This window comes from Anabas testudineus, chromosome 4 (assembly GCF_900324465.2).
Source record: "Anabas testudineus chromosome 4, fAnaTes1.2, whole genome shotgun sequence".
Lineage (NCBI taxonomy): Eukaryota > Metazoa > Chordata > Actinopteri > Anabantiformes > Anabantidae > Anabas > Anabas testudineus.
The window spans coordinates 4094147-4238325 of NC_046613.1; the positions used below are offsets into that span (position 1 = coordinate 4094147).

At 40.0% G+C, this 144179-nt stretch overlaps 2 protein-coding genes across 2 annotated transcripts; both read left to right on the forward strand.

Moving 5' to 3' along the window:
* Positions 1 to 7004: 7004 nt before the first annotated feature.
* Positions 7005 to 69100, forward strand: tgfbr3 (transforming growth factor, beta receptor III). The gene is made up of 17 exons (XM_026345065.2): positions 7005 to 7261; positions 11033 to 11209; positions 27496 to 27683; positions 37705 to 37842; positions 45905 to 46088; positions 47949 to 48111; positions 48543 to 48690; positions 50536 to 50725; positions 50860 to 51122; positions 52011 to 52166; positions 54490 to 54615; positions 55070 to 55258; positions 57155 to 57448; positions 58010 to 58136; positions 61209 to 61259; positions 61578 to 61685; positions 65125 to 69100. Exons 2-17 carry the CDS (start codon positions 11149 to 11151, stop codon positions 65241 to 65243), a joined length of 2505 nt encoding a protein of 834 aa, XP_026200850.1. The 5' UTR covers positions 7005 to 7261; positions 11033 to 11148; the 3' UTR covers positions 65244 to 69100.
* Positions 69101 to 92771: 23671 nt separating this feature from the next.
* Positions 92772 to 112615, forward strand: znf644b (zinc finger protein 644b). The gene is made up of 6 exons (XM_026346289.1): positions 92772 to 92817; positions 106071 to 108791; positions 110130 to 110708; positions 111700 to 111825; positions 112068 to 112164; positions 112438 to 112615. The coding sequence occupies exons 2-6, from the start codon at positions 106085 to 106087 to the stop codon at positions 112613 to 112615; spliced, it is 3687 nt and encodes a 1228-aa protein (XP_026202074.1). The 5' UTR covers positions 92772 to 92817; positions 106071 to 106084.
* The last annotated feature ends 31564 nt before the right edge of the window (positions 112616 to 144179 follow it).

Genomic DNA, 144179 nt, shown 5'->3' on the forward strand with positions numbered 1-144179 from the left:
GCAATTTCTATACAGTACCACAATGTTTTAGTGGGCTATATGGTGGTAAATGAAATATGATGAAAAATATAGCACTGATGAGCATGAAGGAGCAGATTCAAATTCAAATCCTCCTAATAAATTCTACCAGATAAGATATTTGTTAATAGTTTAATATGTAGTTTCATTGACCTTTGGTGCAGCAATAAAAACAACTTAAGTTCAACACATTTAGCCCATTGACATCAACATAGCGCTTCATAAATAAATGAAATATATTTATTTATTTTAAATAACATAATAAAAACTATAATTAATCAAAAATGCTTAGAAGACTGAAACTCATGTTTTAGCTAATGGATTAAAAGACTGCAATGCACCTTTAGTCCACGAGATGGAGGCATTGGCACAACTGTGGAGTGGAAACCATCCTGCCATATAGTGACGCTGGATGGTGTAAGCACATCTAATGCTGTAGTGACTTGTGTGTGATCTTACTCAAGAATGACTTACTGAAATATTTCAGTTTTGTGTAGACCAGGAAAAAAAAGCATTGTGACGTGATATAATATTATTTAATCCCTGAAAGCAAACACAGGAAGATGAAGAGACTCTGTAAGGAATGGTTTAGTCTGTTTGATACAGGATCAGCTGCAGGCCACATTTTTACATTTTACAGCAGCTGATGGGATTAATGCAATGGCAACCAAAAGATCTGCAACGGTTCTGCATGAGTCATATTTTGCTGTGTAAAAACAAACAAGACTTTTTTTTTCTTCTGTCATTTCACACGTAGCCAGTGTATTTTTTTTGTTTTAGTATTGTCTAAGGCTGAAAACACACACACACAAGGTTCCTGGAAGTTTGAAAAGTGAAAGGACTGGGTGGTAAGGCCCTAAATGAGCTTTGAATCACACGATAAATACTGACACCGTGTCTGTTCCCCTGACAATGGCAGGAAGCTTGTTCAGAAGGGAGGAGGTCATAGAGGAAAAGACTCTGCCCCCGATGTTGCAAATGTGAGGAGTAACAAGGGCTTTTGTTTTTGAAGGAATAAACATAAACTGCTCAAAACAAGAAAGAGACGCGGTCAGGCGCTGCTGCTGGGTGCTTGAGGACATAATCGTACTTTATCTTTAGCTATTTATTTTAATGCTGCTTTATCTGTTATTTCACAGGAAAATCCTGCACTAATCTTTGATACATCATATTCATTCATACACATTAAGTAGTTCATTTTAGATTAGTTTGATTAGCAGTCGGTAAAGTAGTTAGAATAGCTACAACTCTAAGATGCTGGTTACTATACGGTACAAGTGCTGACAGGTTGGGGTCTGAGTGAAAACCCTCTAAGATCAGAATGTGACAGAAGTGGTATCGTCAAGAAATCTGTTGTTAACTGGCTTCTCACCTGCTAAGTTTAAACTTGATGTGCCTCATATGCTCTTGGTGAAAGACAGCGATCTGTTCAAATAGCTAAAGATGTTTGGAGAGGTCCGCTGACATGTGGTGTGGTTTTAAATGAATTAAAAGGAAGGTCCACACAGAAATCGATTTCAGATGTATTTCTGCTTTGATTTAGGGTATAAAAGCTGGTATTACAAAAAGAACAAAACAATATTGAAAGCCAACTCATCTTTCCTGCTACTGATAGATATTTAAAACCAAAGTAAGAACATATGGGCATATGTCCTGGTCCATTCAGAGCCATGGTGTGGTACAGAGGGCCAGCTGGAGTAAGGTTTCAATATCAGGATTGTCTTTTTTGTGGCCTTTATGTGATTGAGAAAGTATGAGGCAGCAGATCCCTTAACGCTTTGGCCATCTGATAACTCCCTGCAACTCAAGTCAGCAGCAGTCCAATAACAATCCCTGCCCAAATCAAATATTTAGAGAGTCCCAAAGATGTTGCTGGAACAGGGGCAAAGCAAAGAGGGAATCTCACTGTGATGAGACGTTGTTCTGCTCAATAAACCTGATTCAAAGTCAAATAAGCATTAGATATAGAAAGAGATGATGCCACGGCATACATGATGCTACCAGGCATCAAGAGTTATGTTAAAGAGGCTATATCATGCTTTACATGAGCGGGACTCAGGTCCCAGCGTCTGTGTCTACTGTATGTTGTTGCAAGATTTCCTTGTGACTGTCCCTAGTAGTTCACTCTGCTTTCTGGGCAGTGTAACATCATGACACACATCTACCCTGTAGGTTCGTTCAAGTTCACATGTTTACTAAGGTTTAGGAACATGCCTATAAATAGTCTAGATGAGCATAGTTCCCATACTGTAGGAACAAGTGGGGCGCATCCACACAGCCTAAAGCAGTTCAGAGGTGAAGTTACATCATCACTGTATTAGCTACATTATTCTGGCTGTTACAATAGAAAGTGTTACAAACAAGTGAGACGTAAAGCCACAGTAATATATTTCTGAATCATGAGGATGGTAAAATGATATTATTGCTGCACGACGCTTTTGGAAACCGTTGTGTTGACAAGTCTTTCTGCCAAGTCGGAGACATCGTAACGTCAGAACAGACGCTGACATGAATTTTTCACCTACCTAGCTGCTCATAATTACAGTTTAAATCACATGACATGAACATAGCATTATAACTAACACACAGTTCAGAAATATTGTGTTGTACATTCACCTGTTACAATGGTAGCATGTAAAGCAGATGAGGGGCGTGTGGATACAATACACTAATGGCTACTAAGGAAAGGCTTAGAATGGGACTGTGGTGTATGATCACAGGTCTTCTTGGGATCCGGGAGAACTGATCTGACTTAATGAAATGGGGTATAATATGGGATCTTCAATATTTAAGTCCCCCAACCACCCTATTAACTCCACATTGTCCAATTGAATCACTTGACAACCACACCCTCTCTTGATCTGGAAGTTTTTCCAGCCACCATGGGTTTATAGTACATAGTATATACTTCAATGTAGAGTTTACTGCTCGTAGACAGTTTATCTTCACTGTGACTCACATGTGGTTGTAGTATTAATGCACGCCTATACTTTATGTAAAGCACTTTGAATACCTTTTGAAAGGCGCTGTTCAAATACTGTTCCAGCATATATCTGATACAGGCTGTAAATGCAGAATCACTAAATGTGCTTGTGCTGCTTTTTTTTTACAGGTCCAGTCAGATGGAATTGAAATTCAGTGTTTGAATGTCATACTACAATTCATTATGAAATGTTAATAATATAATGCATATGCTTTCACACTGGTTTGTGTCACATAATGAACATGACTAAGAATATGCTGTGTACTCACTCGATGCATGGTGTCGAAGTAAAAGCCACGACAATTAACCAACATTAAGAACAATCAACAATCTGACAATAGTTTTTTTTAAAGTGATACTTCTGTAAGCCTAATTTAACTAAAAATGCAGCATCCTCAGTGATTCTAAAACAATCTAACCCAACACGGAGATCATTTGTAATTACACATGGTAACAGTCAGCGTTACATGCTATCTCTGATAGAGCATGGTTAGATGTGACAGCCCGTGCAATCAACTGGGTCAATGCAAACTCAAGCAGTGGAGTAACATTAATGGAATGTGAAGATGCGTCAGACTGCACATATCTTTGATGCACTGTTATTTTATTCCCCTTCATCTCAGCTGCATTTGCAACCCTAACACAGTGTAAATAAACAAAGTGGAGCACTTTAACACAGACATGCATATGTATGAGATGTAAAATAATTTGATCCCTTTGAGCATTTTCTTGTCAGCTCTCAAAAGGCAACACATCAGTGTATTTTTGTTTCTTTTCCACAACAAAAGTTTCCTTCCCTCTTGTCACAGGTGCCATCTCATTAGTGGTAAATCACTAAGCTGACATTTATGTTGTACCCAGTCACACAGCATCTCCTTTTCAGTAGAAGGCAGCAAAGCAATGCAGTGTTTGTTCAGCAGCGTACGAGAGATTTCACACACAGAAAGCACTCTGCACACAGTTTAGTGCTTGTGATTGGGGTTGTGGGGTGGTGAAATGAAAGGATGTGACAAAAACGTCTTGTGAGAGCTGTAAAAATGATTTTACATCCTAATATTAGAAGCCACCCCAAATTTAAATATGGGATATAATAAAACATCTTTGCCTAAATTCTAAAGCAATAATGTGCAAAAGGAAATGCTTAGACTTTATATGTCACAGCTGGCTGAGTGCAATTACTATAGAGATTAGAGTTAATTTGCTTTGCACAAAATCACCTGTCAAATGAATAAAATAGGCAAGTGTTAATAATTAATTGACTCAATCAGTAACAACATCAGTTGGAAATGCATTTTATTTACTGGCCTTTTGATCATTTTCAGCTCACAATGCTAATGAATGTCACAGTGCACAGTGTTGAGTTTTTTTCTGCCTCATATAAAACCCAAACACAGTATTTAATTGACCTTGTTACATTGTTTTTCTCTGACGTCTACTTGTTCTAGTTTGACACGTGCAGCTGCAAGTGTTTTCTTTTACACCAGCCGTTGGGTCCTAAATCAAGGTCCTAATACAGGGGTGCCCAATCCTGGTCCTCAAGGGCCACTGTCCTGCTTGTTTTGCAACCAGCCCTGCAGCTCTAGCTTCTTATTGGCTGAACACACCTGATCCAGGTAATCAGCAGTGTGTAGGATAGAGATGGTAAGAAAACTAGCAGGATAGTGGCCCTCGAGGACCGGGATTGGGCACCCCTGTCCTAATATCTTATCTACTTGTTCATATGTGGGGCTACCTGGAGCAGCAGATAAGTGGGGGAAAAGGTGTTCAGAAAATCTACTGAAATAATGTGAATATCCTACATTAGATGTTATGCATTCCAACTTAAGCAACAGTACAGTACAGCAAGTATCAGATGTACAGTTCAGCCACTTTAAGACTGCTACATGATTAGGCATATTGTTAATGTATTATTATTTGATATACTACCACAGGCAAGATTTTGAGTGAGGCTCACCCCTCTGACCAATCAGAGAATTTTAACAATTTCTGCTGCATTAGTACATTTGTCAAGACTTGTGCAGAGTGTGGCAGAGTGGAACACGGTGGTTCCCAAACCTTGTCCTCGGGCCCCCATTGCCCTGTTTGTTTTGCATCCATCGTCGTCCTACCCACTGCTGATTACCTGGATCAGGTGTATCTTCCAGCTGCTGATTGACTGAACACACTTAATCCAGGTAATCAGCAGTGGGCAGGGCAGGAATAGCTGGAAAACATGCAGGGCAATGGGGGCCTGAAGACCAAGTTTGGAAACTACGGGTGTAGCAGGCAGTAAAAGAGCATGGCAGGGCAGGGAGAGGCAAAGGCTGGGTGGAACAGAGTGGATTGATTTGGTGTTTCATGCTAGTGCTAGATTAAGTTGCATATTTGAACTTTTAAATAGCTACACTACAAGTATCATATTCAAAGTACACTTTAAATTTCAAAAGTAACGTTATGATATATTTTCTACTATGCAATGGCCAGTTTTAGAATATGCATTATATTATTGGAGAATAAGGTTAAACCATCACTAATGTTGCAGTAAGGGTGAGCAAATGTTAATCACTATGTGCTCTACACAGTATGTACTACCAGGTGGCCTAATGCATACAGTAATATTACACCTCAATTAATCAGTTGATTATATTTGGTATTAAGAAGAAGTAGACTACTAACTACTAAGTATTAAGTTACTTATGTTAAGTACTAGCACCTCAAAAGTGCACTTAAGTATAATACTATGAGTAAATGTAGTCAGTTCCTCTTTACCACTAATGGTTACCCTGGTTAATAAGAGTGTAAATGGTTTTTCCATTAAGTATTTCTCCCTCCTCCCTCCTCCTACCGCAGCAATAGATGCAGTAGAGTCCTCGGCCTGGCATGAGAGTGTGTACTGATTAGTAACAAGATTCTTGCTCAGCCAGACATAATCATAATCTGGCATCAAGGACCCCCATGTAGATATGGATCAGTCCATGGGCCCTCATGTGATAAGGCTGCCCTATGGCAACCCTATACAATGTTGTTTCTGAAGCTGTCTGCACCGTAAGTGGGGACTGAATGGTAAGGCATTTCAGCACGCAGTCACGCGTCGTCACCTCTCGACTAAATTATAAAGTTCCTATTAAAATGTATTCACCCACCCTTAGAAGTAATTTCATAAATTAATTAGGCTCTTTCATCTCAAAGTGAAAACTCATCACTTTGAATAATATAATACAGAAAATAAATGATTGCGTAACATCTTCTGCCTTCAAGTCAGTATTTACAGTAGTAGATGCATCTTTGGCAGCGATTACAGCTTTGTGCCTGTGTGGGTAGCTTTCAATCAGCTTTGCACATCTGAGCTCTGCAACTTTTCCCCATTCTTCTTTACAAAACTGCTCAAACTCTGTCAGGTTACGTGGGGGTCGTGCGTGAACAGCCTTTTTCAAGTCCAGCCACACGTTCTCACTTGGACTGAGGTCTGGGCTCTGACTCAGTTGCTCCAGAACATTAACAGTGTTGTTTTGAATCCAGCTTTGTGCAGCTTTGTGATTTTGCTTGTGGAAAACAAAGTTTACCTTCACTCCAGGGCTTTCTGTTGAGAAGCATCCCCACAGCATGATTCTACCCCCACCTTGCTTCACCTTGTGATCATGTGCAGTAATTGATGCGTGGGTGAATATTCTCTTGTGTCCATTTCCTAACATACACATTCACTGTACCCAGGTGATCTCCATTTAAGTAAGGGTGTAACTTCTAAAACCAAATGACTGTACTGGTGATGATTTAGGCTAGTAATTTAAACTCTTATTAACTTTAAATGAGTTACTGTGTATAGATCTGTTTTTCATTCTCTCTTTATCACTAAAACCAACTAAATCCACCGCGATCCACCACAAAAAGTGACATCTAAAGCGAGGTGGATCGTTTTCATATCAAGTCCGATGAACCGCGCTGCTGCTGGGGCTGCGGAGCAGAGCGCGCACCCCGGCGCTGGGAAGCTGTGCAGCAGCTCAGCCTCCTCCCTCCAAGACCCGCCCCCCAGATGAAGCCCTCGGTAAGAGGGGAGATAGATAGATAGATAGTAGTAAACTGTTCAGATCTGGGATCGAGAGAGGGGCTGTTTGTCCAAACGTCGCCAAAATATCACGTCAACGTCCTGCGCGGTTGTTGTCCTCGTAAACAACAGCGCTATGTTGTGAGTCCGAGTCCCGAGCGGAGAGCGACGTGAACGACTCGCATCCAGCGTCAACTTCTACCAAGTTCACTTGGGCATTTTCTGGAGCCTCTTTCACGGTACGTCCGCTTGTTTTCACACGCTAACGCCGTGAGCAGTGACCGCCCTGCTTTAGTTTTCTTTCGTTGTAGAAGAGTGTGGTGTGTGGAGACACTGACATTGTTCACTCCGTGTGTGTGTGTGTGTGTGTGTGTGTGTGTACTGTGGAAAATAGCAGTTTGTAGCTAGCTGGGTTTACTCACGCTAAACATCTGTCAGCTGAGTCCGCCGACATGCAGCTGTCCTCCGCGGCTTCAGCTGCCATCTCCTCCCTCTCATACCCACTTTTTGTGCTGTTCGGGTCCCGTTTTATTAAAAGGCTCCAAGTCCGCGAGAAAGAGCAGGTAACCGGAGTGTGTGTGTGTGTGTCCAGTGTGTAAGTTAGCCCGCTCTCCCCTCTCTGTGCCGCGGGCACGGCGCCGCAGGACGAGCGCTCCTGCGGAACCGAACTTAGCTAGAAGTCGTAGGAGTTCAGAAAAGATAGACGTGATAAGTCAACATGAGCGACTTTATTCAGGGGGAACTGTATGCAACCAAGAGGGGGATTGAGGTGTGTTTCCAACCGCTAATGTCAGTCAGTGTTGCTGTGAGATAATTAACATTAGGCTGTTTAAAGGGCAACTCCGCTGCCTTTCAACCTGCATCTGATGCCTATGGTTGGGGGAATGCATTTAATACATGTGGGATGTCCTCTGGAGGAGCTGTGGAGAGGATGCTTCACTACTAAGTCTTCATGTTACGATCAACCAGTTGATGATGTCTGATCTCAAAAGCCACACGACATCATCTGGAGATGTTTTTTTTTTTCAGGTAGAAGCACAGAGATACTACAATATAGGAAATAGAGAAGGACGTTTAATTCAATGTATATACATATACTCTCCAAACTAGAACACTAGGTAGGAAGTAGAAATCTGTGAAACTGCCCTTTAAAAATGTTATTGCATTTTAGATCATGCAACTGAACCACAGTATTTGACAGATTGTTGATAATTTATTGTATTGCTTTGATTTTCCCACGCCACACTTTATATGATTATAAAAATAGTTAATAGTTAAATGGTTCACTAATTTTCTAGTCAGATAACTTTTTGATTGATCAAGTTAAAAATATGAACTCCATTTTAAGAAATAGAAACAACTCATCTATACCAATTCTTGCTTATGAGAACATGCTAACTGATTGACTAACCAGGATCTCATAAACCCTCACCATGACTACAACAAAGTGGATATAGTTCTTACTTCCTGAATGTGTGCAGGATCTTTCTGCATGGCAACTATGCTTGCAAGTGTGCACACCATGCACAGGTGTCAGTGTGTGAACTCAGTCCGAGCTGTTTGTTGCATGTCATATCTAAAGGTGTTTCTTTGTAGTCAGAATGTGTGTGCCTAATCATTCAGAGCTGTAATTATGGGGTTGAAAAGAGTGCGGGTGTTTGGTAGTTAGTCAACTTGAGCGTGTGCACATTTACACTGAAAGGGGAGAGGAGATCTGTTAAGATCAATCACCAGGTCACCACATTGAAAGCTAGATAAGTGCACACAGCAAAGTGGTGTCAGATTAGTAACTTCTAACAACTTACTCCTGTTCTACATGATGCAGGCCTTAACCTTCTGTGTGTTTTTGTATGTCTTCACATGGATTTGTAATTACCGTAACACAGTATATCCCCTCTAGATTTAACGACAGTGTGTCCATATGTGATAACAAAAATATAATGCAGACCTTTACATGTGAAGTGACCACAAGTATGTAACTTGGTTTCAGTAATGTGCAGTACGTTCACTCTGGGGTCTGCATGTTGTGATGTACTTTCCAGATCTTCTCAGGGTGAAATAGCTGCTCGGCTTAGACGGTCAGGGTTGAAGAGAAGTCACATGAGGTGATTTGAGTTGTTGCCGCAACAAAACCAGGACCGTGACATGGAGCTTTTCCACCTTTTCACTCAACCCCAAACAAAAAGTTTTGGGGTTAAATCATTCAATATAAAAAGAATGCCTTTCCATCAGCTTATTTAATCTTCTGCCTTGGTTTAAACCTCTATGATGTGCCAGAGAGAGAAGTCCTTTGATTTGATCTGGGTGCAGTACAGTTTACCTTCATTTAGCCAGTGAGAACATGAAGGTCAAGGAGAGGCATAAATCAAACAGAGTTGCCTGGCTCTCCTTCACTAACTGAAAGTGCAATATTTGTCATGATCTTCTAAAATGACTTCCCAGCCCCTGCAGCTGCCACAGTGAAAGGCTCTTTTGTCCTGTGCAAGCTGCTTGCATTGCAGAGCGATGCACCTTTGTACTTTGTGCATCATTTCCCATATACTTTCTACACTTCAGCACGAGTGAGGTAGGCACATCTGCTTCTTCCACACTGTACTTTACTAGTCAAACTAAGACTGAATGTGAGCAATTCAACACATGGTTATGACATTAGACATGAGTTACATTTGAAGTTTTGTTGCCATAACGAAGTTATTACTCAAACAAGTAGGTAGCACATTTCTAAAAAATGTGGTTGTGGCTGCAGAACATGCATGATAAAAATCTCCAATTAGTTAGAGCCAGCAACTGTTTAAAATTATTTTCCTGCATTGTTTTCACTTTGTTTTTTATTCAGCCATTGAAAGTAATGTATTATAGTCTGATTCTTCCAACTCACTGCTTTAATGGGAAGTCAATGATATGTTTCTATCTGACATGTTTGCTTTTTGGTTTGAAGCTTGAAGTCTAACAACCATGAAAAGGTATACATTGCAAATATTTTTAGCTTAATAGCTGTTTCAATAAAATAACCTGCTGCCATATCTTCACATTAAAGATTCACGGTCACTTCTAATGGTAAAATCTGAAATATTTGTGATCCAGTCAGTCTGACCCATCCAATCAAAATGTCCCTACACGACATGCAACATTTTGGGTAAGGATTAGGATTCCTCACATTGTTTTATTAGTGAAAGTAGAAGGTAGATAGGTAGGTAGCTAGAACAAGCACTACTTCTCACTAGATGTTACTTTTTGTTCATATTATTGAATGTTCTGCTGAGCTGAAGGATTGTAGGGCTTTCACTTGCAATTAGTTTTTAAGTTATAAGGCACTCATCTTTCTCCCATTATCAAAAATAAGTCTTACTTTAAAATGTTCGATGCTTGAGACAGGGTTTAAATTCCCCTGCAGATTTTTGGTCAAATGAGAATGAAAATCAAAGCAGAAAAGACACAAATTTCGTAGCAAAAATGCATTTTAATTTTAACTTTAACAAATTGCTAATTTTGATTTATTAATTAATTTATTTTTATTGGTTAAGACAATACTGCCAAGTTTGTAAAATTGTTGGTATTCCTCAGAATACATTGATATTTTGTCTCCCTGTCATTATGGTCAGTATTTGGGGTTATATTGGCTAATTATAAAGTTAAAGCTTCAGGCGAGGTCAACACTGATTAGTGTGGTGTTAAGCTGCTTACTCAAGACCCCACTGGAGCCTTCAGTGTTTCCTGATGCTCTCCATTAAAGTGCATTAATAACCTGTGGCATGTTTCACAGCCACCAAGCCAGTCAGCTGTCCCACACTCTGCTTAGCTGTGTGCACGGGATGGTGTGTGTAGCACAGCCCGTGCATGACCTCCAATTAACTCTTCCAGATTAAATCCCTGGTCTCCAAACTGCTGTTTTCCTTGTCTCATCTCATCACTCCCACAGAGTATATTAAACAGAGCCCAGTTCCCTGCTGTTTGTCCCTGCTCAAATACTACCTTCTGGTTGACTTTATTCACTTTTGTTCACTTTGCAGTTGGAGGTTGAAGCCGCCTTCCTGTAGGTTGCCTCATAAAGAGAAGAGAAAATCTTTTTGAAAAGCAAGAAAGGCCATCCACCTTCTTCAAATTGGAAGCTGCATTATAAAACAAAATGGCTAGAAGTCCCTCCATTGCCTTGTTACTCCTTGAAATATGTTACCTGGCATCTGCAGGTAAGTTTCTTTCATTGCTTATCTGTATCTATTATCAGATTATCATTTGTGAAATGACTGTTAGATTTTAAATGTGACTGAAAATGTCTGCTTGAAAATGAAAAAATCTAAATCAAATCCATACAAATGACACAAACTATGCACCAAGCCAAAATTTGCACTCGAAACTTTAGAACTAAGTCGAAACACACTTGTAAAAAACCTAAAAAACCTGATCCAAGACGGACCTTTGAACAACCACACCCAAACAGATCTGTGGATAATTAATCTTAATCCAAAATTCAGTCAAACCAAAAAAAGAGAGAACGGCGGAATGACTATCTATTGTTAATTAGTCAATTAATAAGCATCTGTTGTGGAAAAGATCAACAGTATCATGAAAGTAAGCAAGTATCCTCATAAATCCAAAATAAAAAAGTAGCCCATTGGCCTATGTCCAACTGGAGATAGACACTATTTAAACATTGTGAATCAAGTTCCACTTAACAGTGTACACTTTTTCAGGTGCTGATTTTCCTAATTCACATGAGCATCAGTTTTCCTGTCAGAACACAGCTTGAGTGAACTTTCCTAGTTCTTCCTTTAGCTTCACAACTTACTTGGCACCATGTATCATGATCCTGGACATACTGACACACAGACCTGAGATTAGGCCCAGCCCATTTAGACTAAGTAGCATGTGGACCTGACCTGCACTCTGGGCCAAGGTTGGGTCTTCCAGGAAACCCAGTGGAAGAGCAATAGTTTACAGTCCTGTACTGTCAGACAACAGTGCACATACCGTGTGATTTTCCACTCTCCCAGCATGCCTATCTAGTCAGTGCTTGTCAGAGTCATGAGTAAGGGGGATTTACATTTAAAAAAGTGATGACAAGTTCAATCTCAGAATGCTTACAGTCAGCAGGCCTACATGTGTCTCTATCTATCTGTCAGATTGATTAGAATTAGACTCAGATACTGCCAAATATCTAGTAATTTACAGCCAGTAAAACTGACAAAATTAAGAGCTAGAGAGAGAAGAACCAAGTTAACGGCTGCAAACAGGAAATGTGTGAGTCATCACTGTGTCATAGTAGTCAATGCAACTACTCACCCTATAAACCTTATCTAACTGATGAGTAATACTGTACCTGTTACTCTCACTCATATACTCCAGTAATCCTTTTTAGTGAAAGCAATAAGTTCCTAGAGTGCCATACTATATTGTTTTTAATGTTATTCATGTTGCACTAATTGCTGAGATTGCTGAGATGGCTGCAGGGGGCGATGATTGATTAAGTATAATGCAAAATGGAATGCCCTCATAAAAATGAATGCCAGTTCTGTTAGTCTGTTGTCGATTAATGCCATTACATTGTGATTCAACCCACTTTATTATAGCTTTTAAAATAGCTTCTTCAAACAGTTGGTATAGGACTGTTCTGGAACATCTTATGCCACACACAGACTCTACCGTCATGCTAGCAGCTCTGCTTGTGCCTCTCGTGTATTACATAAATTAAAGTCACAGTGCTAACTCTGTGGATACCACTTAAAGCAGTACATGGCGATTCCAAGACACTGAAGACTCTTGGGGATGACGATTTCTTCCCCACAAAAGAAAGATGGCAACAAGAAATGATGCTTGCTGACTTTTTCAAGCACTAGTATTTGTCTTGATAAGTGTTTTTATTTTTAAGGGATAATGATGATATTAACTGCATACAATTATATAATACCTATAAAGACAAATGGAAATGGAAAAAAATAGTATAAGGATGTGTCAATGTGCACAGTGGCAAATCTCAAAATCAAAAATGCTACAAATGCCTGGACCAGATTTTCTTTCATTTGCTTCAGTAGTTGTTGAAATTTTTCACTGTATGCTGTGGTGTGTTGGTAGCCACAGATTTTCTAATCAGAACAACAATTTACCATTTGTTTAGTAAGCATGAGCCAGTGTCTAAAAGATGTCAAGAGTTGCCAAGGTTGTGATGCTGATAGGAGATGGAGCTCCACTCTTTGCTTTACCGCAGCCCAGTTTCACTCCTGCTTCTTGCAGACAAAAATTAAGAATTTCATTTTTCTGAGAAGTTGGGTTTTGGCCACATGTGTATTGGCTAAAAGTTGTTGGAGCTGTTGGAGATGTTGTGGAGTTGGCCACTAGGTGTAATTACAGGAACTGTCACTGCTGGAACATTAGCATCAACTGTGGCTTTCGGCGCTTGTAAACTTGACCAAAATGTTCAGTTTGCTGAATGAAATCTGTCTTGTTGGCTACAGTCTGGCATGAGCCTCACAGAGAATCTACTGTACACTCCTCTCTTCTGTTTTTCAGATTGAGAGATGTCCTGTTTACAGAGATTTGGTTTAACCGTGTACGGCTTTGGAGTTGAACTCACTCCAGCTTTAATCTACAACATCCCGTGTTGTTTTTCTGTGGTAGCTCGGGAATAATTACCCAGTAGGAGGCAACATAACTAGCGCTCCAAAAGTGTGGTTTGCATTTTTCATGCTTTCAGTCTTTTTGCCGCCATAGGTTATTATTGCTAAAGTCCCTCTCTATTCTCTGGAGGCTTGAACCACACTCCAGAGAGCTGACTTTTACTCAAACAATAGCAGTGTAGTCAGTATGTGCTGTGGGTAAAGCACATGTATTTTCTCCCACAATGCCAGGATCTCCAACACAATGAAGTCACGTATGAACTTTTCCTTTAAATTCTTCCTCATACAGCAAGATGCATTGTTGTACTATGGTCACAAGGGACAGATATTTACAGTAAGACAACCAAATGCCCTTTCCTTCAAAGTGCACCGGCAGTCAGTATACTCAGTGATTTATTGACAAAACTTAACTTTTTTGTTTTAGTCAGTTATTTAAACCAAGCAGGCTAATCAACATATTTCCATTTAGTTCCATCTAATTTTGATCAGATTAAAATTAGTTTTTAACCACCACTAGCAAGTTTTTCTTCTCATCTTTTGGAGACACCATCCCAGCACCGCTTCATCTGATCGTTCACCTCTCTGGTTCTTTTTCTGTCTTTTTCTATAATCTCGTAGCATCTGTGTAAACAGACACATCTGCCCTCTAAACTTGTCAGGAGAGCTCTTACGTAATGTTTAGATTAGTCTGCAGCGAGTCTTCTCTCAGTGTAATGCAATCCAGGATCAGTGCTTCCCATAACTCTGAACAGTCAGACTGAGAGCACCTTGATGTCCACATTTCAAGACTCTACTCAGCTGCTTCTCACTGCTTTTAGCTGCTTACAACTCCCTTTTTTTCCACATCATTATTACCATTTTGCATCTCCTCAATTGGTTATTTATTAGCATTATGGAGCGATGCTGGATATTAATTTGAGACACTAGCCAGAAAGGGCTCCAGCGGGATGCTAGTATTGCTGGAGGAACAACACAGAGCTGATGGCTCACTGAAAAACACTAGTATTATTTAGTGCAGAAGGGCTCTGTCCTTCTCTTACAGCTATTCCTGATTCTACTTACACGGCAATTTGATGAATAAAGAAGCAATTAACAAGAATCTGTCTTCAGCCATTTTTTTTGGTAGAACCAGATTGAGACTGAGAAGAAAAGAAATAATAATAACTGGAAGAAGGAATCGTCATGTGCTCTTATTCAGTGTCCATATGTTTAACTTAAAGATTTTACAGGAAAGTAAACCGCTTTCTATCTGTCTGCATATTTGTACACTCCTGGTAGACAAGAGTCATGGTGATGCCAGAAGTGGTTGTAATGTTTTTTTCCTTCCCACAGTTGTGCAAAAAGTTTGTGTCTATATCCACTATGCTTTCTTAGGGCCAGCAAGAGGGGGACTGCCAAAATGCATTGTGCAACCACTGTAATTTGAGAGGTGGGGTAGCCAGGGGGAGGAGAGAGGCAGGCGCAGGCGTGGGCTGTCTGTCCAAATCGACACACTCCAAACACATATAGCGTGCCAAACCGACAAAGTCCCTTCCAGCATGCTAAACCAGATGTTGCCCTGTGATTCATATGAGGGGCTGGAGCAGCGCAGCACAGAGGCTGATAGGTAGAGTGGTTGGGATGTTTACATAGCAACGGGAGTCCATGCTGTGTCTAATTACAGGTCTGCTCCCTGACATGGTGAGGCCTTTATCTTGTCAGGGAGGAGGTAACCATTCTGGCATGTATGTTTTGTTTATTGGAAAAAGTTCACATTGGTGTCTTCCAGTTTAATTAATAGCAGTGTGTAAAATGAGTTACAGAAGATTTACTTTGATTTACTTTCTCACTTGCTCTGCCTGTCTCTTTCTCTCACACACACTCAGACAAGCAAGAGCACTTGAGTGGACTGCAGCAGACAGGTCTCTACAGATAAACTCATATCTTTGTCCAGGTCCATCATATCTTGTCAGCCTCGCGTTAAGAGGACGCTTACGCAAAACTGCAGGATTAAAACGAATCCCAGCCCCTTCCCTCTCCCTTTCTCTCCATAGTTCCAGTAAGCAGGCGTGTAAATAATGTCGGTCAGAGCCAGTAATGAGAGACAGCTGCAGCGATCGTGCGTTTTCCATTGTGTTTCATAGCAATGTGGAAAAAAAAAATCCACAGGAGCTGGGGAGAGCTGGAGTAAGAATTACAAAGTGTGACTTCATTGAAGAAAGAGAGAGTAATAGTAAAAAATGTTACTCCATCTGTTCAGATAACCGTTAAAAGCAGAGCAAAGTGACAGAAAGATATTCTGTGTGTTATATGTAGACATAAGGCTTGGTAATAAAATGAACATGATAATTATTATGAAAAATATCCAACAGTAATAATGATAATAAATCAATAAATCTAGCTTCTTTGTCATCACTTAGCAAAGGTGCCAGCAATTGAGTGCATCTATAAAAAGAGTCCCAATGTGGGATGTTAGGTAAAGGCTTCCAGGTGGTGTCTTTCATCAGACCAGCTCCTCCTGGGGCCTCACCTTCCCAAATCCTTTTTCTACCAGATGAATCCTGAAAGACCATGTCCCAAATTTGGAATGGTCCTTTGGAAAATAACAGTGTTTATCCAACAAATGACAAAAGGTCCCTCTCTGTTCCTGAAAGATGCCATACATCATTATTTTCCTTTTCACTTGTTTTTCAGAATTAAATTATGGACATGTTTAAGTTTTAGTTTAGGTTGCTGCATGATTTAAATGTCTTCCCTATTCTAATTAAATGTACACACTGTTATGGTAGCTGGAATATACCTGTCATTGCAGTACAACAATTACAATAAACTACAAAATAGCAAATAGTTTTGTTCAAAATTCATATTATTTGCTGTATTTTGTATTTTTTTTAAAGTAGTTCTTCTAAGAAACCCTTCCAATGTCCTCTGTACATGTTAATACCTGAGACAGCATAGCATTTGACAGGTCATTCTTCTTATTTGCCCTCTCCTTCCCTAAGTTCAAGAATCCCGGTGGAATGTAGTTCCTTCCAGCTTGTGTGAAAACGCCATCTGTCGTGCCCTTTCTCACCTCTCTGGCTCCTTCTCACTGTGCTCACACACTGGCACAAAGGCTCAGCATTGTTTCACTCTGAGTTTTTCTGTTGATGGCAACCTGCTGCTTCTCTACGGCTCCTGTTATCACATATGAGTGATGATGTTTTTGTAAAATATCACAGGAACAAAGACGTCTCTTTGGGGCTCCTGTTTGATTGATGCTAAAGAAAGAATTTGCTTTGTTTTGTTGATTTAGCCAAATCCCTTCCTCATGCTAAAAGCAAAGCAGTAAGACCTACCTTGGGATTTTTCATAGTTATGGAAGGGTGTTTGTGTTTGTAGAACTTAATTTGAATGTGTGATTAGAATGCATATAGTTAATTATGGCTCCTCTTGAACCTCTAAAAGTCTGTTTTTGATTCTTGCATAGTATTAAACAAGGCACATTTGAGTTTGACCTTTATTGTAGCTTCATCAACTCGCAAAATTAAAATGTATTAGGTAAAGCTGGCTGGATCAGTCATCAGCTAAAATCCTGAAATTGCTACAACTGTTCCCCACCCTCTCCATCAGACTGACCTTTCATTATGGCTGGTAGATGTTATTAAATACTCTACATTGAGAAATTCTGACAAGACCGATGATCCACTACAAATTAAAAGAAGCTGATATCAAGTAGGACAAGACAAGTGACCCTGGGGCACACCTCACTGCTTCCCCTACTGAGGTTGAATCCACAAACACACACACACACACACACACACACTACCAAGCTGCTGTCAAAGACCATGGCTTTTGCAGGCATTTATGATTGATGAGGGATACATCCGTGAAGCAGCAGGACAGACATTTGTCTGGACTGCCCTGTTTAACCAAGAAAAGCAGTACTGCTCAGTCAGTAGTATTGTATTATCACTGTGCTTGGTGAGCCGATGGCCCGCTGCACTCCACTTTATACTTTCTCATTCAAGTAATTGTCTGCTTTAAACCATAACCACTGTATCATAAAACCACTACACTGTTGGTGCACACTCCTCTGCCTTTACCAGTCAAGCCTTATTTGCTTTGGCTTAGCTCAGGGCGTGGTTCATTTGATTGCTTCATCATCAAGAATAATAATAGCTAAATAATAATAATGTGATGCTTTAAATTCTTAATTATTTGAGTACATCATACATAGTTTAAAGTGTATACTAAATATGTTGGTTCACTTTACTGATATTGGACCAGATTGTTCTCAGTTTGTCCTATCTAATTTATTACATATTAGATACGTAACTGACACTTCCTGTTTATGACTATGCTGATATTGTTTGTTTTCTTTGATATTATAGGCCCAGGCAGCACATGTCAACACCTATCAGTAAAGACATTGAGTTGTAATACAGTCTGTAAAGTCTATTGTAAAGACTATGTATGGTCAAATGCACACATGCTCGGTCTTTCACAGCTGTCTCACTTTACACAGTGGCTCCTGTGTTCCCCTGGGAATGAGCTTTGTCAACCATGTCTTCAAAGCCCTCTGATTTATGTCTGCATTTAGAGGTTGAGAGAAATGTACATACTTCCACCTCCTGTGATTTCCTGCAGCTTCATGTTCTGCTTGTAATTGGTCATGTACTTTATTTCAACTAGTGCTGATGGTTTATTAACAGGTGCGCACTGCATTTGTCATGGCTGATGAGTAATCAGGCTCACTGTCAGTAACAGATAAGTGAGAATTGTACCCATATTTCATTGAACAGAATACATTAACTACTGTATCTTAATACTGTTTACTGTACTAATACTATTTAATACTAACTGTTTACTGTTTAATACTAACTCTATAGTAGTTCATATGTTTTACTTACTAAAATTTGTGCTCTTACTGTCCAATGACCAAAGTGAGAAAGACTAAATTATTTTAGTGCCCTGGGTTTAGCTTCTCAGGCAACTTTTCAATGGAGGTTGTTGAGGAAAGAAAATGGGAATTCAAACCAGAGTCCTACACATGTAGACTGTACATAGACTGCGTACAACTTGCAAGATGACTTGTCTCAGTCAGATGGGCAAAATACTTTATGTAATGCAAAATGGCACAAAGATAACGTCTCCATTTCCTGTCAGTCAGCTGCTTTCTCAATTATAAAATGATAATTAGATGTGATAAAGTCAAACAGGATGAAGAAAAAAGGTTATGTTCACTTCTGTAACTTCTGATTTCTGTCATCTTTCTTTTAACTGTTACCAGTCCTAATTTAATAATTGATTTATTTCATAATTTTATTTGTCCATGTCCTCACTCATGACTTATATATATTTTACCTACCTACCTACAAATTATTTTTGCAGGTACCTGTCCGGTACGGACCTAGTCCAAGACCCTTCTTGTTAAATTTTGCTTGTTCACATACTAAAACAATGACAAATATGGTAATTATCCTTAGTTAGCACTGTCATTGTCAGCATGTTAGAATGCTGATGTTAGTATCTAGGTAAGTGCAAGACTAGACACTGAGATTGGCTGTAGATTCACAGTGATGTTTCTTATTAAACTATCATTATTATGCAAAGTATTGATAATTAATTATTTAATTATTTTTCTAGATTGCCCCCAATCCAACAAATGAGAGAGATGCATGTTTCCTAGCACTTTTTTTCTCCATTGTTTTCCGGTCCATTATTGTTAGTCACGTTTTTACATCTGCATAGATGTAATTTCTTGTGCCAACACCTGTTAACATACTTTGCTTGCATATCCACACATGTATTTGCTCCACATCTCCCACATACAGTGGGATAAAATGAAATCTATTGAACCTCCAGTCTGTAACTGTTTTTTCAATTATGTACCAGCTGACAAGATTAAACTGCTGAAAAAGTTTGCAGGATATCTGAGTTCAGATTTCACACTTTGATGGGGAAGTTTATGACTTCCCTAAAGGAATTCAGTCTCACCCCTGCTCGCTTCCTTCATGCCCTTTGAGTTTTCTCCTCTTATGCCTCCATTTTACAGTCCAGAGATAAATCCTTTTCATAGGCAACTTGTGCTATCCTTATGAAATACTTTACTTACTTCCTGTAGTAGTAGTGGCTTAAAGTTCAGGGGTCAGTGGGCTGTGCCAATGTCAACATTGCAGAGCTAGTGATTCTTTAGTCCAAAGCCCCTTAGGAAAACAAAAATAGGCCGAATATTACGTTCCCCAAACTGGTTTGCGTGGTTGATGGTCCATGGGAATCATGCCCTCCAGTTAACGAAAAAGAGATCAAAGGATTTGTTTAATCCTGTACTTCATATGGGAACTGGGATTTCTTAGGTAGGGAGGAGATGTATTTAAACACAGAGGTCCATCTGTGCTATTATGTATTTGATGTAATTAAATTTGTCTTATTATAAATTTACGATCAAATACATTAAGTTTTATTGTGACTTAGATTTTGTTTGCTTGCCTTGTTCCTCACTTGTAAGTCGCTTTGGATAAAAGCGTCTGCTAAATGACTAAATGTAAATGTAAATCTAAATGTATTGTCCTTCTTCAATGGTGCATATTATTTCATATAGAGAATTATAGCTGTTGTTTTATGAGACGTGTTGAAATTTTGTCATTATCTTCAGTGTTTTGACTTTTATACCTCTGGAGAAACACAATCAGCTTGCTCATTGAAGGATACTGGGAACTGGACATGTGAGGACATGTATACACACACAGGGGGAAGGTTCTATTTGTTTATCTTCGGAAATGGCTTTGTGGGAAATATCTGATTTGTCTCTAACTGGCACACAGACTGACATCACTTCCTGTACCCAAATCTTGGTCTGATGCCACACTGTACAACAAAGTACATTCTCTGGAACAGATGTGTTTATCTTTAGTAAGATATGAGAGGACCTATATATGGTTCCTATATCTTTGTATGTACATTTCCAGTTTAGTGTTTACTACACAAACCCCATTTACAGAAATGCAATAAAAACTGTGAAAAATTCTGTCTTATCTTTTTTATCTAACAGAGAAAAGATTTTCATTGACTAACCTGAGGTTTTATTCTTGTAATACCAAAAGTGAAGTTGGGACAGAGGCAAATAATAATTGGTTTCATATCAGTCGATATTGATATATATTGCCATAAAAGTCAAATCACTATTTCTGTCTAGCTTAAACTTTCCTTTTTACTCCTAAGTGAGATGTGAAGCTGCTTGAATTAGTCAATTTAGACCGTACTTACTGACATTAGCATGCCTTTTGCAATGAAGTGGGCAGATGCGTTATTACTGTGTCTCTTTATTTTTTTGTTTGTAATACATGGTGCTGGAAAGTAGACACTTCAAGTCTGTGTTCTGCCAGTATCAGACTGGCTGTTTTAGTGGAACCACCAGCACTTGTTTTGGTCTAGTCCGGTCTGGTCTCGCATTGTGTGTGCGTTCAGGGATGATACTGCTTAGGATAATAAAAAATATTAATGGTATTACCTGTCTTTGTGGGAACATGCTTTTGACAGTCTGTAGTGCACACCACTTCTCGGCCGGACTTTAATTAGCCAGAATATCTCCACACTACTCTTCTTTTCCAGTTTTAGAACTTTGGCTTTATAGCTTTAAGAAATTGTGATTATGAGCTTTTTCAGTAATTGCATAACATTTTATAGGTCTGAGAAACATAACACAAAGGTGTATTCTTCAGTCCTTCATTCTTTTTCCCAGAGAAATAATTTCTGTTGCATCCATTATGCTCATGGAGTGATCACAGATACAGAGACTTACATAAAGCTTGTGGTAACATATCAACATATTGAATGAAAGTACATATTCTACTTCAAAACATTACAAACTAACTGAAGCATTGCTCATTAAGTTTACAATTACTTTGTTTGTTGCAACTTTTGTTACTTGAGAATAACTGCCTAAACAATCAACAATATTGTTTTTGAGAACTGCAAGACGACCAGTACACAGACTAATTTTGATTGGTCTCTTCTTAAGAATGTTAATGATATAATGATGTGACTTTAAAAAGCTCTTAGCCTGGTAAAAGGTGTAAAACTGAAAGCAGACCTTTTAATCATATTATAATAGTTAGGAAAGACAGTCTGTTAGACTTCAACGGCACATGTGAAAGAGATATCAGTGCTTAAATCACAAAGGAGCTTATAATCCAGAAGGATTCTGCCAAAGACTGTGAAAAGTGTCTAGTGACATCACTGCCTGGACCTCACACTTTAAATATATCAAACCTGAGTATTTATACAGTCTTCCTCTTCAATTTGGATTTATTGTCTTCACTTCCTGTCTTACCACTAACACTATCACAGGCAAGCCTAAATTCATTTAGGCAAAACAGATTAACAAAATAGTTGAATTAATATGTTATTACAGAAAATCTCTCTTGCATGTGGTCATGTAATGCTATATCTATGACCTGTATTTGAATGAGGTGGTGTAAGTGTGTATGTTTGGTGCAAATACCCATAAAAGGCTGAACTGACAAAATAAATCTTTATACCCTTTAGGATGAGTAACATTAACTGTACAGGAATGGACCAGACTTACAAATGTAAAAGATGCAAAGTAAAATAAAAGACTAATGTTTAGTGAAGAAATTAAATCCAATAATAATTGAACTTGAAGTGATATGAAGTAAAATTTAATCTTCAGCTCATTTTCCAACTGCTTACAGTGTAAACACTCCCACTTCAATTTCATTACTATTTACACATGAATTGGCCTTTGTTCTATATAAAGTACATGTTAACTTTTTTGCTTTTTATCTATTTTTTTCCTTATTCTTTAACTAAGACTTAATCAGATTTTGGTTCATTACATTTCAGCGGACACTAATAGCCCACTTTCTCACTTTTGAGTTCAGGTTGTTTTGGTGCTTAAACTTCAACTGAAAATACATTTAATACTTCAGTTTTATCCAGCACTTAACCTAATCAGAGTATTTCAGTGTTTTACTATACATTTATCAACAGGCACACATAACTTTCTTCAGGCTTCTGTATGCTCTTATTATGATAACCACTAAGGTGAAAGTGGCTTGGGCAGAAATCCAGCTAGTCAATGTAACTTCCTCTACCCACCTGCAGTATAAGAGGGCAAAATTGGCAATGAACGTTTATAATATGACTAAATTTTTTCCAGCAAGTTTCCTCTAGCTTCTCACTTTCACAGTAAAAACCACAACGCTCTCTTTTTTCGTCACATGTGGTTTTTCACACCTGTGACATTTGTTGGCAGTTCTGATGCCTGTCACTTTGCAAATCAAATTTTTAACAGACATACATAGGTAACAAATTAAATATTTAAGGCACTTTTACTTTTTTATAGTGGTCATGCAGAGATATCCTCTGATGATCTGACTGGTTTGCTCGCTCAAGCCTTTCAAAATGTCTCAAAAAAGTGTGTTATAGCACAAAAACATCTCTTAATACACTCAATGTTAGCTACAGACAGTGAGCTGTGGGGGTGGGGGGTGGGTGAGTGTCAGTGGGTGGGGTCCAGTCTAGTTTTGATTGGGAACTGTCTCTTCTTCTCTCAGAGTTCTTTCACCTGTTTAATAAATGTCAGAAATCCCTGAATGCAAAGTTGGAAAAGCAAATTTAAATTAGCACAACACATTTTTTTAAATACTTGTAATAATTATTGCAAGACTAAAATGTTGTGTAATTCAATTATGAATTGTAAAAGTGACTTGAATGGGGCGTGTTGATTATATTGATGTTAAATATGTTGGGCTGGATTATTCAATTTATTTTTATTTGTGTAGCGCCAAATCACAACAGAAGTCACCTCAAGGCACTTTACTGTGTTTAAGGTTTAAGACCTTACAAATATAACTGTATACAGAATTATATAGAATACCCAACAACCACACTTGAGCAAGCACTAGGCAATAATGGAGAGGAAAAACAGAGAAAAAGGAGGCGACAAAAAAAACAAAAAAAAACCAAAGCAAAAACATTGGGCCGGTAGGGTCAGTAACTGCACTCTGGAAATGTACAGCTCGAAGGCCACGAATACCTGCAGAAAAGTACAGAGAGAGGGAGACAAAGAGGAGGAAGCACAACAAATGTTAGCTTTTGGTTTTAATGCCTTGTCTGTTGCATTTTAATTTTCAGTTTAATAGACTTCCTATTAAAAAATAGTCAGGTTTTAAAGTTAAGAACTTGATATATGTGTCTCTTATTATAATTCAGCAACAGTGTCAGTTTTCCATTGTTGGCTGGACTAAAATTGATGAATAGCATGCTGTATTCATCTATATGCAGTGTTAAATTCCTGTATGTGCTGTATGTGTTATTAAATTCCTGGGATTATCTTCAGTATTTTCAAAATTATGTTAAGCATTCAGAATACAGTTAATACTACTAGAATACAGTTTAACATAGTACTGTACTACAGAAATACTATACAAAGCAATAAACTGCAAAGGTTCTAGGAGGGCACAATTAATACTTCGGTTTGGAGGAACTGTAGACTTAAGGAAGTATTTGTGATATAGTATACAGAGTGTCTGGTGAGCTTAAGCTAGACTTGTGTTTTCAAGAAGAGTGAACAACAGCTTCTCTCATTCCTCTACTGTGGGCTTTTGGCCTGGCCAGCTAAAAGGCACTAGTGGCAGCTGGACAGGACGTACTCTGTACTCACTTGATGACAGAGGAAACCAAAAAGATGGCCGGAGAGGATGGGAAACAGAAGCGGGGGAGAAATGCAGACAGACAAGGTGACAGAGGACACAAAGAACTTGGACCACAGAAAGCTTAGGAGAGAGGTGACAAAAATGACAAACATGTTAAAGATGAAGGCTGTAAGACCATCTTCAAGCAGATTGAAGTTCCTGTGACTACAGTTGCACATATTCTTCAGAAGTTAAACGTCCATGGGACTGTAACCCACTTCCCTGGATGTGGCTGCCAGAGGAAAATTAATGATAAATTGAAGAGAAGAAGAATACGAATGGTAATCAAAGAGCCCAGAACAACTTCCAAAGAGATTAGAGATCAAATCGAAGGTCAAGGTACATCTGTCAGTGTTTGAACCAAAGTGGACTTAATGGAACAAAATATTGAGTTAAGGGTACCATCATTTTTTTCCAGGCCATTTTCATTTCATTTCAGTTTGTTGTTGAAATACTTCGGTTGAACCACAACTCAAAAGCATTGTCTGATTTGCATGAGTCATTTTTTTGCAGATTTTTATTTATTATAACTTTTGCCAGTTTCAAGTTATTTCAGTGATGTAGTTTGATGAAATTAGGATTCATCCTCTGGAAGGTTGTGAGGACATACTATAGGCCTCTATAATATTAGTTATCTGTGCATAAGATATTAGCTGTGCAGATACATTGTGATCAACTATGCCCCTGGTAGCATATAGCCAGATAGTAGGACTACACAAAGTATCTTTTCCACATTCAATAAAAATATGAGCATATTTATTGAGATTTCCTGCTGTGGTAGACGGTATTGAAAAGACAGACTGACTGGTATTGCCATTTTAAGATTAAAAAATAACACCTTTGAGTGCCCTTCCTATTCATGTGGTGTTTTTTTCCTATATGCCTCCTTCTATTTCTGTAGCATTTTTAGGTGATTAGAAAATCAGATCTTTGCCTGAGTATTGTAATCTTTTGGCAGTCTCCCAGAAAGAACTACATTTTTCTTTGTTTGTCTGACGTTTGTTTGTTATTCTCCATGTGTGAGGGGAAAAAGTGAGTTGGAGTGCCCTCAGACGTGTTTGTGGGAGTGAGGCATGATGACATGGTTAGAAAGGGAATAGGCTTTGGTCCTTTGGGAGGAAAAAGGTTGGGGAGGGGTAGGCCAGGGTTGAAATACTGATGCACCACAGGTTTTTGCTATCATGGCCCATGCTTTATGTATTAATGAATGTACATATGCTCGCAATAAGACTTTCAAAGTTTATCTCTCTAAGCTTGGGGGGAATTCACAAGCAGCAAGAGACAGCATAAAGTCTAGGTTGAGTAGGTTGAGACCTCTGACAAGGGCACTGCATGTCTCAAGAGACAAATATGGTAACAATAACGGTTCTGTTTTTTTTCTGACAACAAGAAAGTAGCCATGCTATACAAGATCTCTGGCTTTATGCTGATCCAACATAGGCCTATTGGAGAGAAGGCAAAGTGAAAACAATAGCTATGTGTTTTCAGCAAAAAAAAAAAAAAAAAAAAAGTAAAAGTTTACCCCTAGCTGTACCCCACTGCTGAGGCACTGTGTTTTTAGACTCAGCTGGGGAGAATTTAACATTGTTATCCAACTGTCTTTTAGTTAGACTTTAATTTTTTCCAAATGTTCCATCTGATTGCTGTTGGCAACCTCTGTGTGTTTAGTGTGATATGTTTGAAATGTGAGTGGGCCTTGGCTGGCACAAGGCTATGGGGTGAAATGCAAGGTCTGACGCTGAGATAAAACCTGACCGCAGTTGACGTAATATACGCGACTCTCTAATTGAAAAGACATACTTGGTACTTTATTCAAATGGTGTTTCTTGTTTTTGAATCATTCTAACTTCATGTGAAATGGGTGTAAGTGCAAGTTACACCCTGCATGTCTTAAAGGGCGTCATACAGATGTTAAACGTACACAATGTTTACACTATAGGGAGATCTTGGGCTGTGCTTGTAAACCACATGAAAGTTTGTGGCTGATGCAAAGGAAGTACTGTATCACGCTAGACATAATGTGGATGTTAAGTGCGACCCTATAAACATAGGTGAGTCTGTGTTTAAGTCAGATAGGGATTCACAGGTCACTAACTGTTCATTACAGGTCGTCATCCAGCAGACAAAGCACAGATACAGACCCAACTGAGTGGGCTTCAGTGTTCCTACACACTGAGAGCTGCTCTGCTTGATTCACTGTTTTTTGTAGCCATGACTGTTGTGAAATATTTAACTGGAAAAGGAATATATACTAGAACAGAAAAGACTGTGCTCTGCTAGAGAATGCTCTAAATTGGACTTTCATACAAGTGAATGAAAATGATTAATAACTTAAGTACATCAGAAAGACAAAAATGGGGCTTTGTACTTCTTATCAAACAAATAATGCATTTCCTTTAGTGCTTAGAAAAATATAGAGACAGTTTGAGTGTGTAAATTACACTGAAGACTTTACTCTTCACTCCATGGGGAAAACCCCACCTCTGACAGGTGACCTCTCCTGAAACTATATGCTCGTTTTACTCAGTTTTGTGATACTAATCATATATGTGTGCTTCAGCTATTTTGATTGCTCAGTAAGTTGCCCTGTGCAGTATGACACAGTTGGACAGTGTGTGTTTGATTATTACTGTAGACCATGCTGACAGGTTTTCTACCTCAAATTGTCTGGGAACATTGCCAAGGAAACTAGTGGAGGCTGCAGCTAAAGGTTAGATACAGGCTATATAATTAAGAGTGTCACCTTATCACTTAAAGTGTATAGTCTGGTGCCTCTTCTGCTATATTAGAGATGGTGAAAAATAAAAAATAAATAAGAACAGTTAAAATTACTTTAAAGGGAATAGTTAATTATAATTCTATATATAATTAAATAGCTTACGCCTTACTCAGCCACATAAACAACCTACATTGTTTAGAGGTAAAACACACATTATATTAAACTAAGGAAATGTGCATTTATTTTTTATGGTACTAGTTACGCCCTAGTACTATTTAAGAATGATTATGACTTTACTTTTAAAGAACTATACATCTCCACAATTGCAATTTAATGTTGTTAAATTGTTGCGGTTTTAAGCCAAATGACAAAATGTAAATCTAAGTTAAGCATGTTGAAAAGAAGCTGCACATAAGGTATCATTTGATATTTTTTATATATATATTTTTTTTTCTTCATTGCAGGGCCTTTGTTTCGCAGCCCATGTGAGCTGCTGCCTGTGGGGATGGGACACCCAGTGCAGGCTATGTTGAAGAGCTTCACTGCTCTGTCAGGCTGTGCAAGCAGGGGCACCACCAGTCTCCCTCAGGAGGTCCACATCATCAACCTCAGAGGACATGCTCCAGAGAGACCAGACAACACCCCGGCAGAAGTGAGTCATCCTCAGTAAAAGAAACTAAACTACCACCAGAATTAACTCTTTGTTAGACTTTGATCCAAAATAGAACACAAGAGAAGTACTAAACTTTTATCTAAAACCATACATATGTCCTCAGTATATTGTTTTTTGAATAAATAACACTGTGTAGAGACTTGTATATTGTTTTACAACCAAACTGCCAGTGAGAAATAATCCATGCTGTCCTATCTTGTGATGATAAAGAGTGCAGTATTTGCCACTCAGTTTTCCACTATTCTATTTTAATCTTTTTCTGATAATAGCTGCCAGTGCTTCTTTTCCCTTTTCCTTAGAGGAAGCTTCTTGGCCAGAGTCATGAAAAATGTGGCACAGTCAAGCTTATTAGCACATTCACATGTATAGTGAACTACCAATAACATGCTAGAAAGCCAGGAACATCTCTATTGTCATCTTGATTTTGTGTTTTTATTCCCAGGGTCTTACTTCTTTTCAGTCATTATGGAGATATTTGAATGAGAAAAAATACCTTTGAGCTATGTGAAATACTAATAAGAATAGTGTCTGATTAAATGTGCAAAATTCACAAAGATTTTTTTACCATCTTTCACCAACTGCTCTTTTATGGCGCAGTTTACACTCATTTTGGACTCAGTGTCAGCTTTAAGTAATGTAAGTGACTGATATGTTCCAACTACTTATTTGTTTTGAATAGATCTCTTTAATGCACTCATGCAAACTGCCAGCACATCTCCTCATAGTGTCCCTAAAGTTCATCTCGACTTTAACACCTGAAGACATGGAGTGGTTTCAAACAGCATGCATCTTGGCAGGACTTCTCATCTTAGTTCTTAGTTTGGAAATGACTCATTGGCCCACAACCTTTGAAAACCTCTCTGTCTGTATTTTAAACTAAGCTTCCATCCACCACAGTCACAGTAGTTTCAAAACCAGCATGTTTAGGCTTGCCAATGACATTTTGCTGCTGCTGATGTCTTAAATGTTGCGAAGACCAAATACGCACAATTGCATTTTGTGAGTGTGCTGTGTTAGCAGGTAAATACAGAAATCAATTTGCTTCAGTAGCTTTGTGATTTTTCTGAAACTTTACTACATGCACTTAAATGATAGGTTTCTGTGAGAAGTGTTTGTCTTTTGTTCTGGTCTGTCATGTTTACTCCACACTATGTTATGTGGAGGAGCTGAAGCACTTATGTTGATTTAAGATTTGTCAGTTTTTTTATTACAACAACACATTGCAAAACATGCAGTGTGAGTAAATACAGCACGCTTTTGTCAAGATGGATTATGATTAGACACAGATATATATACAAAACAAACTGAATTATCATGATGTCCAGATGATGTTGTCTGGAGGTGTTTTTTAGCTAAAAGCAGACATGAGTTAAATTGCAAACATCCATGTACTCCCCAAACTATAAGCGCAGGAAGCAAGATGAAAATTGATGAAGTCAATGTTTAAGAGATGCATGTTTCTTTAAATGATCACTTACAGCATGGCTGTTACAAAAAGTCCAGTAAAATCTTAATTTGAGAGAAACTCACTTCTTGACATCAGTTTATCTACTTTCTGATAATCCATCACATCCATGGTCAACTGAAGGCTCATGCAGAGGAGGCACAAATCCTGTTGACTGTTCCCTTGCCTTCAGCCTTGGTTACAGGTCACTGTAGCTCTGGTAGAGATTACATGGCCCTATAGAAGCTCATTCTGTAACTGGAGATTTTTGCTTGTGATTTGATAAGATCCCCTAAGGGACACTCAGCCCACACACTGGTCCTTGACGGCTTTTCCAACGTAGAACGTGGGCACATTCTGGCCTGTATGGGCGCAAACATCCTCTTCCTAAATGCTGAGCCTTTGCCAAGGCTGTGTTGGAGGGTGCACAGTGTGTGACTGTGGCACAATCTGCCCCTGACCTTTTTATGACAGAAGGAGGTGATAATCCAGTGGAAAAAGGAATCATTACTTAGAATGAAGGATATCTTTAAATGTTGCCTACCACCTAAATGGCTGCGAAAAAGAATCACGTTGCTTTTGATTCTTTATCTTTGAGAGTCTAGGGCATGAAACAAACTTCCTTATGTATGAAGTAGTTTGAAACCAAGGCTAGTCGGAAACAAGTTTGTTTGGAAGGTTAACTTCTTGAAAGCAAACTGTATTTTCCAAGTTGTGACACTCCAAAGCTTCTTAACAGAGGGGAATATTCCACTAAAGAGACGTTTTAAATATCCAACACTAACACCATTAGGCTTGACAAGTGGCTCTTTGCGTAGGAGAACATTTATTAGCTATGTCAGTCTAGATTAACAGTGTTTACAGTGGATTTTGATTTCGGTTGCATGGCAAAATAAACTACCATAACTTCCACATCAGGTTCTCACATCACTGTTGCAGCATTATCTATTTCTCAGTGTGTGCCAGTCATATTTTTAGAATAATATGGCTAAATACCTTTATATACAGTTACACATGCAACTGCCAGTGCAGTTTTTGAGATCATTTTCACAATGGGACTAAGATCATCTTTTATTTGACTAAAAGATGATCTTAGTGCCATTGTAAAACTATGGGTCTATGGGTAGATAAAGATGTTTCCGGGAAATGGGGGACTGTAAACAAAATCCTGCTTGGAAGTCATTTATTCAAACTTGAAAGTTTGCATACAGACTTTAATTTACCATTGAGGGCACCTTCTTAATTTTAGTAATTTTAATCCGTCTTAAACCTTTGATTTGGAAGTGTGTAAATTTATTTTAGTCTCTGTAATTTCCTCTGCTTTGCTTTAGCATATGCATCCTTTGCTTATTTTCAAAGTCAGCAGAGAGGTGCCCGGTCTGGTTTCTGACTGGTTTCTCCTCTTCACCTCTGCTGATGGGGGAGGATGTGGTGTCTGGCCCACAGAGCAGACTGTGTTTGGATGTTTTGAATGATGTCCTGTAGTACAAGAGGTGCCTGTGGCTGAGCTTTGGCTGTCTAGGTTGAGGTGCTGCTGGGGAACATGATGTGCCCCAGTGACTCTTTAGTAAGTGTCTGCAGAGAAAGGCCTTGACCAGGTAGGGTAATATAGTAAATCTGCTATTACACATGGTGTGAATGGGCTAATACAGAGGGTCACATGGCCAGTTTTAGACATTTTTATACACACAGAGACAGGAACACATTCTGCAGCTGCGATGTGTGAGGCCTGCTTCACATCTCTTTCACATCGCTGTGTGAAAATCGCAGCTTGCAGTTTGTTCATATTTTCAGGAAAGACGTGAGAGCAATGAATTGTTTCCTGCCTGCACCAGTGAACCCATTCTGTATGGGCATTAAAGTAGGGGTATGAACTGTTACCCACAGAAAAAAACGAAAGCAGGACCTGACTCGGAATACAAACTTTGGCTCCTGGCCAACCTCTACACCAAAGCAGAGTTATTAAGCGCAGTGGAACACATCAGTAGTGACTGTGCATAGTGCTTCATCTGGGATATTCTCAAAATTACAGGGCTGGCAGTCACCATGGAAAAACACAGCAGAAGGAGAAAATGTGCCAGTCATTCTTCAAGAAGCCTAAACCTAGAAACATCAACAATAATATTTTGGGTAGCATTCTAGTGTCTTGTTGCTGATATAAACATTTACTGGTCTTGGATTAAGACTGTGATTTAAGCTATCCCCTGTTTATAATAACTACAGTAACTAAAATGTAGGTGCAAGTTTTGAAGCAGACTCTGCTGTCAGGACAGACAGGACACTGTCACACTGAAATATCTATTGCTGTGAAATTTCATATAGATAATCATGGTTCCCAGAGGATGAATCCTAATATATTCATATTTCAGCACATGATTGCACCACTTGATGATTGCATGATGATTGCATGCTTGTGAGTCGTTTTATGCATATGCTGAAATAACTCCTGCCTCAGAAAATTCCCACTGAGGATTGCTAGACCAGATCATATTTATACACTGCCTTTACATGGATAGTTTGTGATTTCAAAATAAAGTTTTTCCTACTAACCTTTCATGTAGACAGTGGGCTCAGCTGTCCTTTTTCATAAAATAAAAAAGAACAGTTACTGACACCTGCCTGAACAATATTTTTTTTTGCTTCAGAAGTGTTATTCACATTTGTCTGAAATAAAGAGTGATGATTTCTTCAGCTCCAGTGGTCCTGATCAAAGTAACATAAGCCCATTTTCTTCCCAATACCCATGTGGGCCTCTATAGAGAGACTGGCCAGATTGGATAGGTCTCAGTGAAGTGACCGTTGGATGAGCTTGCAAGTCACAGTAACTCTGTAGTGCCAGGTTAAGGCCATGTGTTTTAGAAAATAGTTATTTCCTCGAATAATTCCAATTATAATTTTCATATTTTCGAAATTTGATTACATTGTAAAAGAAGATCTTCATGAGTAAACGAACAAATGAGAGTTACAGTCTGAGTGAGCTGTATGAGCTAGACTTTCTGCTCAAATTTCACCCGAGCTTTAAACCCCATAAGATTTTGAGGAAAAAAATCTTTTCGTGGGTTGAATATTGACCTGTAGGTGTTGGTATTTTGCCACTTAAGCTCTACCAAAACAATGACCTCATCATTTGGTCTTTTTTGTTCCCCTTGCTCTGGTTGTAGGTATCCATTCTGAACATTTTTCCACATGTTACTTCTGTCACATGCTAAAATGGCCTTTTGCAGCCTACTAACAATGCACCACTACATTTGTGTTGATGCAGACCTTTCATTATCACGGACACCTTGTTCTGAAGTTGCAGAAAAAAGATTTAGAGCAAAAAATAGTCAAGTCCAAAAAGGCCTCTCGCCATACAGTTTGTTGATAACGTGAAAAATAAACTAAAGCAGCTAGTGATATCTCAAAGCTTTCTGTAATCAGCTTACCAAAGGCAAACATCAAACACGGCCACTGGCTCTGAATCAGGGTGAGGCAGAGCAGATGATTGTTTTATCAGCTGGAATTCACAGATATCTTTGACTGTATGAGTGACTAGCTGGAGGAGTTCAGCAAACAACTTGCGAGAGCATGGTGAGATGAGCTCATACACAAGATGAACTTTATTCAAGCCATTGCTTTTATAAAAACTTGCTATTGGGAATCAGTTTAAGGCCTTAAAATGTTACTGAATATCATACAGGTTGTATTCATTTTCCCCTGAAAGCTGAACTGAAATTTGGTATGTTAATTTGCTAATGTTTTGTAAAATGAAAGCTTGGCAGCCTTTTACTGAGCCTGATGCTAGGAGACAGGAGAATTTGGTAGACATGTGTAGCCTACATACAGCAACACAATACATTTGCTTCCACTTCTTCAGCAAGCTGAGTATTGGTGATGCATTGTTAGTGATTTAACCATCATGTTAACATCATGTCTTTCAAAGCAAGTTACTTTCTGTACTTTTTGTTAGTTGTAAGATCTCAGCCATCAACACCTTCTGGATCCTATAGCTAGAAAGTTAACAGCGGATTGACCCCCTGCAGCCAAACTGCAAGTTGTCAATAAAAAAAATGACCACCAAGAAAATCAAAGTACTGACATTGCTAATCGAAAGTAAAACTTCGGTACTATACTCTAATGCAGGGTGTGCTGTCACAGCGGAAAAATAGGTAGTTAAACTTATGATAAATCAAAACAAATATAAGGAGATATATACTTCAATCTTTGCAAAATAGGTATTTTGATTTCAGTTGATCTTTTATCAGAATGTTTACTTGGTTTGTCTCCTGCTAAGTGCTGTGCCCTGCCATTCTGCCGTATCACTCAAAAGATTGCTATCCAGAGGTCCTACCTGTCTTTGACGTATTTACAGGCAATTTCTTGCAGTTTAGTGCTGAACTAAGTTCAGACTGATTATCATCACAGTTCAGAAGAAAGGCTCCAGGTAGCATCCCGTTCATGCTCAAATATGTGGGTGGCACTGATAACAGCGGTCAACAGATTTTGGTCCGCCAAGCCTTTGTCAGTGAGCTCCTTTGCCCCAGGTCCCCCTTCCATCTATACACCCTCAGTGATCCAGAAAGAACTAAGATCCAGACAGACAAGACACGCACACATACACACATATCTGATAACGCTCTATGATTGGTCCCAGACAGTATGCTTTTCTCCTCTTGCAGCCATGACTTTGTAGTTCTTAGCCTGCTCTCTTTGTTTTCAGTGTGTTTGCAGTGTTCCAGTCTGCAGCATGCAGCAGTTCTTTGATACTTATCTATTTTAAACCAAACTCATTCCTAATGAGTTTGGTTTAAAATAGATAACACAACATGCAAGTTTCATGTTGTGTTGGTATTCAGTTCCTGCTTAGTATGTTTCTGTTTTATATCATGAAATACATTGTGCTTTGTGTCTCTCTGAATGTGATTATTATTTCCTGGAAGGGAGTGCATTCTCAGATTAGGCTTATTTTTTGGCTAATTAAAGCATGTTTTGGGTTTTCTCTGAATCACTAGGGACCATCAAGAACTTAATTAGCTCTGTCAATAGAGGAAACTCCCTTTTCCTGCAAGGACACTGAGCTGTGCTGTTACTGTACTTGACTGCTGGTTACTTTACTGGGCACAATATTTGACTATGTAAGTATTACATTACAGTGACATACACTTTAAGCTTGGTGTCATTAAGTTGGCATGAAAGGTCATGAAACTGCAATCACATACTCAAGGCAATTGTAATTTTAATGGGTGACAAATAAATCACCCATTACAATTACAGTGTCACAGACACAAATAAAATCTAAATCTAACCATGTTGCTTTGCCATACAATAAAGGCTTCTCTGTGATTTATCTTTTGTGTTTTCGTTTCAGTTAGTTATGTGTTTGTTGTTGGAGCTGATTTAAGCTTAGAGTTGAAGCTATATGGTTTTTTCTAAACGTTTCCATTGTTTACACATGCTACCACCACTAATGGTATGCTGTGATGGACTTTGCTTATCCTCCTACAGCTGTCGTCCCTTGTGGGGAGTTTAATTTCAGTAACGTGATAGGTTCAGACAAGCCTCCATCCCTTGTTGCTGGCAAATGTGTCTCTCAACAGTAATGTACACTGGACCCCCAAATCCCTGTGCCAGCCTCCTGATAATCAATCAGGCGTAGCCTCCTGTCCCCAGCAGACCCTCTCTGCAGGGTTCTCTGGAGGTAACTGCATCAACTCAGTGCCACCTGATCTTTGTGAACACTTCTAGAGGTACTTTGATGCCTACTGTTTCTGCACCTCCTCTCTCTACACCCTGGCTGTGTGACAAGGTCTGGTTGGTATGTGCACCAGTCTTACCAAACTTCATGACAGCAGCTCCGTGGGCTGAGATGTGCACCAGCTGCTGTTGAGCCCTGAACATTACTTAGATTGTGCAACTCCAAACTAGGTTTGATTAGTATTCTTTCTGTTTACCTCTTAATATTTGAAAAACTCTCGTAATAGTTACCACAGCTTTCCTTTTTTCACCCACAGTGCCTCTTGGCACTTCCTCTCCTTAGCCCTCTGTTTATTCGTGTGTTTGCAGGTGACTCACGTCTTCTGGAAATGTTTCTGTCTGGGTTTAAAATTCCTCATCCTTTACAACTCTCTCTCTCAGTCTCATTCTTCTTCTGCCTCACTCTTCCATCTCTCTAAGCCAGGGCCTCAAAGCCAAGCCAGGTATGATTATATCTTGGTTGTTGTTACTCTCAGGGGAGTGATGCACATGCTTTTTCCAGAGTCTGAACTAAGCACATATGCAAAAAAAGAGAGCAGCAGCACATCTCAGATGTGTTTGTTTGGATCACTATCCTGTTTGCCTCATAGTGACTGTTCAGTAATTTCTTCCATTTTTGTGTTTCAAAGGTTTTTTTATGGACCACATAACTAAATTCTCATATTTATCTTGTTCTCCCAGAGGGCTTAAATCTGTGGAGGACTGATAAAGTTAAACACTGATCGTGTTCGTTCTGTCTGTGCTGTCAGTGTTTCTGGTTGAATTAAATCTTTTTGAGGAAGAAACTTGTCACCTAGTGCAGTGGCTGCGTAATGTTTTTCAAATAGTTTTTGGACAACAAAAATATAAGGATTCCTTCCATCTGCCATTTCAGCAGTAATAAAGTATACAGTATATAATATTTAAATTTAATCATGGCCATCCAAAGTGGGCACTTAAAACTGACAACATAATTATGACAAATGATGGTTTGTCATATCTTAAAGTGTGGATCGGACTGATGACCTGTATTGATACTGTTGACGGCTGTGTTCTGTAGCTGCTTGAGCTTGGATCAACTTCAAACACCGTCTAGATGAGCTGCTCCATAGCTTTTAGCTTTAAGCTGAATATTAACATGCTCCAGTTTAACTGGAAGGTTCAGAATACCATTCACTATCCACCAGCTCTTAGTCATTTATATTAATGAGCCTGCTAAGTGAACCTGAACTGAATCACTGCTCTTGTCTCTTATAACAACAAAAAGACACAGTCAGCATTGTTTCTTCACTATCTTGGCATAAATAGTACAGACAGCTGCCTGCAAACAGCATAATAACTAGACTGCAGATTAGTGGAAGTACTGTAATGTGGTTAATTTCTGGAATTATCACTATTAAACTACATCTGACTCCATTTGCGATTTGCTGGGGATTGTTTAGCTGATGAAAAAAGTGTTTAGTTTTTATAAATGTAAGCCCTGCTCCCCACATATGAAAATATATTGAGTATGTTCAGTCTTTTTGGTGGCTTCAGGACGCATAACCGATGGCTATATAAGTGGTTTATGTAGGTGGTTACACAAATCAGTCAAAAAGCACACAGTATTGATTGTAGGTATGATTTGTATTAACTGAAAGAAAGTGGGTGTAAGGGTAGCAGAAATGCAGCATACCAGAAACACAGTAATGGTCTCCAACTGATCTCCGTCTTCATAATTTACAAGCCATAACCACACCAAAGCAAATTATACCTATGAACGTTATCTACAGCTTTTCATTGTTCTAACTTGTTCAGATGCTGTTAATATTAAACTGTCAACTCATTTTTACCATCTCCACTGTCGTAATTATAGACTTTTTGTTCCATTATTAGATGCAGTTGAAGCACAAAGGCTGTATTTATTGCAAAAAGCAAAGGCCAATATTTTTGCAAGCTGTGACTGATTAAGTTACTGTAGGGGTCGTTGCATAATGTGAATCCTTGTGGGTTGAGTTAGTGATATACAGACTTTAACTGCTGACACAGGATGGGTCTAATATGATTAGTCTGGGAATACAGATGTGAGGAAGACTCATCATACCCTACCCAAGTTTGTAACTAAGCTTAAGAGAACAACTGAGTAATGTCATTCTATATCAACTATAGATTTAGATTTAAAAGTTAGAGTAGATGATCTGTGCCTGATCCGTACCCGAGATGAGTTGCGGTTGAGTGAACCACCTGACTACATTTGGTCCAAATGATCCGAAGTCTCACTGGAAACACTAAAACAGCAGCTTAGCTCCCAAAACATCACATTTGTTTTCCCCCGTCTCACCAACAGACTGTGAAAATCTATTTTAATGGCAGTCTGAGAACCATAGCTGCATGATCTAGAGATGGTAACAGAGGGCCGCCACTTGCTTTTTTTTTTCCTCTGTTAACAAAGACGCCACTGTGTGAAAGTTCAGATCCCACCGAGGCTACATATCAGAGCTAAGCAAGCTCCTTTTAGGGAAAACACAGCACGCCGTCTTTGTGAGTTTATCAGCAAAGTGAGTACATAAACAACCACAAAGTGTGATTAACAGAACAATCTGCAGTATTATAGAGCTAAAATTACAAATAGTAACCGTTTGTGCCTGATATATTTGGTTATATTAAAGTGAAAACAAGAGAATCATTTATATCATTTACATTTATATGGTGTAGCTATGCAGAGTGGGATCAAATGATGTACTAAGTGATCATGTAGTGAATTTTCACTGTTTTCCTTTTATCTCTTTCTCAGTATACTAATACTGTTTTGCCATTGTCCGATATTCGCTCATATGACTTCAATCTGTCTTTTTGCCTTACCAGGTTGAGCTACATCTGAAGCCCATCCAGTCTCTGCTACACCATCAGAAGCCCTTGGTCTTTGTGCTCAGCTCCCCCCAACCACTGATCTGGAAGATCAAGACAGAGAACCTGGCCATGGGCATCAAACGTACCTTTCATGTGAGTCCAGCATCACTGAAAGCCTTTAAATCCTACTTCCTAATACTTCATTTCCTCACTGGCTAAACTTTATTCCTGTTTCAGTAGCCTTCTTCTTTAAGTAAAATATTTAAAGTAATGTATATTTGCGCACTCCGGCAGTGATTTCCCATATAAATGGTTTAGTTTTGACTGTACACATACACAGTCATTGTAGTGAATCTTTGTAAATCCCTAAATCGATGTTTCAGTTGCGACACCTTTGTGCTCGTCTCAGAACTCTGCAGATCAATTAACAACATTAATTATCATATGATTGTAAAATGAAGTACAATTAGTACAAGTTTTATTAATATGTTAACAGTTTTATTGAATTATACAGTACGTAACTGTCATTATTTAGCCACATTTAAACAGTATCACTCCCTCACATGACAGTGCAGCATATATTTATCTAAAAATGTGAAATGTGCGTTGTCAGCTTTATTCACACTCACACAACCACAGGACTGTATCCCCACTGCCTCCCTCCCTCCTTCCCTCCTCTGAGCACTCCTGTTGATAGCTTGGCAGCTGTTCAGATTAGACAGGGCGTATCCATATATCACAAAAACTCTAACAACAGGAATGTGTGATAGCAAACACAAAACCACTAAAACTCTGTTTAGGAATGCTATCTATCCTCTTACCTACTGCCATTTGCTGAAATTTGCTGTAAGTACAGTAGATTGCCGCATTTGGGGCCCAGTCTGCATTTGGAGAAAGTGTTCTAAATTTTACCAAGACACTCGTCTTTGATCTATTTTAGCCACAAGTAATTACAGGGCAAGGTCACATTGAATTGGTCTTATTTTCACAGGACTCTTTTGAATAAGATGTTTCAAAGACACTTCCATGTTGATCTTTTCATTGTAATGCTGTCACATTCAAAAATGTATCCTAACAAGATCTCAATTAGAAGGTATTCAAAAAATTAGCAAACTGTATTTTTCACACCATCTGTTCAAAGGTTTGCAAACATTATCTAAAATAAGCCACCAAAAGTTACTGATCATGCCATTTCAAGTAAGGCTGTAGCAACAAAGCTAATATGCTGTACTGCTTGTGTACTTTAAAGAATGTGTTTTTATTTTCACTCAAATGTTAACAGAACCTGAAGTTGACAGCTATTTCAAAATAACTTTATAAAAGTTTGTATTAATACCAGACTGGGGAGAAGACAAGGAGAAGGAAGAGAATATGTTTTGGTGAGGGGTATCTCAGTTTAGTTGGAGGCAGATCCCCTGGAGATCTAGCCATTTTTAGTAAAGGTACCAGGGGGCCATGCTGGGAAACTCTATAAAGACATTTAAAAATGGACTGCTTCAGTGCCCTTGTTCAAAACTTGTGGATCACATGAGAAAATTGTAGCAAAATGAGACCTACAGAGCGTTGTTGCTCAACTATACTACACTGCTATGAAAGCCTTTTCTTTGCCTTACTATGCTCTGAAGGCTTTCCTGTGTTTTAGGCGTTCCAGAAGTAATCTTTTCAATTGTATGTTAACACCACAGCATTCGGCAAGAATGCAGCATCAGGTACACAGATTATTTCCATATGTGGTCGAGTGTTTAAATGCTTACTTCTCATGGGCTAAACATCCTGCCATGAAAGCCAGTGTGACAAGAAGAAGGATATACATGGGTTGCACAATCCTTGCATTAAACAATGGCTTGTCTACACACATTTTACTGGAGACTTACCCTAACATTAACCTTACCGTTATATTACCCTAATCTTAACCGAGTCATCAATGTCCCTGGAGTGTGACGTTGTAAACAGGTTTGGAATTATCAGTATAACAAAAGCAACACACACACACACACACACACACACACACACACACACACACACACATATAGGGGTGGCTGTGGCTCAATAGGTAGAGCAGTTGACTGCCAATCACAGGATTGGTGGTTTGATTCCCGGCTGCCACGTCACATGCCAAAGTGTCCTTGGGCAAGATACTGAACCCCTAGTTGCCCCCGGTGAGTCAGGTCAGCTGCATAGCAGCTCTGCCATCGGTGTGTGAATGTGTGTGTGCTTGTGTGTGTGAATGGGTGAATGAGAAGCAGTGTAAAGCGCTTTGAGTACCAGCTAGGTAGAAAAGCGCTATATAAGTGCAGAACATTTACCATTTACCATTTACACACACAATATAATATAATTTTCTTGTGCAACTAGGGTCACAGCTTGAAGACATGAGGTCTGGGTGCCAAGTGCTTTTTAGAAATATTGTTTCCTGTAGTGATGTAAATGTTTTCATGTCAAAAGAAACTGATGCTTTTCATGGAGTACATCTGGCCTGCCTCTGTTTTCTTAAACTGTGTGGCCAGTGGGATGGATGTATCTGTGGACACCATCAGGACAGTATCACAGTAAATGTCTCCCCTTGTCAGTGGTGGCTGACAGAAAACAGCTGACAACTATCATTAAATCCTTGAGATAGAGCTGTTCCAGTATATCTTGTGATGTAGGCCATCAGTGATTTTGCAGAATTAGCAGTTTTACTTGACCTCATCTTGTAAGATAGGTGTCCACATTAGACAAATATGTATTTTCATGTTAATTTACAGTAGCTATATAGTCTTAGCTGTTTATTTGTATCAGTATAAAAATATACAACCACAGACAAAACTTAGTTTTTAGCTTCCTTTGTTTATTTTGCCTATGCAGTCAGACAAAGCTAAACTAATGGTTTTGACTGACTGCAGGGCCCCTTCTAAATTAAGTGTTAAGTATTTTTGTGTTTGAGTGACAGCACAGAGCCCTCTGGCAGTGTATGCTGTTGGTATCTCAGCCACCAGCCTGAATGCACTCCTCTGGCTACAACCCAGAGGAATCCCAGATGCTGCACCGCTTCTCAGGTTCTTTCCACTGTGACATGACACTTAACATGCCATGAAACGTAAATGCCAGACAACATCTTGCTGGGAGAATAATTGCCAGCTTTTTTTTAATTGTTATGGTTCCCTCTTTTCACAAAACTTGAATAAGTTGTAAATGAACTGCTGCCACACCTGTCGAGCATTTTTGACGGCACATAATGTAGTTTACAGTGGTGATGATAAATTCGAACATCTTTGAAACAACTGCTGTAAAAAAAGAAGAATTGGCATTTCCAGGTAGTCACCATCGATTTTTGTGTACTATCGACAGATTTCATCAGTTGTAGCTAATGTTCGTTCCATGGTTCGGTAAATGCATTCAAAACACCAGGATTTTTCACATTTCAAGCTCACGTGTTTTAACTATCAAATATGCACACAGTGGCTGCTTATTCCAAGTCTATTATAAATGTAGAAGAGGTGTAAATTAAGGAGCAACAAATCAAAAATTGTTTAAATGAATATTAACATATATACATTACATGTACAGAGACATATCATCAGCAAATATTAGTTCTGTCTTCCAATTGCAATTTGTGTTTAAAAGTTTATTCATTTAAAAGGATAATTAATCATTAGAAAGACCTTTTGCAGTTATGTTAACACAGCTGAAAATGTATCTTTTCATGAAAACAGTAATTTATATTTGACTAGTGTACACTACCAGTCAAAGGTCTCTAGTCACATTAGAAAACCCCATGTATAGCTCTTCATCGTGTGGTGAAATCCAATGCTTGCCAGGTCTGCTGTACCTACCTAAAGTTGATTAGACAATCATTTCAGCAAAGGGGTGTAGCACTCAGTCAGTGAAATTAATAAAAGTTAGGGATATTGCCAGTTCCAACACATTTGGATTTGCACCTCTCAGGTGGAGATGAGAAATGTTGAGTATCAGAGGAACTGGTTTTGGGATTAACACTTCAGAACAGAAACTCATTGCCAGACCCCTCACCTCGCCTTTCCATCTGAGGTGCTGTTTCCTGGGGCTAACTGGACTCTGAATCAAGCCTGCCAGTCCTTGTTTTCTATTTCCAGTGCTCTGGGCTTTGCAGACACAGATGGGCTGCCTGGAAAGGCTTCAGAGATGTTGAGTACACTGTTGCTGTTGGCCACTGGACCCTGCTGGCTTTTAAAATGCCAGAATCTAGACTTTTGTTGTAAGACATGTTCTCTACAGTACTCCTTGTCAATCAGCAGCAGGCAGGAGTTATCATGGGCTTAAAATGACATTAAATGTGAATACTGAACTCAGGCCAAATTGTTTTCTACCAAGGGACATTAGGATTTGAAGTGAGCTGTGTTGACTTAGTGGCCATATGTATATATTTCTCTTTGGGGGTTATGGGAGGAGAGCTGTCCTGCATCTCTGTGTGAAAGGCTTCATCTGGAGTAAATGTTTTATGACTCTTGATGCAGCTACACTGTAAAGTTTTTCTCTTGGTTTGTGCTCCCTTTTATTTGTTTGCCAAGCTTTTGCTTTTTTACTCCTGTATTTCTTTCATTAATTAAAGGCGTGTAGTATGAGCACTCTCCTCAATGTAATTGTTCATGGAAAACATGGGTAGCCACTATTGGTTTTTATTTGGAGTCAGGAACGGCAGAGGAACGCTCCAGAGTGGCGCTGAGACATATGGTATTGTTTTCTCCACAACAGCGCCTGCCAGTTCACAGAAACACACGCACATCTGCAGCGAGCAGCGCGATTAGCTCCCTGTATCTCATCAAGAAAGAGAAGATGAAATCAGCCACAAAAGCATTTATCACATTAATATCACCAGAGAGTTATTGCATGCTCATATTATCTATCAACCCTTTCTGCACTTTCCATCTCCCTCCTCTGTTTGCAACACCTCTTAATTTCCAAACAGCCTTTTGTGATTTCCCAGGCTCAGAGCGTTGCTTGGTGAGAACGCAGTGGAGGATTAGAGCTCTGTGATAATTGATCTCAAACATTTGGCATGCCTTCTCCTTTTTACTGCACATATGGCCATAATATGTTGATACTTATAGGCAGAAAGGGCAGGAAATATACTGCTATAGGTTGCTGGTCCAAATCAAGCAGTACTTGCAGATGTCCCTCTATCACAATAGTCAGTGAAGAAAATGCTATGTATAATTTAAAACTAGATTAGAATATACCTATATACCTATAAACATATGCCACACTGTCAACATAGATTTTATATTATTGAAGTCAACAGTTGTCAGTTGAGTTATTAATGTAACATACATAACTGCAATTACATTACAAACATGAAAGCACAAGTTCCAGTCCTTTGGTATGTAGATAACCTTCTCCTCTACATTCTTTGTTTGCTCTCATGAGCCAAATGTGAGATTCCTCTTAATTTAAACTGACAATGGATTTCTTACTAAGAGGTGAGTTTTTTTGTCATATATTGAGGCTGTGCTTTACATGGTAGTGTGCTGCTGTTTGCCGTTTAGAAGAACGAGAGCTTTGCTGCACTCATTGGTCCTGACACAAACATGAATTCAACAAAAGGATTCTGTTTCATCTAAAAATTGCTGATGTGAGTGTAAACAAAAGTGATATATTAGAGTGCTCTATGCTTCTAGTTTAAGTATAAGTGAATCCGACTTTTAGCATTGTAATAGTTTTCTTTGAATCATGTTTCTTTAAGGTTTTTTAATTCTGTGAGCCCATTAGCAACAAAAGCAACACGGGTGTGTTTTGAATTGTGTGAGTATTGAGTGGCAACTAATGTAAATAGTATGAACTACAGTGTATTCATATTTATTTATTCTACTTAGACCCAAGACAGAAAGTGGTCTTTTTGGTCTGTCAGTTGGGCACGCAAAAGGGAGAGAGAGAAAGAGAGAGAGCGAGTTTGTTAAAGCCCAGAGTGGCCCAGAGTCCCTCACTTCCCTGTTTCAAATTCCTGAGGTTTTCAGTGCTCTGGAAGGCCTGGAGCTAATTTGGCTTTCAGGCTTTCCCCTCTAATTCTTTGTGACTAATTACAGTCATATTCACGCAATTAAACTGATAAACTCTGCTGAGTTTGGCGAAGAGAACCCAGCCCCTCCTTGTTGGCTCAGGGCACCACATCTCTCCTCCTTACCACCTTTTCTGTTTTCCTTCTCATTGTAGTAAATACAGTAAAAATAAAGTCAACCTAAATTCTTCGACAGTGTCTGTCTCCTCAGCCTCAGTATTTACTGCCTCTGGTGACAATGCCAGGAACATCGAGAGGAACGTCCAGAGGTCAGACAGATGTTGAGCATGAGGGGATCTGAATAGTTATGTCTGACAAACCTAAACACCCCGAAGGGATATTATTCTATTACCATTAAAGCATAATCACAATTTAGGGACAACTTCAAAACATTGTCACAAAGAAGTGGTCTTAAGCAGTCATCCTGGATTTAAATGGATCTAATATTTTAATTGGGTTTTCCAGCCCTACATTGGCTTACACATACAAATAGGATACCTAGGGACAAAGAATAATAAGCGTGGAAATAAAATGAGGTAGGCTGTCTAGACTGTGCACTCATTTGGATGTTCGGTAGGTTTTCAGCACATGTGAATGTTTATCTCTCTGAAAAGAAGCATATGGAGTGAGGTCCATGAAGTGCCAAAGGGGTGGTGCCTCCTACATAAATAGGGCTAGGCCAGGTTCCCTGTCAAACACAAATCAGAATTTCTTTGCCCTCCATATTTTTAAGACTGCTCCCTAAATTATGTAATTTTTGTCACTGTTTTACAGATGGACTAAGTACAGCAACCAGCTACCATTTATAATATCACTTCACTGTAGTATGCAGTAATAAAAGGGTTTGGACAGTAAAATGTGCAGAAAGTTAATTTCTGGTAATGGATGCAAAGACACTGGCAACAAAAGTACGTGAACTGTTTGAAATGATAAAATACTGCATCAAGCAATTTTCTTGCAATTTTCTTGCTGCATCACCCATCTACTGAGTTTCAGCTTGCTGACAGACGGCTTCATGATGGTATACACGCCAGTATGCATGTGTGCCCTTTTTATACCATGTGTAATCCTGTATTTTGAATTTTAAATTAGTCTGTGTCATTGACTCAACAGCAACTTCCTCCTGTTGTTGTCCTTGAAATTACTTTGTAACCCACTACCAGTTTTATGCAACTCAAAAGATCTTTCTTTGTGAGGCATGGTTCCAGCAAATGATGATTATTTTAAATAATTCATGTTCGATTGTTTTCCTTAGTCAAAATAGCTCTAACCTATGTCTCAAATCTTTTTGTTTCATTAGTCTCCAGGTTTTGCCCACTCGTGATCCCACCTGTCTTTTGATGATGTCATATATAACAAAAATATTGGCAAGAACAATGGTTAATCTGTTATTAGCTTAAAAAGACGCCTTCGTTCAGAATTGTAACTTCAATGACGATCTGACCACATTTAGGTAAACCTGTGCATATATGTAAGTCATTTCAAAGGTTTTGCTTGCCGTTTGTTGCCACTGCATGTTTTTACTTGAGTGGTTTAAACCCTAGGATTTTTAGCATATGTGTATGAATGACCACCTACTGTCTTCCTAGCCACCTACTGACCGTTTCTCTTTCTGTCTTTGCCAAGTATTTGTGTCTTCTCTGCTAGCCCTTGTGGTGATTTTGTAGCAAACCTGCACATTTGTGATGACGCACTACAACACAGTAAACTGTATAAACACTGGAAACCAGACACGTTATTGTGCAGAGGGAACATGTATGAAAATATGTACTGCATATTTGTAGAAGCTTTGAAATAGTGGTTGGGATGGAGTGTGAGGAATGGGTTTTACCAGTGTTTAGAGAGGAGGTTCAATTTTGGAAAGCCTGGGCTCTTTTTCAGTCTGCCTGCAGGTCCTTTAGGATGAGTGTAGTTGATATGACTTTTATGAGCGTATCGTTCTCAAAATGGGTCATTCTTGGCTGAAGTCTTGATGTTACACTGTTAAGCTAAATACAAAATATTTGATTTGAAGGCAGGCTGCTATTACTCAAAGGGTTCAACTGAAATAGATGGTGGACACCACTTAAGCTGAACACGCTGAAGAAAACATGCAGTCATCGCCCCTGTATTTTGGCATTAATAGTACTATCATATTGTATAAAGCTGAAATAACAGCACCTCCTTTGTCCTCTAACACTTTTGTCTTTTCTCCTCCTCAAGGTATCTGAGGGCTCTGAGGTCCACTTTCAGCCGGGAAACTTCTCCCTCACCTGCCAGGTCCAGAAGGAGACTCTTCCCCACGGCAATGAGCACCTCCTCAACTGGGCCCAGAAGAAGTTCAAGGCAGTCACCTCTTTCTCTGAGCTCAGGATGACTCAAGACATCTACATCAAAGTCGGAGAAGGTGTGCACTAGATTCGCAAAAAATTCCCAAACATAGCTCTAGTCTCCAAGGCACGCCTCCCTGTTCCCCTTCAGCTCTCATAACTTTACTTAGCTTTTGTGTTTGAGCCTTGGCTAAAGGTTTACATGTACAGCTCTGGAAAAAGAATTTCTCTCCCTCAGCAAGCCTTCACCCTTTCACACTATTTATCAGGCTACCTTTGGTAATTTTAGGTTGTGGCTGCTTATACCCTTAAGACATGTTGTACTCTGAAATGTAAAGAAAGCACAGGAAGATAATTCTTTTTTTTAGGTTTATGGTCAATGCATGTAGTACACTAGATGATTTTACACACAATTGTGTATATGCTTTACAGAGCTAATGATTATTGCTAAATTGAAAAAATACATTGCATTAATTGCAGTGCTTCTTCTGTTTGTGCGTGTGTGTGTGTGTGTTTGATGTGTGAAGGCAATTTAAATCTAGGGAAAGAATATCAGACTACACCACTAACAATGTAAAATACTAAATAGAAAAGTAATAACACAGAAGCGCAGAAATTGTAAATATAAAAATAAATAAGAATAAAAAGTGCTGCATGTAATGATAGACAAAAAATTTAATGACCTCTTGTGGAGGGCATACATGGTTTGACCAGATGTCAGTAGAAAAAAACTTAGTTAAGCAGGGGATAGATCGTGCCTTTCCAGTATTTTATATGTTTTATTATCAAGTAAGATAACGACAGAGTGATTCTGAGGTGAAAAAGCACTGGGGGATTCTCATGGGAGACTATGATTGATGTTCACAGATGTTGAAGCAGAGGGCTTTGCGATTCTTCATTCCCTACTGGCTGGTATACAGTGAACAGTCAGCACGTCCAAGTTCACAATGCATCAGCTCTCAGACAGGACATCTTGTTTTTAATGAGCATCTTTTGCCACATGGAAATAAGCAAACCCATGTCTGGAGTGAAATAATGGTTCCACTTCTGCCTTTGATAAGTTCTCTCTCTGTTTTTTTTTAGTTGCAGTTTAGAGCTGTGTGGTTGTTAAGTCTTGAACACTTTGAGACTACGGTTTGGCAAAAGCCCAAAGTGCCATGATGTTTACTTCCAGCAAAGAGCTGTAGATTTCCAATTCTTCACATCTTCAGTAGTGTTTCATAAAGATGGACACATTCCCACTCTGCTTCCTACGTACGGCTGAACTCAAGGTTGCTTTACAGCTCTTTAAAGTACCACCAGAGGAAGGTGCCAACCTTCAGTTTACACTTTGTCCAAAGCTCTGTTTGCCAAATAAGGAAGGATCTGTCTTGTGCTTCCTCTGAGTACTAAGAAAGGGCTTAACTTCATAATCTGATGCTTCTTTACAGCTCAGTTCACACATTTCTGAACAGTTGTGAAAGTGAAGGAAAAAACATTAGAGGGTTTGAATAAATGTGTTTATGAATATTATTGTCCTGTTATTGTGTAGGAATTCTGGTAAAATATCTAGCTTAACTTTCCCACGTAAAATGAAAAGAAATATTTCCCTGTTGTTAGTGTGATAGGAAGACAGGTCATGCCAAGAAGGGCACCTCATCCAAGAAGGGGCTGGGCACCGCTGCATTTAGATGAGAGACAATGCGAATACCAGATGCATGAAAACTGTTCTCAGCTGGAACAGCTGGGTCAAAGCAAACATAAGGCCTACTGAAGTCTCTGTGAGCAGGACATTGAATTCCTCCCAGAAGCAGGGGGTACTGTTCTGCAGCTGACCTCAAGCTCTGAACTCTCTGTGGTGAAGAGATAACAAAAAAATCTGTATTTCTCCTTTGGGAGATCAAAATAGCCTTACAGAACCCCCCTGACCAGAAACGCAAACATCTCTCCACTTTCAGATGCAGTATTTTCTGACACCTGCAAGATTGATACTAAGTTCTTGTCTCTGAACTACCTGGGTGGGTATGTGGAGCCACAAGCATCAAAGGGTTGTGTCCTGTCTGGACCTGACAAAGACCAAGAAGTCCACATCATTGAGCTCCAAGCACCCAACTCCAGCAGGTGAGCAGCCAAAGCAGTCAAAATCCAAGAATACATGTTGTCATAGTTTATTTCTGAGGTCAAGATTCTCTCACTAATCTCTGCGGAGTTTGTCTTGGATGGGAACTAACATGAGTGCCGGTTCTTTTGAGAAAGATATTTCATAACTTGGTCTCAAAGTCCAGGTTGCCAGATAATCTCCTCACTCCCCCAGTGGAGTAATTATTCTGTACACCCAAAAGACCACAAATCTGGGAACGTGTTGGTAGCTGAGCTGTATCTAACTATAACGCTATCTGTTCTGTAGTGCATATGTCTGCATTTCTTTTTCGGGGAGTGCGTCCAGCTTTTTAATTAGTTGGCCAGACAAAGAAGGCACAACAGCACTATGTTGATCTAACCATCCAAAATTCTTCTTCTCTCTCTCTCTCTCTCTCTCTCCGTCTATGCAGCGCTTTCCAGGTGGATGTCATAGTGGATCTACGGCCTATGGAGAATGATGCCCCGCTGCATCGTGACGTTGTCTTACTGCTCAAGTGCGCTAAGTCTGTCAACTGGGTCATTAAAACCCACAGTGTGATTGGCAAGCTGGATGTGCTGGTAAGCTGGCTGCATGACAACAGACAAAAGCTTTCCATCCAGAGATGTCTTTTTTTTTCCTTTACAGACTTCACCACTGAGACTTGACATAGTTTTATCACACATCACAGTGGATTACAAGTCATGACATAGACAGGAATGTCATCACTTTCCAAGAGTGACCAAAGAATTTGTCACACCTGAATGTGTGTGTTGAATCTGCGCCTGGTCCCCCACTCCAGGGTGGAGGGTGGAGGGTGGAGATAACAGGTTCGGAGGAACTGTGAAATTTCATTGCGGCAGCTCCAGGGATTGTCATCACATTCAGACAGCCAAGATCAGGAGTGGTGGGGTATCACATATTTTCAAGGCCAAGGCTACTGCAGCACTTTTAGCTGCAAATAGAGTCTGAGCTGCTTACCATCAGCCACAATGTGAGTTATGAGCAATGCCTGCTTCAGGCACTTTTTTTAAGCTGCAAGCTGCTAGGACCTCCTCACCACAAACAAAAGACAAACACTAGCTAATAACTGCAATATATCAGAGTGCCCTTTACTTGGAAATATAGTTACATGCACATCAATACTGGAAATGAGTATACAGTTTTAGAATTAAATCTTCATTAGTGTTGCTCCAGTTTTTCAGGGCCCTAGGAGCTTTAAGAATATGACACCTATGTACACTTTGGATGAATAGTTTAACTGTAGATCATTTTGATAGGGGGCTGGCACATGTCCAAACACTTTAACTACTCTGGGAATACTATTATAAAAAATAAAAAAAACTTTCTGGAACATACATTTAGTGCAGTAAAACCAACAGAAACTCACCAGTATACTAGATTTCCTCCTAACACATTGAATTTCTGCTAAGCCTCGTGACATATTGGAACACACTTTACTGTGGCAGAGCCATGTTACCCATACTTTAACTGTAGTCAAGTGTTCTGTTAGCCCTGTATGTAGATTTTCGGTGGATTTGTGCAGGAGGTTCCACAGTATGTTTCCTCTGTGTAATGCTGATACTTCTACAGCGCTACTGTAGCCATGATGCTGCACTTTTGCCAACCACGGTGCGTTTGTACAGCTGCCTGGCCACAGTTGCTCAGTAAGTTATGTTAGGTTGTGTGGATCTAATGCTAGATAAATCTCTGTGAAACTTGATAAACAATATTAATTAATAGCCGAGCTTCGCATCACAGCAGATACTGCATGTTATCTTACACCCACTTAACACTTTGATCTTGTACAATGACGTAGCAGGTTGAATTAGAAGGTATTTTTTAATTTTTTCTTTATAAACTGATTTGACGAATCTCTTGACTTTTTTTGTTCATCATTTGCCATATAATAGAGAAAATGCCCACCAAAAAAACACAGATGTCTGATAACCTGGATGATGTGTGTTAAGCCAGTCAGAAACTGGAAGTTACTAATTTACTTCTGTCTTGTCGCATTCAACCCTCATATCTTCCAGCTTCTGATTGACAGGGCAAGTGTCATTATAGCACATTATTGTACAGTATCATCTCCATCAAAGTTTGGTCAGTCTTGTCTTGTTCTGAAATAGCTGAAATTACAACTTTTACTTGACAACAATAGTACACAGGACCTGGATTTTAGGAGCACACTAACACCCTGTTTCAGCATAGATCGAGCTGCAGCACGCCTATTACATCACACTCACTCATACACATGACTCACACTTGACACAGAATGAGTACAGGACTGTTCTTGACGTTGAAAATCAGTAATGATCCCTGAACAGTAAATCATATCTTTTATGTATGATGATCATAAACATACAGTAAATTTCTATTTTTCACATATGACAAAATTGATTATACCTCTGCTTTTATATCCACAGGCTTCTGACACCGTGAGTGTTAGTTCTGATACGGAGCGACTAATGCAAGTGTCAAAATCCCCAAAGCAGCAGTTGCCATCAGGGTCACAGGCTTTGATCAAGTGGGCAGAGGAGCATGGCTACAGTCCAGTCACTTCTTACACCAGCACTCCTGTGGCTAACCACTTCAGTATCCGACTTAGAGAGCCAGGTAAACTGAAGAAAATTGTTCACAATGTGCCAGTGCACCTTTCACTGTTTGCCCTCTAATTGTAAAAGGTTTTATCACCATTGTCCTACCTGTAAAATCCGCCTCACAAGGTTGTAACTTTGCATGACTTCCAGATGTGGTGAATCCTCTGGAGAGCATGTTCCCTCTAGATCTCTCCATCACGCATGACTCCAGTCCTCATCTGGGAGCTGGAAGTGGTTTACGACGCTCTGGTTTGCCCTTTCCGTTTCATCCACCCATTTCTGAAGGCTTGCCCTACATCCCAAAGTGGGAGAACGAAGAGCCCGAGGAGCAACAGGGTGTTCTGAGTGTCGGCCTAAGTTTGCAGTGTGAGGACACGAGGATGGTGGTCAGCATCGACAAAGAGAGCCTACAAGTGAGTAGCATGTTGATCTCCATCACACATGATATAATATACAACATAATAACATAATATACAACAAACATGTTATATATTATATTATGCCATTAGCCATAAACATCAACACCACTTGATGGTGGAACAGGGATCTGCACGTTCACTGTGATGCTGTGTCAGTCATGGCAGCTGATCCCTGTCCATCACAGCAATAAAACCACTAATTGGATTTAATTTCATGGTAAATCAGTGCAAATTGCATATTCAATGTTGTATCAATCTGATCATATATTAAATCGACATCTGAAAAATGTCCATTCAGATTAATCACAGTGTGATGGATAGTGACACAAAAAGTAAAATAACAGTATCTAGACCAGTGAAGAGGCTGAGTAAATGTGTCCTTCACTATGAATATTGATCTGCATGTTGCAAGGCTGTTGAAAAGTACAGATTTAAATACAAATCAAATTGTCACTTGTATGTAGATAAAGTGACCTGACTTACAGCAACATTAAGCGAGTATGGGAAGTTTAAGGCCTACAAAAGACAAATATTTAAAAGTAGAAGTATGGATGCTGTCATTATTGAGCTGCTTTTTCACCAGTGCTCCTGCTTGACAAAGGCTGCTACTGAAGCAAGTCGGACTGTTTCCAGCATTTGGGATCTGTACACATGGACAGCTTTGTCAGCCCACATCACAGAATGGAAACTGGCATAGGGTGTAATTAGGAGAAGCTGGGGTTGGAGCTAGACCACCTTGTGGGGTTTGTTTACTCCTGAGAACCCAAAGTCTCACACAACTGCTTTAACATTTTTCTTTTTTTTACAGTTCTTAAAATTGGTTAATAAAGGAAAAGTTTTTTGATCTTTATCCAATGTTGGCATTTTTGTATGTTTTCTCAGGCGAACGGCTTTACCCATGCCAACCTCACGCTCCAAGATCAAGAATGCAAAGCAACAGTCAATGCCACCCACTACACACTGGAAACTCCACTGACTGGCTGTCAGACCACAGTATATCCCATTCAGGGCAGCCCGATGGTCCTCCACATCAACTCTGTGAGTATATGTACCTGTTATTACATTGTTGTTCAAAGAAGTGATGACAATGCAGCTACCTAACCTGAACTATGACAGTGACTCAGAGCATCCGACAAGAGTGTGTTCTTTAAGTTAACTGCTGCCATGGGAAATGTCCACTTAGAAGTTTGACGTCTGCACTCTCTTTCCACAAATAGGTCCAAAAGCAGTTTTATGGTCTTTTGTGCATGAGTGGAAAATAGAAAAACATGTACTAGTCTCGTTAGGTTTTATATGTTCTTACAGAGTGAGGAGTTCTCAAATTTCGTTAAAGTACAAAGCCCATTTCCGGAAAGGTTTTATTCTAAAATGAAATTAAAAAATAAAATGAGCTAAATCTTGTTAATTTGCTTGAAACTGTATTTATCTGACAAAAAAAATGTGTTTTCACTGATCAAATTTAGAGTTTGATGCCTGCAACACACTAACTAGTAAGGATGCACACTAAGTATGTACAGTGACATGTTTAGAACTATGTTAGATCACCTTTCTTTTTAATTCATTTAGGAACAGACAGGCCAGTCAAGCACACACACTGAAATATCCACCTCCTTCCTGCAAAAAACATCACCTTGAAAGCAGCATATGGCTCTAAAAAAATCCCAATACTGCGTCAATGGTACCTTCACAAATATTAAATTAAATTAAATTTGGTTTATTTTTATAGCACCAAATCACAACAAAGTCATCTCAAGGCAATTTTACAGTGTAACGTTTAAGACCTTACAAAATATAACTTTATATACAATTATGTAGAAAACCCAACAACCCCACTTGAACAGCACTAGGCGGCAGTGGAGAAAGAAACCCCCAGCAGTTGGGGTGATGGGTAATAAGGAACACGAGCTGGGTTTAGGCCGTCGCGAGACAGGTAACTTTTACTTAACTGATAATGTGTTATTGCAAGAGCAATCCTGCTCCCAGGCACTGATACTGTCACAGATCACAGACCATCACAGATTCTGGCTTTTGCACCTTTCTATATGATCTTTTTTGTCAGAAAGTTTTGTGTCTTTTTATTTTTCTGCTTGAAACAACTGGAGATGTAGACTAGTCTGACCATCAAACACACTTCCACTGCTTTTCGGTCCATCTGACATGAGCTCAGACTCAGAGAACTCACCACATGAAGTTTTCTCACGCAGTGCTGCTGAGGGCTCAAAGCTCATGTATAATCAACAGTAGTTTCCACCCCTGTTCTTTACACACTGAGATTTCTCCAGAGTCTCTAAAACTTTTCACAATATTTTGTACAATAGATGGTGAAAGACTTAAATAATTAGCAATTTTACATTGAGAAACATTCTTGTTCAACAGTTCTCTCACACTTCACAGTTGCCCACTATTATCAATTAATGTGCTAAATTTGGAATAATCCAGAACAATGTTAGGTGGATATTTTTTAACTTTTCAGTTTTATTTTTGTGTTTTAGTGTGTTGCAGTACCAAGTTTGCTTACATGTACAGAATACAATTAATAACATATTAACAAATCACAGATTTTAGTTTTTATTGCATCTTAGAAAAAGTCCCTATATTTCTGGCAGTGGGCTCTATACTTTGTCATGTCATGGTGAACACTTGTTTTTAAGGGTTTCACCATTCACATCTGACATCCAAGTTATCTTCATTAGAATGGAATGCATTTTTTCTGTGTTTGTTCTAAGAAGCAGGGATGAATCACTTCCTACCCGACCTTTTAAAATCTTTTGTGGGGAAAATGTGGAGCAGCACATTTTCTGTCTGATGCTGATTGAAAACGTGGGCATATTTCCAAGGTCATCATTTGTGTTAGCGCTTGGATACAGCGATAATGCCTGACCTCTGGTCAAAAGAGATTCATTTTTGTTGTCTGTGTCCCCACACATCCAAGATAATCTGTTTTGGCTGTTTGTTCCTGTGCTCATTTAATTCATCAGTAACACCAACAGGCAGGTCAGCTTGCATGTAGTGACACTGAGATTGTTCTCTCAAGTCAAATATTTTAAAAGCAGCGTGTACTCATGTCTGACTCCTGACATGTTTCTGCTCTGCTAAGAAATTAAAAGTATGTTTTATGTTGTCCAGTGTGAGTCCCACTGCTGAAGCCACAGGACATTCCCACATTTTCAGTCCAACTCATTGGTCACAGAATGTTTTGGCGACTGAACTCAAAGATTCCAATCTCTGCTGGATTTAACCAGCACGACTTGCAACATGATCTGTTAATTTAGAAAAAAAAAAAAAATCTGGAAATGATTTTTGTGAAAGTTTTCCTTTAACTGACTAACTGATGGTGCTTACGTTTTTCTGTGGATCACAGGTCTTGATAAGTCATGATGAGACAAAAGATGGGAGTGGTGGGCCACTTGGTTTTGAAGACTTGGAATCCGGAGATGTGACGTTACAGAGGGACCGACTGGAGCCCACAGAGCAACACACCATAACAGTAAGACACTTGTGCTTTCTGTGACAGCTGCACCTCATTGGAGGGTGAAAGTTGACAAGTTAAATTCACTGATTATCTACATCTCTGTGTAAATCAAACTAAGTTGGAAGAAACTCCATTTCCCAGAGTCCCTTGGTGCTACTTAAGACTCATCTGGCTCCTGAAATCGCTGTGTTTCCATGATGTCTGTTTTTTGAACTTGACATGACATTTTCCATTTTTAAGTTTCTCCATCTTGGTCTCTGACTTATTTTCCTTTGTCTCATCCATTTCTAATCTCTCACTTATTGTTCTTGTTTATACAATATCTCTTAGGTCCCTTCCCAGTTTTCTGGTTCTTCCTGATGTGGTCAAACACTAAGATACAGTTGTGTAGGGTGAGAGTGCTTAGCAGTGGAATCCGATATCAGATCCCTGCTGATATTTGTCTTGGCTTTGTCTCATTCCCTCCTAGTTCAACTGCACATACAGAAAGAACCTGGAAACCTCAGACACGCTCCCCAGGATTGTATCGGGACCAGCCAGTCGGCAACCGGTCAACAACATGACGTTCAATATGGAGTTATACAACACATTACCACCCAGCAGCCCGTCACGCCAGGCCTTCTACACTGTTACACAGAATCAACAAGTCTTTGTCGAGGTACACTTTGCATTTCTGTATTAATTTATAATTCAGTGTCTTGAGTGCTTTGCACATGTGTGCAGTGTTACGTAACACCCTAAATAGAAACTTTCATAAGAATAGAGAAAACTGTGCTGTGTATCCTCTCTCTGGGGATTTAGTTTTACCTCCTTTTATCTCTTACTGTGGCATCCGCAAGGTCAATTTGTATTGTATCTAGTTGGTGCTAAAGAGCTAACACTCACATTAATTGTTTCTCTCTCCTTCCTGTGAGTCTGGCTCAAAATCCTTGTTTTGCACTGGTGATTATGGAGGTCATGTAAGAGACGCCAAAGATTCATATTAGGAGGTCCTTTGAACAGATGATTTATGGTAATATCAGCAGGAGATGCTTCACTGACAGTGTGGACGCAGAGCCAGCAGGTTACAAAGAGTTTTCTGTGTACGAGACTGGAGCGTAACCTTCTCGTCAGAACTCTCACTCTGCTGAGACCTGACCTGAGGCTTAGCCAAAAGGTGCACAAGTGTACTCTGATGCTCAAAGAGTGGCTTTTTGTTCGTTTTAAACCACCATCTGTGTACAGGATGATACAGTATATTGCTGGAAATATATTTATAATCAAACGTTAGCTCTGTTGTTTATCACAAGCCTTAATCTGCATCATTTCAATATTGTTTTCTGTGTCTGTGCCTTTTTTCCACTTTAATGAGGATACCATCATTGGCTATACAAACACAGGAAAGTTGTGGAATAATAAGTCAAGGCACTGTCTTGTGGTTATGGATGGAAAGATATTACTGCCATCTGAACAGTGACTGAAATACAGCTTGTAGAAATGTGTTTGAGTTTTTGTCTTGTGTCAATATCCAGATGGTGCACCTCTCTGTGGTTTCCAGACACTCACACTGGGAGCTACATTTTCATTAATGGTTCAGTGAGAACGGATGGATACGATGCACATCTTTCCAGTTATCAGTTATCATTTAACTTTTGGGGGTTGATTCCAGACTTGACGTTTTCTTGCCTCATTGGAATTTGTAGTAAAACTGCCAGAAAATTTCACATAAGTAGAAATGGAGCATGGAGTTAATAAGGCTAAAGTGCTCACAAACCATTGCCTAGTTAAAAATAAATCTGTTTAGCTAAATGTTTCACTATATTTATTAACTCTGTTGGTTAATGAGTGGGGTGCCCCCTAGTTTTGCATCAATTAATATGATTACCGTATGAATGATATGATTACCATGTAGTAAATAACACCCTGTCTCTCTGTGACATGTTGACTACAGCACGAGTTTGTTTACTTTGTCGTTCATTCTCTGTGGTGTAACACTGATACTCCAGCAGCTGCTGTCAATTAAGAAGAATTTCTAATGTTTCCCCACAGATGTTTTTTCTTGTTTGCAATATTTAAAAAACTGTTAACAAAATATTTTTAAAAAGCATGTTGACATTATTTAATACTACAAAACAGACTAAATATGATTTCAGTTGGACTAAAAAATGTACAAAAACCAAACCGGAAATAAAGTCAAATTGTGGTTTTATGGGTTTTATTTACAGGGATACAGCAAGACTATGTTTTGCCTGAAGCACTGACTTCCTCAGTTTTGTTGACTAGCTTTTTCCTCGCCACTACAAGTGTTTATTCCAAGCTAAGCTTATTATCTCCTGGCTATAGTTCTGTATTTACCCGACAGATTCAGTGTGAGAGTTGTAAATATTTTTATCAAGCTTCCAGTTAAAAAGCAAAGAACATTTATCCTAAAATGTCTTGTAAAGACCTTGTACCACTGATCACTGCTGTCATGACCTTGCAAACTTACTGAGTTACTTAAATGAAGAGGCTTGTCATGATAAATCATCTATGTATTTGAGAAATGAATATTTCTCTTTTCTCATGTGTTCTCCAGGTCACTTCAAGCGCATTGGATCCAGATCTGGGGTTCACCATCATATCGTGCTTCATTTCTCCCAACTCCAACACCAACATGCCCTCAGACTACACTCTCATTGAGACGGTCTGCCCCACAGATGAGTCAGTCAGATTCTATCCTCAGAGGGGCTTCCCTGGTCTCCTCACACAAACGGATAAGAAAAGTTTCAGCTTCACCTTCAACTCAAAGTTCAACATGTCCCTACTTTTCTTGCACTGTGAGATGTCTCTGTGCTCCAAGAGGTCTCAAAGCAACCAAATACTACCGCCGGTATGCAGTATAATCTTCTCCAAGTTACTTTCATTCTTTTGCATGTTCAATGAATCTTTACTGTGTTTGATCTGAGCCATTCTGTATTGTCTCCAGCTTAGCCAAAAACATGGATTGATGCAAGGTTTGTCAAGTATCCAGCTGCTGACCAAAATGAGCCTCCATCTTGGCTTTTATTTTCACTTTTTTCTTACTGCATATTCTGTCCAGCTCTCTTGCAAACCATTTTCACTACTTTTTAATTCTTTTCACCTAAAAAAGTAGTGTTATCCTGGGAGTTGCAATTGAGTATGTTTCTGTACTGATTACGATCAGGTTCAGGTTGAAGCTAATGAATTAGTCATTTGTTTCATGTGTATACTTGTGGTCTGATTTGATTTGAGCGACATTTACTTGATGCTAAGAAATGTAAATGCTTGAGCTTTTACAAAATCCTTTTTGTAGGTAAATGCTGAGGTTACATGCCTTTTACAGAGTGACATGTTTGCACTTTGAATTTCATTGTGTCTGTTTCTTCTTTGATTTCTGAAGTTATTAATTGTCTTAAATGCTCCCACGCAGTGCTTACAAGCCAGTGAGAGGTGTGATTCTGTTACTGTTGAAAATATCCTCAAGATGGTGATGAACAGCAAGAAATCTACCAAGCCATTGGTTGTGGTTGATGGATCTCATCAAACAGACATAACAGGTTAGTGAGAGCAGAAGAAAACACATTTTATACCCGCTTAGACCTTGTGGTAGCTATGTCCCGAAGTCTGATTTTCAATGCCGGTGAGTGTGATGAAACCTGGAATAAAGGAAAAAGCCGGTCTGAAGCTGAAGGCGCCAGAGAAAGCCCAGTCCAGTACTTGGAGATTACACCACACCACAAAACAGTGCACATCACTTCCCCACATCTGGTCGTCATTAAATGTGGTGTGTGAGTGTGTTGTTTGATTGTGTATGTAGGTGCCTGTGTATACACATGTGGTGTGTGCGTACACGTCTGTTTACATTAATCGTCAATACACAAGTGTGTGTGTGTGTGTGTGTTTTTGGGTGTGTATACATACTAGCATACTACAGTAAAGGGGAGTGTGCTAACGCTGAGGCCCAGTCCAGTTCTCTGGATCGGTCCACGCTGAGAAAGAAGTGGAAAAAGAGGAGTCATATAGCACCAAGCTCCACTTGTTTTCACTTAGGTCCTTCATTCTGGGCCCTCCTGGAGAGGGGAGTGTGTGCATGTGTATTAGAGAGGGGCGGTTCTCTCATTGGCTTTGGGAGTCAAGCCAGCGTCTAAATGCTTCTTTATGATCACTTTTTTAGTCGCTGATTCATTCACTTGCTCGATCCCCCCCAAATCAGCATTCCCTCTGCACAATGACATCAACAAGAGACTTTTAGCCAGTTTCAAGTTTTATTAGGACATCATTTTAATCTATGTGAACCAGAGTCTGACCGATGGATCTGCACCGCCAATTTCAAATAGTGTCACATACATTCTGTACATACAGTGGCTGGTGACTCCAGGCTGTTTTTAATTATGTGGCCAAAAGAGTCTTGATTATTCTGCCAGCTTTACTGTATCCCTACAAAGATGGTGTCGGAAAAGCAAGAAAGAAAAAGGGGGAGAAACACTTAACCTGCAATTAGGCAGGAGCCAATAATGTGCCAGAAATTTTGAAGTAGCCCTTTCTCAGAGCCATCTCAGTTTTAAAATAGCTCAACAACTCAGGTAGAACTTAAACAATTATTCAGTTGTCAGGAACTTAATATGCAGTAATTTGATCCAACTTGAGTTTTTAGAAACTGTGTTTAGTTTGATACAGATCTTCAGTTTTTCCAGCTTTGTTAACTGAAATATCAGTATTGGTACTGGCCTCCAAAACGGCTTTCCCCTGAGTAGTCAATGGATTTATTGCATTTTAATTGGACATTGGTCTTTACTGCTGGACAGAAATACAGTGTAGATGTAGTCACTTTTTAGCACAGTGCCAGTGTTGATGTTATAGAACCCGCCGAAGATATTGGTGAACAGAGACCGTAAATTTACAGTAATGAGTGAATGAGTAAGCTACACTAGTCAAGAGTAGGCAGCGGGATGCACTGCCCACACCAATATGCCAGTGCAGTGGGTTTATTTTCCACAGAGGAGATTAAGTCAACACAGATATGCAATAAATGTAGTCTTTGGAAAATCAATTCCAAAGGCTATGCTTTCTAATATAAAGGCATCCCTTATGTTAGGATGGCAAACAAAACAAGCTGCCTTTTCAAGGGCCACAGTTCTGCACTGGACAACATCCCAAAGAGCAGAATTTGATCTCCAAATCAAAGAGGGACACTTGTGGCCAACTTGCTGCATGGAAAAACATAACAGCCTCTAAACCCAGCCATCAAAAGTAGATTTACTGCTTCACAGCATCACTAAATGTTATACCCATTTTAAAGACTTGGTGATGTTCAGAAGAAGTTGCACAGCATCGCTTGGCAGTATAGATTGTATCGTTACACCATCCATCCAACAGTTCATCAGTAGTAGTAGTTGTTTTACTTCGGACCATCTTTGAAAAATATTCTTCCCCACGCACCAGCAAGCATATGCAGTATATTATCAGTTGTACAGTACTTGGTGTTCTAAAGGCCTTATGGACCTGAGCTGATGGTAGTAATAGGCTTTGAATGATCAAGTTCAACTACAGCTGGCTTTCTAAGTATGAACCCCCCAGTGTCAAGAGTCTTGCAGAGGTGACATCAGCGGTTTCTGCTCTCTGTGAGGAGATGTCAGAGTTGAACAAAAACAAGTCTTTTATGCTGGAGTGCTCTTTCATCCATAGCAAGCAAGCTTACATAAACAAATGACGTTCTTGGAGATATCAGTTCTGCTCCAACATTGGGAACAGCTTAAAGCTGCAGGCACAAGTTATGAATTGAACTTGAAGAGCACCCTCTGGTTCTGTTAAAGATGGGAATATACTGTAAGCTAAGACCTGAGAAACGCCCAGCAGAGGATTGTTCCCTATAGACATCAAGGCATTATTATATAGGGTTTTCTACTTGAAAACCATCATCTAGAATCATAAACATTTTTTTTATTACAAAATACTCATTCTGTCTTTTTAGTTTACTGTGCTTTTCATCTCTCTGCTGTTTGTGCGACTGAAAGTGTCACTGAGCACTTTCTACATTCTTAGCAGAACAGGTCACAAAGGACAGATAAAACTGGAACAGTGGGATTTGGGGGGATGGGGGGGGGGGGTTGTGTGGCAGAGAGGACGTCCTCTGGCCATCATCCCCTCCGAAATTAAAGTCTTCTGTGATGACCTGTCATCGTCCATTATGCGAGATGAAAACTCAAAGGTGTTCTTTCCAAGAATAGCACCCATTGTCCTGGAGTCTTGGACATGTACCAGACTCACTTTCATGAGTTCGCCCATACACAAGCGCCTTTGTATTGTTTGTTAAGACATCATTACAGCTAATTTCACTTTTTGAAAGCACTCCAGATGGCTTGAAATAAATAGCTAGGCAGGAGTGGTCATCTTTGTGGACACTGTCAGCTTACAGAATAGCTGCTCTTTCAGCGTTTTCCTTGTTCAGGTTTCTGTATCACATTCCACAGAGAATAGTTTATCAACACTCTGCAATATCAGCAGTCCACCAACATGGTCTGTGGCTGACGGCCTAAATCGGAGCATGCATTGTGTTCTGTTTTGATTAAAGAAATGTAGTGCTGAACAACATACTGCATGTTAAAACTAGATCATATTTTATTTTGCAGTTACTCCTACCCGCAAAGAACCCCAAGATCCACGTGGTTCTCCTAATAATAGTAAGTTGTTTTACTGAAGTGTTGTATTGTATTATTCTCAATATTTGAATTGTACTCCTCTTGTTTATTTATATTTTCACGTTTGTTTATGTATGAACTTTATGGAGCTACACAAGGGTCAATATTCAAAAAATAAAAATAAAGAAATAATATTTGAATAAAATGTATCAGTTAAAATATAAAATGAAAGACTGAACATTGATAAAATTATATTTTATATTATTGAGTTTGAATAATTCTGCAAACTAATGTTCATTTAAATATGTTGAAGTTTTCTTGGTAACATGTGTAATATGTGCTGATTTATTTTTTTCCCAGATATACTGGTTATGTTGGACACTCCCACTGTGGTGGGAATCGCCTTTGCAGCCTTTGTGATTGGGGCTCTGTTGACCGGAGCCCTGTGGTTTATCTACTCACACACAGGTAGGTCCTTTGCCTGCTGATCCATGATAACAGCTCTCTGCATTAATAAAAAGACATGATGCAAAGGAATGTGCAACGTCTCAGTGCCAGATATGTGCCGCCGGGATTGCCAAACATCCTGCTGCTGACAGAGGCCAGTTCACAATAACTTATTGACTCCTTTACTGTAAATATATCCTGTTGGTCAGCAGCAAGAGCTCTTCTCTTTCCTGCCTTTGAATGTTTTGGGTAGCTGTGGAGTGGTCAGCGAATATTCACAGTACAATGGCTGGAGACGAGTTGGAAATTCCCCTTGATGGGTTTAGTGGGCGCTCACAGGAAAAGACACACAATCTGTCCATTAGATGCCAAGACCTTCCCCATCATCCCCAGCATGCCGACCCCAGCTGACCCCTGAAAGGAAGTGCACTCCCAGCAGCCTGCTGAGTTCACTGCTGCATAGAGCTGCCCTGTTCTTTTTGGCCTTAGTGTTTGACTGGTGATCCGCTATGCCATTGACCTGTTGGCCCGCCTCTGATGTGTTCTCCATGGAAATCTTTTCATAAATGGGGTCAGGATGTTTGAGTTTAGACTTTGTGGCTTTCAGAAAATACAACAATGTGAGTGTTTGAATTTATGCTAAGTTTACAGTTTGGAAGGAGCTCACAGTTTGACAGTGTTGGGAAGGTCAGAGTAATAAATCATCCTTCCTGGTAGCTTTGAATTTAGCAGCGACATAGACTCTTGTCAAAACTGTTAGAGTTTTACAAACTGTTTAAAACTCCAGTTGTGCAAAGTCACCTTTAAAAGTGTTTACTGGACAGGATTTCATTTAGCAGGAAAGATCAGCTGTCAGATTATAATACCCTTATCTTTAAAACAATATTGGTACTGGCTCCCCTTCAGGAAGTCACTTTATTTCAGCTTTATGGGTTTACTAGAGGAACAACTAAGAGAAATGGGGCAGTTCTCCAAAGGTAAAGGTATTACAGTAAATGTCAAAAGTGTCAGGTGCAAGGATAGTAGTTATGAAAAAAGAGTAAATTACCTTACATGGCAACACTGGTGGTTCCATGTAGAAACCAAGCCCAGAATGTAAATCCCCCTGAACATATCATTTTATTTTAAACCGCTGTACATCACAATGAAACGTGAAAAGTTATGGGATGGGTCTTAGGGTCCGAGAACAATATTAACGGCTTGATGAGGAAGAGTTTTTAAATTTATAAATTACATCAACTTGTTGGAATTATATTTTGTGGGTTTTGCAACCATTACAGTTTAATTCCATAAAAGGCACTTGCTTGACATTTTACTCATTACCTTGGCACATGCAGAACAACAGGTCTGCATTCTACCAGGGCTGAAGTCACCTCTGCCAGGAAATCAGTTTCTCACTTCTGCTCAACTGGTGAACAGAAGTACAAACCAAACCACACTACTGCAACATGCTAGTGACAAGGCTCTACGGATGGCAGTGATGGTTGCTTGACTTGAAATTCTGACATTCAGAGTACTCAGTGAATACTAATAAGAGTTTGTAGTTTTGAGTGACACACTTCCATGGGTGTTTTGTTTTGTTTCTGGTACTGTTGTGAAATTTGCTGCGCACATTAATGTCTCCTTCAAGATGAATTGCACCAACATCAAATTGAGCATGTGTGTCCAGTACTTTTGTTTATGACCAGATGTCTGCACAACAAATGAGATTCCAATTAGCCCCAGCTGCACTTTGTGTGTCGGGATAATCCCAATGTTTTCTCAGATGTGTGTATCTGGTAAGAGAAGTTACTTTCTGCACATTACCATGAATCTCTCCCTCTCAGCAGTCGGTCATACCTGTAAGAAATACTAACTCAGTTATCTACAGAAAAACCTGCTTTCCGTCACTTCTTAAATTAAGATATAACTAGGCACACAGCCCTCAGCAGACATTTAGCATCAGTGCCAACAATATCTCCTGTCTGTCTAGAATTAAAGTCATTGGTTTAAATCACGCGTAGAGTATACAACACGCAGAGGAAAGCTATTTCTCCACTTGGCACATTGCAGAGTTTTAATGTTACATTCTTGGACACTAATATATTGAACGATTGGAATGTTAGCTGTGATCTTGTTCGAGATATGCTGATATTTTCTTCACACAGTTCCTCCTCCAGAGGTTAGGGCAAACTGTCCCTGACTCACACATCTGTTCCAGCAACTGTACAGTATATCAAGTTTTCATACACACAATGTTTCTGTGTCTTTATCTGTGCTATCAAGAACAATGATATTTGACTTGGGAGTTCATATTTCCTCACACAGATGAGGTGAATCCAAGTCCCTTTGTTTTGTGGAGTGCTTGGTCCTGTGAGGGAAAGACTGCTGGCAGCTCTGATCTGTTAAACATTAGCAGAACTCGGGGGCCAAGAAGAGGGAGCGGGGTGCAGGATCTTTGGACACATTTTCATGTCATACCGTATATGCAAGCATTCCTACATATATACACTACTTTTAACACACACTAAACTATTGGTAGGAAAACCTTTGTCAGAGATAGGTACATTTTCTCGTCTGCTTTGGAGGGGAAAGAAGCTACTGTACAGTTTGAAGCAACCAAGGCACAGACTGTAATAATTGTGCCAAAAATTTAAATTAAACACAGACTTATTTCCAAATCTTCTCTCTGTCTTTCAGCGACATTGTTGTAAACAAACGTAAGCACTTTTTTTTAACTTTGCCATTTCATTTAAGCATCGGATCCCGAGAGTACATGAAATGAAATGCTCAGATAGACATAGAACAATAAACCAGTCAGTGGTTTGAGCTCCAGTCAGAAGGTCCTGTGTTGTGTTTGTTCTGCTTTATCTACATAAGCCAGGCTAATTGACTCCAGATCACAAAAAAAAATTAACTCCATGAAAGTAAACCTCCTCATCTTCTTTGGTGCAAAATATCATCTTCAAAGAGGATTCGGTTGTTTTAGGCTTTCTGAGGTGACATCTTTTGGGTCCTAGCACTCAAAAGCATGTAAATCTGTGGCTGATTATGCGTGAAGATGGTAAAAGTTAGGGAAAATCAAATCCAGACTTCTTCCTGTACAACTGCACATTTGCTAGTTGCTTTGTTCAGAAAAAAAAGAATGAAAATAGAATTCTTATTTTTTCTGTAGTAAGAATGTTTTCTGTGCACAAAGCTCTGGGATAAAGATTTATGGTTTAAAAGGTTTATGTCAAGTAGTGACAGTCATAGTAAACTGTAGAAGATTAACTGTTGAGTTTTTCCCTTTACAGTGAAAGAGCACAGAGAAATAATGGAGGCTCGAGTCTTAGAGGAGTTCAATTTGTAGCTTTACCCATTTCAATTTGCCATGTTGCTCCTTTCCTCTCGCTTTCTGTAATTTTTATTTATATATATGTATTTTTGATCTCCCTCTGGTCTGAACCACTCCTCACTACCTCTTCTGCTCTTTGTCTAGGTGAGACAGCTGGCACACAGCAGGTCCAGAAGGCTCAACCTGCCTCAGAGAACAGCAGCGCGGCCCACAGTATCGGCAGCACACAAAGCACACCCTGCTCCAGCAGCAGCACAGCGTAGCCCAGGACGTGCCCCAGGGGGACACATGGACCTGCCATGGCGCAGGAAAGGGCCTGACGGTTCACAGGGACTGGTTTGTTCATTTCCTTCCACGAAAGGAATTATTTAGGGGATATGGTAGAAAGGAAAAAAAAATCAAATAGGAAAAAAACAAACAATGTCCTTAGTTTTTGTGCCACTTGAATAGTGTGCAGACAAATGTACTGTCCTTACATTATCAGCGTGCAAGAGTTCTGAGACCCAGCTTAGCAGCCTAAACTCATATCTAGCACACAACAATACCAGTTTATACCAGTCCTTTTCTACCAATCCAAATGTTGTTGTTATGCTCACAGCACATTTTTCCTTTTTTACCTTAAAAGGTTTGATTTAGGCTGTTTATAACAAGCAGGTGGACTCCAGCAGGGAGGAACAGCAACAAAAGTGATGTCAGTACAAGTGAGGTGTTGATGGCTGGACTGTAACATGTTACTTAATGACATCCAACCCTCTAGATGGCAAAGGAGCAAAAAGCAAACCACTATTAACAAGCAGATAAATGTACAGTATGAACAGAAGTCATCATTCTGACACAACGAGACAGATAGTGACTTTAAAAATATACAACACGGTGTAGTTAATGAATGTATATGGAAGAGTAAATGCGAAACAATGTGAAAGAAAAATGTGAATGGCATGTTAATATACTCATTTCACTCATTCTTCCCCCAAACGTCGGTAAAACATGTTTCTCCTGTGCTTACCATACAGAAGCTATAATTTGAGTAGATGGGGGGTCTGAGTCTCAGTGTAGTAGATGTTACACAACGTCACAGGGGCATTATTGGTTCCCTTACTAGTTGCTAATGAAATAGTTCATCATCTTGGGAAATATGTTTTATTTGTATCCACAAAGATGGATAGAATGAGTAAAAAGGTAAAAATAAATAGGTGATCAGCCTAACTCGGCATGAAACACAGAAGGAGAAGAAGCCATGATTTCAGAGATAGTTCATTGTTTTCTGAATAACCCAGGTGAGCTTTATGTTTATGCTAATAAACCTGCACCTACCAATTATACAAAACAATATGATACATATGGCTAAATCTCATTTGCTGGCTCTGTACAGAGAAGGACATGTAAAGGTGACAAGTTGCTGTTATAGCTGGACTTTAGTGTTGTACCTAATTATGCTAAGCTAGGCTAATCACCTCCACAGACATGGAAATGTCACCAGTTTTCATAAATCATTTTTCCCAATATGTTGAACTATCCATTTAAGATCTGTATATTTTTGTGAATATTGTAAATACTGAAAAATCTTATAAGGCAGAGTGTGTGGGCAAATTCAGTTTTTCATACTTTTGGATCTGACGGGATTAATTAAATAAATTTTAAAATGGATAAAATAACAATGGGCGTGTTCAGTGTCAGATTCAAATAAACATTACCTCAGAGTATTTCGATTTTGTCAGTTAATATTCGTTCATATTTTGGCATTTCCCTCGATTAATGACTTCAACAATGATGTAGTTTCTACAACTCGATTATTGCGTTTTCATTTTAGTGTTTCAGTATTTTGCAACAACAGATTGTTGAATAAGCTGCAGCTAAAGCGCATTCTTGCAGCATACATATATTTTCATATTTTGTGCAATGCCAGCGTCTCAGAGTGTTTGCTGTACTGCCTACTTATATTAACCTGTATGTGTTTTATCAGACTGTGTGCAGGACTAGCTGAGGCCTTTAAGTCTTGGGAAGGGAAGTTTCTTTGTAACATTTTAACTGTGTATCTGGTAAGAAGTGAGATAAACAGAATGTCAGTCTCTTCTTTTTCTTTTCTCTTGTATAAACATGTATAAAGCTTCCTACAGAGGGAACAGAGTATATATATATATATATATATATATTTGTGTATAAAATTATATTTTGGAATATATTTACTAAGAAAAATCTATTGTTGTGTGTAAGTACTGTGAATTGTGGATGTGCTCATTATACATTTGTGAGGGATTTGTATGATTATTTCTGAAAGCCTAACAGCATGTTTTATGACACAGAGAGATTAATGTACACATATATTCAAATTCAAATTCGTTTTTTAATTTATCATAAACAAATTATTATCAGTGATGATCTTAAAGATTGGCATTTATTTAACTTTGAAACCTTTGTATCTTCATTTAGTATGAAGGAATGTGTCATAAAACATGTTATGAGTTTTTAATGGATATAAATACTACAAAGTATTACCAGCTGGTTATTTCTTCTGTATATGGAATACATCTCTCAACTTTTATATTTTGTTTAAACATTACTCGACTTTGTCGTCATATATCTGAGTGGACTTTATTTTCCCACATGGCAATAATGACTTTTTACTGGAGCTATCGCGGATTGAATGCTGTTTTCTTTAAATCGTGTGTTTACTAAAATATTTTCTAATGAAATAAATCAGATGTTACATTTATATACATATCACTCAATTTGTAAAAAAAAAAAAAAATTTCTATTTGATATATTTGAAGGTCATCTGTAGAGATCACCTGTGTTGTCCTCACCTGTTTTCCTATAAACAGTGACATTTAAGAGTTGAAGTTTTTTTATTTTTCTTATTACATCAACGTTAAACCACTGATGGTACTTAAACCAAGTTTGGAATAAGAAAGTAGAAGATATAATAAATGTGCATGTGTTCATTGTGATGGGAGAAAATCCAACATTCTCTGATTTTCTTCCTGGAAACTCGATTTTCAATACCACTTGAGAAATAATTGTTATTAAGTTATATTAGAACCACTTGGTTTTAGAGCAACATTAGAACGTGTTTGTTTGATTGGGCCTCGTGCCAGGTGGGCCCATCCAAAACTCAGCTGCAACCCTGAACGCAGTAAAACTCAAGTTCAACAGTAAATACTGTACGTAGCAGTGGTCCAGTGTGTTGTGCACTGCTGCTGTTGTGCACAACAACACTTTATACTGTATATGCAGGACACACTTCCAGTGTAGTGAAAGATCCATGTTTTGCAGTGTGGAAGAGAGCCACAACCTATAATCAGCGGTCATTGTGGGATTAAGGCTTTCTGACATTCCTGTAGTTTTGTGGTTTCGCTTATCGACTGTGGTAAATCCATCTTCCCCGTATGTAATTATCCCCTCCACCCCTTCATGTCATGCTCATGAGAGGCTGAGCCTAGAGTTATGTTCTGGATCTAATCTCCTCATTTGAGATAATTTGGGGATATACTTTCACTCAAACTAACGCTACAAGTCAGAGCTGCTGTGCAAACATCAACATTCCTCCATTCTTCCTCCATTATTGCGGTGCATGCTGGGAAAACGTCCAGTCACTTTCCACTCCCGACTGTAAATAGCAATAAGCAGGTATATGCTATCAATACGAAACAATGCTGTATGACACACCACGTGTGTGCTGAAGTAGTAAACACAGAGTTTCACTACACAGTGCGACTCACGGTTGATGCTGATCTGAAACAGCTGTAATTGGAGCACAAATCCATACAACTAATTATTGATTGTATTTTTTTTTAACAATTGGACTACCTCATGTTCTATGAATGTGTGTGTGTTTGTGTGTGTGTGTGCTTATTTTCAATCTCAACAAATGTTTAAATGCTTTGAGTTTATACTGCAGTTGTATGCTTTAGGGTCCCTGTTTGGTTTTACTGCAGTTCACTTTAAACTTTCTTTTTTAAACCAAGCAATGAAGAGTTTTTGGGGGGGGGGGTTGTGTGTACGTGTGTGTCTCGGGTTGGCGTTATTGTTTCCTTTGGCTTTTGAGGCTTTTATACGCTCTAAATACGCATGATAATTGTATACCCATTACGTCTAATAAATTCTCATCTTATTCACTAAACTCTTGTGCTGTTTTTCATAACCTTTCGCCATTTGGGGAGTTTTCACGCTGGGCGACCACAGCATTAGTGTGTGAGTGTGTGTCTGTGTGTGTGTGAGGGCACACTGTGGACACCTCCTGCACGGGTTTGGTTCAGAACAATGAGCTGTAATAACTATGTGTTAGGCTTTGGCTCCGATGCGGTGAAGTCATGACTCGTCTCTGGTGAGATCATAACTGATACAGACCATGTGGACCTCTGGCTGGAGGTTTTCAGGGGGAGACCACTAAGATGAGTGTAATGCATGACCGTACCTCCTCCCCCTCCCCACCCGCATCTTTGCTTTTGATTAGTGCTCCTTGGAGACGACTGGAAGCAGCGTGTCTTGGAGTAGAATGGAAGGTCTGTGATTATAGTGTGAGAGGAAGAGGCCAAGTGCTGATGGGAAGGCAGTCCCTCTTTATGCCAGCTCATGTTTGTGCTGATTGGTCCACATGCCCCCAAATCCTTGTGACCTCTTTAAGGCCTGTGATGTCATATATGTGTATCACGTTTTTTCCAGCACTGCCCTCACTTGTTTGTCCTCATATCTCGGGGCTCTCGTCCAACTCATGACTTATGATTTAATGCACTTTTAAACAAATGTTCATCCACCTCATTGAGTCATAATGTATTTTGTGATGTAATTATTTTCATTTCCAGCTTTCCCCTTTGGGAGCCTGAAACACAAAGTTGTTGTTTGACTTGTACATTGTGCAACTAATCCATTTAGTCACTGATTACATTTGTCCCAGACGACGGTGCATGACAAATACAGGCTGAAATTAAAAGAGGCCTTTTGCTCTTTTTGGCTGACTGGGCTCCAAACTAATTTCTACCAGACCTTTGGTCTTAAACATGATTACCTAAAGTGAGACGTTCTAGAGCTTTCATCCAATAGTGGCAAGAAAAACAGCAATGATACAGCAACTCCAAGTTTCCCATTTGTTCATAGAAATCAAAATAAATACAGTATTGGAAAATATTATATTGTTGATACTGAAACTGGAAACTGGAAATTGGTTCTTACGTATTTAAGCTCTGTTAGTTGATTTTTGTTCACTTGGGGGCAGAGGAACTAGAAGGTGGACATTCAGCTGGACCACTGACAACCAAGGGTATCTGCTTGAGTTCAGGAGACTCATGTTTTGACCGGTGTGACTTGAATTGACTGGGCTGTGGACGGCAGTAGCTCAGTTGGTAGAGCAATCATCTATGAACCCCAGGATTAGTGGTTTAATTCCTGGTTCCTTCCTGGTCCCTACTTGTTGAGGTGTCCTTGGATAAGACATTGAAACCCCGTAATAGCGCTGATAAGCACAGTCTGGCAGCTGTCCAACCACAATTTCCCCAATGGGATCAATAAAGTATGTCATTATTGTTATTATTGAACAAAATATATGCTTGTCAGGTTTGGTTTGGGTTTGGTCATCACACTGTGCAACTATGGTAACTGCAACACAGGGTTTGGACATTGCCACACCTCTACTGAGAAATGTCTTGCTCGTGAACCACTAGAACTTTCACCAGCTTGCCGGTGGAGGTGTGAGAAACCACTGCTTTCATTTCCTTATCTTTTCCACCATTGTTGATATAAAATACACAGATCGGTGCTTTAATAGTTTTCATAGCTGCCAGGTAACATCAGCCAGAGGATACTCACCCATCACACACCTGAATCTTAAAGTCCTGTATTCGAGATCTGTCCCAGCTGCTCTCCTGATCTCTGCTGAGATATTGCACAAATGTGAGTTTCAGCCAGTTGAACATATTGAGCAATAAAAGTGTTTATCTGGTTCAGACAGCATACTTTTCCTGCTGGGGGTGGATTGTTTTTCATCTGTGCTGAAACTCTATGCTAACTTGAGCCTCACATCAGAGCAGCTTCTTACACTGTACAGACACATGACTAATCTGTGTTTCATATTGCTGCCAGAATCTGTAAGGCTGGCTCATTCTGTTGAGTTGCAAACTCTGTTTTAATTGTGGCACATGGGTACTGCATGTGTGTGTGTGTTTTTGTTAGAGACTTGAGGACACCCCATACTTACTGCTGGAAACACTAGAGCGTTTCCAGTGGAAGAAAAGACAAAACCCTTTGTAGCCTCAAATTCCACTGCTTATAATGAGAAAAGGCTCAATCTCAAGTACCACAAACATCTCGCAATCAATAAATGTTAAACCCTTTTTTCTTTGTACGCTTTTTCTCTTCATTTCTAACCACTAGACCACTGCACGCACATGTGGAATATGCATGTCCCTGCACACGCACACACGCACACAGACAGCAAACAGGTCCCTTTTTCCATGTGCTTAATTTCACTCATTGATTTGCAGCCCAAGCCACTAATCCAAACTGAAAACAAAAACAAACTGAAAGAAATGAGCCAGCGCTCACTCTTCCCTCATTTGTCTGTCCTGTTTGGACAAACTGTCTTATCTGAGAAAGCTGTTTATCTCAAATGGAGCACTTTAGGCACCAAAATTAATGCAGCAACAGGCACAACACAGAGTTACTGCTGTTAAGTCTACAAGGGCCGGGAACTTCCAATGATCCGTGGAAAAACTTACTATAAGACTCATGACAGAAACCTCATTTTCTACTGATTTCATCTAGATCCACTGCATCCTCATGATATTTACTCCTCCGGCCGCGTCTTTATGTCTCTCAGGAGAAGTCTGACTGCATTTAGTATGATTATAACTTGTTTTCATATGAGGTGGTTGGGAGTTTATGTTTCCGTTTGTGTGGTGAACTTTTTAGGAGGAGCATCGCTGCGCATGTGGCTTGTGCAGATACATCATCCATCATCATCGGTCCAAAACCACAGTGTGCACTGGGTGCTTTTCTTCTTGACCTTTCTCTTTGTGACACGTTCAGGTGGCTGTGTACACCAGCTGACAGACTGCTGCTATTTGCATGGGGGGAAACACTGAATTCAAACTTTAATACGGGTTTGGTTGTTTCTCCAAAACTCATCGAGAGAAGGTCGGACTCTGTTTATTTTCAGAAACAGAGAGTTTGCTGTGCTTATTTGGGTTTGTGCCAACACAAGCATTTCATATGTGGTGCAGATGACATTTACGCAGCAGATGGGGCCTGATTGTGTGTTTAAAATACCATTGTAGATCTTCAATCAGGATTTAGTTTTACACTGAATACATTGTTGAGGAGATTTAAAATGCAGTGCTAAACCAACCATACACTTGCATAGTGTTGGGGAAAATCTTTGTCTTGGCATAAACTCTTTCCTCTCTCACATTTGGATTCTCAGTGAAAGGATTCGAATGCCTCACATGTAATTCTCCCTAGTAAGGAAAAGAAAGACGTGATCAACTGTCAAGATAAACAACAAATACTAAATGATTTAAAAAAAAAAAGTCATCTGAGTTCACCTGAATCTCCCACAGCTCCACCTATAGTGCCGTACACTGTCTGGGCTTCTATACTGTCCAGAACATATAATAAGAGATGTGATATTACAGTAACATAAGTCTGTTGATCAGGGACTATTTTTTGCTACAGAGCCGACTTGCGTGCCATCAACATGGCCGACATGCTGTGGACGTAGACATATTTTTAGTGTCAACAGTGTTTCAGATGGGTTATTAACCTATTAAGAACATCACATTGGACATATTCAGTACCATCTGAGGTCCAGCTACATCCGGTCTGTACAGCATGTCAGTTACTGATCACTGTAGGAGCTGAACTTATCGTTCACATTTTCATTCTAGCTACATTACTAATATTCTTACAGATCATTTGACAATTTCCAGATTCCATGTAGAAAATCTGTGTGTGTAATCAAACCTAGGTATCAGGCAAATGTTTGTGCCCCCCACCCCCTCCATAAATGAAAGAAAGAAAGAATGTGTCCATGCTTAAAAACACTGACACATGAGGGAGGTGTCTAGTTACTATATCAGTAGTAATTGTGTTTTACGGGCCTCGTTGGGCTTTGTTGCTTGGGTCCCCCCAGAGTTTAGGGTTGCCACTGCAGAGGTGAGGTCTTGTTGAATCTGTGTAACCTGAGGTTTGCTTCATCTTGAATTATAATGCACTGAGTTAGTCTATGGAAATGAAATTAAGATCCAGTCAAAGCAAACATTAAAGACATGTGCACATCAAACAGTTTGGCTCTAAATCCTGTGTTAAATTTCACTTCTCTAGAAGATCTTTGGTTGTACAGTTGAAAAAACTGGTTTTTCTCCCTGTGGCCACTGATTCTGGCAGATTCAAAATAATACAGCATGAGTAAGCTGTAAGATTTGAGTGAAGTGGAAATTTGGTCCTTTTTTACAGCACAAATAATGACGAGTTAAGTGATGAGTTAATTTCCCATGAAATAGCTCAACAAAACCCTGAGGTATTCTGGTGTGATGATCAAAAATTCCAATAATTAGAATAATTCTGACACGGATGAAATGATATATGTTTTAAAAACACAAAAATACCCATCATCACAGAGGGCAGTTCTTTGAGTATCCTTTTCATTTAACTACAGACAACCTTATTTCTGGGCAACTTTCCGTTTTGAAGTTTCCTGAAGAAAACACAGCTTCCCTCTCTGCCAGGACCCACAAGTGACACACAGCACAAGTTGCAGGAGTGAAGGCCAGAGTTCATTAAGATTTGTTTTTCCATCCAGGATCCTGCATGGAGAACCACCTCACCAGGCCTCCAGAGTTCAAATCTGCACTGCAACCAAACCAAATAAGCCCGGGCCAAGTAACCCTCTCCTAAATACAACCAGATGTCTGCCCTCAGCTAATAATCAGAGAAAATACACACCTCTTCTACCATTGGTCCGGTGCAGGCCTCAGCTGATCGGTGAAAGCTGTCATCCACAAAACAGATGTGCGCAGAAATTACGCTGGGAGCCCCGAGGCAGCACTGAAAGGTGAATGGAGCAGAGGTGTAGTTAAAGAAAATAGTCAAATGTAGTGTGGAAAAGGACATTGCAGTGGCACTGCTATTAAGACTGAGAGAAGAGCAGTAGAAGCTGCAGAAAACAGTTCAAAAGACAGAACAGTGCTCACGTTCGTGTTTTCACTCTCAATTACAAGGTTGTGATACACAGCCTACAGAATAAAATAACATTTACCCTGCATCAGCAGCTTCATTAATCACTGATTGATTAAACTGTCTGCTGCATGAGTGTGAGGCTGACATGAGCACATGAACCAGCTCAGTGTGGGTCAGGTCGGAGCCACCAAACCAAACCACACTTGTGGCCCACAAAGCCCGAGGAGGCCCCGAGGCTGACAGAGATGACAGAGATGTCCCCACATAAAGAGCATGTGTTCACTGAAAGACGCAGCAACAGGTTCCACATAGAATCCCATAGAAGTACAGATGATGAACTTTTAATCAATTTGTACAAAGTAGAAGTGGGAGACATGAAATGAGTCTTTGTTTAAAGGGATAGTCCACAAAAAACGTGGAAAAACACAAGTGTACAAAAGGAAAACGTTGAGTAAACTCTAAATATCAAAGAAACTTCAGTAACGTTTTGAGTTGGTGATTTAACCTTTCTTAAGTTTAGGCTGAGTTTCATTTTTAACATAACATTTTATACAATAAAAACGTGTAATATTTACTGTTTACAGCTGTTAGAGAAAGTACAGGCTTTATTCCTCAGTTTTTTCATTTTCTTTCTTCCTTTTGTTTTGGACCTTTCTTCATCATCATGGTTTTTGTTTGTCTGAGACACATATAAACAAGCACTGAAGGGTTCAGGTTTTTTTTTAATAATTTCTTTTTAGTTTCTATGAGAGTTACAGAAACAATTCCCAGAGAGTTTTAAAGTGAAGTGACTAATCTAAAATGTATGCTGTGAAGTATCTCTAAATAAGCAAACTGGATTTCTAACAACTTAATTCATTAGGCACTTAGTCTACAGAGCTTGTAATTCAAATAAAAAGACACGTCTCAGTTTGGAATGAACAACAGATTATAGCAGGTACCAAACATACACTTCAGCTCTGTAAAACAACGTCCAGGTTATGTCCCATTGAGTCCATGTGTGTCTACAGCAGGTCATTTTCCAGGTAAATAACAGCGAGCGACGGGACCTTCCCTTTCAGTCAGTCCACCCACCACAACAACAGAAACTATGGGAAATATTTACCATGATGTTTCTCTCCTTCAGGAAACTGGGGTTATATATAAAACATGTTGTTTCTTGTGGTGTGCTCTTTGTGTCACATCATGCCTCCTGAACACTCTACCCAGGGACCACGCCTGGGTTGAGCTGCATGTGTGAATGATGCTACATGTTGTCTGCGGTTTGTATATGAAAGCAGCTTGAGAATCAAAGTTAGCAGACCTCATTTCCATTGTTGAAATTAGAAATAAGCCTGGTTTGTTGTTGGCACAGTTTCACTTGTACTATAATTATTAACGTTCCTTACCTTAAGTAATATTACTTAATTAGTTACATAATTGTAATTTATTTTGTACAGTGCACTCTGTGTCATTGCTTTAAATAGTATTCAGGTGTCTATGAGAGATACAGTGAAAAGATGCACTGCCAGTACATTTTTTTTATTTCTAGCATCACAAACACAACTCCATTCACCTCTATTGAATTGGCAAAAATCTCCAAATCTGGATGTGAATTATTACAAAATGTGCATGACTTGTTTTCTCTCATAGCTTCTAAACAAACGCCTGATGGCCATCTCTGCTGCTTATTGGTTAAATAAACTTGCTCAGTGCCTTCAGTCAGTGAGTTGATTCAGCACATGAAGACATGCTGTCCTACACCTTGACTTTCTTACATTCTTTCAAGTTTGAAAGACTGAAATCTCTAGTTATTGGAAATCTATCTGGATCTATAAGTGTGCAGCCAATCACGGTCCACTCCTTGGCAGGAGGGTCGGATGTATTTGGCAGTAGAGACCAGCACAAAGACTGTGGTTAAAAATACCCAGAGTACCATGCAAACCATTTGGGTCACATACATGTGATTACAGTTGGTAAACAGCACACAACTACTTGTTTACGATTCAAAACACAAAGCTGTGGTTGTGGTCATGGTTTCGAACTTATTGTCTTGATTTAAGACTTGATTTTCATTGTCCCAACTCTGGATGGTAAATGAGCCTGGAAGTTGCAAGTTGACACTGACATGAGTTGTTTTCTGATTGATACATGCTACATCTTGGATTGTAAATCTTCTTATAATTTAGCACAAGTGGTACCAGTGAGCCTCACAGGGGGAAGCTAACGTCTGTGTTTGGGGTAGCTCAAGGACAGATGTGGAACGTTTTTTTTTTTTCTCATGTTGGTCACGTGCCTGGCAAAGAAAAATATCAGAGCGCAGTTGTCGAAGGTATCCCTTCGAGGGGCCCTGTGTGCTGGCCGGGCTAAGTTAAATTCCACACACACGTTACCATAAAGACTCTCTGAGGAGTTTTCATCTCTTCTCTCAATCTTAATAACAGACTCTTCCCAGTCATAGTTAGGTCAGACCTGGCTATGGTTTGTCTCTCTTCTTCTCTCGCTCCATCTGCTGTTACAAGCCCTCCCTCCCCCTCCTTCGCCAAACACTTTTCATTTTTTCATCCAGTCTGCTGTATTTAGTCTGCCAGCACTGGTACAAAGTTTCCCGACGTTTTTGGCGCGAGTCGTGTGGTTTGAGGAGATCCTCATTACGAATCTACCCGTTTATACAGACTGACAGCCGGGCTTGACTTGCTCTTGAAAAATCAGCAATGTCCCGCAAACAGAAACGCTCCTGTTACATAATCAGCTCTCATAATGAGGGCCTGACACACAACATCAAGGCTCAACAGAGCCAGTCAGAGACACAACACCGTAGATCTCGCTTTTTTTTTTGGAGGCTGTCAGCAGTGGAGTGGCAGCAGGCTTGCTAATTTATTAAAAAGAAGCCCAGTGATTCTTATAAAGGTCCTGCTGGCCTGATTGCTGCGATGTAAACAGTGCTGTCCCCGCTTTGCAGAGCCAGCCGTGCTCTGCTGCCGTGCAATGAGTTTACACCCTATATGGTCAGCATAGTAAAAACACCCAGGGTTAGGGCCCAAAACTAATTATTCACAGGGACCTCTGTTTATGGAAGCGTCAATGTCCTGAGGTTTCACATTTTTGTGAAGGTTTCTATCCACTGCAGGAGCGTAGCTGCACTAAAATTCACCCTAAAAGCACAGGAAAGCGTAGTAACACTCATAAACATGCATTCAAGCTCAGATTTAACAGCACATCTAAATGTCACGAAAGCACGGTGATCAATGGGGGCTGACGTCCATGAAAACGCCACGTGTTCCCCAGCACCTGCGAGACCTCTTCGGGCCCCGCAGATGTTGCTCATGATCGGTTTACATCAGCTGTACAGTTTATTAAACATGCACATGTGCTTCATTTGTTCAGCATTTTCAAATAACGAGGGGAATTTACTGGCATGCTAACACCTCGGCGCTGGTATAAATCAGCCGCAGATATGATGCAGAGCAGAGCGCCGTGACCCGGCCGTGAAGTGGTGAGAGCTTCTTCTCACACAGAGTTTGTGTGTGTCCATGTGCTAATGCATTACTCAGCTGGCCCTCACTCACACTGTTGCTGTGGAGGTCCTGGATGAATGGAAGGTAGATCTTACAGTTGACTATTGTAAATGCTTTAGTCGGTCTTAGCTTAACTTAACTTAACTTAACTTAGTTCTACTCCTGGCGCTAGTATCCAAATTCTTCCCATGTGTTTTGTTAATATGTTAATATTTGTTAATAGACGTTTCACGTTGTATTCTTCACTTTATTCTGGTGGAGCCTGTTTTCGAACGTAGCTCGATGACATGAGATGAGATTTGTACATGTCAGTTTAAGTAAAGTAAGATATTTTCAAATCCTCCACATAGCGATTTAAACAACATATTTATTATTTATTATGACCCGTCTAAATGCACCTTGACATGCTACACGTGTATTTTTGCTCTTACTAACAGTGGTTCTGACAATCAGTGGTTGCATCTCAAGAATCACATTCGATTTGCCGTTCTAACATTCACTTCCCTCCAGCCGTGATTCCCTCATTCTACATTTTCATCCAGTGATCCTGCAGGATCAGAAAAACAGACCAGATGCAACTCTGCTTCTCCTCCTAACAATATATTTGCTCGACATCCTTGACAGACTAACCTTACTGTATGAAGGCTGCTGGGTTTCTGGCTGTGAGCCTCCTTTTTATCGTTCTTATCCCCTCTGTCCATAACGTCTGAGTGCTGACTGACTCGGTCTCTTGAGCTCCATTTTTGCCTGCCCACGGTTGCAGCCACTGTTCTCATGAAGGTTAACTTGTTTGTGAAGTTACCTCAAACTCTGACAAGACATCCTGTTGGCCAGTGAGCTCAGTACTGTATGCTTTTCTTTACCTCGCATATGATTCATGATTTGTCCTTTACAATACACACCGCTGACAGAAATCCTGCAGCAGCAACAAATCCACAAGCCAGTATTTTTATTCCACTGCCACCTGGATTCTTTACGTACATGAAGACCTTCAGCTCATTACTACAAAGCTCAACTGGATCTGCCTATTCATTAATTTAATTACATGCATTACTGTGCTTCCAGCTATGATGTCTGTCTCCAGATGCTGCTATTAAGCTATAAAACATCAATATCACTACTGACATTAAAGTCACTGTGTGGATTTGGCTTAATACTACATCATTTCTCTAGTTTAAATATCCACATGGCTGGGTTATTAATGGTGTCGACTGCCATCCAATGCAAAGCGGTACTGTCCCTTTAACAGTCAGTTTGAGACACTTATCTGATGGATTTTTCTAACACATCGCTGATTAACAGTAGATGCTAATGCCATAATAGGATCTGTTGTCATGACTGTTGTTTTGAGCAAACTGGCAGATTGTTTTGCTCTCAGTCTGTCATTTGATCCATTAGACACACTGAGTCCTGTCACAGTCACAGTCTGACATTGATGGCAGTCACTTGAAACTGGGAGCCGTGAAGGTGACTTCAATGATCCTGAATTAAAAACTGTTTCTTTAACTCTTGATTTTCATTGTTTTAGATTCTCCAGCACATGGGTTACTCCACAAATCACTGTGTCTCTCTATCTTCATGTTTGCACGTCATGTCTCATGGTGTTATTGAACTTGAGTAAGGATCTAGATACTGATTACTCAACACACACACACACACACACACACACACACACACACACACACACACACACACACACACACACACACACACACACACACACACACACACACACACACACTGTGTTTGCTAATTCTACTATAATGATAAAGTCTGAACATATAAAATGAAATAAAAAGCTTAACAAAAAAACATTTAGAAGCCTATAAACTATTTCAGTTCGACCCAAATTGTGACCTTTTGTGGGCCTTTAGGTTCATGTATGTACAGTATGATGAGTACTTGAGAATTCAAAGCAGGCCTTTGGGCATGAAAAGTCCACTTTGATTTGACAGGTTCACTGCTGTCCCATTGGGGCGTCTGTAGTCCTTCAAGAGCTCTGTCAGTGCCCCGCAGCAGCTAAGTGTATCACTCCTGCTCTTCATCTCATGCCTTGCTGTTGATAGGGAGGCTTCAGTGGTCGGTTGCTCACAAGTCTCTTTCATGGACAGTATCAAACATTCCCACTCTCCACCCTATTCCCTCTAATCCAAATCAGCTGTTAACACTCTGTGACACGTCTTCTTTACATACAGTATCTCTCCACAGCCTAGTTATAAAGGTTTTGGTTTGCATCCTGTACATGCAGAGATTAAGTTCAGCTAAAGTACAGCGTGCTTACATCTATTCTTAAAACTGTTCTATTTATGCCTGTGCTCTGTGTTATTAACATACCTGCAGCCGAGCTAGAAGAAAGATACTATCTACTAAACAGGCTTCTACTTAATCTATTTAAGCAGGACTCTGACACTTAGACCATACATTTATGACCATTAACAGGGTTTAGTGTAAAAACATAAGGCTAGTTAAGCAGGTCTGTGATACAGATTGGGGCCTGATTACAGCATCTGATACACTGTGGTGGCAAGTAATGCAGTGTGCTGCGTGAAAATGCTGATCGCATGCTTATGGCGGGCTCAAAGTGGATAGGGACCCTCTCTGGTATAAACTGCACGCTTAATAGCGTGTGGTAGCTGTGGTACCAAATCTCCGTTCCCAGGGGTACGCGTAATCACGTGAGCTATCGTTACAATTCAGCCTGTGCTGTGATCAACACTGTGGCGTACACACAAAAAGCTCCCCCTGCTCTTATGAAGCACATTTAAACCATTACGTTAGCCACAAATGGCAATTAGGGCCGTTGGTTGGCTCTCCCACACACGCTTTTCTCAGCCTGGTTCAAACTGTGAGCACAATCTTTGCACGTAACAAACAAGGGGGGCTGCCTTATCACTCACAAACACTTTAAGTTTTATTGGCTGCTAGTTTGGTTCAATGTGAAATATGTCCTTTTGAACAGCGAGTTGTGTAGTTGCCACTGAGTTTTTTAGTGTGCTGTCATCTGAATGTGTCATCTGTGATATCTGAGCCAGATGTTTGCAGGTTGAGGACATCTGAGTATATATTGCTTAAACAGTGGTAAGTAAAGGAAATGACATCAGCTTTCTCTGGTTTCGGAGACAGACTACTGTCACATGTATCCTCACTTTCATCCCTGTAAACAGGAAATGGCTCAAGATGGCAACAAATCATTTAAATTAGCTCCATGAGCTGCAGAAAACTAAACAAAGGTTCTTTTGTTATTGTACTAACTGGGAAAGATTAATTGTTGGAAAAGAAATTAATGTCCTAAGAAGATCACTGCAAAAGCAATACTGGCTATAATTTTACATATTTGGGAATTTGGTGTCTGTTACCTGTTGAGATCTTTCATGGCTTTGAAACAGTACATGGCGTTTTCCCAAGCTGCTCTTCTTCTGGAAGCAGCCGTACCTGCTGCCCGCCAGTCACCTGCTCTTCACCGCAGAACAACAAAAACATCTGCGACCTGGAGAGACTTGGCTGCGCGGTGTAAGCCCAGTGAGCAGACGCCACCTCGGAGCGGAGAGGAGGAGGAAAACTATGGAGAAATAAAGAGGCGAGCACAGATGTTGCATTGCAGATTAATGCTCATAATCTTTATGCAAGGACAGGGGGAAAAAAAAGTGCTCAGTGATCCAGATGTGTGGAGGAAGTGACTCCCATGGGGGAAACTCCTGGCAGACGAGCGGTGTCTCCTCGAGACGGGACAGAGACAAATAATTCATCTTCACATGAACGCTGCAGACTCTTCCTGCATTGTGTTTGGCCCAGAAGTCGCTGTGGATGTCTGGTGATCAGCCTCAGATAAACCCAGCCGCCCCTTCCATTCGAAAGAAAAGATAGGTGAAAATATAAAGAACAGTACGTAAGAATTCACATTAATGTGGGGATGCGACCACTTGGTGATGTCTTGTTATTTTTTGTCTTACCTGCCGACGAAACCAAACCATTTTCTCTACCTCTGTCTAACCTGGACCTGCTGTTTTAGGTGGTACATCTGCAAACTAGGATGGAAAGCTTGACAGGCGCAGGAAACATCCATCTATCCATCCAACCATCCATTATGTTCACTGCTTATCCTGTTCAGGGGTCACAGGGGGTGGGAGCTGATCCCAGCACAAGGCCTTGTAGTACGGAGACAGAAAGACAATCATTCACACTCATATTCACACGTACAGGCAAGTGAGCGTCACTAAATAACCTAACAACATGTCTTAGGAGGGAGAACAGGCTCCACACAGGACTCCCAGGACCCAGGATCAACACAGTGTTAGTTCAGAATCTACAGTAGGAGTGTGTTTACATGAACGTCCTCGCCTTATCCTTATGTTTTGAGGTTAATTTGGAAATTTGATATCTGGTTATTTATATCCTCGTATCCAGGTTTCATCATCTGTGTGTCGTTACTTCTTGATGTCTTATCCCAGCCACTATAGTTGTAGAACAAAGACTGTTCAGAAGCCTGGAGGTGAACATGAAGATGTTTACATGCTGCAGGTTCTACTGGAGAGTTACTGTGTTTCCTGCAGCTTCCTACAGCTCTTCCCGAAGCCACGTGGGAGATGTAGTCTTTCCATTGAGTCCTGGCGTGGGACCAACTTTTCCATCCAGTAAGTTCTTGGTACACCTCCAAAGAGAGGAGTGGCATCACTCAACACCTCGAATGATCTAATAATTCTTGATACGACTACAGCTGGTGATCCCTACACAACTTCAAAAGGTCAAGGAGAAGCATGGCTCAGGTTCCAACACCAACACTCACAAATCCTGTTTACTGATCATTTAAATCAGTTCATCATAACGAAGCAGTACAGCCGTTGCTTGTTCCTGCGTGCTCAGAGCAGCTTCTCCGGGATTACAGATGGCACAAAGCGCAGTTTCTGCTGAGGCCCGAGATGTATTCATTGGCACAGCGGAGAGCCGCGGCAACACACTGTAGAGGCAGAAAAGGTTTGTGTTGGATAAGAACAGCAGAGCGGGTTGCGCAACGTTAGGCTGAGCTCACTCACTGCATAATATCTGGGATGGGGAGGGACACAGTCAGCAGACTGACTCTCAAAGAGAAATGGAAGTGAAGGGGAGCCAAGCTGTCCCAGCGTCCAAATCTTTTTCTAATAAAAGGTGATGAGTGGAGCGTAAATCAGCCTCTGTCAGAATAAGCTGAAACCGAGGCTCCAAGTGTGTGTACATGTGTACGAGAGAGAAAGAGAGATGTCACAAGGTGAAACCATGATCTCATCTTCTACTCCAAACTGTGAGATGAGATAACACACACAACATCATTTTTCACTCGGTGGTGGATGTGACGAGGTCGCTGCAGCTTCGCTGTGCAACTGTGCCATCACCACAAAAATTCAGGTGTTTCTCTCCACACACACACACACACACACACACACACACACACACACTGGCAGCAACTCAGTTCTTTGCAGCTGCATACACACGTGCTTCGCAGATGCACATACAGTATGCTATAAAGCATAGTATTAAAGTATTGAAGCACATTTACTCAGAACATGCACCAATGCAACGGAGCGCTGTGCACCCACACAAAGGTCATTCAGACAGAGGGTTCTGCATGTTATCTTTATATAGCCATGTTCCAAGTATTATCGCAGCAAATGCAGCATCAGTAAAATGTTCAAATAACACAGTGTCACATTTTGCTCCAGGCCACTCAGCTGTATTTATTTTATTGCTCAGTTAACCATTCAGCGGAAAACTATAGCAAAGCCACAAAGATGAATTTGCTCAACTGCAGCACCCTCCAGTGGAAATAAAATGCTACTGAAGGGTAACGCAAACAATAGCAGATGCTTGTGTGAGTGAATGTAAAGTCTACATATACATGTATAGTATGTACTGTATAGCAATAGTAGCTCATTTAAAATTTGCATTGCAGCAGCTTGAAAAACAATTTGTTCACAGGCAGCAATGAGCTCTCAACAAAACATTCATACTGTGCATGCTGCACAGCTTGACTTACATGTGAGGACGTAAACAACAGGGGGGGAAGAAACAAACAAACAAAAAAAACAGTAGTAAAGACGTAACATTTCTCACAGTGTCTCCAGTTTAACTATGGCTTGTTGTAACCCCCGTGAATTTACTATCACTATCAGTATATAGCTATAAAAACAATAAACCGATGGACATATGTGGGACAGTGTAAAGAGGGAAACAGTGAGGTAGAAGTATTCAGATCAATTCTCTTTGTTATTCCACCAGGATAATGCACTCAGAGTCAGTACAGAAGTGCCTTCAAGGGAAACCTGGGCAGAAAAACTCTGATTATACTCGGTGCAGTCTGGGCATCAAGTGTACCTGTGTGCAGAGCTCAGTGTATATTTGAAAACCTGATGACTTGTTTGCTTCTATAATAGACACACACACACACACACACACATGCGCGCGCACACACACACACGCACACATACTTTCTCTGTCTCTCACCTTTTTTTTTTCTTAGAAATCAAACTGGTTACAAAAAAGAAGTAAAAGTCAAAGGTTTGACAGAAGTGCAGTAAATGAGTCAGTGCTTCCTTCACTGTGTATTAAACTATGTCTGACTCAAATGCAGAAAACTATGGTGCCGCATACTTTTAGATGCATTTGAACTTGACTGAACTCCTTCAGCACAGGCAGACACTTCTGCAATGATGAGCATGTGGGGGAGTGCAGACTGTGACCCCCGAGCCAAAGTCTGCATTCCGCTGCAGTCCAGTCCAGTCCGGAGTGCTTGCAGCACATTTATTAGAGTAGCTGGATGTACAGGAAGCTGCTTGGCGCATTGTCTATGCTCGTCGTGCCAAAGTGTTGGGAACAACTGGCTGAGGCCGCTCAGCAAGTTAGTACGTTTGCTGCCACACTCCGTGAAAAACAAGTGAAACTCCTGCACCGCTACTGTCTGCAAAACAAAAGAATTAATCTGTGATATTGACATTGACACAGAGGAGCTAGCTGCATGAGATTTCACACAGAAGATGATGGCTATGAACAATTAAATCACTCACACTCATGCTGTCATTGTAAGATCAGAGGGCAGAGAGACTCAGTTCGCTGTACATCTATCTTTTCTGGCAGGGGAATCATTAAAACGGTCCCATCGCTTGATTTCCCCTATGGCGGTGTTGCCCTTATACCCAATTGTTTCTCAATTAAAGTGAAAGTGTTGCAAGTGCAACAGCAAATAATGCTGAACGAAAGCGTAGAGTCTGTCAATCAATTATCCCGTTAGTGGGAAAGTTTACAGACGAGCCCGAGCAGGCCTTGTTTGTCTTGTGTGATTATTAGCTCAAGCGGACGAGCATGCTCCTAGGGGCCACATTCTGAGGCCAACTCATCTAGTGCATTTGAGGCAGCGGCCCCCCATAACAAGGCAGACAGGGGTCCCACCCTAACCTCACTGTTACCCAAACCAGCATCTGTAGCATCAGTTATTCTTTTGTGCAAACGCATTAACTTAACAACAGAGCCAGGGTCATCCACTATTCTCTTTATAGAGCAATCATGGGAGGCGAAATTGGCTTATTGAAATAATGAGCGCGCACGCACACAACATCTGACACCGATTCACAAGACTTCTCTCGCCTTTGAAGAGAACAAACACGTCGGTGAAACTTTAAGCATTCTCTTTATTTCTCTTCCTCAGATATCTGGTGAAAAGAAAACAAATATCGCCTCAGACTCCAAAAGCGCTTCTTGTCTCCAGTGTACAAAACTAATCAGCCTGTGTTAGCAACACAGTTAGCAGCGTTCAGCCCCCGAAAGTGAGGCAACATGAAAGCGAAGGCAGAGTGCTCCAAAGATGGCTTCGTCTTTGCAATTTATGTCAATCTGCCTTGCTTCAGCGTGTTTACAGAGAGATCAATTCCCAAACTCCAAGGGCCAACATTGTCAAAAATGAATAATTTAATACTGATAACCTTAAACTTTCTGTTTTGCCATAATTGCCTCTGTAATATCTTCCAGATTTTTATTTTTGTCTGCAAAATAGACATGACAAAAATCAAAGCAGCGCTGCTTTCCTTTTTTCATGGTGGTGACAAAAAACATTTCCTTTAATGACTTTGACCTTCAGCTGTCCACACAGTTCTGAAGGAGTCTTTTGTCTGTGAAAAGCTGATGTCTTCTAATCCATGCTTACTTCTACACGTACACACGACTTTCCTGGCTGATTTTAAAACATTTTAAATGAATACAAAGTTCACACTGATTCGATTCCCTTGCCCTCTACTTAGCTTTTTAAATCAGTCTGAAGCCAGCAGCACAGCATCCTACCACTCTGTTCCATCCGTTCCACTAGTGAGACCTGTTTAACGACTTGCATAAGCATTAGGATTTGAATATCTGCTCTCCACATGGCTCATCAATGAATTATGGCCCACTGCTTTCCAAAAGATACCACTCTGTGAGATCTGCTTAGCCCATGAAAAATTACATCAACATCAAAGAAGTCCTCCTAAAAGAGCAAGTTTAGAAGAATTAATATTTGATAATGCTGAAAGCCTGCATAAGCACACAGGCAATGAGAGCCTGATAATCTCTTAAGAATATTAAAAGCCCTAAAATGCCATATTTACTCATATTAAGGATTAAAACAGCATATAATATGCTTTTAAAAATCGTTTTGCATATCAAAATGCAATTTGTGAGCAGTGATTTAATGGTAGTTAATGAGACTGATTTCAACAGGCACAGTGGAAATGGACACAGCAGGTTTCCCTCTGCCACCTTGTGGTCATGTGTTCCTCCTGCAGGGATGAAGTTATATTGTCATTATCTTAATGGACTCTCACCATGGTGAATATTTTAGAACAGCGTACACATACAATACATTTGGGCCAACTCTTTGGCTGTTGTAAGATCAGGAGGCAGGTCTCATGTTTCACTCAGGACGATCACTGTGTGATCAAGAGCTTCTGAATTATTCAATAAATATGAATATGTTGTTAGCAATATATTAGCATAGACTCTCATGTTTGAGTTTACACATATTCGTTGATGCTGGAAAATGATTAAGTGTACAGAAGTACAATTTTGAGGTATTGGAACAATACTTCAGTACTTCCATATTATACTACTTTATATGTGTTTATAACTAGGACTAGTGCAAAACAATGCTACTTAATGGAGGTTTGCAGGTCATAAACAAACAAACACGCAGGTGCGGAGCAGTATTACTTGGTAAGCCAAGTATTCAAAATTACAAACTAAAAAGTAATTTAACTGCTTTAATAATAAAATACGAAGGTAGAGGGACTACTGGCAAGATACTGCACAGTTGTGTTGCAGTAAACTACTAGTATAGTTTATCACTCACCAACACCAGGAATACGATAAGGATACTTTATCAACTCTATTGCACACACTTTGGAATGATCTCCTCTTAAATATTGTTCTGATGAAGCATGAAATAAATCATAATTTTACAGCAAGCACCAGGCTCAGATGTGAAGAGATATTATCTGTACAAATGGGTTAGCAAATGTTTCTGGAGGAGGTCCTCAGCTGATCCAGACATGCAGCTCACGTTGGAACCACAGCTTAATTTATAATAGAAGAAACACATTTAAACAAGTGAAGAGTGGTCAGGTGCAGACCTTGAATTCAGACTGAGGTCTGAAACAGCCTTCATTAGTGACATTCATCTGCGCAGCTACAGAGAGAGAGAGAGAGAGAGAGAGACGGGCTCTGGAACGCTGGCTCGGAGTTAGTGAACTCAGTAATTCACACACTGTCTTGTGTCTTGTGATTTAAACTGGTTCCCTGCCTCTCTTTGTTAACTAGCTTCAGTATAATGATGTAGTTTTCTGTGATGTTCCAACATCATGGCTGGAGGCAGGAGTTTAGTCAGCATCGTGCAGGATCAAGAAAAAAAAAAAAAAAAAGAAAGAAAAAACACAGTGAGCCACTGAAAATGGAGAAAAATGGCTCGCAGTACCCCAAGGTAGGAAATAAATTGCAGACGATAACTAGTGAAGTGAGGCACAAACAGCATAATAAATTGTTTGAGATTTTTGCTCTCATTTTGCAGAGCAAAATCAAACTTTGGAGTGCACAGCTGGCAGGCCATTAAAAGAATTACTTCATGCTCTGAAAACAGAGGGCTTGTGTCAATTCCTATATCTCGCACGAAAGACAACACACTACTTGGAATTGCTTTGTGTTTTCTGCCATCTAGGTGGGTACGACGAGAAGCTCAGATCACAGCGAGCCAAGCACAAATACAGTAAGTGACTTGGAAACAGCTTTGAAAGAAACATATCTCTGTTGAATAAGGAACTAAACCTGGAGTTAATCCACACTGGCATGGAGTAGATAAATATTTATGCACAAATATTTATGTCTTACAGTTTCTCAATATACCAGTATCAATGATTAATGATCTGCATTCCACACATTTAATAATTTAGCAAAAATAAATAAGTCATATTTTGCCCACTCCATAAATATTCATCAGCTTGGACCAAATTCTAGTTGTCTGCAGACTACTTGTTGTTGATAATAGCAGTCACTTTAGCAATGTACACTCAAAGATTTGTTAGTTGTTTGCTTAATCCAATCAATATTTCATATGTTTATGAATATGAGAATTACCACTCCAATCAGCCGGTGCAGACACCACACGCAGACTAGTTTTCCTCGATGCACTGAACAAAGACACACTGTTACACACATTAAAAGTGGGTTATACTGTAGATGGAACATCTGCGTACAGGGTACAGGGTATATACTGTATAGGCAGACATAAAGTAGAACTGTAGCAGCCTCTCAGCTGCAGTGTATTCACAGCACAAAACAGCCAGTTTAACCTTTGATGAACTGAATTTTAACACGATCTGGACATTTCGGATGAACATGGCAGAGACAGAAGGAAAGGAAGACAGATCACTACATAATTCAGTTCTGGTTTCATGTATAAATTCAGTCATAGTTTAGTACAAACATTAGAAGAAATGATCATCACCTGTTCGGAAACACAGATGATGGCATGATCTTTCCCCTCATGACTGAAAAAAAAAACATGCGTCAGTATTAATAATGCATTTTCAGCATCATTATTCTACAATTTAAATGAGGGGTGAAGCCCACTGCTTTCCTTGTACAGTACAAGAGCAATTGGACATTAAATATACAGCAGAAGAACTTGCAAAGGAAACATTTGGAGATGGAGTCCATGGATGTGAACCCCTTCCTTCATATGTTACACTGTGGATGATAAATAGATAATTCAAACATGACACCACATTAGAAACTAATGAAGCTTCATGTGGTTCAAGGTCATGCGCCTCATTGAGCCACTTCTGTTGTGTTGTAACTCTCTCATCTTCCCCAACAGTGTGGCTTTAAAACTGTGGGGAAGTTCTCAGTGTGAGCAGGAGCCTCAGTAAGTGGACGTGTGGTTCTGGGGGGGGGGGTCGGTGTGTGCAGTCGGGGTGACGCGCACTCCTCCACCTCTCTCCTCTGGACCACAGTGCAACCTGCGTGGTTTTCCCAGCAAAATGGCGACAGCCTAACGGAGGGAAGGACGACGCCAGGTGCAGTGACAAGCTTGAGGACACGAGTCGTCGTCCTGAGGTAGGTGTTACCCCCCCACCCACCCCCCCCCCCCCGCTGTGATGTGCGCAGGGAGCCGGGCGCGGTCATCCGTCAGCGCCGCGTCGCTGTCGCCGGTGGACGCGAAGCTGCTGGAGACACTGCGGTGACTGAGAAGTGTGAGGTGTGAAGTGTGCAGCTCCACAGCACAGCATCGCAACTTGAGCCGGTCCACTGTGGCAGAGAGCTGCTCCTTCCACTGTGCGTGGCTGACTGTCGCAGAGCCCGTCGGAAAGCAAGTCTCTGCTCCAGTGTGGACCGAGGGACACACAACCACTCCACCTTTGTTGTTGCATTGATCTTTTTTTTTTTTTTTTTAAATGACCTGCTCCAAACGCAGTGAGAGGGAGGTGAAGGAGACGTGATATGGAAGTTGTTCAGTGCCCAATGTGGCTGAAGCAAAGCTGAGCTCTTCTCCAGCTGCCAGTCACAATGAATGCACACCATGACAAGTGTGGAGCACAAACTGAAGTAACTGGACAACTCGTTACAACTAGTTACAAGTTCATTCTCTGTTTTCAACTAGTACAAATCATGATCTGCTGTATGGGTTACTCATTGTAACAGTAAACTGGTTCAGTTACAGTGTAGCTACTAACAAATGGTTGAATTTCTGAACAGCAGACAGTAAATAAATGTTAAATGTAGAAAGTCATTTTACATTTATACAGAAAACCTGTTTGCGAGGTTCTGTACATGTGGAACAAATCTGGATTAGATTGATTCACTCATATCAAAAGATCAGATTAAGAGAAAATGATTGATTGATGGCAAGAGAATCTGTTTCTTAAAGGAACACGTGCACTTTAGTAAACGCTAAAAAAATGCAAATACTTGTTCTAATGTTTCTTTATGCGTCTGCTCCTCGGTCTTTGAAACTTGAGCTGCTGTCTCTTTAAGGCGCACCTTCACCCATCCCACTCTGTTCTGATTGGTCGTCTTGTGGAAGTCTTCCTGTAGGAAAATAAGATATAGAGTTTATTCTCTGAGTGATGGGAGGACAGATGTAGGTCTACTGCAGCCTTATCTTCGTAGTGCTGCGTTGTAGATTAACACACGCCAGCTGTCGGCATTAAAACATAACTCATTACCCATGTAATAGTAACATGGCTAATGAAACACAGTATCTCAGGGACAAATTTACAAATGTTATTCTGACACAGGCGACATGTCCCACCAGGTGAAAAGAACAACAGACATATAACCGAACTGTTCCACAGTTACAACTAATAAAATCCAATACTAACATTGATGGAGCTGATTTTATATGAGGTGTGCACTGTTTGTATCTGGTTTCACTTGTTACAAACACTAACACACACATAAAGACCTCATTTAGGTTGTTTATGTGGTGTGACTACAAGATTAACACTGTAGGACTAACTACCTGGGAGAGATGCATGAATGCTCCCAGTTTGGAATAAGGGACAGAACTAGGTTGTAGTGAATATTATATTATATATTAGAAGCATTTCACAAAACTGATATTGAAAACTATAAGGGACAAGCTACATTGCATTAATTTTTGGGTTATTATTATTATTTTTTGATCGATTACACAACTCAAGGATGGCGTGAGAATTTTATTGGCATTTCTGTGCTGTCTCAGTAGTTCTGTCATTCTTTGTGCCACATAACATTAGATCTAGGGAGTTTTTTTATATTGTCACTCGATGGCATTGCACTCTTGAGATGATTCTATGTATTTCATGTTTTCATGTCAGAGTATTGATATTCCGTGATAAATAATGCGCCTTCCTACAAGTATAGTGGCAAAACTAAGATTCTACTAGAGCCAGTGAGTGAGTATCATATCTAGGAATGGAGGTTTTATACAGTTGTAAAAGTGTAGAGCTGCACAGGAGAGTCCAGTGCTCCCTGCAGGTGTCTAAGGACGAGCTTTACAGGGCTATAGGAGGAAGTCAGCGGCAGCTTAGCAGCCTAGTGTAGGTTTTTCTGCATTAGTGTACCACTGAGAGTAAAGGAGTCAACTGCTCGACTAAATAAATCAGATGGTTGAGGCATGTTATCCACAAATTGATTATATGTCACTTGACAAGGTCAAATATTTTAACCAAGATGCCTGAAGTCCCTGAATGCTCAGCATAGCAAACAGCTATGTGTGCTCCGTTAGCCTGGCTGGCTGCTTACACAGCTATAAATGAAGACACCTGGGACTACTTAAATGGGAGTACACTGGCCTGAATTAGCAACTCAGCTGAGGAACAGCTGCAGAGACGAGATATTTTAGTAATCAGGTGGGTCTGCCGAGAATCTAGAGGTCTGCAGAATCTATCAGAGGTGAGAAAATAAGGGTAGCATGTTTTCATATAATCATATTTCCATTACCACGCAAGTAAATCATTAAACGAATAACTATCACAGTCATTGCTCCAGCTGATTAAAATATATGTTTCACATCAGTTGTTTAGAAATGAGCTTTTCGCTGATGTATTTAAGTGAAAATAGTGAAAAATATGTTGTCACAGTTTCTCAGAGCCACAGTTTCTTTGATAATATTTATTTGCTTTGTCCCACCATCACTCCAGAAACTGGTTAAAGCGAGCTATTGAACAAACGACTTCCTAAATTATGTAAACATCTGCATCTGGAGGTTGTAAGCAGGTCGTTTATGCAGATACTGTACAGGCCTGTAAAATGAAGGTTAAGCCACCTTTTGCAGATAAAGAATAGAAGCTCGTGTCTGATTACAGTCAGCATTAGCATTAGCATTAGCATTAGCAGCCTGTCATCTTCATGTGCTTAGTGCATTCAGGGAGAGTACAGAGTATAGGTCATGTATGTATCAGAAACGGTCCAATCCCAAAGGGTTACACGTTAAAACACAGACGTTCTTCTAATAATGAAAGGTAGGCTAACCAAAGATTAAATAAGCAACAGAATCATTGAAAAACCAATCACTAAACCAATAACACTGCTTCTTCATCATGTGTAAATGTTGTCACTTTGGAAAACTAGTTTGTGCAGAGTTAATGCCTAATAGTCTATAATCTTAAAAAGTCATATAAAGTTTAGACAATGATTTACAGAAAATGAGTTGCTCACATAGTGCAGTGGTGTCTGTGGAGCCCTAATTAGAAAGTACGTAAAGGCAGAATCAACAAAATTCAGGGGTTCATTTCTTGTCAAACACGTATCAGTCGTGTATATAAAATAAGTCACTTGTGTGTTCCCAGTGCATGTTTCCTTCTGAATAATCCACCATATTCAATATTTACTTTTTCAAACTCAAAGTTTTCCATAGCAGCAGCGGTGGTAAATCTCATCCTGCTAAAATCATGTTCCCTGAGTCCCTGAATATATTTTTTACGAAATAATCTGGACAGCTTATAGCAGTGGCTCCCAAACCTCTGTCTGACTTGAGGCCAGACAGGGTGTGTCAGATGGCTTCGCTGAATTCTTGCTCGGTTGTTTTCTCCCATGTGATCTGTACAGCGTGCTGCTTGTCATCTTGAAAGTTGCTGTTTTTCTTTTTGTTACAGGTGCGTTGTTTAAGAGCCATGTGGTGCAATCAGTGCTTCAACACGGACTGGTAAATACACTTTGATCGCTTCTGCTTCTTGTTTCATCTTATTAAACATAACGCCTGATTATGCAGATGAACTTTCTCAAATCTGACAAACGCAGGTGGTATACGTGGAATATTGTCTCTTATTAAATGTGATATTATCAGCCCATGCTTTACCATTCAGACAAGAATCACAACATGGTGACATGCAGTGAAGCGACACATGTTTCTAATTTGTTTCAAATAGCCACTGAACTGAAAGGAACGTGTCTGATCAGGTAAAGCGGAGCTCCAAATGAGTGTTGATTGTGTTTTCATTTAAAAGCAAGACGGTGTGCTTTATGCGGAGTCTAATATTCATTTTAGTACTGTCATTATTATATTCATAATGGCAGAGCATAAACCTACTGTAAAATGTGACCGCATGTGATGAGGTGTTATCATTCAGAGGCACAGTTGTATGTCTCCTTACCAGCTTAACACCTGAAACTGTAGCTCAGATGTGTGAAATGCTCTGAAACTATAGCTGGGTGTGATTACCAGTCAAATTAAATCTGAGATGTCAGTTACATGTGTCAGTGCTTCCACTCCTACACTTGGCAGGTTGGAGGGAGTGACAAGCTGGCTGTTGATTATTTTCCAGTGTGAAACAGAATCACTGACACACAAATCGTGTTTACAATACTGTGTAGTCTTTGTTTAATTTTCCTGAAGTCGAAGGCATTTTTGATGCTGAAATTTATGGTAATCATTATATCCAAGTGTTGATCACAGGTCTTATCAGTTTATTCTTCGATCCCATCAATCGTTTCAGTCATTTTTCAAGTAAGAACGTGAAACATTCACAGCTGCGGCTTCTCGACTGTGAAGATGTATTTTGCATTTCTCTGTCGTGTGTGATAGCCATGAGGATGTCTTTGGGTTTTGGACTGGTTGTTAAGGCTGGAAGTTTCACCTGTAGAACATTGTGATGGAAATTCTTCACTTTTTTGTAAGACTACATTGACTGGTAATTTAAAGATCACATATTACATTTAGATTTTTAGCTATTCAATCTCTGCTAATTTCAAATTAAAACATTTCTTTAATGTAAATATAACGTATATACAGTATGGTATCGGTTGATATTAGGGAACACTCACTGCTGGTCCTGCAGCAAACAACATGGAGACATTTAGCTCACTTAATTCGTGAGAGCATCTCAGCAGAGGACGATTTGCATAAACATATTTTGGATGAATTTGCTAGAAATGAGAGTTAATTCTCTGGTTCTTAATCTCTGACACATGGACACTTGATAACGTCAAAATCTGGATTTCCATTCTGTTCTGTCTCATTTGGGGTATTTTTCATATTTATAAACATGTCATGATTAAGGAATAGAAATCCATGGGATCAACATTATATGAATTTGTTGCAAAAGAGAAACAGACTTACATAGACTACCACATAAGTAGTAAATCTATGAACCATCAGCGGCTGGATGAAGCAGCAGATGTCCACAATCCACCCTGCTGCTCAGCCTTGCTGCAGATCACATCATCCATTATTTTCCTTTTTTACTCAGGTTATGAACCACTTCCTCCACTAAGGGGCAGAATATGATCACTGAAATGACTCAAAGTCCTCACTCCAAGGCATGAAACAAGGAAAATCAGTTAATGTGGCTTGTGTAATCATTTTAAATAGAACGGAAAACAAACATTTGTTACATATATAAGGATGTTGTTAAAGTAAATCTTAGAATAAATAAATTAAAAAACAAATCTTAACACACCCTTTTGACTAAATTCTGTACTATGATTTAAAAATAATACAAGTCATGTAATTTAATGCTTTTTAAGAATAACTTGTTATGACTACTACTGTATTTTTTTTCTTTTATTTTACAATGCATTTAAATCCAAGTTAACAGTCTACATGACAAACATGTGCAATTTGTGGTGCATTTATGCCTGATCCACTTACTGTATACTCGAATTTGCAACATTGTCAAATAAGCACTGCCTTGCATTTACCCCTCTGTACATGTCAAAAAAAAGCTTAAAGGACTTAAAAAGTCCAGACAACCTCTGTCTTTGAGGGTTCGGATTAGTAAGTTTCTCTATTGTACATGAGCAGCGAGGCAGCTCATTCTTTCTGTGATACCTACCTAAGGTTGAGCTCAGCACTTCCCTCATTAATTTCCCATTTATTCTATGAGTTGGATGTGATATTTTAGAGATTTGAGCATACGGGGCACAGGTTAGGTGCAATTATGCTGACGGAGGGCTTTCGCAGACATTCTCAATGAAATCTGGAGTATAGGATTACACATAGAAAGTTATATAGTGATTAACCTTCTTTTCAGTCCCCTTGGTGTTCTCTAGGAGGCAAATCCAGCTGCTGTCAGGTATATTTCTCCACTCTGATAAATGACCTTCAAAATTATAGATCAAGGCGTTCCTTCTTCTTTTCATACTTTTCAAGCATTTATTTGCCCTTTCAGTTAGTTCAAATGCTTCCTTAAACAACATCACACTCATACATTTTCAGTGGCAAAGCTGTATGGATTCAGAGTTAGCTTAAAGCCACGCTTTGGAGATATTGACCACTAGTAGCACTGCTGAGCAATGTTTTCTAGGCGGGCCTCTGTTTTGTTTGTGTTGTGCACGCTGAATGTAAATATACAGTGGCAAGAAAAAGTGTGTAAACCTTTTGGAATTTAGTGGTTTTCTGACTTAATTTGTCATAAAACATTATCTGATCAAGAATATTAACAAATATTATCTGCCACAAATATGATGATTTATTGACAACACCCATAAACAAGTCATAGTAGAGGTGGAAAAAGTATGTGAACCCTTTGAATAATGACCTCAAAAATCAACTACAGTCAGGTCTTGATAAGAAAGTGTGTAGGTTTGAACTAGAGCTACTTCGACTTATAAACACCAATCAAACATTTTGAGTTTGCTCCGCACCAGAAGAGTCATGCCTCACCAAAAGAAGATTTCAGAGGATCTATGATCATGAATTGATGATTTACATAAAACTGGAAAGGGTTACAAGATCAAAGACATTAGAAATTCACTGTCTACATTTAGACAAACAATCTACAAATGGAGACACTTTGAGACTATGGATACTCAAAAATGACCCCAAGAGCACAACAAACACGTAAAACATTGAACAAGCAGGGAGTCTATGGCAGGACACCATAAAGGAAGCTGCTGCTTACTAAAAAGAACATTGCTGCACGCCTGAAGTTTGCCAAAGAGCACATTGGCACTCCACAGCAGTACTGGCAAAATGTTTTGTGGACTGATGAAACTATATTGAACTATTTAGAAGGAACACACAGCACTACATCTGGTGTAAAAAGGTTACGGCGTATCATCATGAAAATATCATCTCAATTGTAAAGTATGGTGGAGGAAACATCACAATTTGGGCCTGGTTTGCTGCATCAGGGCCTGGTCAGCTTGCAGTGACTGGGGGGAAGATGAACTCCCAAGTGTATCAAGAAATTCTTCAGGATAATGTGAGAATGTCTGTACATCAGCTGAAACTCTGTAGACACTGGGTGATGCAGTTCTGTAGAAAGAATGGGCTAAAATTCCTCCTGAACAAAGTGCAGGTCTGATCCACAGCTACAGGAAGAGCATGGTTGAGGTTATTGCTGCCAAGGGCGTCAACCATTAATGAATTCCAAAGGTTCACATACTTTTTCCATTAGCACTATGAGGTTTATAGCTGTTCTCAATAAAGACATGAAAGATCAGATTTTTTTGTGTTGTTATTTTAAGCACATCATATTTGTTAATACTCTTGACTTTGATGAAGATCAGATCATGTTTTGACAAATTAATGCAGAAAACCACAAAATTTCAATTTCTTGCCACTGTACAATAATTTAGTTTGTTTACAAGAAAACTGCAAGATACCTTTAATTTTAACGTACCATGTTTATTATCTTCAAAGGAAGGTATCAGTCACCATTTAACATGAAAACTAAATTATGATAGTAAGTGAGATTTGTCTTATGCCAATATTTGTGTGATTTGTCAAGTAGTTCTTTTTTGTACTGGAAAGGATGTAAAGAGTTAAACACCTGCAAATGAAAAGAAATATGAAAACAGTTTTTTCTTGGCACTCCACCTGTTTGTGGTTTCAGGGAAAATGAAACAAAAATAAACAAATAATAATAATAATACAAATCTTTTTCAGTTGAGAATTTATGGGGTGATTTAAACAACGTTCCTCAAGAAATTTACTTGTTTCATGAATAAATAGTTAAAGCAAAACAGATTTAGCTCTTAAATCAAGAAAATGGGAATGAAAGGTGAAATAATTTTGCAACTTTTAAATATCTTTTAATTGGGTTTTCAACAGTCTTTGCTTTGGATATGTGGGCATGTCTTGAGTTTGTTTTATTTGTACAGTGGTGTCAGGTGCACAGTAATTTAAAATGATGTTAGCAGCAGCATTGAAATACTGTCATCCTCTGTGATGTTTTCCTTTCTAACAAGAAAGTGAAAAAATTCCTGTTAATCTGCTAATGGTATAGAAAAAAGTGGAACCTGAAGTGTCACAGTTGCTAAGCAGCATATAATTAATTAAATGTATTGATGCCATAATTTCTCTGTTATTACACAAAGCTATTTAACACTATTATGATTAAAACTGATATTATTTTAGCTTTGTATTGTCACTAATCCTTCTTTCACAAAGGCATTATCATTAATAATCCTTCAACTGCTACTTATATTTTTTCTGTTTGCACGTCAACTCTCCAGAAAACAGCCACTCACAACAATGGCAGTTCCTCCCTCACCCCTCAAAGAAAGGACATTTTTGAGCCCCTTTGATTTGCCCCGATTTGTTTTGATGTGAAGAGTGAGTGGTTTTTAAAATCTCCTTAACTCCCCAGGCCTGGCCCAGCCTCCCACAGGGCTAATGACCGTAGACCGGCCCGTGTTGAATAATACAGACGCTCACAAGGTGGAAATGAGGAGGAGGGCAAGGGGTTAGACATGGGCCCTTCTTTTACATTACACCTCCATTGATAAGATTGTATTAATTGGTATGAATAGAGGGTTTTCTCCCCGTCCTTGTATACATTTACCATTATACTCATTAGCTTCCCGTTGCCTCCCTACGAGTTTCTCCTTCACATCCCCCGGGGTCTCCTGGGAGGCAATTTGCATCTCTCCATGATGTCTCTCTGGGGTTATTGAGGAAATATTAGCCCCTTTTCTTCTGTGGCCGACCCTTTGATTTATTTGGAGCCGGAGCTGATAGAGTGGCACTCACATGTTAATGACTGGTGCTGGTACAGGCCCCTGGTGCAAGAGGACTCATTGATCGGGGTTGAAAAGGTACAATTGACAAGCAGTACTGAATAATCATCTTACATGTGTCTGCGTGTGTGTGTGTGTGTATGTGTGGACCTTGGGAAATGACAAGGGAATCCCACTGCTGTCAAGGCTACAGCGCTCCAGCTGTCCACTTTTCCTGATAGAGTTAGATAAATAGGCCTTTGTTAGCCTCTGAATTCCTTGTGACTTTTTGACAGCCGCAGTTTTGGCTTTCTCTCTTCAGAGGCTCGCGTCTTCTTTGTTCCCCATCAGCTCTGCTAGTCATGTCATCTCTTTGACCCCATGTGATCATAGCCGTGCTTATTTTAGCCACTTCTAGGTCTCTGAGCCCAATCAGAGACTGCGAACGACACACTTGATCCAGTTTCTGTTTGGAGTAGTTTGTCCTGGTCTAATAATAGAATTCAAGGTGACTACTGAGGACTCACTTTGGTTGCTATTAGTGACTGCGAGGCCCCTGCTCTCTGTGTTTCCCCGCCGTGGTGTGCTCATATTATGTTTTAAAGAAAGATAATGAGAGATTTCATCCTAATACGTGCAATGCTTGACATGTCTCTGAATTTAAGCTCACTGATGTCTGCTCTGCAATGTGGAGCCTGTCCTCAATTTGGAGAGCAGTTTGACACCGACTCCCTTTCATCTGAATGGTCACATGTCTATGGCAAAGTGACAGCAACAAAGTTTGATACGTATTTATATATATATGTATTTCATTTTTTCCATCTCAATGGAAGTGGAAAGCATCTGAGCATGTCTAATCATAGCAGCAGCTTCTGTCTTGCTTAGTATTTTTATACTTTCAGTTATATGGTAATAATAACATTTAATAAAAGTCAACATCCTAACTGCCACTAAATAAAAATACCCACTGCTGCAATCGCTGCATCTTCTCTGCATACTTATAACAGATTAGAGGTTATGTATATCAATTGAGCAGCTCATGCATATTGTTATGAAGGAGAAATGCAGGAAATGGAAATGTGCCATTTCAAGGAGCCGGCACAGCTTGCCAAAAGTAGGCAAGTGGGTAGTGCTTGTGGTGATGGTCGGGTTTGTTTTCCTCTCAGTGTTGGGAGATGAGAAGTCATGTATCTAAACAGAGCAGATATGATGTTTATGAGAGCCATCTGCTTGGCAGCCCTCCTGTGCCCACTGCCCTCCTCAACGTGAGAGAAGCCTCATTAAAATGGTCACATGCCTGAGAAATTTCTAACTGCTGTGTTTTTTTCTCTTCTTCTTCTTCTTCTTCTTCCCCTTTTTAAAAGGAGTAGAGTTTAAAACTAACAAAGCCTTGGGAAATCCCCATCAGACATCCCTCCCTTAATCCATTTAATTTTGAAAGGTATTGTTTAAAGCTTTAAAGTTTATATCGTTTAATCCCCCTCCAACACTACGGGCAGCAAATGAGGCCGCAGCAGCTTGAACAGAAATAATCTACTCCACACAACAGAAAATCCTCCGTCAAGACAAGGTTGCATGGGTTTCCTGTGAACTCACTGTTTGATGTTTCTACCTGCTATTGAACATGACTTCTGTCTTAACCCAACTGTCACTCGCTCCCTGTCCCCTTTTATCACTCCGAATGTTCTCGCTTCACCTTTTTTCATCAGTAAATCTACCATCACAGCCATTTCACTCATTCCCCTTCTTCAGGGGAGGGGTGCCAGAAGAAGTTTGTTGTGGGCAGGTTCAGAGGGTTTGTATAGTGTTGAACCTTGGCAAAAGAACAAGAGTGGTTTGGGTTTGTGAGAGTCTTACCTGTAGTTCAAGGCACTGCTCTCTGCAGTTTGACCCTTGTCCTGTCTGTCAGGTTTTTGTAGTTTTTTATCCACTGGATGTAAAAGTCTTTATTTATATTTTCATATCTACTTAAAGCCTCCTCGGATCAGCTTGTTTTAATACTACACCTAATTAGTTAAAGCTGTAGTTCAACTGTTTATTACTGTTTTCACTACTTTATAAGTCCAATAAATATAAAACTACAGCTTGACACTGCTTATTGTACCATAACAAATGGACTTGAAATGAGGAAGCAGCTGGCATGGTTCTGTCCAGATGTAACAAACAGTATTTGTTACTAGTCTTAATTCTAAGCTATGTAAGCTACTCGGCTGCCGGGAGCTTCATATACAGTGTCAGAACATAACAATACACAGGAGTATTGTGATATTACATTTTGTGATACTGTATTGATTCTAAAAGCACTATTGATTTTTTTATTTATAGTTTACGTGCAAAGATTTCTGGTAGAGGCTGTTTTCCTTTTACAGTGAGTTTAATAAACACCTGAATGCTATATGACAGTACTGTGAAGAAGTGTTAACTTTTTTTGCTTAGATATTATGTACGTAGTGATGTTCTATATATTAAGACAGTTTTCTTAAAATTGGACCTTGCTTACAGTATCATAATATATTTCTATACAGTGGCAATAAAACGTATGTGAACCTTTTGAAATTGTGTGGTTTTCTGCAATAATTTGTCATAAAACATGATTTAATCTTCATCTAAGTCAAGAATATTATCAAATAATGTGCCTAAAATAATAACAAAATTTTTTTTTTCTTTTATATCTTTATTGCGAACAGCCTTAAAAACCTTATAGTGCTAGTGGATAAAGTATAAAGATTTGTTTTTCTGAAGCCATTATGTTGTGTGTTTTGGGTCATTGTCCTGTTGCATCACCCAGCTTCTACAGAGTTTCAGCTGACGTACAGACATTCTCACATTATGCTGAAGAATGTTACACTTCATTCATCTTCCCCTAAATCACTGCAAGCTGACCAGGCCCTGATGCAGCAACGCAGGCCCAAATCATGATGTTTCTTCCACCATACTTTACAGTTGTGGTGATGTTTTCATGATGATATGCAGTGACTTTTTTTCGCCAAATGTAGTACTGTGTGTTCTTTCTTTTCAGTCCACAAAACTGCCCATACTGCTGTAGAGTGTCAATGTGCTCTTTGGCAAACTTCAGGTGTGCAGCAATGTTTTTTTTAGTAAGTAGCAGCTTCCTTCGTGGTGTCCTGCCATAGAAACCCTGCTTGTTTAATGTTTTATGTACTGTAGACTGGTGAACACGGATGTTAGCCAGTTCCAATGATGCCTTCAAATCTTTGGCTCTCACTCTGGGTTGTTTCTTTACCTCATTATTGAGTTTGTGTTGTGCTCTTGGGGTCATTTTGACTGGCTGCCCACTTCGTGGTACAGTCTGAAAGTGTCTCCATTTGTAGATTGTTTGTCTTAAAATACTCTTGACTTAGATGAAGATCAGATACAATCCTCTGTATCATGATGGATATATGTATATACGTATACATGCAGTAAGTTAGGGTTTCAAAATCTTGATGTCACAATGGGGATGCCTTGTGTTCCAATAGATTCTGTAACCCAATGCATTCTCGCATTTTACATCTGATTTAATTTGTTCCTCATCCATATGCATACAGTACAGTATGCATGTAGCATTAGACAAAATGCAAACTTTTACAGTTTTACCAAATTTGAATCATTACTTTGTGAGCATAGAAAACAACAGTGCCATTGTCTATATTAATCATATTCTCTCCCTCTCTTAACTTCTTCTGTGATCTTTTTTGATCCCCTTGGGGAAATTGTTGGACATGTCTGCCAGACAGTACATGTCTGCCAGCACGACTGTGGGGTTTGAGAACCTTGTCCATGGACACCTCAACATGTAACTGCTCCACCGTCAAAGCTACTATAACCCCAAAACTCAGTATCTTCAGGTGAGGCTTAAACTCACAACCCTTCCTCACTCTGCAATTTGTCTTATAAGCACTGCACGCTAATCAATTACGCCACTGCAGCACAAACCTGTGTGATGTTTAGTTTTTTTTTTATATTTAATACCGTTAAAGCACTATTTTAAGATTTCTCTTGAATTTCTTGTGTTAGTAGACAATAAAGATGTTTACAGGATACGAGAGAGGGGTCAGGACATGCAACAAAGATCCAGAACTGTTAATACTGCAGTTATGTCGTACATACGGAGTAACCATAGTGCTCTGAAATCTCACATTAAATCCTTATCTAGTAATTTAGCCACAAAGCATGTAGGACTACAGTCCCTACATGTCAAACTATTCCTTTAAGTCACTACTTCTATTAATTCTTAACTATGATTTTATTTCTGAATGCACAGAAAATTCCTGTTGTGAAAGTGTGCTTTAGCATTCAAATTCTTACTATTCAGAACACAATTTCCTTGCAACTTATCGCCCATGGTACTTATAGTACTCATATAATTTTTTATAGTGTATAATTTCAGTCATATTACTCCAGTATATATTTTCACTCAAGCAGTAAATTACATTGTTTAGGTATCAAAGGCTTTGTGTAATTACATTTGTGCAATTCAGGATGACAGGGCTGATAGTGTCTGCACAAGATGCTGGCATACATAATCACAGCCAAAATCCCATTAGGGAGAATGGAGACCATTATTATGGAAATGACCTTTGGGTGACTAGATTTCAGTGGGATAAAAGAGTACGTAATCCAGACAAAGACAGTGACTGAAGCTGCTCTCTCTGTGTTTTCTCCCGTGCAAATTTAAGAAATTTAGGGTGTTTCATGAGTCTGTTTTTTTTTTTTTTTTTTTTTGGTTAACGCTCCTCTGCTAAATAAGCCAGTTAGTCAAATGGGAAACTGAGATTTGACTCGTGGTGCATTACTGATATTTCTGCTGTTTGATATTGTGAGTAACTGCAGGGCTAAGATAGCAGAAAAAAAACTGAAGTTTTTTTATTGTGTGGCACCTTCACTGAAAGAACATACTCACCTCGGGATTACTGGAGTGTCAAGCTGAATCTCTGCGTGTTTGTTTTGAGCCACACTTTGATACTCTCACTCTAAAGAGGCAGCTTCATAAATTCACATTGTGTCAAATAAATCAATAGATCCCATTAGCTGAGGAAGTTCTGTAGTGCAGTACTTGAGGGACTGTGCCCTCCTTGTTTCGACATCTTTCCTGCAAAGGCAATGGCAGAGGAATATAAGGTTGGCTGTTGATCCATACAGACAGCTCCAGCAGTAGAAATGGTTTGGCTGACTGGTCCCTGTTGGTCTTTAGCACTGGCTCCACTGTGCTGCCAGCCTGGGTCTTCAGCTGAATGAATTTGCCTAGACATTCACAGCCTTATAAGCCTACAGCACCAAACTGCTCAATCAGTGTGTTGTCCTGCTGCACTTAAAGTTTAGTATTTCAGTTTTTTGCAAAAAATAGCAGTGTTAGATGAAGAAAATGTCACATTGCTTATGTTTGTCAGAATGCCCAGTCTAACAGCCAACAGGACTTTATCTACAGAGTAGTTGTAGCTAATAAGTTTCCCTTTCCATCACTGTGTGATTATACAATATTCTACAAAATGTCTGAAAATTAAATAAACTGTCAACAACTGAAAGTGACATCTTCAAAGGTGTCGAAGATGACAAATGGCAACAAAAATGTTGCCATAGTCTTGCAGTAATGCTTGACCTCTGTACTAATATCACTGTTAATATTGTCTTTGGCTTATCTTTAATGCAGATGCTATTATTACATTGCCTTAAAGAACATAAATCATACCTACCTGCACAGTTACCCAGGTTAATGACACAAATAATTCAGTAAAAAAATCTAGGAGAATGGCATTTTCATGTAATTAGATTGTGCACAGTGGAAAATGGCAGGAAGATGAAAGAGAATAGGGCATCACATGAGCTGAAGTTGTGAGCCAGATTCAAAGCCATACTGATGTGAATACATGGCACGCTTCCCAGCCCACCAACTATGAGAGCATGCTGCAGGAGATCATTTCTAACTCATACACTGAGTTGACTTCACTGTTGTTGCTAGTAAAATACAAATTAAAGCTTGTATTGTTGTGACTGTGCATTTTCCACTTATTAGGAACGACACTACATTCTTGCAGCACATCCTGTTTAAAGCTCATGTTGTGCACCATGTCATACATGCTGATGTTTTGTCCAAACCATTTACAGAAGGTGTGCATCAGGTAAGCAGTCTAGGACGTTTCTTAGAATCAGTTTATTATAATATAATATAATATAATATAATATAATATAATATAATATAATATAATATAATATAATATAATATAATATAATATAATATAATATAATATAATATAATATAATATAATATAATTCAGTAAAACTAAACTAATCTTAATTAAAAATGTGAGTGTTGCTGGTTGTTTCTAATATTTTGCCTATTCCAGGTTAGGTTATTAAAAACATCTATTGACTGTAGAAAAGCAGCATGTACAGTATTTCTTGGCTGTTGAAATGGATTACATGAAATTGTTATCTTATAAAACTAGTGATTTATTTATATCATCTAATATGTTGCAATGCAATTATTAATTTTATTTAATTTAAACTTTTGGTCCTGAAAAAATTAAACTAAACAGGGGGGAAAACTTTCTAAAAACGGGAGAACACTCCTCAGTATGTAACTGAGGGGGTTTTAGTTTGTTTTTATTGTGTCTGCAGAACATTATCATGATGATGCTTTTATATCTCAATACCAGACAGGGTTAGCAAAAGCTCATAGCAGATTGATCTGTGCATACAGCTTAACTGTATTAAAGCTCTTAATGCCTGTAAATATCTTCAGGCAAGGTAAAGTCAGTCTTTTAACATTGAATAAATGAAGCAAATACAAGCTAATTTAAAAAAAACAAACAAAAAAAACAAAACAAAACAATAACTGCATGTCTGTCGAACCTCTATTCGTTATATATAGAGGCGAGTTGCGTGCGTTGGCTGCTAATGAGGCTTGCACATTTTGAACCAAGATATTTTGATGGTTTTTGCCACCCTGCCGTTTGGGGGTAACACTGAAGTTCGCTTTAAATTTAGAGCGTCTGTTCCCTTTTCGAACCTCTAACACCACAACAGATGGGGAGAATATGGAGCTCGGAAGGTTTTACCTCTGAGGTGGTAACAGTGAAGCCACTCATTAACACTGAATTTACCACTTCGTTAGCAATGCAGCTTCCTGTAGAGAGCGACCGGCCCTGGATGTCAAATCCACTGAGCATACATTTTAAACTAAATCAGCTTTGGACAGCAGTGTAATCTGTGATAAGATGTAGCATACACATGTTAAATCGTATACCAATTATAATCAAAGCCATCAATCTAATGAGGTTATGCGATTAAATATGAAATTAGCTTACATTAAAGTCAAATCAATAACTATGACTTAAATCAAACAGTTTTTGAAAGAATTACTGTGCCTGTCCATGTGTATGTGCATGAGTGCACGTTCTCTTTGTGTGGGTCTGTGTTTGTGTTTTAGACAGATTGTGTGCCTGCCAATTTGTCAGGATTCAAGTAACAACAGTCTCATGCTGGGATCTGTGTTGGCACCATCACAGAGTGATAAGACGCAATATGATCTCATTGGAGGTGTACTTTGTTCCCATGGAAATTGGTCAATTTTAGCAGACGACTGAGAACTTTGGGTGGAGAAGCAGGAAGGTTGTATCCCAGAGGTACGCTCACATAATTAAGCATCCTCGCCAGGGTATTCAGGGCTAACAGCAGGGTTTGTTGTGAATAGAGGTGGCGAAAAAGGGTGTTGGAAAATCATAATGCGGCGCAGAATAATACCACTCTCATTTTACGGAGCAGTGGGAATCGCCCAAAAAACTTTTTTTTTTTTTTTTTTTTTTTTAACAGAACCACATTGTCAGCGTGAATGAGAAAAAAGAACTAGATTTTATTATGCCTGTTGTGCTACAGTGTTTCATTTTGTAATTTACATCTGCTTGTTTCCTCCGGATGGTTGAATACCTCACTTGTGTCCTCTACCTGGCTAATGCTTAGAATTATTAGAAAAAATGGAGGATGCTTAATAATTTGTGATATTCTTTCATATTTCAGAGAGTATTGCCACCATGTCTTATCTGAAGCTAAAGGCACAAGAGGACAAAGACAGAGAAACGGTGTCTGACAGCCCAGGTCGTACTCAGGAGCCATTACAGAGTCACACATTCTCCCTGAAGAACAATGCTGCAGGTCTGTCCTCAGATGAACACGAAAACCCTTTAAATGGAACCCAGCCGAATCCATTTGTATACAGCAGTGTCCCTGCTGTTCCCCATGCAGGCAATTTATTGCCTTCAGGAGCACTTGTTAATGGACCTGGTTCACACCCCACCTCAGAAGTACACTGTGTCCTGAACAAAGGCACTGTTTTATCCAACAATGTCCTGGATGCCGTGTGGCAGGCAGAGAAGGACACAAGCCCCGAGGTGTTACGACCACCTAGTGAGCTTCAATCAGACGCTTGGAAGAACACAGCGGGGCTCGCCATAAAAACACTGGCCACACAGCCAGGTGTCAACGTGCCACTGTCTCACTCGGAGGAGAATGAGTCTAAACTGGCCTATTCCACACTGTCAGGTGACAGTGCAGAGCAAATGCACCTTAGCCAACCTCTGACAAAACAGACAATAACAACAAGATATCAACAGGGTGTAGAATGGTCAGAAAGCTCCTTGCATGATTATTGTGATGCTGAAGTAATCAGATGGGATTCAGGAAGAGAGTGCTTCTTGCACACCAACAGAGGGCTGGAGACTGTAGAGGTGATGCACCGAAAAGACGGGAAGCACAATACACATGTAAAAAACGTGTCAGGCTCTCTTGAAAAGGTTACCGGCAGCTTATTTCATACAAATGCAATTTTCTGCAGTGGTAATGTTGTTGAAATTATTGACATTGCCAACAAAGATGATTCTTTGGGTACACAATCTGATCTGAAATATCCTGTTGCACCATTGAAAGATCTTTCTAGGAACACTGCGGTAGACTCTGAGCACCATATTTATAGCACAGCACAGGAAGGCTGTAATGAGCAAAATGACCCTGAAGATGAAGACAGTTTTAGTACAAAAGTAGAACAGTTGAAGACAGAGCAAGTTGAACAAGATCCACTTTTCTTTTCATGCACAATATGCAATGTTAATTTCAAGGAAAAAAGGCATTTCCACAGACATATGATGTATCATTTAGACAAGCATAATCAGGTGAACAGTGAGAATGATTCACAGCCCTTTATATGTAGGGAGTGTGGGCGTTTGTTCTGTGATAGCAACTCCCTCACGAGGCACATCATCATTCACCAAGACAGGCTTGAAAAACTTATGGAGGAAATCAAAGGTTCCAAAAACACTGAGTCTGAGGACAGTGCCACCACAGTGCGGTGCCCTCAGTGTGTAATTGGTTGTAATTGTCCTAAGATCTCCGTCCAGCACGCCAAAACTCATGATAATCTGAAGCACTACTACTTCTGTGAGGAGTGTAACTACATTACACTGACGCAGCAGGCACTTGAAACACACTTACATGTCACACACCTCAACACATACGAGCCTCAATACAGGAAAAGGACTCATACTAATGATGCAGAGGGAGCAGACCGTGTTGAGTTTCGATGTAAAAGGGGCTTTTATACCGGCAGAAACAAAGTAGTATTGAAAAGACGTTCTGAGCAGCCTTCACGCTACTGTAATTATAGAACGTTTTCTGACAAATGCAAAACTCCTGGACAGAAACCAAAGTCTACTTTTGTAAAACCAGTTTCTCTTCCCTTCTATTCCAGTAAAAGAGGGGTCACTTGCATTGAAAATTCCAATGGCAAATCTGTAAATTCTCCTCAGTTCAAGTGCCATGTTGGCTGCACCAAAAACACAATGTTGCCATCTTTGTGGAGGATTGACAAGCAAAAAATTACTGGAAAATTACTCCTACAACCAGCAGAAAAATTAAATGTGGCAACTGATCTCACCTGTGTGGAAGAAGATGGTGAAAACAATGACTGCAAGGCTTTTGGCAGCTCAAAGCAGGCAAACTGTGCTGCAAACACAGATTTTTTACTATCAGCCAGAAATCTTAAATTAGACCAGATGTTCTGTCAGGATAGCAGGAACGACCCTGCAAGCGAGAGTTTACAAGTGCAAGCACTCCAGCATTCTCCATCAATGAGTAAAATGTCAACACCTTTGCATAACACTATTGACAATATGAATGGTAATATATTGCCAAAGCTCAGCCAGAGGCTTAAGAAACATTCTGCAGTTAGGGAGTTTGAGAAAGGCTGTGGGGGCAGCAATAACTTCAGTAAGGACACCAGTGAAGCTACAGGCAGCTTCTTGGAAAGCAGTAAGAATGAAAGAAATCAGTATGCTTGGGGGTATTTCAGAAAGAGGCAGAGGTTTTTAGGCGAAGACCAAAGCCCCCATGTACTCAAGGATGAAGATGATGGAGATGAAGACTGCAGTGACATAGACCAGCTCATAATCAAGGAGGAGTATATTGAAGCAACAGTGTGCGATGATTCCCCAGAGTTCCCTTGTACATCTACGAGTGACAGCTTAGATGTTTTCTCCACACCAGTGATAGAACACAAGCCCTGTCCGTACTGCCCCGCAGTGTTTGAGTCAGGAGTGGGCCTGTCCAATCATGTGCGAGGGCACCTTCATCGAGTGGGCTTAAGCTACAACGCTCGGCACATGGTTTCGCCAGAACAAGTGGCACTGCGGGACCATCAGCCCCGAATCCGAAGAAGAATCTCTACTGGTACGAGGAAAGTAAGGAAAGGTAGACGTTATATTTCAACTGATGTTACTGACAGATAAACACTCTCAAGAAAACAAAAGTGACGTTTCTCTTTATAAACTAGACTAGTTTACTAGACCCTTCCCCCAAATAGTATTAATTCACTTATATCTAACTAGATAAGCAGACCTGTAAAGGTATAGATTTCTCCACATGCCAAAGTGAGTTGCCAGTTTCCAAGGAATGCATTAAACTGTTAAACTGTTATCTGCTACAGCATAAATTTGTCTGTGTACATGTACCTGGTGTAGTACAAACAGTAGAAATAAGGGATGTGCGCTGTCTCCAGATCCACAATTCAGCCCAGACCTTAATGAGACATAGTTTGGTTCATACCTACCTTGGTGTAGGGTTGACAGCAGGCCTTTTGGAATGAAGACACAAGACTGTGGACATTTGTGTTGTGGTTTCTATCTCAGTTAAGTCAAAGAGTTCACACATATTGATACAGCAAGTTTGTTGTATCAGTTTTTTCTACCTGCCAATAGACACACCAGGTAGTGGAAGCCATTTAACACACCGATGGTAATAACTTGATTTTATGGTAACTTACATTACTTCACATATTGGGTAGTAAACTGACTAGTTTCCGTTAGAATCATTTGCTGGTAATTGCTCATTGCTTTGTCTTCATTCCTGTGTCTTCTACAATCAATGCTAATGAGAATTCTGACATTGGATTTACTTTATTCTCAGTGTGTTAGCATGATATCATAAATATAGCCATAAAAAATGGTTTTCTCCTAAGCCAAGCAACTAATGTCAGCTAAATTTACAGATTAGTTAAATCTGATGGTGATAGTTTATATTTCAGATGGCAAAATACAGTCATCAGGTAGAAATGCTAAGCTGCTATTTGCTACCTCTGCCTGAAATCAAGAATCCCAGTACATTGGCAGCTGCAGCAGTTTTTTTTTAACCCTCTGTAGGACTGATAGAACAAAGGCAACATGCTAGGTCATCCCCTTCTCAGGTGAACATGATTTGAAGCCAACTTCTAACTTCAAGTCAGAAGAAGTTTTGAAGTGGTCTAAAAATTAAAACCACAAATAAAAGAAAGGTAGAATGAATACTTAACAAAAGTAAGTAACAACAGTTTTCAGCCAACTAATATAATTTAATTGGTTCTGATATACAGTATAAAATATTTAATGGTCTGCAGAGTTCCTATTTTTGTATGTCTCAGTGCCTTGCATTTAAATGTAAACCTGCATGGGATACTGTTACATGTGCTATTTGAAGCAATCCAAAACACTATACACTCCTATATTGTTGTTCTCTCGTTTCAATAACTGTAACAAACTTTATCTTATATTACAGTTATCAAGCCAGAAAACCAAAGAGAGTACACATGTCCTCTGTGTTGTGGTTGGTTTGATACTAAAACGGGCCTCTCCAACCATGTGAGGGGACACCTGAAACGAATAGGTAGAAGTGTTACCAGCACCAGTAAGTCCCCACTGTGCATACTAAATGACCTGCTGCAGGACAAAAAGGGTCGTCAGACCATCCTCCAGACCCTCAAAAAGAGCCATTTCCCTCTACAGCCTTTAGTGTCTCCAAGGCTCATCAGCAGTAATGGCTTGTTCCAGATTCGCACGGGGATACCAGCACAGTTCCAGTATGGGCTAAGGAATCTATATCCCATATCTGACAGCTTTGTAGCAAAACAGGAGGCAGAGGCCGTCTCAGAGAGGACAAAGCTACAGGTACAAGCACAAAGACGCCCCAAGGCCACTTCCAGCACTTTAGTTGAACTGCTCAAAATGAGAGAAGAAAGTATGGAGCTGACAGCAAGAAACAACCAGCCACCCTATGCAATCAGGAATTTCTGTGACATGACCAAATATTACAAGGAGGAGAGCGAGATGGAAAGCGTGGAACAAAACTGGAGTCATGGTATGACGTTTTATGCTTATGTTCGAACTGTGTCTGAAATGGTTACAATCAATTTGTGCATGTGCAAGCTCCACTTGATGTTGACGTGGAAGCTCATCATCATCAACATGTTGGTCCAAACCAAGCTCTTAGCAAGGTTTCAAGACAACTGTTGCCTAATGTTTAAAAGTGAATAGTTGAGGGGGGTTCTATTTTAAACTGGATGGACACTACAGTCATTATTATAGCTACATAGTCCACAGTGGCAGCTGTAATGTACTCCCCTTGTAATAACACTCCAGTGATTTCATATTCATCACTCTTATCATTGCAAGTTCAAGACAATATACAAATTAATGAATTAACACAAGCAGTTTTGATTAATTCATACTTTCCCTGTGTGAAGACCTGCCTGTATGGGTGTCTTCACGATTAAATTACTTTGGCAAGTAAAATTAGGTTCTTATTAATTTCCAAAGATCTTTTGAGATAAATACTACATACCCACTGAGTATATATTAACAAGCAATGCTGTACAGCAGTAACATTGCCAGTTTTCTGTCATAGGACTAGCAGATCTGTGATATTTTTTTTAATGTCGTTTATGAATCATCTGTGACTCTCATGAGGTGGTATACTGTGAAAATAGCCCCCCTGAAGACACAAGATTGTGTTAAACTTTCCCAGTAACACTTTTCAAACAGGAGAGTGCAAATCAGATGCTTTGAATGAAACCAGGTGGAATCAGACTTTAGATCACACTGAGAGTCACAGTTTTGCCTGATAATAAAATTACACCAACATCAACTCCAACGCTTTTCTCCTGTAATACCAGCCAACTTCAGATGATCCTAAACCTTCATCTGAGACCTATGTGTGACCTAAATGGTGCTGAAATGAACGCCATTCCCTCAAATTGTACATAAAAAGCTTAAAGATGCTGTGACTGGTGAAGGTAATCACACAATTTAACATAAACATGATCAACTATTTACAATTTCCTGTCTTTCAGAGGAATCAGACTCAAACAGGATTTATATTCAGTGTAACAGCACCTTCCCCACTGCTGTTGGACTTCTTTCTGGCCGTCTTCAAGCTTATGCACGCAGGAAGAGGATTGCCATTTTGGAAGAACCAGGTAAATTGCTGACAGTGGGATATGCTGAAATGTTGTCATATGTTTCAGTTTGGGTGTGGAAATAATTAACTTGAATCCAGTGCTGAAATCTGTGTAATCAAATAAAAAGAATATTTGGGACGGAGGCTCTAGATGGATTAGAATAGGTTTTCGCTTTGTGATTATTTATTTATGTCACCTGTCAGTGATAGCTTAATACATTGCCAATGATAAAACACAGTGCAGTGTTTTGTGTTTTTTAGGCTATGATTATAAACGGAAGAAGCCGAGACCAAGGCCTGGGCTAAAACAGAGGATTTTTCCCTGCTTCAATGCTGAGATATACACACTCACCTGCAGGTACAATGAGTGGAAGGTTAAAAATGCAGGCATGGTTTTCTGAGTAAGGAGCAAAATGAGAGATCTCTGTACCCAGCTACAGATTAATTACAGCGATGCTCTGCTGTCTTTGGATGTTTGGCTTGTAGGGTTTGACTTGGAGACTGGTGAAAACTTTCACCTTTACTGAAGCACATGCCAACAGGAGGTCAAAAATAAGTTATTGGTAGATAAGGATCTTATTGTGAAAAAACACCAGACAGAGACTGATTTCCTCCTGCTTTTTATTTGCAGATTCTGTGACTTAGTCTTCCAGGGCCCTCTGTCTGTCCAGGAGGATTGGATCAGGCACTTACAGAGGCACCTTCTGCACACCAGCGTGCCCCACTCAGGAACTGGGATGGTGGAGGTCTTGGGTGTTCATCATAAAATAGAAATAAGCATGTCTCATGAGGACCCAGATTTAGTGTAAAGTTGAATCCCTCTGGACCCTCCACCTGCCTCTTGAATGTAAACACTGTTTACTGCATATGTTGTGTAGAACACAGTATTATTTTAGATGGATTTTCAAATCTTTATAAAGTAGGACTATATAACAGGTGATCCAGAAAATTTCACTATTGTAAATATTAATAATATTGGATAAATTGGCAGAGAATGTACTATGCTTTGCCTCATGAGGTTAATAATACAATTAATAGGCTTTCTCCTTACTAACTGCTATTGTATATTAGGCAGTAAAAGCAGCAGCAGAATAAACAGTTCTTTAATAAATGATAGTTTGTCAATGCAGAACTGCATTTGTTAGAAAAACAATGTTCTCATATATTTGGCGTGATAGAAAAGTGCCTTCTTATTATTACAAAGCATCTTATTAGGAGGAGAAAATGTTTCATTATAAAAGGAAAAAAACATTCAAATATCTAATTTTCCTGTAAAACGATGTGCTGAAATCATACATCATTATAAAAAAGCAGCACATCTCAGTATCTTGACCTCTTTGTATGGGAAAGGACAAATGTTAGGAGGAGCATCATCATCCCATTCCAGCAAAATACATGAACTTGAACATGTGAATTAGCTCATTTTGTTATAGAGCCCACATAGAATAATGTTGTGCTCTTGTTAAGCAGCACACAGGGCTGTCGTTAGTGCGTGGATGCTTTGTAGGGGTTCACCTCACTGTGCCTGTGTCAGGGAGTATCTCTCTTAATCAAAGTGACATTCAAGATGCTGCATTATGTAGGGACAGCTTGTTCTGTCATTGTTTGTTCTTCTGCGTAACTTTCAAACTCCAGTTTCTGAAATCCGGCTGTCAACATAGTCAAGATGACAACAACTTTTTATCATCAGAAAGTTATAACAACAAACTGTTCCAGTTACAGTGTTGTTAGTTGTTTCTCGCTGTGGCAGCTCTGTATTGCTAAAGGCTTTGACCCAAAGTGGTTTGTCTGGTTCTTCTATGTTCATTCTCTGTATTCATACTAGAGGCTGAATACCTGAAACAAAATTAACAGGACCCATCAGTACCCGAGGGTTTGGACGAAAATGTAGAAATCACGTTAGGGCTTGGGATTTGTTCACGTAGGTCAAACTAAGGTCAAACATGTATAATGGCACTATTAACCTAGTGTTTCACCTGTAAAAACATGTAATAGTTTCATTTAAAGTCTTATTAAAATTAAAATTATGAGGTAGTTATGTTGCATCCAGAAGAAAAACACAAAGTCGATGGCCTGCAAACATTTCACAAGTCATTGATGCAGTGCTTATTTTTCGCGGTAGCAGTGACGAGTTCAAACTTTCAGATGGGTAATGGGCTATGTAATGTGCAAAGACCTAGAAATAATTGTCAGGGTTGTTTAATTTTGTTTTTTACATGTCTGCCATTAAACTAACCCAGAACATAGTTTTGTTTAAGTTCAATATAGGAAAGAAAAATATTACTATAAGCTGTAATGTTAATATAGAATCAATATCAATATAAATGTTGCTCCACAACTAGTTTTTCACATTTGACTAAATCAAAGAATTATTTACTTGTAGTTTATTTTGACCAAGTGTCATTAATGACTAGATTGATTTATTTTATTTATATATGATTTTATTTCTTTATTTTATTTACAGTTATTAAAGTCATTAAACTGGAGATTTGTATACAGAAAACATAACGTACTGTACAATCCAGAGTTCTCTCATTACAAGTTGATAAATCACTCTAAAGAAATGTCTGTATTATATATGGTAAATCTTACTGATCTGTACTGAAGCTTGATAGTTTTTAGACTAAGTTATTTCATTATTCTAATTCAACGTTTGTAGGTAAACATTCATTTAAAAATCAGTGACATTAAACAACTTGCATGTACAATTATAAATTAAACAGCCAACTATACAATGTGTGTAAATGCTGCTGAGTTAATTAAAGTAACAGGTTTAAGCAGTAAGTCCACGCCACAGTTTCACCTTTTTTAGAAAGTGTATAGTTTGGAGTAGTGTCTGGCTGTGTGGACCAGCACCTTTGGTGGCGTGGACAAAGGTTGGACAAGTGATTAGGTAGTTGAGCATGCTATCTGAGATTTTTGGTAGAACAGAATTAATTTGTGTGTTGACTGGTTTTTAATAAGATGTTGTTTAAAGGAAAGAAGCATAGTACTGTATATAAGACAATTCCCACATCCTGCTTCTGAATATCTGTATTAAAGAAATATAAACATATTTTCATTATTGGTTCTGGCTGAATGGGATAGAGGTCAACTACTAATCAGAGGGTGTTGGTTCCATCTTCGGCTCATTGGGTCCACATGTCACAGTGTCCTTGAGCAAGACACTGAACTGCAAACTGCTCCCAGTGGTCCAGGCAAACCCTGCTGCCATCAGAGTGTATGTTCCCCTCACTGATACAGTAAATTGTTTTGGATAAAACAACTTACTGTGCCAAAAAAGAAAGAATATAAGCGGAGGCATTAACAGTTAGAATGAGTGAAATCCAGTGGTTTTGGTATAAAAATCCCTGAAGCCTCATATTAACTTGAGAGCAATTGTGAAATACATTTGTGTGTCCTACTGTTATTTCTAGTGAGGTGGAAGGGTTGTCTTAATGACCTCTATGATAGGTGGAAATGGTTTTAATCAGTCAAAACTGGTTCTTGTTCTATACTACAGCAACGTTTATAAAACCTTTAGGATTTCCTTTATTTTTTTATGGGACCCGAATGTGATCAGACGTTCATGCAATTGCTAAAACCAAATATCGGAAACCTGATTAAACAAATGATGATGAATAAAAGCAATTAAGCTTCACTTCATTTCTTTACTGTGGAAAAAAGTCCAATCTTTAACACTGTATTTGTGTCTGGTAAAAGGAAGTGAACTTGTGCCTGCAGTAACTAGTGTGACTGTCTTTTGCAGTAATTTCTCCTAAATCTTTCCAGATTTCCAGTGTTTATCGACCGTGCACATCAGCTTGGAGGGATTTTAGCCCATTCCTCCATACAGAACAGCTTCAACTCAGGGGTCTTGGACGGCTTCCTCACACAAACTGCTTGCTTCGGGTCCTTTCACAATATTTCTTTGGGATTAAGGTCAGGACTTTAAAACTTTTAAACTTTTATTTCTTCTGCTTTAACCATCTCCTGACTGATAACGGTGGAGTTTCACATACTTTTGCCAAACACAAAAGGATTGAATCATTTTCTGTAGTAAATAACCAAAAAGTGTAATTTTTCATTGGGTTCTCTTTATCTAGTTATAGGACTTGCATGAACATCTCATCACATTTCAGGATGTATTTAAGAGGAATGGAGGCTCCACAAACCTTTAAGCACCACTTCACTTTTTTAAGAATCATCACCATCAATAAAAAATAAATATACTTTACTGTTGCACTATTGCAAGAAAAGGAATCTACTAAACTTTCATCACCGAGCAGTGAAACACCTTTAAAATGGAGCTGCTTTTTGTATTTGGTTAAAGGTGTGTGTATGTGATAATGAATCATTGCCCACAGCACACAATCCAATTTTATTTGTAATGTTTAACAAAAATTGCTGCAAATCTTCTGAGTGAAAGATCTCATTGTCACGTTGCACCATTATTCCCGACAGAAAGTAATTTTAGGGCTATGTGCTATTTTAAACCCCAGTTTTTAGTGTCTCAGGCTGAGTATTTGATGTATCCGGTGCTTGATAGCCACTTCTGGGTTTTCTACTTACCAGTGGCAAAGGGGTCTAACCCTGCAGTTTATCTTGGGCAGTATTTAAAGCAGCGATCAAAGCTGTACAAACCAATTGTCATCACGCTTCTCCGGAGGGAATTTTGAAGTACATTAATGCTCCTTCTTTGGGAAATAATTGTGCCACTCTGTGACTTCATTAGGTCTCCTGGCTGTTTCAAAAGATGTTCTCTCTGGAGGTTGAAAGCCACATCGCTGGCAGACAGCATCCCAAGGGGCCGAATGAATAAAAAAAAAGGGGAGATTATAATGAGATTGAGTTAGCCATGACCAGAATTGGGCTTTTCATTATTCCACTGGCTGGAGAGAGAGAGAGAGAGAGAGAAAGACGGACAAGGCTGACATAAAGAAATGTGTTGTTGCAGGACCCGCACTCACCATCTGCCACAAGGGTCCAATGGTAGGCAGCCAATGCATGCTTATCATTGCCATGGGTATCAAAGGGGCCTCCTCTCTGGAGATTGCTCCATTAAAACTGCAAATGCCACCCCTGTATGCACAAGAGAGGAAATTTGCATCCAATTGAGAAGTAAGACTTACTATTGATTTAGCTAATTAAAATGGAAAGAGAAGTAAGAAGACCTTGAGTTACTTTATATTTTGGTCTGGTCAGTTTTTAGTCTGATTTACCATCTAAGGGATTTTATCTAAAAAGCTAACACTTTGTGTTTTTCTGATGTGTGTTGCTGCATCCTGAGAAACTACCATTACCACTGCTAATGCATTAGCTACCAGGACTTTTTTTGTCAGGTATATTCTTGTGTTTCTTCCCCAGTCATTGTCTGTGGCAGCTGTGAGCCAGAGATCACGACCATTGATCACGACCTGTCCTTTGGCCGGTTATTCAGAAGTGCCACAGACTGCCTGCAGTGGAAAAAAAAAAGAAGAGAAAAATCAATAGGTTTCCATTATCTGGTTGGGCAGTGTCACTGGCCTGTCAATGATCCTGTTACAGTGGTGGTACAAGGGTGACGCGGGCCCACACTCAATCGCTGCTGACAAGAGGAAAACATGCTGACAGGCACCGGGAACAAGTTGGAACACAGATTTGCACTTGAAGCAGCCGTCCGAGGAGGTATCGTGCAAGGCCACCACGCAGCAAGGGGGCAAGCTCAGTTGGGGTGAGGTGGAGAGGCGGAGGAGGAGGAGGGTGTGGGGGTGGGGGAATTCCCAGCCAGCCTCCTTCTACTGTCTGACTGTCTAGCTTGCTACCACAAATGCTTTTATCCTCCCATAAATTATTCACCTCTGGATACACCAAAGGAAACTCGGTTGCACTGATTGTGGCCGATGGGAAATTCATATAACCTACAGCTGCATCCACTGCTCGGCCACTCCTGCAAACATATGCAGACCCCACCTACACCTGAAAACCTCTACTGCACTACATGTGTAGCATGTATAGGAATATAGATAAAATCCAACCCCCCTACTGTGAGACTGCCACTAATTTTAAGAATAGGTGGGAAATCTGAAGCCTGATCTTATTTTTTAGAATAAATACCCATTTGAATAGTTATTAAAGGACTTCTACTGTCTGTAGCTCTTCACCTACAGAGGAAACAGGAGTCTCCCCTCATCAGTCAGTCCACAGAGCCAGTCAGAAATTAAGGAAGACATCAACTGTCTCTTGAAAGAACATGAATCAATATATTTTGACAAGGATCAAATGTGCTTCAGATGAACCTTTTGGCCCTCCCAAAACAGTCTTTCTCCTCTTGTCAGACCTCTTTATTTTTGTTTGTCTCCCTGTAATGATCAGACATCCCTCCACTCCTATGGGTTTTTAGGACCACTTTTAGCAACACGAGGTAAATATTTACCACAGTAGAAATCCCACCATCTTCATGTGGCGTCCACATTTCAGCTTTAAACGCGGTGATACGTCAGTGGGTATATTTCAGCATGTTAGTCTGCAGCTTTTGTCTAACCTAAGCCCTGGGACATAATGACGTCATGCCCCTTGTTAATGTGAGTGAGGGGAAGAAAAAAAAACAACAACTACTTTTTCTTTCAATTACACATGTGGACATATTTTTTTATTATGTAGGCAGCTCCATCCATAATGACTGGGGAATTCAGGTTAATATGTTGACAAGCTTTAACAACAGCGGGTCATGTCGCGCAACACGCATGGCTGGCTCCGTTCACTCCAGCAGCTGACAGGTCCTAATCACACGCTGCCCTGAAGGCACTGGGGCAAAGAGGGTTTTAATCACTGAATTATAGACCAGCGCTGGGCTTCAAATTGAGACGTAATTAAAGTCAAAGTTGCAATAACTGTTTGGGCTAATTGGGCAGACAAGTGCGTTATGGCTCGATGACATTATCTGCTGTAATTACACCTGAGCCAGAGGAGTTTGTTGCCTTTGCTGCAAAAGAGGAGGAAGGTTGTGTTGTGTTGATGGCGCCTCGAGATGCGTGTTCTGTGATTTATATAAAAAAATAAAATAAAATAAAAATACATTTTAAATGTAAAAAAAAAAGCGTATGTTGTTGCAAAACTGAAGCCCTTGATTTTTTAATGAGTTTTTTTTATGTATTTATTTTTGTTTTTAAGGCCAAAATAAACCAGAAAAATGCAACAAAAATAAAACAACAAAACGCAAATTAATTTTCATTTCATTTTTAGCAATTCAATTGCCCAGAATTTTTTTTTTTTTCCTTAATAATTCAGCTGGAGTAACTGCTTTACATAATAATCAGAGCATCATCAGCAGCATCACTGTGTCATTTGCAGTAAGGAGATGAATAATGCAGCCAACAGTATGCCCACGTCTCACTGCCGCACCTTCGGCTACATCATTATTTCCTATTACTGTAATTACCAGCCAAGCAAAATGCCTTCAGAACCGGAGCTGCAGTAGGTGTGACGGGGGAACCGGTCAGGGAGCAGCTGCCCTGCATCCCGCCGGGCTCACGCTGACCTCCTTTTTTTTACATCACTAAACTGGAGGCTTGACAAGCCGTATAGGAGCACAGAGGGGTTTGATTTGGATGAGGGGAGAAATGTAGAATATGAGCCAGAAATGACGAGTCAGGCAGGATTTCTGTTTTAGCCAAAGAATAAATTGTGGAGAGGAGGAGAGAGAGAGAGAGAGTCCGGATCTTAACGTGTCTGTTTGGGGGAGTCTGTACTGATCCATCATATTACACCCGGACTGATGGAACCGCTTTCCCCTTAAATATGGGTTTCCATCCACATTCAGTCATATTTTATCACAAGACAAAAACAAAACAAAACAAAACACGTGCACTGTGAACACGTGCTCTTAAATCTAGCAATCATTCACACAAAAAGGTGAATATTTACGCTTGTGATTGCATCCCAGTAATCACTTACAGGGGTGTGAAACGGCTCTATGGGATATAAAAGTGTTTACTAACCACTGGGCCCAGGAGCTTAATGTGCCGCCGCCGCCGCTGTGCAGTCCCGCCGACCGGCCGGTAGGGGGCGCTGCTCGTTTCGTTCTGAGAGGAGCCGGGGAGAGAAGTACACACAGTGGTGACACTGAAATTGATAACTAACAATAATAATAACAATAAAATGAAAATAGTTACAGGAAATTACGGTGGAAATGCAACAAAATAAAAGCCGCGGGTTTAACATTAACACTGCACAACGCAGCTTTTTTTTACATTTTTATTATTATTATTTTTAAAATTTTGCACCCATTCAAGCTGTCACATTCATCCCTAATTATTATTATTTCATCTGGGAACGCCTCTCTATTGAGCATACTGGGATGTTTTTGAAGATAACAATATGAATCATGTGCCGACACAGGCCTGTTTCACAGACCTTTACTTCTGGCCAGTGGGCTGAAGCCGCTGATGCAGCAATTAAGCTCCTTCATGGCGCCTCATACTTCTATATATATATATATATATATATATATATATAGATAGACTTCTCCATTATTACCAGTCTGCTGTGGCTAGTGAAAGCTCACATCCCCGCCTTGCTCTCAGGACGCACAAGTCTGCAGGAGCTGCGCAGATTGTCTCAACATCACATCAGTAATCAAACACATCTCAGAACAGAAAAAAAAACCTCCTTTGCCTTTGTTGCATTTCAGGGAGAAATTTAATTACAACCGCCGGTGTATGCAGGCATTGAAAAAAAAAAAAACATACCAGGCGACAAATGAATATACAGAGCAAATGACAAAACATGAGGGGGAATAACTGACAGATGAAAAGACAGAGGATGTGCAGCTAACAGGCAAAACGCGCCGGTACAAAGCCGCGCACACCTTTGAGAGCAAGAGTTTGTTTTATTGCACTTCTCCCGGGTTGCATCTCCTGTCGATTTGCAGAAAAAGAAGGGGGGTAAGCGAACATGCCCTGTTTAAGAAACAAAGATGCAGATTAGATTGGATTGTGACAACACACAGCTCAGACTTCATGTCCCACAGCTCATATCTCAACAATGAGAAAAAAGGAGGGTTGAAAAATCCACTGTGCGCGGTTGACAACACTTACCGTCATTCTGCAAAAGTAAATGCAAATAATGAGGTGGCATCTGGAAATAAATCGTGGAAGTTAAGACAGATTGATAACAAGTCTGGTCGCTTAAGACCCAATGAGTGGCACTCAAATTCTTTATTTAGACATTTCAAGGGTATAGACACAAATCTGAAATAATACAAACAATGCGCAATGTGATAAACGGGAATGTGATGGATTTGGCACACAAATATATAAATATCTTTCTAAAATAGAAATTAAACCTCAAAAAGTCTGTCTTCGTGCGCGCTGAGGCGCGCGGTGGATTTGGGCGTAGCCAACACCGGAAAACAAATCCGACCTGAAGAGGCATGTGTAACATTTACTTCAACTGCAGGGAGATGTCACCTGTTATGTGGTACGAGGCTACATGTCAGCAGCAGCAGCAGCAGCAGCAGCAGCAGCGCACAGCCTCCACTCGCTCACCCACCTCCAGGAGGCTGCTCCACAACAGGCCTGCAGGGGAGACTCACCCAGACTCACCTTAAACACACCTTGTTCTCCCAGCTGGATGTGCTCTTCAGCCCGGCGCAGATCACGCGTAACGACGACTGTCAACGATGGACTATTAATAATCTGCATTTAAAAAACTGTCTCATTACATTTCATTCATTTTGAGGGTTTGTTTATTCATAGCAAGAAACGTTGTACATCAATTTATGACATTAGAATCTCACGTTTTTCCACAAATAAGTAAATACATTAAATTGTGTCTAAAAACTAATATTCATAGACGGTTTTTTATCTATGTACTAAACACAGCATCAAACAAAGGAACACGCACACAAATCTATCTAAATAGTATCTTTAATAGTTTTAATAAAATATTCTTTATTTATTTAGATTTCAATTTTTTTATTTTCTAAATTGTGTCGCGTGGGTAAAGTCACGTGATGCTGAATTAGGTCAGGACCTCGTGTGAATCCAGTGAATCCAGGTAAATGGTGCGGTGCTGGCTGGAGCCAAAAGTCAGAGAAGAAATGAAAGTGTGTGTGTCTGTGTCTGCAGACAGCAGCCTGATCACTCCCAGAGCACCGCGAGAGTTGGCAAAGTTAGTGCCAAGTTACCTGGACGCTGTGCGCGCTGCTCCGTGCACGAAGGTAGAGGAGCTCTCAGTTGCCTTCCTGACATTACACCAAGCCCACAAAATGCTAGAACTGGAGACACTATGACGCAGAGCAGAGCACGTCTGTCTCACCGTGTCCTATTCTCTGTCATCAATCAGGGCTCAGGTGGATTCACACATGACCAGGTCTGGTCCAGTCCCTCCAAACCTGGTGTAAAGAAAAGCATCTCAAGGTAAATATGAAAGTTAGCCTATTATTTATTTAGAAGTATATATTTATGTCTTAGGAGTTACTTAATAAAGGTAGGCCAGTGGTCAGAAGCTAAAAAGGTTGAGAACCGCAGAACTCTTACATGAACTATAGCAGCACTTCCTGAAAATAATCAAATGAAGGTGAAGCCTCAACTCTAGTGAAGCACTTTAACTATTTGGAATTGTTTCCTCATATAACCTGTGGACTGATGTGAAATAATCTTTACACTGCCCTCTAAATGCTTTTTCCTGTCTAATTTCCCGCTCTGTGAACTGTAACACTACATGGTCCCAGCGTCCCCACAGGCCCCAACATTACAGGGCCGCCTTACGCCAAATCTGGCCGGCAGGCCCCTTATTCCATTCTCCTCCACTGTCTAAGGTTGATCCAATCACCAGATCAACAACACGCGACGTGTGGGAGAACAAATAACGGAGACAAAATGAACAAATGATTAGTATGCTGTGAAAAGTACAATACGTTTCTTATTTAGCATTTAGATAACTATCTATCCTGAGGAGCAAGCTTCAAAGTTGAACTCAGTTTAGGCGAGGGGGATTAATTCTCTCTACTGCATGCTTCATTGAATCTCTCATTACCAAACTTTGTCTGTATTGATGTTAGATTTGATTGAAGATTAGAGCATTTAGCAAATCTTGCTTTTCCGCATGTATCAGGCTTTTTCAAGCGCGGCACACTGCTCGCTGGTCAATACCCTCACTTTTATCCAGTGTCTGCTTCATTTAAACTTAATCAACTCCATCAATGAACTGGAACAGCGAAACGTCCCCTGGAACAATAGCTTTTGTTGGATAATGCTTTGGTCTTATTCCCAACCGGGTGGCGATAAACCTAAAATTACACTATGATGAACTATTTCAATCAATATGATAATGGAAATTGGCTTGGGTGACTCTTTGCAGGGCTTAAGGAGGCAGACTGAAGCCTGTGTGACATTAATACATCTCCATGCTCTCTTCCTGCTGTTGCAACCCCCTACCTCACTTTATTGTCCCATCTTTTCAGTGACATTGACTACACCATATTGCAAAGCGCCTGCTAGTTTAATGATCTATCTGCACCAGGGAATGCTTGTGTTGAAATGGCTGCACAAGCCCACGGTCTCATGCATTGTTCTCCAGCTAAATTATAGGTTTTATACTTTGTTTCCTGTAGTGGCTCAGCAGGGTGTAGATCAATCATTGATGGCACCGCTGTAAAGCAGCTACAACACGACTTTCGCTGCTCATTTGGACGTTTTGTCCTTGTGAGGGATCCAGTGCCTGTTATAGGCTACAGTTCATCATATTTATACTGCTACCAAAAGACCAATTTCACAAGCCTTAGCAAGGAAAATGCATGCTCCCCATCTGTTGCATACTAATAAATATGCCACCTTCTGGGACAATCCAGGAGTGATCATGATGATCAACTGCCAAGTGATATGACTTACCATAAACCTGTTTATTTGAAAAGTTTCCCCTCAGCCAATAATCGTCAAATATATTTCAGCATCTATTATTATCTTCTGAAATGATTTATGGAACGCACTGAGTTGTTTTCTTTTTTCCTCCACGCCGTTCAGCAATTTCATTATCATTTCTGAAGCCTGTGTTGGCACATGGTACAGTATGAGACGGATGCCTTTGTGTTGTTTTACACAGAACTGAGCAGTGACTACTGCAGCTGAAAGTCACAGCTGTCATTTAGTGGGGAACCACTGATCAAGGCTATCTACTATAAATTAATTCATTGATGGACCCAATTTGTTTTACCATTACGAGTCTGTAATTCATTTAAACTAATGGCATTTAAAGAGAGACAATATCCTTACTTGTGGTAAAAGTATTGGAAAAGAGAGTTTTAAACAGACAAACAAAGTATTTGGTTGCTTGTGCCTTGTTTATGATAACTGCATCAAGCCTGTGAGTCACTGGCATCACCAGATTGTTGCTTTCTTCTTTTTTTTTTTTTTACTGCAGCCTTCTTCAGTTGATGTCCCGTTAATTAGGGGGAACTTCTCCCTTCAGTTTCCTCTTTAGCAGGTTCAATTGGTTTGGCCAGTCAAAAACCTCGAGCTATTTCCTTCTGATGACATCAGGAGGAAAAAGGATGACATGAGTGTTTTGGATCAGTCTTTCTGTGTCATGAAGCTATTGCCAGTTTTGATCCATTGCTCTGTAAATTGTTACCATACACGTGTTTTACATGCTGAATTAATTCTGCCGTTTTCAATGATCAATAGAGATTAGTGAACCTGTTCCATGACAGTACAGCTTCTATATTTCTGCTCATGCAGTCTTTTTCAATTGATGGACAGTGCTTCTGTCATCAGCTGCTTTTGTTTTCCCTATTATGTGGATGTTGCTCAGTACACAAGTGGTTTCTTTCTTTTTGCAGGCATTCAAGCTTGTCGTATTGTGCATTATGTCCAATGTTTGTGCAATGTGCCTCATTTGATTTAACCCACTTTCCCAGATTCAAAATAGCTGCTGTTCTCCTCTGTATTTTGTGTTGACATATCTTTTTTTTTTACCAATAAATGCAGGTAAAATCCAAGCCTAAAACAAAAAGTAGCTTTTTGTTTAAACAATTAATCTCAAGACACATGGAAAACAAGAAATACCTGTCATGTTCCAATACTTCTGCTTGCTTGATCTCTGTTCCAAAAGGTGATATGTTCTATGCTGTTATGTAGATGTCTAGATATAAATACCACAAACTAAAAACTGAAACTCCGAACCTCTCGTCACAGAAAAGGTTAAAAGTTACACAGATGCACGTTCAGCTAATTTGCTTCAGATGTTGTTTCTACAACCTACCGTACGTTTGTGATGATATTTTACATTACTTAATGTTTGTTTGTACTTTTTTTTTTTTTTTTTAAGAAAGCCATCTTTCCATTCACTTCAGCAAAGCACTTGAACTTTGCTCACAATTACACAGCAAACCACAGGAAACGTTGTCTTCTTTTATTGTGTTCTGAGAAATATTTTTATTATGTGGTAATACAGTTCAGACCTCACTTTCAACTAGCATATATGATTTGTAGTTAATTGGCTAAAACGTGTAAAAACACCTGCACTGCCCTTTAAGGTGTTCTCCATTGGAGAGATGAAGGTGCTACATGTCAGAGAGCAGACACTACCTTTTTATGAAGTGCTAATTAGTAATGTCATTCTTACGTCTTTACCACATAGGAGTTGTCTGGCTGTTTACAATAGCATGAAACAATGCATAGCCCGAGGTGTTGATTTAAAAAAAAAAAAAAAAAAAAGACTGTCATTACCTTTTTCTTTGGTAACAATGTTTGCATTTCTTGTTTAAACTATTTCATTTTCTGACATACATTATGCTCTTAATAGTGAAGTGTAGTATAGTGTCACTTAATGTATGTATGTATGTAACTGTAATTACATTACAAACTAATGTAATTAATGATCTGAGTAATTATTCATATTTTAAGTAATCAGTCACTTCCACTTTTGATTCAGTACAAAAGTTCTCACGTGACACTTTAAATTATCATTTTTCACAAGTATTAATTTTACAACTTTACAACTTTTTATTACAAAAATCGCAAATTCTCACATTTGAGAATCTGGAAACATGTTCAGCACTTTCCTTGATGAATGACCGACAGTAACCAGTCATCAGAAATGTAGATGTCACCGGCCTGTGCAGTCAGGTTAGGGCTTTCCTTCTTCTTTTTGTTGTTGTCGAAGCCTAAAATCTCCAATGTAATATCAATTAGTTGGTTCATGACAGAGATGGATACTCTCTGCCTCTCTAACCTCTTACCCCCACTGCACCAGCCCTTGTCAATTAGCCTGTCCTGCATCTGAACTGACTGAAGCTGCTTCCATGTCACCATCACCCAGCTAACATGAAACACTAGATGTGTCGTTTGACACTTTTGAATATGTTGTTTGCCTTTGTTTCCATGTTTTTACTCCCAGTGCTGGAAATGATTTGAGAGGACAGACATGCACAACAGATACAGCACCTTGAACATCAAAGAACTGCACCGCAGTATTAGTAACAGTGTGTGTGTGTGTGTGTGTGTGTCTGTGTTTCTACTGTAACTCTGCACGCGGCACTCACACACATCTGTGTAGCTGCTGTGAGTTTGTGTGCACGTCGGCGTGCTTGCCATAGGAAAGCATCAGAGACAGCTCAAAATATAAAAATTTATAGGCCTTTTTCCTGCTTTGTCTGTCTTCTTTTTCATTCTCTTCGGTGAACGGGGCCTGAGTGATAGACCCCAAACCTTTCATCTCACCCAGTGAGTGTAAATAGCTGTCATGTTTGATTGACAGACTGACGTGCACATGTGATGCTGTGGAAGAGGCAAAGAGATTCTATGTGAACACAGTACATGATGGTCCTCCTGTCTTCAAACCAGCGATGTAATGAATAAGAACTACAAAAACTACATCTACATTTTCTGGAATTTCTCATAGTTGGAGGGAAATTAGCATCAAATCCTGAACAGCTTTGAACAAGACTGGACTTCTAGTTTTAGCTTTTAATATCACACTAGCTTTGACGTCCATGTTTAACGTTTAAGTTACAGAAAAGCATTACTCTCTTTCTGAAACACCATCACCAATTAATCACAGTGTGCCATCCATCCCACAGGTTATCTCTGCTAAGAACTTATTGTGACCCACAGTCACATTTTATGTAGCTACCAGTTGTTGTTAGGCAACAACTAGCTGCTACTATAATTTTAAAAAAGGCATGCACTGTTGTGTATGTGCTTAGTGACAAAGCTGGTATCAAGAGGAGGTTGGGGCAGGTAGGTGGGTTGACAAAACTCAAGACTTTCCCATGGGAGGCGTTAGTTTCCCTTCTCCAACTGAGAGCCACTGTGCCCGATGTGTAAATAAGCAACTGACTGCCAAAGAAACTCCCCATTAAAGCTTTAAAAAGGTGACATTATGTCAAAGTTGCATTAACAGCTTTTTCTGCTGCACCCGAGTGGATTAAAAAAAAACTAGTAGTGCTGCTTCAAATCATCTTGTTTCATTTTGCAGACACCAGCAGACACACACAGGTGTAATCCCTGCTAATGTTTAACGAGACCTGAATTGTTTTGTGAGCTTCTTACCTTTTAATCTAGTTTTCATTTGAATGTAGATCCATACACAGCGGTCTAGGTCAGGTCACTGATTTGGCCCGTCAGAGCTGACTGAGTCATACGTTGCCTACCCAATAAGACTGTGAACTCATCCCAAAACACTTTAACCTGAAACACTTGAACTTCACAGAGATTCGTTTGTTTCAAATTCCATTGTGCTGGCATGTGATGCCAACAATGTGTCACTGCCCCAATACCTGTGGAGAGCACTTTGATGAAAGACCGATCTGTGATTTAAAAAAAGTTAATTTATTGTTTTAGTATACATTATGCACCGAGCATTGTGATGTCTGTGTGGCTTGACGCTAATGGAATGGTAATGCTGATGTATTTTGCACTGGGATTTTGCTTTGATTTAACACACATACACACACACACATGCACACACATCACTCTCATCTGCACTCCAACTGTTGAGAAGGGCACAGTTTAACTAAAGAGAATATATGCATCAAATGAAAAGCAGATGAAAAAATCTGCAATTATGTTCCTGATTGGGTTAATTTTTTCTCTGCCAGCACATGCTGGCTTCCACGAGAACCTGTCCCAAATGGGCGGCTTCCAGGTCTGGGCGAGGCCCCAGAAAGCCTCACATCAGAATGGTGCCATCTCCTGTTACATCTCTTTTTCCTCAGATCCACGGCCAGTGCGTCCCCCTCGTTCTGCTCTCCTCTTTTCCTCACTCAGCCTCTCTCTGCGTCCCAGATAATGGAGCTCAGCTTCTATCTGCCAAAGGGTCTGTAGCTGCCCAGGAGTAATGACCTGAGGGGGTACTTTGTGACAACCAGGGTATAATAATGCCTCTAGCCACGGACAAAGCAGACCCTTGGGGTCAATTTTTAAATACTTTTATGTGTTTCACCGAGGGTAACAGTCATTTGTTTTTATTGTAGTTCATATACTACAAATACACTGCAGAAACAACACATTTATTCCAAACAACAAGGGATATGCAGTGTGGTTAATGTTTATTTCAACAAAGTGTGGGGAAGTTTTGACAGGACAGCACACAATTCAGCTGGCAAATGTCTGCAGGCTGTAGTCCCTCCGATAAGAATAGTTTTATTGAGGCGCGCGAGGGAGTATGGAATCACCTGTGAATGAAAGGCTTCTTCTAATGGGTTAATTGTAACAAAAGCACAAGGTCTTGCCTCATTGAACAGTAGAGGATTGTGGAACACAGGCCTGTGGAAATGATGTCAAGCAATGTGCTGCCTGTTCTCCCCTGCAGGGCCAGGGTTTGTCTGTCAGCAGTTAAATGCTTACCTCCTACCCCTCCCCTAACACTCAACAATCAATTTACGTCCTCGGGGTCTATGAACCCAAAGATTTGACCTGGCAGACTCGAGCTTTGTTTCTCTCTGTCATTTCTCACACCTCAAAGAGTACTTATTAGGACATAGGAGAAAGGTATTTTGAAAATGCTTTTTATATAGATAGAAAGGATACTATAAAATATCCCCGTGGCCAAAAGCACAGGAATTAATTTGGTAAATGAAGACAAAAGTTCCCAAAAAAATGCTTTGATGAGAAGTACAGACACACGGGCACTGATTTTTTTAAAGTATTTTTTTTTAAGTGTCCAATTTCAGACTTCAGACTGTACCTGCTGTTTTTCTTCAATGAACGTTACCGGACACTTTAAGGACTATTTTGACAGTGTAGGAATTACACTTCTTCAATTTCTGGAGGAAGTGAAGATGCTGTTTGTGGAAATCTAGTAATGCTATCATGTAGTTTACAGTTGCCGTAAAAAACACACTAAACATTTATATAAATAACTAAAGCTATTGGCTCAAGCTGAGTTTCCTCAAGAGGTGAAAGTTTTGAGAGGGAAAAGGTAACAAATCTCAGCAAGCAGACCTTTGTTTTGTCGGGTTATACAGGCAGTAGAAACCCCTCATGAGTCCTACTTAATCGTCTGCTACCCAGCTGCTGTAGGTCTACGTATACCATGCACTGCTCTTTACATTTGATGTACATACCACTTCATGATGAAAGACTGTGCCACATGCAACAGTCTTATTTTCAGAAATAACTTTTCAGTGTCAAAAACAGAATACCTAATTTTAGTGTTTCCTATATTTTAATGCTGATTTACATTTATGTTGATGGGTACACAGCCTGGGGATATCTCTGTGTCAGTCATAGACTTCAAATCCTGCGATGTAGTCATTCTTCCTCCCATTTGTACAGTAACCAATGGAGGTAGTGCACATCCACCTAGGTGCTGGTTAATTGGGCATACTGAGAATACAAAGGGAGAACAATCTGCACCCTATTCTCTTATGTGACATTTATTGAAACAGCTGAAGGTTCAACATAAGGCTTGTGATGCAGGCTTGTGAGCAGAGGATTGTAGTGAAGATGTTTTAAAAGATTACAGCCTTTTCATTTTATGTTTTGTTTATAGAGGAGAGGTGGATGTGCAGTGGAAAGACACGGAGGCTTTAGTACAGAACCTGGCTCCAAATTAACATCACACAAAATGACAGAAATGAGCACATCATTTATTGTTAGTTTACAGGATAAAGAAGTAGTTTTACCACTGGCAGTAAGAGCCCACAGCATCTAAATGAACTCTAATAGCACTAACAGAATTGATCCAGTGCCAATTTAAAATCACCTATACACCTAATGTGTTCTACTACAGATATCTACAACAACACATATACAAAAAACTTAGGAGGCTGTGACAAAAAGGCCTAGCAGAGAAATCCAAGATGGCAAATGCTTGAAGTTTGTCTGAACAGTGTGGACATAAAAGAAGACTTTCCTGTCCTTAGACGACATTACCCTCCACCTCATCCGTTTTGTACAGTGTAGCGTCTTGTTCTGACTGGAAACATTCACGGGTACTTGGAAGCAGAAAGAGCGTTCAAGACCTATTGTAACGTACAAACATAGAAGCGATTCAAGACAAACTTGAGTCGTGCGACATTTTTTTTACCTTTTTCTTCTGGTCATTTGTGCCATTGTTTTCAATTAGACCTTCTCTCACAGACAACCAGTTCCACTGTGTCTGATGTGTTAAAGCACAGTGTTTCAGAACCTTTTAAGATCGTTCCCTGGCACTTGTGCCCAGACTCGGCTTTTTCTTTTCCACCACTGAGTTAACCATTAAGACAACAGCGTATAGTTTCTGCTGCTGGAGTTTTTATTTGCTGAGGGGAAGACAGAGCCGTTGAGGATGTTTACACGTGGGGGAAGAGCTGCAGTAATAGAACTCGGCTGGAGTAGGTTACTTGAGGGAATGCTTCAGGAACAGGAATGGAGCCAAAAGAGCGAGGAAACATACTTCACTTTATTGATTTTGTCGATCGTCTTAAATGAGGGGCACTCCAGGCCAAGGGCTCACCTCTGCATTTTCTCTCTGTGTGTTTGTGCTGCTCAGTGGACAACAAGCAGCGGTTACTGTACATGAACTTGGAGTCAGGAATCATCCATGAGTTCATATTTATGTGTGGGAAAGGTATATGTTTCTGCACGAGTCCACTGTAGTGAAGTTCTGAGTCAAGTTTATTATTTCAGCAAGTGCTGGATATTGACCTTTGGTTGTTATCTTTCAGTTTTCATGCCGACTGCCCATGAGATGCACTGCCTCTAGTGTCTGTGTCGTTAATAAGCCTATTGTCTGGATCACATGCATCATCTTGAAGTCTAGAAATGAGCCAGTGTGCTCTTCTCCCCTCACGGATCGTGACCTTTTGCTTTACACTAGAGATCCACACTACTATTGTGACTTATTCATCAACTGTGACTTGATTATAAATGGCTTCTTAAGGCAAATATTGATTAAGTCAAGTGCAACATCACTTGACTTAAAGCAAATGTCCATAAGCAATTATGGTTTGTAGTCTCATAGTATTTTCCATTTTTGCTTTGGTTGACATACTCATTTGTTTTATAGTCCCATATGTCCTGTCAGGTGCGACAGGATTCCTTTTTTTGTACAGTCAGTGTCAATAGTTATTCAATAACCAAGACCTGCTCTTTATTACCTCTGACCCTAAAGACATGCACACAACAATTCAGTCATTGATTCATTCAGGAAGTTTTCATGTAAACTAAACTCAAGAGGGTTAAGGGTGGATGACAAAATATAGGAAGGAGTCAGTATCATTTTAAGTGCTTTTAAGGCTGCAATTGAATTTTTAGTAGAAAAACAAAGTATTGTTCAGACCTAAGTCTTTTTATATATAAATTCAGTTCATCTCAATGCAGTTTATTTCACTGCTGTAAAAATACTGTCAATCTTAATTAGTTAATATTTGTAACTGTAAGTTTGACAATCAGTTGACAAAGAGCTGTGCTGTACATGCACAAATGGTAAATGGTCTGTACTTATATAACACTTTTCTACCTAACTGGTACTCAAAGCACTTCTACGCTGCTTCTCATTCACACAACCAAACACTCACACACACTGACACACCATGATTGATAAACGACCGCTCTACGTCCTGAGCCACAGTATATTGTCAACATTCAAGTGGATTACATGCTTAACTCATCAAGTGAAAAATAATCAGCTACTTTATACAGAATTATTAATCTCTAAATAGGGAGAGATTAATTGATAATGATGATGATGATATTCAGTTGCACAAAAACGAAGAATCCATTTGTTTACGCTTCACGTGTCTGTTGCTGTCCTTTGCTTCTGCACAGTTGCAGCTTTGCAGTGTTGTTTGTTGCCATTGTTGTAGATCCTGACATATTTTATAGGGTGGATGTTTGGTGTTTTCTCCCTAACAGCAGGCTCAACCTGCCTGAAGTGTGTTTTGTCTGGGGTGGATGTTGGTTTTGAATTGTCTTGTTATCCACTGTGATTACCTTTTCTCTGACTGTAACAGTTTAGCTGTGCTGAGGGAATTGATATGGGTTTTTTTTGTTGTTTTTACAGGGTCTTTCCCTTGCTTCCCCCTCTTCTTGTCCTGCAAATCATCTTCATGTGCATTACTGTTATAAACTACCTAAGCTTTCTTATCTTTTGCCCCTCTCATTTCATTACAACAAAATCCCCACAGAAACCACTGGGCAGGATCAGTTAGTCCCAGCCAGCTCAGTGGTTTTGTTGTTCTTTATTAAAGTGTAATCAAACATCGGTTTAAGTGGAAAATAAATATCCAGATCTAATAAGCTGCTCAGCCGGATCATGTAAATGCAAATTTTCAAGCTGGTTCCCATCCGTCCCACCGAGGGGAGAACAAGCCATGGCAATCGCCTCCTCCACCCGCGATTGTAAATCAAGGAAAATAATGGCTGGATAATGACCAGTTTGTGGTCTCAAGCAGATTGAATGATAACAAACCGCGCATGTTGCACACAGCTTTTCATTTAACATCCTATCATGGGGAAAGCCGGCGAACAGCTTGGTGTGCCTCATTAAAGGGCTTGTCTATGACTTGTAAAATTTTTTTTTTTTTTTATGGAGCAAAGGAGAAGAAAATTCAGAAGACAAACCTTTCCGATAAGGGACGACAGGGTTTATTTCCCGCCCATTGGGGCCTCCTGTGCCGAGGCGGGGGGCCCAAAGATCTGAGAGGACCAGCGAGCCGCCAACTGCATTGCAGTCTGTTTTCTAATGTGGAGGAGTAATAGTATGAATGAAAAGAGGAGAAAAGCCACTTAGACAAGCGCTAAATAATAGACATATAAATTGCTTCGTTTTCTTGTTTGGGGAGATGCTGATTTAGCTGCTAATTGGTGACAGAAACTGTCAAACGGGTGGCAGATAGTGATTGTGGTGGCTTCTGTCGGGATTAGGTGAGAGGGAAGAAAAAAAAAAGAGCGAGCTTTCTTCTGGTGAAGGCAAAGACAATATGACGACAGTCCCCTCCCTTTCCATGTCTGATATTTACCCAAAACACATTAAACAGATAAAGAAGAGAAAAGAAACAATAAGCTCGGGATTATGGACCCTGTCTCTTGCCTTCGTCTCGTGCTCTCATGTCTTCTCTTTTTTCTCTCCTCCAAGCTGTCTCAGTGATTGATTAATGTGTTTGTTTGAAGAAATTCTGAATGTTTGCTCGCGTGGTAAAACACACACGGAATGCGTGCAGGATGTACGCAGACATGAGCGCTCGCACGCACAACAGACAATGAACAAGCTGTGAGCGGTGAGACAGCGCAAGAGATGGATAAAGACTGACTGGCTGATCTCTCGAGGGCATCTTCCTCTAACCCTGCCTTGACTCTCCTCTCCTTTCCTCTGGAGCTTTAAAATGAACAGTAATTAGGCTTTGATACTCTGGCAAATGAACAGTAATTAGAGTGTGCTACTGTGGATCCTCTGCCTTGGCTGCTCTTTGAATATTCACACCATTATTGAACGTTAAGATTAGCTTGCCGCTGTCATGCACAAACAGTGTGGCATGGCAACGGCCCTTTGCAGATGGTGTTAGGGGGATGGTGGAGCCTGTGTGTGTGTGTGTGTGTGTGTGTGTGTGTGTGTGTGTGTGTATGCGTGTAGACAGGTCGCCCAAGCCCGGCGGACCCTCAGAGGGGATTTTCTGGTTATTAGATCCTTGCCAGATCATGGGCCAATTATAAAGAAAACTGTCAGTCAAGGCAAAGCGGCTATGTGATTAGCGGAAAAGGACAAAATCAGGTGAGGAGTGTGAATCTTTCTGGAGGCAGCTTTGATTTGCTAATAAGAGGGAGAAGGAAAGGACCGGGGCAGGGTCCCCAGCTGTAGTCCTGCTTTGCTCTCTTCATTTTCACTGTGACCTTCTTAGCACTGCTGGTCTAATCTGCACTGCAGAGGAGACATAAAGAATGGCTCTCGAGGGGGTTTTCTGGGTCCAGGCTCTGAATGAGGCACAAGGGGGTTAGCCACCAAAAATGAGAGCAGTACCCCCTACTCCGAACCAGAGGGACATGAGTAATCAAATAGTTCCTTCAGCGCGACAGGGGCCAAATGCTACTTAATTACCCTAATAGTTTTTAAAGACTTTGTACTCCTGATAAAAAAGGAAAAACACTTAAAGCTATGTCACAGTGAGGAGGAGGAGGAGGAGTGAAGGGATAAGAGGAAGGAGGGAGAGTTTGCTTGTGTCTCTGAGCATCCTCTGCAGACAGAAGCTCTGTCCGCTCCTCTTCCTAATTTCTAAAAAGCACGACAGTGTATCCTAATTTAGTGACTGGTGACCAGGGCTGACATTGAGGGGCGTGGTAGGGGCTTTTTTATTTTTTTTTCTCCCCCTGGCCGTGGTTTCTGGCTGGGGAGAAGCGAGCACAGAGGGGAGACAGGCAGCACAGTGCCAGCTCTATAATGAAGCGCAGTAGACAGCAGGCCTGACAGCTCTGGCAGGTGATGCATGGGGCCCATGCTAATTCTTCAGCAAGCCAGTGATGGATCCTGAAATCTTGACCACACATCCCATTAGCCCCTGTCTGTGACAGGAGAATAAAGATATTTCAAAAAAAAAAAGAAAAAAAAAATCTGGGAGAAGTTTGGAGAAGGAGGTGCAGGGAGGGACGTGGAGCGGGACGTGGACAGCCAGTCAAAGGACCTTACGCAAACCTCCAAGTCCTCCGCAATATTTTCAGCAGCAAAGTTATTGATGACTTAACCTCTGGGGTGCAGGTTATGGGTGATGGATACTGTGCATCCCCAGCATGGAACAGCAGAGGATAACAAGGTAGACAGTGAATCACCTGCCCACAGCTGATAAAAATAGAATATGACATGTTCTACAGCATATACACTGCATTATTCCACTGTAAATTCTAAAGATGGGAGCGAACTGGGTTTTCCTGTAAATAGATTAGTTTGTTGAAAGGGTTTTGTACGGTCTCAGCTGTTCTGTGCATCCCACTGCCCTGGCTTTTGCATCTCAGCACTATGAATGGAAGGACTGTTTATTAGGCTGTCCCTGCCAGCTCCTCTGTGACCTCCCTTCCTTTCAGGAGCAGTAATAATAATAATAAAAAAAAGAAATAAAAAAAAAAAACAGAGAAAGGTGTGGAACTCCACAGCTATCAAGCACTCAGGTGTGTTTACCATATATCTTCCTGTGCAGGATCAGGCTAATATTTTTGACAAGTTTTGTGTGAAATATAAATGACCCAGTCTTGGTACAAATAGGAAAACCAGTGGCGAGGCGAGCTGAATCGCAGCCAGGCCCCGAGAATCCTTCCTATTTCTCAGGGTTGACAAATAGCACCGAGGAAGTTCCAGGGGAAACTGAGAGGTTACTGTGACAGACAAGGAGCACAATTATCACACTATGATGAAAGAGCCATGGCGAGCGCGCGTCGCACCGTTAATTACCGTCCTTTTTCCACCAGCCTCTAATGTGAGGAAAAACACGCGATGACAAGTGTGTAAAAGAGCAAGCACTAAATTACTGTCAGGAAAAATAAACGGAGGATCGCGCCGGCCCGCACAGTGATTTACGGGGGCAATTAGTCACCGCCCCACGGAGATGCTGAGGACAGCAGTGTGGCGAGAGTGTGTCAGGGAGAGAGAGTGTGAGAGACACCCCTACGCTCCACCCACACTTCCAAAGAAATGTTGTGGGAGGTGGGAGCGTGTTCTCTGTGCTCTTGGATGAGTGACCTTTGTCTGGCAGAGGGCCTTCATCCAACTGCTGGCTGGGTTTAAAGATGTTCAGGCATAGACGATCAAGTAAATAAAGTGCAGCAAGCATCCTGCTTCAAGTCAGTGCCATGTTGTCGTACATATATGTATCATAATAGAATGAAAGGAGTAACATCAGTGAGTAATATAGAGCAAATTTAGGTCACCGTCACCCGTTTTATCCAGAAGTAAGTTGATTACGACACAGGTGTAAGACAAGCTAAAGCAATGTCTGTCATTACACCTGCACCATCAGGAGGATACTGCCTTTTGTCTTGAGTCGAATATGTCAGAATATTGCAAATGCTAAATGTCTAAAATGAGCCACCCCCCCCCCCCCCCCCCCCTCCAACTCCACCATCAAACATCAATGGGCCTCTAATTGTTTCTAAACGTGACACAAGTTAAGATACTTCAGTTTAAAGCCCGTCGTCACATCTCAAAAGTGACGTTTGATTCCCCGTCTCGTCTCCGCGAGCAGCTTCTAAGACGGGAGGTCACATCCCAGTCGTCACATGTCCCTCATATTTCATGCTTGGCTATGAAATGAGCCCTTTCATCAGACATTAAAATACCTGCTGTACTTTTAAGAAGGTAAAACCACTGGGAATATGCCCGAGTGGGAGGAGAGCTCATTGATTTTGTAATGGCTGATGACAGATAGTGTCATATCATCTTTGTTAATTTCAGTCATTCTGAGCCATTGAACAAACATGGCATTTTTTTTTTTTTCCTTTTCGTGAAGTGATTGTGATTGTTGAATAAATTTGAAGAGGGCCTTGTTAAGAAATTGTCACACAAAGCAACTGTGTGATGTCTTACAGACGTGATAAATTAAAGTAAAGATGGAGGGGGGATTGCAGTCAGAAATTTGTCTTAATATATCCATCACAGCCAAGTACTGTGCTGCCACAAAAACAAATGCCTCCTGGGGACAATAAAGTTATGAATTGATTGATTGATTGAAAAAACTAAAGACAATTACAGTCAGGCGCTTTAAAGACAACCCTCACACACAGACTCTTGACTCGCCCAGCCTTTGAAGCATTCACTTCAGTTAGCGTTAACGTCTGATGCCAACATGACAAAAAGTGTTTGAGGACATCGACACTTTAATCTGTCTCGTCTTGTTCGTATACATGTTTGGACTGAGCGTTTTCCGCTTGTGTCGGAGGACAATAATAACACTGCCAGGAAGCTGAGCATTACGGGCAGTATGATGTGAAGTAGGAGGGAGGGGATGGGATGGGAGGGGATGGGAGGGGGGGGTTCACATTCTCCCGGCCATACAAATCCAGTTGGGGCTAGTGAGTGGGCTTGCTAGGTTGAGCCACGTTTCCAGGTCAGTGGCCTTAAGCATGCTTGGTTACAGCTGCCTTGCCCATTCTTATTGGCAAAGGTGCTATAAGACAGGGTTGTGAGGGGCCGTAAGTGGTGAGGAGGAAGTGGTGGAGAAGCTAACCAGGAGAGGACCATATGCATGTCCAGTAGCCTGCTTCCCCCAGGCTCCCTCTCTCTCTCTCTCTCTCTCTCCTCACATCCCTCACTTTACTGCTTCATCCTCTCCTTTTGCCATGGCTATAAGTGCCAGGGCATCAGACTTCCTCGAGCTGTCAGCCTCGCTTTTTCCCCCGGAACAACAAGACGTGAGATTGGAGGAGAGTACGAGATAACAGCTGGTGGAGCTGGAGAGTGAGGAGTAGAGAGGAGCCTTCACTATCTGATCCAAAAGAAACGAAAAAGAAAAAATCAGTTTAAGCTTCAGCTGCTGCCACTGACAATTAAAGGAGTTTCCTCTGTTGCTATGGACCTGCACTGTACGTCACACACCTCAGCTTTATGTTTCCTTTGTCCTGCACAACGTTAAAGTCGGAACCATTCTCCGTTTGACATTTCTCCAAACTACTGTTTTGTAATTTAAAACATGTTTAAGTTTGCAGTGTAGCAAGGCGTGTGTTGTACAAATGTGAATGTATTCTTCTGTATTCTGCACATTTCATTATTATGAATAATCTTTATTCCACTGAAGGCCGATCAGGCACTTGAAGCAATAGGTTAACAGTTTGACAATACACCAGTTTGTTTTCTTGCACAAAGTCAGATTAGTAGACACCATGTAAAGCTGTGTGTGTAATTGTGTAGCCATAGCTGGCAGCTAGCTTAGCTTAGCTTGAAGACTGGCAATAAAGTTACTATACTGTTACATGTTAATGAAAGTGCCACACTAGGACTAATATGTAAATTAATTAATTTCACTCAGCCAGACTAACTGTGTCAAACAAATAAAACCAATGTTTGTGCAATGCTAAGCTAAGCTAACTGGCTGCAAGCTAGTTGTAAAATAGTTTGTTGTTCTGCTAATCTTTGTTTATATTATATTATAAGATTTAGAATATCTTTCCCAAACGCTATGAGTCTACAGTGTTTTTAGTTGCAGAATATGCCTTTAAAAATCAATATTGAAAAACAATAAATGCACGTTTTAAATATTCTATTTCTAACAAAAATAGCTTTTTGGAGTCTCAATGAAGGAAATGCACATGAGTTGTTTTCCATCACTTAGCTTAACTGTTCAAAATATCCTTCATTAAACCCACACTGGGGATTAAAATGTGTAACATTATCAATGTTAAGTTAGTCATCATTAATCTCTTCATCCCTTCTGCAGTCTTTGTGTTGTGTTTTTCTTGTTTATCAAGGAAAACTATTTGTCCATGTATTGAGGCTTTCTCTTCGTAAAAGAGATGCGAGTGTGAAAATCCACTTTTTCTCTCTTCGTTGCTTCTGGTGTTCTGCAAAAAAAAAAAAAAAAAAAAAACAGGCTTTGAAATTAGGCTCACTAACAGGCTAAGACGAGGAAGTGAAAAAAATAGGCTCTATGAATCAATATGGGCAATGGGGGAAGGCCAAATGTAATAAATAATACAATAACAAGCCTAACTAATGAGCTGTTGCGACGGTGCAGTTCACAGAATAGTCCCTTTGTATGAATCCCTGCTAATAATCTTGGGGAGCCAGTGGATGATGAAGTGTTGCCATAAGGCAACACCTGTGCAATTAAAGCAGCGGATTCTTTTGCACGTAACATTAATTTCAGTCCTTTATAAAGGCCCGATGAGCACACTAATAATCTAGTCTACTTGACTCCATGTCTAGCTGAAACAGAGCATCTAATTAGGTAAAGGTAATTAATTAGAGATAAACGGAGCTAATCAGGGCCCGTTAGCACTCCCACTTTCTTGGCATTAAGACACAGAGCCTCCTGCTTTCTCATTGGCTGCCCCGTCATCTGTTCAGTGAACGTAGGAAAAGATGTTTTTAATAAAGGCTCTGTGATCTGACAATGAACTGGCCTGTTCCCTCAGGATCATATCTCCGCTCCATTGCTTCTCCAATGATCGTACTAACAGCTATAATAATTGATAAATTGTTGTTTTAGAAGATTTTATACGGTTTCTCCTAAATAACCATCATGATAGCTACACATTGTCTAATTGGGGTTAGTTTAGGGGAATCTCAAAATGAAATGTGGATTAAAAATATACAAATTAAAAAGCTCTTAACGAACTCATTTTCCAGCAAAGAATCTAAAGATTCTCCAGCTGTTGTCTTCTAATGCTGATGATTTACAGATCTCTTTGCTTATCTATATTTATGTTTGGACATCTTAAAATTAACCAGCTGTCATATTAATCAGTGATTAACATTCTTAAATAATTCTTAGCTATCCAAGATTAGTTAGTAGCATTTCAGACTTACATGCAGCCCATTGGTGGCTCAGACTACAGTGTAGTCCTTTACAAGGAAACAGTAGAAATCCATGAATGTGATTTTGTGTTCTTTTCCCGATTTTTCATGAGGGAACATTAAGCCCCAGACAGCGAACATCCAGCTTCCTGTCATTTTGTTCTAATTATAATATGAGACCTGAAATGTATGCACAGGGTTGGAACCGTTGCTTCCATGTTACACTGATGCAATAGCAGCATGAAGACCCCTGTGCTTCCACTCATGTACCGATCATGTTCAATTTTTTTCCCCCAAAACATATTCCAGTCTGCGCATATGTGCAAATACTGTTTGAAAATGGAAATTTAATGGTTATTGTAATGAATGTTGACTCAACGGATCAGAAATTCAGGAGGATGGAAATGAGAGAGATCCTGAGAGAAGGAGAGGTTTGTTTAGATGCTCGGATGTCGTTAGGTTTCACGAGGTAGTATGATTTTGGGGGGAACGTGATTATTTTTTTCCTTGTGCTTTCCCTCGTACACAGGGGAGTCGTCTGCTACAAGAAGGCAGGGCGCTCCCTTGACACGCATCATTAGAAGGTTTTTTACAAGCGACAAGCAGGCTATTTGGCTGTCATTGGGCTTGTTTGAAGAGAATATGTTTCTGCACCATACTCCAGGGAGCCCCACATCAGGAAAAAAGTAGATCACCCTTGAGCACTTGACACTGCTGTTATGCATTTGTCAATATTAAGGCTAAGAGGTTGGGCCGGCGTGTGTAAATTGGGAGTTTGCCACCGTTGCTTGCCTCAAATGTGAGCTGACCTTTAACCTGACATGTCACTCATTCGTTGGCCTTGTTTCTGCTAATTGCTGCCTTCAGCCTGAGCAGCACTGTTCAATTATTCAATTATACCAAAATATGCAAACCGTTTTTAAATGGGTTTGTAGCGAGCTGACACAGGTACGACTATGTTAGCTCTTTGGTATTTAGCAGTTTTTGAGTAGTATGCACCACCTATCCTTTGCTGTCATGACTGATTGCAATTAAATTTATTCTTTTTCAGTGCAGCAAAAAAGTAAGTATAAAGTAAATTGCACGAGACAGCAGTGAAAAGTGAAGCAGCACATTGTGCGGACATGATGGACTGTCATATTCTGAGCGTGGCCCATAATGCAACCATCACTGGTCCAAAGTGCAAGGTGTGTGCAGCGTTTACAATTGAAATGAGGCAGAGTGTAGGCATAGAGATCCTCATTATATCATTTCCCCAAGGGCTTAGGGCAGTGCCTCAGTCGGGAAAGGAGGGAGACAAGTGCATCCTTGCTGTTCCACAAAGACGAGAGACGAGTAACAGTTTGGTTTCAACACCAATCTCCAAATGGCTTTTCAAAAGTGAAGCGAGACTAACACAGTGGGGAGAGATTTGTGCCAGTGTCTGCGATTCTGCTTCATTTGTCTATTATTCACCATGGGCGAAACAGGCAAACATGGCACACGGGTCACATCTGATTCCCCTATCGGAGACGAGACGGTGAGAGGATGGCAGCAGTGCGAGGCAGCATTGCGGCACTCTGCCGTGTCCAAAAGTATCTGCATCAGTGCTGCTGATTGTGAGGCACCCGCTGGCGCTGTTTAGATAGTTTGACTACATCAAGCTCCCTTCCAGACGGCTCTTACTGGTGCTATTAGAAGAGGGTGAAGATGAAACGTGTTCGGTGTATTTTTAAAATTGTTGATTTTCCGTGTAAGGATAGCTCGTGCAATTAAGCACTGGCTCCAGGCTCTGCATGTCCTTGTGAAAAAAATCTCAATTATTTGTGTGTGAGCGTCTGTAAGTGAGAATGTGTGTGTGTGTGTGTGTGTGTCTGCCTATGCGTCAGAATTTTAACCTTCTGCACAAAACTGATTGTTTGTGTTATACAGATTTGATATAATGTACATTGCCTTATAGTTCATGTATTTTATTTAATTCATGAACTATAAGTTTAAGTGTTTTAATTATTATTTTTTTAATTCTACTGGTGCTGAAAGTGTGGACGTGCTGTAAACATGCAGCAGCAGAGCCAGCACCAGTTTACTCACATGAAACTCATGTGACAGCAAATGTTTCCTCTTGGACTGAAACATAAGCCTGTGTTTTCTTTGTTTTCCAATGTATAGATTTCAATATATTTGTGTTTGTGTTAGAAGGTGGCGGGTGTATAGCACGCAGTGATGCGGATGGGGTGGGACTAACCTGTAGGGGAAATTGTCAGAAGAGCTGAATTTGCCATGAGAGTAATTGTAGTGTTGCATGACATTCACTTCTGCTAAATGTAATCACTTTAAATAATGTCAGTGACATCTTGTGAAGTATTTGGTGGAAGAAAAGGCACAATGTAGGGCAGGCATCTTAGTGTGTGATCCTGACTGTCTGTGCGTTATCTTCTCTTTCATTAGAGATGAACAGCCTCGGGTTGGAGTGGTGGGGTAAGGGGATTGGAGGCGGGGGCACGGAGTGTGTGTGTGTGTGTGTGTGTGTGTGTGTGTGGATGCAGGGGGTGGGCAGTGGGTATGGGAGGGGGTGGCTTCACTGGAAATGGTAAATAGGATTATAAAGAGGGCTCCAGTGTTGCCTAGAAGACAAAAGTGACTGATGATTAGCTGAATATTTGTTGCACAAAGCAACACTGGCTGAACATTGTGAACATTTATTGCTAGTGCCAGGCACTTTCAGCAAGCATTTCATCACACCCAATTCTGGCCCTGTGAAATCCCTTGTAATTTTACAAACAGTCAGTGTGTTAGAGAAGTAGAGAGAGAGAGAGGGGAAAAAAAAGGGAGAGAACATGTTATCGGCGGCTGCCTGATGTGCCTTCTATACCTTGAGGCACGGTGCTGGAAAATTCAGCGTGAACTTTCGACACTTAAATGCTAAAATGCGACTGATTTGGGATGATAATAGGTGCCCTAATAGAAGCTGATCCTTTGGAATGGCTTCGAGTCTTATAGCACGCAGCTGTAATGCAATGTGAGTCGACAGTTGGAGGAAAAAAAAAATGCAGAAAGGCACAGATAGTGAAAGATAACACAACACATAACCCTCCTTGCTGGCTGAGAGGGAAACATGTCTTCTAGTGCTCTGCTATATAACAGGGTCGGTCGGAGGTAGCGGCAGATTGGAGAGGGAGCAGGAGACGGGGCAGGAGACAGTAAGTGGAGTTGGCAGAGTGAGGATCCAGGCAAGGGGGCTTGATGGTGTAAGAATGGAGCTGACCCCTCAGCCCTCCAACATCCACAAATGGACGGAGGCGTTGGATGGGACAGGCCTGGAGTCAGAGACCTGCTCAAGGTTGACAAGAGCTGGGGTCAACCTTCAGCGAGCCCGACTGTAAACAAGCTGCTAGGAGAAACCTAAAGGGCTCGAATCAGGAGTGCTTCCATGGTAATTCTTCGCTTATTGCCATGCTGAATTGGCCTTCGATATTTGAGGGCTGCCTCAAAGGAAAAGCTCTTGTAACCAGCTTCTGCTGCAGCAGCAGCAACAGTTACAGAAATTATTTAGTGGTATGCACTTTAAATAGTTCCCATCACTGCAAGGGATCTTAAAGGTTTAGTTCACCCAAAATACGAAAAACATATTTCGCCTGTAGCGGTAGCTACTAGCCACTCTCCACTGGCTTGTTGGATAATTTTGGATTTATTTACCCCGGCTTTGAGACACTTCTGCCTCCCTCCCAATAGAGTGGAGCTAAATGGAATTTAGTTAGTGTTGCTTAGGGCATTTACCAATTACATTTAAACTATTTGAGCAGTGTGCTTTCTGGAAATAACTTTCTCGTTGCTAGTGTGGATGATCTAGACTCATTTTAAAATGTATGTCTTAAGGTCTTAAGGTCCATGTGGATATATAGGGAGTCCCCTCCCCCCCTTTTTTTTGGCAAAACCAAAGTGTTATATAAACTAATAGATATCAAAGATGTAAGAAAATGTGAGTTTTATAACTTAAGTCTTAAAACTGTACACTAGTAGTTCTAGTAAGAGCACATTTACAGCAGTGGCCAGAAGTTTTGAGAATGACTCAAATATTAATTTTCACAAAGTCTCTACCCTCAGTCTGACACTTCTGAAATCCTTGTAATTATACTTCACTATAACATCTGACAAAAAGATCTAAACACAGAGACGGCAAACTTAAATGAAAATGAATATCTGTGTCATTCTGAAAACCTTTGGCCCTGGCTGCACGTGAGACTAGCTGTCCAAACTCAAAGAATGGCAGCCTCATGTATCGTGTTAAGACTAACACGATAGGAGAAAGTGTTAAAAAAAATACATTTGTGCTCATCTGCGCTATTCATCAACATGGGGGGCCTATGGTGACCACGTCTCAGGCAGACAGACGGAATTTTAATTAATAATGGGGGATTTCTAGGGGACGGGCCTCATAGAGAAAGTGTGTGTGTGTGTGTGCGCACCTGTGTGAATATATAACTATCCTTCCTTTACATTAAAAGGGTTGTTTGCTGA

What these genes read in the sequence shown, in the direction of transcription:
- znf644b (XM_026346289.1), top strand. Translation starts at nt 106,085, where the DNA reads ATGTCTTATCTGAAGCTAAAGGCACAAGAGGACAAAGACAGAGAAACG. An exon ending in TGCCATTTTGGAAGAACCAG is followed by an intron (nt 111,826 to 112,067) that starts GTAAATTGCTGA and finishes TGTGTTTTTTAG; the next exon opens with GCTATGATTATAAACGGAAG. An exon ending in ATATACACACTCACCTGCAG is followed by an intron (nt 112,165 to 112,437) that starts GTACAATGAGTG and finishes TTTTATTTGCAG; the next exon opens with ATTCTGTGACTTAGTCTTCC.
- tgfbr3 (XM_026345065.2), top strand. Translation starts at nt 11,149, where the DNA reads ATGGCTAGAAGTCCCTCCATTGCCTTGTTACTCCTTGAAATATGTTAC. An exon ending in TCGACAAAGAGAGCCTACAA is followed by an intron (nt 51,123 to 52,010) that starts GTGAGTAGCATG and finishes ATGTTTTCTCAG; the next exon opens with GCGAACGGCTTTACCCATGC. An exon ending in ACGTGGTTCTCCTAATAATA is followed by an intron (nt 61,260 to 61,577) that starts GTAAGTTGTTTT and finishes TTTTTTTCCCAG; the next exon opens with ATATACTGGTTATGTTGGAC.